We start from the raw sequence: 127,667 nt of genomic DNA, 5'->3' as shown, positions 1-127,667 counted from the left end.
ACTTACTGTACTTTGGAAGCCAGCGTCGTTACGATTTATTATTCTTTCCAGAAAGGTTCCGACTCACTAAAGTATCATGAGTACCAGAAGAAAAACTTCTGAAGAGCTGGTACAGGTGGAGGAGCTCGACCTCACACCTTACCTGTCTCTACCCATGAGACAGCTTAGAAGTCTGTGCAAAATATATAGCCTTAAGACTGGATCAAACCCTTCCAAATTACAGCTCCAGGAGATTTTGGCATATTAAAATGAAGAACATCCAGACTATGACACTGATCTTGCAAAAGATCAGAATACAGATAATGGGAGTGATGATATAAACCCCCAGGACAGGGGAACACTTCCAGATGAAGAGCTTGCTCTGGAAAGAGTAGCCCAGAGGGCAGCTATAGAAGCTCAACTCCTACCTATAGGAAAAGAGAGAAATGAGTTGGGCCTAGGACCCATCTCTGGTACCGCCACAATCATAACTAGAGAGAGAGAGGATTCTTATGACTCTATGATCCCCAAAGGGTTGTCCCAAAATACTTTGAGGGTGATGATATCAAGTGGTTCATTGCTTTTGAGAGGCCCTGCCTTAGCAGACAGGTCAACAGGAAGCTGTGGAGTGCTATCCTGTGGGAGATGCTCTCTGGAAAGTGCAGGGATAGACTCCTGACATTTAATGAGAAAGATGCTAAATCCTATGATCTCATGAAGAGTACCCTGATTGAGGCCTTTGAATTCACCACTGAAAAGTATAAAATCCGGTTCAGGGAGGCTTGAAAAACCGAGAGCTAAACCTGGGTAGAGTTTGTAAACTACTCAGCGAAATCACTAGGAGGTTGGTTAGCTGGTAATATTGCGCATGACTTTGAAGGGCATTATAATTTGATAATGTAGGAGCATTTTTTAAGTAATTGGTGCTAACAGAAGTTACACCTATTCCTGGTAGACCTAGGTCCACTTTATCCTCAAGAGTTGGGTAAAAAGACGAACCATTGGGTCAAAACAAAGGTGACCAAAACTATCACTGGTGGGGTAGACCAAAAGAAAGAGCAAAAAAGACCCCGCAAGGGAAAGAGGGTAATCCTAAAAACCAAGAGTCTTCTCCGGGCTCCCAAAAACCTGTTCAGGAGGGTGGGTCCCGAGACTCTTCACAGTCAAGCGGTGGGTAGCAGGGGAATGAACCAGGATCCCAAGAAGGTTTGGTGCCCTGACTGTCGAACCACAGGTTACAGAACTGGAGACTCTGGCTGTATAAACAAGAAAAATGCCTTGAGTCCACCTGCAATAAATGCAGTTGTCAATCTTTAGGTAGGATCTCAGGAGAGCCCTGGCCATATCAGGCAGCTCACTGACGCGACTCTGATAGGGGATGTGTATAGAGCCACCTTAGCTGTCTGGCCCACTAATATTCAAAAATACAGACAGCATCCTGTGATTAATGGGGTTAGGATGGAGGCATTGAGAGATACTGGTGCTAGTGTCACTATGGTGGCAGAGCAGCTGGTGTGCTCTGAACAGTATCTGCCTGGAAGGACCTATCCAGTCGCCAATGCTGACAACGTGACAAAAATCCATCCCATGGCAATGGTGTCCTAAGACTGGGGAGGGGTTGCTGGCAAGATAGAGGTAGCAGTGTCTTCTTCAATCCCAGTCGATTGCTTGATTAGTAACGATTTCGAGTCCTCAGCCTAGGCTGAGGCAGAAATAAGAATCCATGCTGGAATGCCTGGAATTCCACACTAGGTATGCATAAAAAAGAGAGCACAGAGCAGAGCCCAGAGTGAACAAGAGGTGCTGGAGTCTGGAAAAATGGCTGTAGGAAGGTAGGATCCTGCTGCATGGTTACCCCCACTTTTTGCCTGGTGCTAAGCTGTTTCTGACTAGTCTGGCTGGGATCCAGCTAATCAGGACCCCAGTGTCTCTGCTTTCTCCCCTAAATTGTTATGTTCAGTACTCAGGTACCTCCCAGATTGGACACTGAGGTACCCTTCTCAGTCCCTAGTATATGGTACTAAGGTACCCAGGGCATAGGTACTGCAGAGGTCCCCCATGGTCATGCCACCCCTGGGAGACCATTCAAACAGTAACTACAGGCCTGCCATTGTAGCCTGCGTAAGCTGGTGCTAGCACCACTTACGAAATATATAGGTTTCCTATATCTAGGGTCACTGCACTTTAAAACTATAAGTCACCCTTATTGCAGGCCTTTGCCATCCTGAATGAAGGGTGATTGGTTCTAAGTGTGAGGTTGCCCCTGCATGAGCAGGCCACTCCTACACCCTACGGAGTCCATTCTCCCGGGTTGTAAGTGAAGGAGCCATATACCATATAGAGGGGCACCACGTAATTACGCGATGACCATCTCGCAATTGGATGCAATGAATCCTATCATGTTTGGTATCAAACATGTTGGAATCATACCCTCACACCATAAAAGGTGTGGGAGGTATGATTCCAAGCACTCTAAAGGCCCTCCGTTAGACTCTCAGTGCTCCCGGTGCCAGTCTTCTAGACCCGGACAGCACAGCTGCAGCTGACCAGAGAAACGATTCTGCCCTCCTGCTGTTGAGCCAAGCTCAAGCAGGGGAAGGCAGAACAATAGGTATCCTGTCACAGGGAGGTATGACCACCTCCCAGACAGGATGTAGTGTATTGGTGCCGGGTGGGTACGCTGCCAGCACCACTCAGTCTGCATGAGGGGCACATTTGGCGCCCTCCTTGCATTGTCCAGTTCAAACCAGCTCAGGGAGCCGTTGGGTCCCGCTCTGGTGCGAAACTGGACAAAGGCCATGGGAGTATCCTCCCCACTGTCCAATCCCTCCCCTGGGAGGGAACCTTGAATCGTCCTAACCCTTTCTTTATGGTACTTAAGGGCTTACCTGGGTGTCGGTCTCTAGATTCGTTGGGGGACACAATTCTAGTCAGACAGCATTTCAACTTCTACCGTCTGGGCACTCTGGACTTTGCTGGACTTCGTTTGGACTGGACTTCGTCTCCGTGCACGTCTGCTGCATCGTCTGTGTCTGTGCACCATACAGGAACCTTCCAAGGCCTGTGGGCATCCAAGACACCTGAAGGAATCTCCCTTGCAGTGAAGGAGTCACCACTTCCCTGCATCTGCAGGCACCGCAACTAAGCTGACCGGTCTGCTGGTCCTGAGCTCCCACAGACCGCAAAAGGCTCAGCAACATAGGTGGTGGTTCTTCTTATCCCTCTAGGCCTGTCCTGTCCTCTCACCAAGTTTGAGCCCACTATCCCTCGTCGGAGCTGCAGGAATCGAACCTCTGTGCACCGCATCGACTTGCCGCTGAAAAGGCTTTTTGACTTCCTTCCACCAAGATCTTTGGGCTCCAAGGAGCCCCAACCTCAAGCATCTCCAGTGACCAAAATCTTCGTCCACACCGCATTATTTGCACCGTGGCCTGCATCTTTTGGTGAGCTGCTGGAGGTCCTCTTGCAACTCCAGTGCCTCTGACCTGTGGGTCCTGTTTGAGTGTCATCTTTGATTTCTTTTGGGCTCCCCTGATTTCTCGGGCCTGCCCTTACTCCCCTGCGATGGACCTTGCTGGTCCCGACTCTGCACCTTCTACACCTTCCACGTTGTTTGCAGTTGCCAAGGCGTGTTGGCGCTCCCGAGGGACACCGACCCCGCAACTCTCTACATCTGACGTGGGACAGCTCATGAATGGCTCCTGGTCTTCCACAGCATCACCTGGTCCTCACAGCTGCAGAGTCAAGGTCACTGTCAACTCTCCTGCAACTCCCGACATAGGTGGGCATTCGTCTCTCAGGCCTCCGGGTCGCTCCTGAGTGACATAGACTCTGTCCCCTCTGCTTGCAGGTACTCTTTAATTTGACTCAACCTTTGGATTCCACCGGCCACTTTCACCTTCTTCAGCAGCGGCATTTCCCTGAAGTCCTCCATTGGGTTCGCGGCAGTCACTCCTCTTACCCTACTCGCAAACTGTCGCATGGCTCACCGTGCACTCACATGAGCACTCCTGCCACCCAAACAGCACAGAGGGTTAATGTGCCTGCTCCATAGAATGTGTACCATGCAGATCACAGAACTGAGTGTGAGTAAACAATGAGTAGCGCTATAACAAAATAAAGAGAGATGAGGTGCATCGTCGGTGAGTGGTAGTGAAGGAATTTATGGAGAAGGAGGAAATGTGGGAGGGAGCACCAAAAAAGACTGTTGCACTGTGTGCAACAAGTGCTTGGGCCAGCCCTGGCTGGGAGTGTTAGCCCCCACCCGAAGTTCGGGTCTAGTTGCACCCCTGTACACAAGTATGGGCATGTCGTCCTAAATTACAAAAGGACTCATTTACATGCACTGCAATCCAGCCTTCCAGGGGTCCCCTTGATAGAGACAGCTCTGTTTTTGCCCTGATGGCCTGGAATAATTCCTAAACAGATTCTTGTAAATACCGTTTTGTTTCATTTCTTTTTAATGTGATTGATGTAAGGAGTCTATTAGTATGTGCAGAGAAATGTGTTTGTTTCAAGCAACAACCATACATTATTTTATTTTAGATCTAAGAGGGGTCCTCACATATGAGAAATTGGAGGATATCACAGATATTATCCACTGTAAAATTAGTGGGCTGCTGCTTTGTTACAACAGTGAAAACACACATCACTATCTATGAATATTAGATGTAAACGCTTTTAGAATTTCAACCAAAGTGCCTGTGAACCGGTAGTAGCCTGGCTAAAGAGGGTAAGGCAGAGCTGAAAGTAAATCATTTAGACTCAAAGCTGTACTGAACAGGGGCCCCCAAAATACTTTTGGCCCAGGGCACCCAAAGTTCTTAACATGTCCCTGCCACCACAAAGTCTGTCAGACAACATTGCTCTGAAGTAAAATAGACACCATCATTCATTTATTATTAGTTCTATTTTTTGTTAAACATAAGCCCGACGTGTCCTTAACCCCAACTGCTTCAGGCAAGCAACTTATCGTACTACTAAGGAATTCTCAATTAGGTGTTCGTTCAACGCCCTCTCTGTGGACTTTCAACTTTGTCTTCGGGCCCATAACAGGTTGGTGGGCAATTATCCCATTATAATGCTGCCTAAAACGGTTGTTAATGATTTCTAGAGAAGATTTGTTTCTCGTGTACCAGCTCTGAGCTAGGGAGTGCTAGAAAAATCTGACAACACTGTCTCCCTTACAGTCCCTGTTTTGGCTGAAAATGTCTGCAGAATATTCAGCTTTGAGAGAAACTGCTATCAAAACTCTCTTGCCTTTCAGCTCGTCCTATTTATGTGAGATTGGGTTTTCAGCAGTTGCTGTATTAAAGACTAGGGGGCAGATTTACAAGCGCACTGCACCACCAGTACGTCTCTTTTCGTGACGTACTGGTGGTGCAGGGGGCGCCTCCATATTTACAAGGATGGGAAAAGCCACCATGGGTGACTTTTCCCGTCCTTGTAAATACGGCCCCTTTAAACGCAGCACTTTGTGTTGAAGAGTTGTTCCATGAGTATTGCTGTGGGTGTTCCCACGCAACACCCATGGAACAAGACATTTCTCCAGATTTATGAGGAATCGTAAATCTGGAAATGCGTCTGAATGCTACGCTACCCTAGAGGTGGCTTAGCAAGGTGCAACGAGGAGAAATGTTTTCATTTCTCCTCGTTTTTCAATCTTTCAATGCGTGCTGCATTCTACAGCATGCATTGAAAGAGGGAAATGCCTGTAGTGATTGTTTATGTGCAGGAAGGTGCCCCTTCCTGCACAAAAACAATCTCCCCACGACGCAGGCATCCTTGCACCATGGTGCAAGGATGCCTACGCCAGCGCATGGCTGCAGTTTGTGTGCCAGCGCAGGGGGAAGCACAGAGGTGCTTCGGAAGTGCCGCAGCGTGGCGCAGCCAAAGGGCTTGCGGTGCCACGCTGCGGCACTTCCTTGTAAATCTGCCCCTGGATGTAGAGCACTACCTGAGGATGGCAGTAGCCAAAATCCATCCACAGATTGACCCGCTGTGGCAAAAAACAGGCACACCTGTCACATTTATGTTGGTCGTGTTATCAATCAATGTCTTGTGTAAAACAAAGCATCCTAGTAAAAACCATTTGCGCACATTTTATCTAGGAAAATGGTGGTTTGAGCTATGTAATAATCTGTCATTTCAGCACACCCACTCCAGAAATTTCTTTAAGGTGTTGGGGGGGCCCAACTGCTAAAAAAATTGAGCGGGGGGGCTCAACCTACAAAAGTTTGAAGACCTCTGCTCTAGGGGAAGGTTAGTCTCACCCTTATTAAGTTGAGGGGGTCCTGTAGGAAAGTGCCTCTTTTGGACATGGTTAGCCCCCTCTTTCTGCCTGGAAAATGATGTAATTTCGACTGCAAGGGCCCCTGCCAACCAGGTCCTCTGTGCCAGAAACTCTTTATCTAAACTGTACCTTTTGTTTCCAATTGGTACCCTTTCAGTACCCCTTTTAATTCCCTAGTAAATGGTACCCGTGGTACCTAGGGCATTGGCACTGCAAAGGGACCGCATGGGGGACAGCATGAAATGTGCCACTCTAGGACCCCCTCGCCAAGGCCATGCACCATGCCATCGCATAGTGCATGCCTCGGTATCGACAAAACCGAAGAGTCGACATGGCACACTTCCCTGTGTGCCATGCCTACAATCAGTCCATGGGTTATAGATAGACACCCCTCTGGCAGGCCTTATAGGCCTAAGGGAGGGAGCACTATATCAGCTTGAGGACATATCTGCATGAGCAGATATGCCCCCTAAATATCCATGTCGGATCTTGGATATTGTAAGTGAACAGGGAAGCCATGAATAGTCCATGGGCTGGAGACTCGTCATTGCGAGTTCCCTTAGCTCTGTGATGGCTTCTCTGTACTATGGGATGTTTGGTCCCAAACATCTCATCTTTATAAACCTGCACTGATTCCAATGTCAGATTTATTAATAATTGAACACAGAGAACCCCTTAAAGGGGTTCCCTGAAACCTACCAACCCTTAGTGTGGTCACCGACTTCTCTCAGCCTGCCTGTCACTACCAGACAGAGTTCTGACCTTATAGGGTGACCACCAGCATGTTGAGAGGTCAAGAACAAAACCTGCCTTGGGCGGAGGTGTTCACAACTTCCCCCTGTCAGGCTGAGCCATCTGTGGTGGGAAGCTTCAAATGCCTTGCAGCCTTTGAAACGAGACCCAAGACTCTCCTGATAGAAGGAATAGGCCCCTCTCCTGTCCTCACCCCCTTTTGGTAGGAAGACAGGCGGGAAAACTTAGAAAGATTAGGAGGTGTGCCTCCTCTACCCCTCAGGTGCTGGAGGCGAGTTGAAGCACATTCTTCAGTGGCCACCACCTTGAAGATTGTGAGAATTCTCCATTCAGGGCTAGAACTATGTCCCTCTCCCACAGCAGGTGGGCATAACAGAGGGTGTAGATGCCACGGGTAGGGGACCCATTGCCCACTACCTGTCACTCCCTTGTAAAAGCCCCTAAATGTATATTTAACATAACACATGTATTTTAAAGCGCACGTTCACCACTACGGGTATCTTGGCGCTGAATAACAGATGTTTATTGTTACCCAACTCAATGGTACTCATTTTATCGACCTCAGATGGATGAAAGGCTGAGTGGACCCGCCGGGATTTGAACCTGTGACCATGAGGTCGAACACAGGCCCCTGCAGCAGACGCATTAGTCCACTGAGCCACCAGACCCGGCTTAGGTGGCATCTCCATACCCTGAATTTAAATTTCAGGGACAGAAGAAGAAGACAAACGAAGAAAGGCTGTTACAAGGATGTAGTTAACCACCCGCTATATCAGTTTACACAGGGGCGCTACCGAAGCAGATTCTATTGTTTTATGACCCTTCTTAAGTTTTATCTCGGGCTCACAGGTCAACGTAAGTCAGAAGAAGAAAGGGTGACAGAGAGAAAGATAAATATTAAACTGGCAAATAAAACATAAGATAGAGGCAAATGAAGTGAGACAGCATAAAGGAAAGAAAGCAAAATGCAAATAATGAACGAAGGAAGGTAAAATAAACATGCAGGAAAGAGAAGTAACAAAAGTACATGGAAACAATGAAAAAATGGAAGGAAAAGGCATAAAATGAAAAAATGAAGAGTGGAAAGAAGAAAAGCAAGGTACAACGAGATAAATAAGAAAAATGAAAGTCGAGAAAGAAGGAAAGCGGTAAATATATTGAAATAAAAAAGAAATGTGAGATAAACGGATGGGCGACTGAAGGAAAGAAGAGATAAAAATAATTAATTAATGGAAAGAATACAAAAACAAAAGATGCAAAGAAGGTGTGAAGGAACAACATGAGCATGATAAGATTAAAGGGATATTGAGAAGGATAGAAAACTAGAAAGTTAGATGGGATGAGAAAAGAATAGACAGAAGAATTGAAAGATGGAAAGAAAGAATGAAATATGCATAAAAACAAAGGAAAGATGATGGAACGAAGGAAGGAAAGAGGCATAAAAGAAAAGAAGAAAAATTGAATGGATAAATGAGAGAAATATGCCAGTACTGGTAAATGTGTGGTTTTTGGCCAAATTCCTTTAAAATCTTTCTGTAAGATTCGTAATTTTGCACCAATTTGTACAAATTTTCCCCAAGGGTACAATTCCCATGGCACTTCATAGGAAGAGTTGGTGTCACTCACTTTACGTGTACATTTATTACACTATATAGGTCAAAGTATTTGGTATTTTATAAATTCCGGCTACTCCCTTGCGCTGCTGGACCGAGAACTGTAGACCTAGTGGTGGACTTAGGGCGCATACTCATGCTTGTCGCTAAAGAACTTGACTATCGCCATTCACCAGCTTGTCTTGTCACTGTGTGGCCTCCACAAAAACCCAGAGGTTCCCAATCCACTTTGCAAATTGTCAAAGAACTCCTTTGAGATAGAGGTACAATCACCCTGCATCTGAAGGTCTCCAAAACAGCAAAGTCCAGTCCAGCGTCGTCCAGCTCCCCAGCCTGACCGATGCCTCCCAGTGCCAACAGGGCGGCTGCCTTAGTGCCACAGGAAGGCACACTAGTCAGCACACTAGTGCCCCCGGTCTAGGGACCAGGGGGTCACTTCCGGCCGTGGTGGGGGAGGTCAAGGGTACAAATACCTTCCCCCGCCCACAGTGCAGCCTCTTGTCTGCTGCCCGTCTCGCTGTGCAGATTTGGCCCTGCCTGATGGTCCTCCCTTCCACTGTGGAGCGTGACATTTTACTTCTACAACAAGGCCCATCGGTGTGCACTGTGGCCCTACCCTTCGCAGGTTGGCTCTGTCGCTCTTTGGATCTGTTCTTTATCAGTTTAAATTGGGCCCTGCCTGACAATCCTCCTGCCCACTTCTGTCTTACCTTCAACAAAATGGTCTTCTTGGTATGTAGGGCGCTGCGGCTAGATTACGTCACTATTTGGGTCAGTTCTTTATGAGTGGGATTGGGCCCTGTCTGACAGTCCTCTAACCATGCAGCCCATGCATTTTCTTCTACAAGATGGCCTCCACAGTGTGTAGCGTGGCTCACCCTAGTGTGGCTCAGTTCCATCAGTGTTTGGGTCAGTTCTTTCCCAATGCGGATTGGGCCTTGCCTGACAATCATCCCACCCACCATGCAGTCTTTTATTTCCATCTACATGATGCACCCCTCGGTATCTAAGGAAGATCACTCCAGGGGGTCTCGGTTCTGCTGTATAGCTCTGCTCTGTGCTTATGCGTGAACGGATCGGGTATGTGTCAGGGTGATTCTTTCCCTGTGTGAATCAATTCCGTCGCTGGGCCTGGCGATCCCTTCCCTGTCCGGGTTGGTTTCGACCTTCTGTCCCCAGCGCTTCACAATTCTTTTGGCATCATTTCCGACCATATGGTACTTCTTAAAACTGCTTTGTAAAGCGCTCTGATACACGATACCTTCCGGTCAAGTTCGCGCTATATAAAACTCTGTAAAATAAGTGGAACTTTAACTACTCCCTCATTTGATTCCTGAGAGTGAAAAGCCAGCATTATCTGCAGCCACTGGTAATTCTTGTGGGCCACATTCCAGTCCATCATTTCTTTACTCAGTTTTTGCTACCGAGGCCACCATATGCAAATCCGCCTTGGTGCTGCTCCAATGGCAGCAGTTCATCTTGAACTGCTGGCCACATACCCTCTTAATGTGAATAACATTTTTAGGTCTCGCCTGACCCAGCGCATGCGCTGGTCTGGCGAGACTTATTGAGAGGGCTCCAAGAAGTGCTACCAGGCCAGCCTAGAGCTACAGTGCATGTGCGCAGGCGCGCGCGCCACACTTTACCGCGATTACTTTCACTTTTGCGGCCGCTTGGCATAGCCAATAGGTCTTGCTTTTGGGACCTTATAAGTGTTTAGTTATGCAACTGTTGCATGGGTAAACACTTATAAGGTCCCAAAGGCGAGACCTGTTGGCTATGCCAATGCTTGTTGTTTTTCTCACTGAGATGCCCTATTGCACGAGGTTTGCCCAGACATGGCTTCTGTCATTTACTGTGAAATTTGACTTAAGTCGTACTTCAAAAATAAGGCCCAGTAGGCCAAAATTAGTTTGGGGTTTCTCGTGATCCCATTCATAGAGGACAGGGCCTAGAAGTTCCAAATGTAATGTTCTTACTGGAGCAGAACGAAGACTGGGATGCCTATGGTTGGTACTTGCCTGCAGTGGCACAGTGACTAAAAAGTGATGGACCAGAATGTTTGACGAATGAAGTTCTTTAGGTTCGCCCTGGGTACGTTCGGTGTAGCATGCTTCTTCTCCAATCCTTTGGTCAGATATAAAATTACTTGCAGTTACTGGTCATGGATAATCAATATTAGGACTAAGGTGATTAGCCAAAATTTGCTTAGGTTCCCTGAATCTGGAGTGGTAGCTGTGGTCGAGAAGTTAAGGCGTATTTTTGAGAGTTAGTTTTTGTGCATGTTTCAAGGTATAACATATGACAAAAGATACATCTTTAATATAAAGTTTCTTAGCTAGAACTGTAACACAATTAGGAACAAGAGAGATATCAGAATTGCCTAGCACCTCCACTTCCAGAGACAAGTACACAAATAGATTGCACATAGCATGCTGTAGCATAATCAAATGCTATCTAATTACTATATCTTGAATAGTGCCATAGTAAACAACTCGCTGCTTTACCTTTTCCAAACCCTTTGCCGGTCATTATTAGAAAAGTCACTGCTTTCATTACAAATTACCAGGCAGTCAATGGCCAACTGTAATATGAGGTTCTGCAAGGAGTTGGAAAGTTTATTGAAACCGTCACTGATATCAGTTGATGGCTTTCAGAGTTTTTCAATGGGTTTTGAAGCTTCCGATGGGATGATATGACCATAAGGACATAAATCACAAGTTCTTTAAAGAATAAAACAGTTTCTTGATTTTAAAAATATATTTAAGACTTTAGGGTCAAACTTCTTAAGGTCCACCAGAGCTGCACAGACTCTCTTGTGGCCTTAGTGTGAGTACCAACTGAATTTTGGACCCAGCACGTTAGTAGTTTTTAGTACCCCTGGGTATTTAGTGGTGAAGGATGTGGCGGTTAGGGGCTAAGGAACTGGGTAGGTTTTAGCATGAATTTGGTCTTTCACAGTGAAAATATTTCAGTGCCCTCTGTATTCCTCAAACCAAAGGAACGACACAGATAGAATTATGGCCACCGCAAGACTTACCAAGAGCTAAATGCCATGGTGTTCTAGTAGCAGCAAACAATTCTTTTCACTGATAGGTGCCCGTTGAGCTGGTGGTCCCTTTGGACAGCTTCAGCTATCTGAGCTAAAAGGAGCCTGAGTGGTTCACAAAGTACATGTTACAGGATATGGTACTTGAGCTATTGGTTGTTTGACCCTGGCACTTTACCGGGCAGAGATCAAAGGGCCAGGCACAGGTGGGAGGATTCCCAGGGCTCACCTTATTCCAGCAAGGGAGATGGTTTGTGATGTGGCACAGGGTGGTCCTCAAGGGGGTAACAAGTAGCCTGGAGTTGTTGCAAGAAAGTATACACCGACAAGGAGCATTTAGGAACACCTGGGAGAGACTCACCAGTTTATTACATTGTCACTGTTCCCTCCTTATGACTGTTTATCCACTAGAGTGCCTCTTGATCCTCAACTGAACTGGTCCCCATCACAGGTAAGAACAGTCGGGCAGGTCCTGAGACAGATCACTGCTGTCCTCTGTCAAGGGCAAGCTCATAAGCAAACAGGTAGGCAGATTTGGGTAATGCTCAGCCAGATCGTCTCCCAGCCATGTCCTAAATGAAGGGAAACTAAAGATATACTAAACAACGCCAAGAGACTCACTTTGGAGTGATACAGCACTTATTGTATTGCCCATTGGTTCTCAGTATCAAACAATGCAGAGGGTCTAGACAGAGGTCCAGATATTATATTAATCTGCAGGCACTCAAGACAGAACATTTTGTGGGATCTCTCCAAGAAAGATGTATTGAGAAAACTGACTTAGGCTGGCAGGACCATATCCCAGCCCAAGCGAGACACCTCAACAGTATCTCCTTACATGGTGAAACCGCATGCTTGCAGCCACTCCAAAGAGAAGAGGGTCATAACCACATGGCTGGTCATCTAGTAGAAGAAGCACCACACCATTATCAGGTACTCATCAAGCTGGAGTCTCATCCACGCTCACAGGGAAAGGGAATGATTTATGGATACAACCTGTTCACACTGTAGGCCTTCAAAGCTTTTCCACAGTAACATCTCGTCCGAGGGCTACAGCAGAACAGGCTGTATCCATAAATCTGACACATAATCACCACCTTTGTGGTCTCCCATGAATCAATCATGATGAGTACTCTATGGTTATCAGGGCAGAGGACACGTTAGGCTTTCACCATCTCTACTTCGCTTCTGGCCTCTTTCCCCGTCACCCAACCCGAGACAACATGTTGGCTGGTACACATGGAGAGCAAGTACCTGGGGGTAGATACCACATGTTTAAAAAAGACTAAAGCAATCTTTAACACAAACACCTAAAAGTGGCAGGGTATGCCTGATACAATAAACATCTCCATATTTTTGTCTTTTGAGGCTGCTTTTAATGATGTGATAATATTTTGGTATGTATTGTTTCTGCTCGCCATTTGACGCCTATTAGGCTACATTTCGTTTGCTTTGGCTGTGTTGGGTGTGGAAATATTTTGGTGCACTTTGCATACATTTGCTGTTTGATAACAGTCATCCAGTTCCTTGCTAAGGGAATGATTATTTTTGCGTGCATTTGCTGTGTGGGGCATGTGATATTATAACACTTTGTATGCGGTGGCGATCAATTGGTGTGCATTTTGCTGTATCTGGGGGTTTATATTATAAATGGCTGTGTGGATATTAATATTTCTGTGAGAATATTTCGGTTTGTATTGGCTATGTTTAGTGCTTATGAGTTTGTAATGGTGTAAAACGACTGTACTGGATGTTTATTTAGTACAGTTTGATAGGTCTCGCCTAGGCAGCACGTGCAAGGTCTTTTCAATGCATACTGTGTCTAGGGTATGGGCTTGAAAATAGACCATCTTTTTAATTGGTTACTGTTGCTGTCCTTTAGAAATGCTGGTTTTTCATTGGTAAATACACTTAGTAGTCTCTCCTTTTGTAATTTTGTATTCCCCCATGAGGACTGGCCCTCTTATGTGTGTTCTTACTGCCCTGGTTACTTATACTTAGAGATGACTCTTTTTTTTTAGTTGGCCTGCCTCTTTGTCCGTCAACTGTTCTGTTTACTTGTGCAGTGAAACTTTGGTCATATCATTTGCTTAACTCCCCCTCACTTCTCCCGCAATACTGCTTCAGTTTGTTTGTCTCCTGTGCCTCTCCCTCACCCCTCCCACAACACTGCTCGCAGGCCCCATCAGCCCTCTTAGGCCACTTCTGGTTGCCTCGCTTGGATGATTTATGCAGTCTACCCCCACCCTCTTGCATGAGGCTGCTTGGCCACCCCAAAGGTCGCTGCTTTGAATTCTTATGTTATTTTAAATTTGTCACTTTATTTTATATAGTTCACCTATCCATGCCGCTCAACGTTGAGCCAACAACAGTCTCAAACACAGATACTCTCCTCCACATTCGGGTGCTCTCACCGTTGCGCCATATCGTTTCCCTAGTCATGTTGCTGGGTGCAGTACACCATGTGTAAAAAAGAGGTCCCAAGGGACACCTAGTGACAGCCTGTGGTACTGCACCCTCACAACACTGCTTATACATCTTGGTGGGCTCTTTCTTTGCTTCTGCACTTTTGCACTTTTCATTACACTTCCCAGGATGTGTGTTTTATAAGTTTTATAGGAAAAAAGATATGTCGTAACGTCCAGTATTGCCGACTTGGAGCGACACTGGCTCAACATCCAGTGATTCTGGGCTATCCTTTTTTGCTTTAATATTGTTGAAACACCCCAAGAAAAATTAAACAGTGGCATGAAGCCATAGCAAAATAGGGAAAAACAAAGAAAAAACTCTTCACACTCTCCCAGGCACAGCAGGAGAGCCGCTGCTATAAAATTCACTGCACCATGGAGACTCACCCGATAATGCTTTGCAGGGCCTTTTATTTTTAAAACCATGTTGCCCATATCTTCGCCTGTGGTGGTCCTAGGATGATGGGGCCCCACCAAACTGTTCAGCACCACATGCTTTTGCCTTTCAGCTCATCTTCTAGGTCTTCACCCCCCAGGTTTTTTATATAGGCATTTTTAATTCTTCCATGGTTGGAGCTTTTGTTCTACAGCTGGGAGGGTCATTTCCTTTAGAGTTCATATGTATTCCTGAAATTTACATCATTGATGCAGCTCTTATTTTAGTTTAGAAAGGAATCTAAATCTCGTATCTAATTCATGTATGTCACCTTTTTTTTTGCAAATCTGTTTTTATTGGTTTTGTAGTTTTGGTGAAAGAATACATGTTACGGCAGCATACTTTACACACAGTGATTCATAAACTTATACAGATTGGCAAGTCATGCCGGCAGTCAAGAGGATATAACCTGCTGTCTGGTTATGCCACAACCACCACCCGCTTAGGAGCCGGCTACATTGTCCTTATCAGTTCTGGTGTCATCTCTTGAGAAGGGTCCATCGCCACCACCTACCAGCCACTGAGCCGTACATGGAAACTTATATCGCCCACACAACATAGGCATCAAAAAAAAGACAGAAAAGTTACATGCAATGCAAAAGAAGAACCCATAACAGAGGCAGCGTGAACAGTGATTCACATAGTTTGCTCCTTCCCCCTTCCTACCCCGACTCCCCCCCCCCCAAACCCCCGGACCGCCCCCCCAGCTCCCACGGATGCAATTATCCCCAAGTGTTCGCAGACGCCCCATCTTTGGGCCAGAGATAATAGGGGCTATGCTATCCCGTCAGCAAGACTGCCTGCACTGCGCCGCCGCTTGCGCTATCCTGTCTGGCCTCCCCTATGCAGCCCGTGGCACCTTCCCCGTCCAAGCGCCGGAACTCAGCAAGCAACTGCTCCCAGCGGTCCGCCATGGGCTCCCTCCGCAGCCCCAGAGTGTCCTCCCTGCGGATGGCTGTCCCCTCCGCCCTGGCCCATGCCTGGAATGAGGAACTCCAGGCCTGTGTGTGTGGTGGGTCATGCGCCTTCTATCTCCTGGTGATGAGGCGCTTTGCTACTACAAGCCCCAGGTCTAGGAATCTGGACGCTACCTTGTCTTTGGGCGATCTGGTAAATTGGTGTAAGATGTGTTCAGGCCAGTCTAAGGGGATGCTACGACCCACACTCCCCTGTAACAGCCCACTGACCGCCCTCCAATAGATGCGCAACTCAGGGCAGCTCCACAGCATGTGTAAAAACCCGCCCCCAGCTCCCGGCACTATTAATCAGCTCAGGTGTGAGGTAGGCCCTATGAACTATGAACAGCTGGATTTGGCGGAACCGCATATTGCGGGGGATACGCACTGGGCTTTTGAGGACCCTCCCCCACTCCTTGTCCGCCAGCGGCCTCCCCAGGTCCAGCTCCCATTTGCCGCGGAGTGGGCCCAGACCAACCGCAGTGTGCTCCCGTAACGAGGTGGCGAACCAGCGGACCAGGTGCCCGCCCCTCCCCATGATATGTAGGTATTGCATAGTTAGGTGTTGGCCAGGCTCCGTAGCCATGCTTCCCCATTTGGCGGTCAAGCTCGCCAGTAGTGAGCGGTGTGTGAGGAACCCGTCCGGTGGGAGCCCGTCCTCTGACACTAAGATCTCATACAGTATCAGCTCACCATCCCTGTATAGGTCCCCCAGCGTGTGTACGTCCGCCTCCCACCAGCCCGTCAGTGCGGGGCCCGCAAGTACCCCCCCACCTCCGGGAGAACCCTCTAGGGGTATTGCCAGCGCGTATGGCACTACAGCGCGCGTGAGGTACAAGGCCCTCCTGAAGCACCTATGCGCCACAGCCAGGAGGAGCGGCAGCGGTCCCGCAACCGCAGCCAAGGGGTGAAAAAGACCGGTCACACGTTCCAGCGAATAAGGGGCTGCCACCGTGGCTGTATCATCCCTGCCTCTGTCAGCCAACCAGCGGGCAATCCATTGTAGCTGGGCCGCCAGGTAGTAGTGCTAAAAACATGGAGCCGCCAGACCACCCCTGTCCGTCGGGAGGAAGAGCTTTGCGAGCACTAACCTGTGTCTGGCAGAGCTCCAAACAAAATCCCGCAGCATCCTATTGAGCATCCTATTGAGCCTATCAAAAAAGGCAGGGGGGACATACAGCGGTAAATTGACAAAGTAGTACAGGAGGCGAGGGAGCATGACCATTTTGGCGAGCGCCACCCTGCCCGTGGTCGTCAGCGGGAGCGTGCTGCAAAATGCCACCTGCGACCTGAGCGCCGTGACCGCCCTCCCCAGGTTGCCATCGAATAAGTCGGTTGGGCAGCGGTAGATGTGTATCCCCAGGTATCGAAAGGTGCCGTCCCTCCATTGAACCGGCGTGCCATTCAGGTTGTAACCCGGGTCCGCAGTCCCCTCGCTAAAAGCGTACAGACAAGATTTACCCACGTTCACGCGGAGTCCCGAGACAGTGGCAAAGGACCACAATAACGGGGCCAGCCGCTCCGGCATACATCCCACATCTTTAACGTACACTAACAGGTCGTCCGCATAGAGCGACACCTGGTGAACAGCGTCTCCCAGCGGTATACCATCTCCCAGGGTCGTCCGCACAGCCTCCGCCAGGGGTTCCATCGCCAGGGCGAACAGCAACGGGGACAAGGGGCATCCCTGCCGGGTGCCCCAGCCCACCGGTACCGCCTCCGAGACATGGGGGCCCAGCCGAACACGGACCGTGGGGTTCCTGTAGAGTAGGTCGACCATCCGGAGGAAATCCCCATCCAACCCGTACTGTAGCAACACCGTGGACAGGTAGCCCCACTCCAAGCAATCAAATGCTTTCTCCAAGTCTAGGAGGAGGCACCCCGCTCTGGGCCATCTGTGCACGGCCTCACCGGCCACCCTGAAGTGTCTCCTGAGATTTAGCGACGTGGACCTCGCAGGGACAAACCCGTTCTGGTCGGAATGCACCAGATGCGGGACCACTGGTGCCAATCGGTCCGCTAGGGCCTTCGCCAGTATTTTGTAGTCGACGTTGAGCATCGCCAGGGGACGGTAGGAGCCCAAGGGCGTTCCGGTTTAGGCAGGGAGACCAGGAACGCCTCCCGCATGGAGGAAGGGAGCGACCCCTCCTCCAGCGCTTTGTTATATAGCTCGCGCAGCAGCGGCACCAGATATTCGCGGTATGCCTTATAGTACTCCGCAGGCAATCCGTCCGGCCCCGGAGTTTTGCCCGTCGCCATTGATTGGATCGCCTCCCCAATTTCCTCTAGGGAAAGGGAGCCACTGAGCACTGCGTTTTGCTCCCTGGTGGCCACAGGCAGGTGAATGGAAGCGAGGAACTCCCCAAGGAGGTGCCGGGAACCCGTCCCCTGAGCCGCGTACAAGTGCTTGTAGTGGTCCACGAAGGCCCGATGTATTTCGCGCTGGGTGTGTACCACCACTCCGTCCTCCCTACGGATTGCTCCGATCGGGTCCCGGCGATCCTCCTGCCGGATTAGCCAGGCCAGCAGATGGCCCGCCCTATCTGCTCTGGCGTGCGTTCTGGCTGTGTGCGCCGCATAATTGTGGCAGCGGAGCCGCTCCAGGAGCTCCGCGTGCTGCCCGCGGAGATCCTCTAGACTGCATGAGTGTCTGCCCCCCTTCTCCTTCCCTCTCGTACCGCAGGAGGTCGTCTTCGAGGCGCGCCAGGGAGTCCGAGAGGGCCCGACATATGTTCCACTGGGTCCCCAGGCAGTGCCCCCGAATGGCCACCTTATGGGCGTCCCACTCTACCAAGGCACTGCTCGCCGTCCCCTCGTTGGCGTCAAAGTAGGCTAGGATGGCTGTACCAAGGGAGGAGCGGAACTCCGGGTCCTCCAGTGCGCTCGGCTGAAGTCGCCAGGTGGGCACTGGCGGGCGGTCCGCCACCCAGCCAATCCGAAGCCATAAGGGGTTATGGTCGGAATGCGTCCGCCCCAGATATTCCGACTGCTCGATAAGCGGGAGCAATGACCGGGAGCCCACTATCCTGTCCAACCGTACGTGCAGGTCGTGGACCGCTGAATAATAAGAATATATCCTATCCGTTGGGTGGAGTGTGCGCCACAAGTCCTGCAGCGACCAGTGCGAGAGCCAGTCTCCCAGGGCCCGGGCGTTGGATTCCACCACCGTGACACGGAGGGGAGGGAAGGATCTGTCCAACTGGACATCCAACACCATATTAAAGTCCCCTCCCAGCATCCAGGGGAGCCCAGCATAAGGGTGTAGAAGCTGCGTCAATCTCGCCAAAAAGGAGGCCTGGTCCACGTTAGGCGCATATAGCGAGCCCAGCAGCAGCTCTTGGCCATTCAGCTTCCCCCGCACTAAGGTATACCTGCCCTCCCGATCCACCACCACCTCTTTGCAATCGAAAGGGACGCCTGCTCGCACCCAGGTCAGCGTGCCCCGCGCGTGCGCCGAGTAAACGGTGTTGTACGTTTGTCCCCTCCAGCGCCTAGAGAGCCTGCCCAGTTCCGTCGAGGACATGTGCGTCTCCTGTAGGAGGGCAATCCCAACGGAGTGTCGCTGCAGATAGGAGAAGATGGCGTAGCGCTTGGACGGCGTGTGCATGCCCCGTATGTTCCAGGTCACAATGTTAGTGTGGATCATCGCAAAGCTAGGTGAGCAAGTCGGGCTGGGGGCAGGGCGTCCGCGCCAGGGATGGGGGGTGGGCCACAGTCCGGGGGGAGCATGTTAATGCGCTGCCATGTAAACAATATAACCATTATGAACAGTTTAACAAATAGGGCGTATTCCCAACGGGGCATCCGTCCAAACCTCAGAAACGCCAAGTAGTATTAGGCTATTGCAGTGTGGTGACCAATGGGGTTCGTGTAATCGTAGCGACCTGCTGGCACTAGTACCCCTCCCCTATCCCAACTGGAAGAGGAAGGAGCAGCATCAGGTCCGGAGCTGAACTGCCGCGCAGGCCCAATGTAAACCCCAGTGGGAGGTGCCCGCAGGTGTAACGTCTGGTGGCGCGCGCCTCGCGCAGTCCACCCCCACAAGGCCAGGCGCTCCCAGTTCTGAGCCTACTGCCCCCCAGGGGGACCCAGGGCCCCAGAACCATCCAACACATTGCCACGGCATGCACGCGGCCCCAGTTCAGTATATGTAGATCCTGCCAAACCTTCGACATCCTGACTTCCTATCACACAATCAGGTCCGCCGTCTGCGGGGTCACCACTGGCAGAAGCAAGTCCTTCGAGACCACCGTGGACGGGGACGACGCCCCACTCGCTCCCGTTGCGTTGTGCGTGCAGGCCTCCATGCGGTCACTGGCGGGCGATGTCCCAAGCGTCGCCACCGCCTCCAACACCTCCCGCCGCTCCATCCGGATTCACTCCGGGTTAGGCGCCACCGGTCCCGGCCGCGCCGGCTGCCGTGCCCCCCGGCGCCCACGTCTTCTGGATCGCCTCCCCGGGCGGCCGTCGACATCCGAGCCAGCAGGCCTCTCCCCCGTCCACTGCCCCGACTCCTCCAGCCAGTCCCACACGTCCGCCGGGGAGTCGAAGAAGCGGGCACCTTCTTTTGCTACCACTCGCAGACGGGCCGGGAACAGCAGGGAGTAAGGTAGAGCCAACTCACGGAGCTGGCGCTTCACCGCCATGTAGTTACTTCTGTGCCGCTGCACGGCTGCGGTGTAGTCCGGAAAGAGCATGACTCGGCTACTGCCCACGGTCAGGTCACCAGATTTTCTAGTTTCGCTTAGAACCGCATCTCTGTCCCGATAGTTGAGGAGCTTGAATAGGAACGGTCGGGGCCGGGCCCCCGGCTGGGGCCTCTGCGCCGGCACCCTGTGCGCCCTTTCCACCACAAAGTGCTGAGATAACACCCCCTGAGGCAGGAGGCCCCACAACCAGTTCTCCACATATTGCTCCGGGTGTCTGCCCTCCACTCCCTCCGGGAGACCCACTGCGCGGATGTTGTTGCGCCGTGAGCGTCTTTCCGCATCATCAACCCTGTCTTCGAGCGCATGGACCCGGTCCAGCACATCCTGCAGCGCTGCGCTATGACTCCGTACAACAGGTTGTAGTTCCTGAAGCGTCTGACCATGTGACTCTACTCTCTCGGCCAGTTTGCGGTGGTCAGCGTGAAGGAGGGTGAAGTCGGATGTGACCTTGTCGATCCTCGTTTCGAGGGACGCCCTCGTCTGATCCAGGGTAGTGCCAAGTCTCTCCACCGCCGCGAGCATGGTGTCCATTTTAGTCGAGAGGGCCGCCGCTTGCGACTCCGTGTCTCCCCCCGGCCGGCCCTGAGCGGGGTCCAGGCTCCCAGCACGCAGCCGACCCTGCTGCGACTTGTCGCGAAGTCGGCCCATCACGTACTGTTGGGCGGTCGGCATTCACAGCTCATCTCCGGGCGTCGTGCACACGACCAGGCGTGGGCCCTCCAATCCACGCCGGCTCTCTGCTCTGCTCAGCCGCCGGGTCTATACTCGTACCCCGGGGCCCAGCCGCTGGGCCGAAGTCAGCAGGAAGAGGAGCGGGGACACCCCACAGCCCGCAGCAGCAACAGGCTCCAGTAGGGAGGCACACCGGTAGTGGTCCTCCAGGCCACAAGGGGCTCCCAGGATCGTGCACCTCGCTCCCCTCAGGGCACCGCACCACCGTGCCTGCTCACCGATGCGCCATCTAGCCGGCGTCCAGCCCAGTCCCATTCTGGCCCTGCCAGGTACACCCGACTGGTGTCCGCCAGCAGACCGCTGTGCGCCAAGGCTCGTTCGCTCTGCTTCGTTGCAGCTGCACAGCCACTAGGGCGCTAGGCAATCCAGGCGCAGAAGCCCCGTCGGCTAGCTCCACAACCGGGGTCCCGCTCCCAGGGACGTGACGCCCAGCACCCCGGGTCACAGTCGCCTGCGGAGGCCCCTCACCTCTCCAATGCGTGGCTCCTGGCGGCCCCTACAATGGCCAGTGCACCGTCCTCCGCCACGGCCTCGCACAAAATGGCGCCTCCCAGGTTGTGGCGCCCGCCTCCGCCAGCACCAGGCCTCAGTGTCCGCAACGGGCGATCCGCTCCGCGGCCTCCGGGCTCTCCAGACGCGCCAGGTGCGCCTCTGCACCCCTCCTGTGCAACAGTTGGCCTCTCCCGGCCGCCCCGATCCAGGCTCCGCCGCTCGTGTCACTCAAGCCCAGGGCCCTCCTCTCCACACGGCTCGCACCCAGGCACTCTGGGCTCACCACAGTAGGCCCCAGGTCGCAGCTCGCCGTGCTGTCTCGGCCTCGACGGCGGCCCCCACCACTCGGGGCCGCGGGCTCCCCCGAACTCCAGTCATGCCGTCCCCTGGGGGCCGCAGCTCCTCAGCTCTCCGCCGCCCAGCCCTCCACAATGCGCAGCAGGCTCCCAGCCTGCAGGCCAGGGCGTCGCACTCCACTGCACTCCATGTCGCGGGGGCCCCCCACAGCACCGCAGCACCCGGCAGGGCTCCTACCAGTCCGTGTCTGCCGGCGACGTCAGCTCGCAGCCGTCAGGACACCTCGGCCGCGAAGGGAGCGACCTCTCGTGCAGCGCCGTCCCCCTGCTCCGTCTCCCGGCTCTTTCGCAGGGTCTCGCGGCAGGCCCCGCCTCACAGGCCACCGCGCGCTTCCTCTCCTCTCAGGTCCCGCCGGGTCGCGGCGCCTCACATTCACCGCTCGCGGGGCTACGCCGGCTTCTCTGCACAGCCCCACACCGGACCCGCATCCAGCTGCCACGATCTGCCCCCTCTCAGGATAAATGGCAGGATATCCAGGAGGTAACGGTCGGAGCCTCAGTCGCTCGCGTCCGCCATGTTGCCCGGCTGGCCACGCCCCCCGTCACACATGTCACCTTTGCTTTATTTCTGTTTTAATCATGGTACAACAGAGATATTTTTGAAAACTTTCTATAGAGTATTCATGCAATTCAAGGCGCAAGTCAAGTCACCGCTTCCTACAGGGTATTAGAATGGTTTAATGTGTATTTTATTTTCAGCCAGCGTATTACTCTTTTCTCCTCTCCCTCATAACCTATTTCCCATTTTCTGGTTCTCTAGTGCCACAAAGTCATACAAATGGCAATAGCTCTATGCAAATATCATCACTCGCCTGCATACAAAAAATAAAAGTAAAAAACATTGTCTGTTTCAATGCCAACAGCTCTAACTTCAAGAGATGCAAGACCGATTGCATTGCAAATGCTTGTTTATATATTATGCCCGTGTGAGCAATTTCAGCCAGCCTCTTGTCTACTCGTGTCTTGCGCAATGTTGTTAGCGCTAACTTGGCTTCGGCGCTAGAAGTACAGACGGACAGAGGAGTGCAGCTTTCATTAGTGTATAGGACCAGGGCCCAGACATGGTGGGGTCTGCTGCACCACAACGATGGCTGTCTTGTACTGCTCAGTAGTTAGTCCAGGGCCCCTTTTCTTGATCACAATAGCATCTAAGCTAAGCTAGTTAAACCAGTGGGCGAAGGAAACAAGCATTTGGAATGCAATAGGTCTCGCATTACTGAAGGTTTGACCTATTGGCGTTGCAAATAATAATGCAACGCCAATAGCTAAAACTTTCAGTAATGCAAGACCTATTGCATTGCAAATGCTTGTTCTTGCTTTCTTTTACAGGCACACGATGATTATCTATCAAAGCAACAATGTCTATCCATGTATCAGTCATGAAAAATAGTAAACCATTCCAAATGGTTCAGTCAACGATTAAAGGGACAAAAATGATAATGAATGTGGTCAACGTGAAAAAGTAAACACCCAGTACTGGTGAAAAAACATAACAGTCCGAATATGTGAACAACTTAAAACGGTGATAAACTATATGCTAAGTAGTACCTTTGGGATCCCATGACATTCTTCAACAGCAGGCCAGTGGCCTGTAGAAAAGTGCCTAAATGTTCCTCCTCCAGATAACGACATGGATGGATGCTACATTTGCACTCAGAGGGTGGTGGGAGAGCTCACGAGTCAAGTGAAGGTCAGAGCTGGGCAACCAAAAGAATCAATTGGTGATGTCCCCTGGGAGGGAACCAAGTACCGAAAGGCGGGACAGATGCACAATATTAACCAACCAGAGAAAATAAAATTTAAAAAGCAGGCCAACTAACCAACCAAAAGCAGTGCAGGCCTCGAAAAATCCACTCACCCACTGGCAATTTTATCAGGTCGAGCTATTTTTAGCACTTACTCAACCTTACTGGTGAGTAAACTTAAGCTGGAAGAAACAGGTTCATTCAGAAAGTGAATGAGCAATTAATAGGCCATTAAATCATGTTTTTATCTTACACATTTGCTGACTGCTGAAGGACAGAGGTCAAATGTCAGTTTGGTGTTTTTACTAATTGTTGCCTAACTGTTCCTGGAAAATGGTTTTAACTTTTCTTTCACTTAATTATCACAGTTAATGGTTTTTGTCTAGTGAGCTGACAAGAATTGTGAAACAAAAGGATGTAAAATGTCAGTTTTTTTCTCCAACAACATTTAAACTGCTTGTAAATGAATAGTACAAGTATTTAAACATATAACTTTTTTTGTGATTCAGAAGTGTGATGCAAAAATGATTTAAATAGGAGCAAAGTAAATCAGAATACTTTACTTGGTGATGTGCAAACGACAACTATTTGCAGACACTTTATTTCCAAACATTGTACACTATATAGTTTTAAAACCACGTCAGTGACAAATTCTGTGGCCATTTCATTGTAAAATCTGCTGAATGTAAATGACAGTGTGCTGCTACTTTATGCTTTAGTTATGTATTTATCAAAAGATAGTTTTTAAATATGATTTGAGAAACATTCCTGCCCCCGCCCTGATGACAATGCAGTTAATGAACTAAGAGGCATGTCAGCGGTCATGTGTATCCCTTATGTGGCTAGATTTGTATTCTATATAGTTAATGTTTAGTTTACTAAATAAAAGAAAATAGTTTTCTGTACAGCAGACGCGCTAAACTCATGTATTTAAAGGTGCTCTCATATGTGATTAAGAAGAAACTGCCGTCTCAGTGAATTAAAATACTTGGCCAGGATCACATAATTTGAAACCAGTGTATGGGTCAATAGCATTATAATTAGGTTGAGTAGATAATTTAAGTCACTAGACCTGCAGGTCTAGTAACATTTTTAGGATTTTTTGAGGCCTGCAGTGGACGTGTCCAAACTCCCCCATAGCCCAAATACCAAATACAGTATGCCTCGCAGAGCAGGGCATGCGCTGCCCAGGCTCGACCTAAAAAATGCGCTGCCCATGATCGACCTAAAAAAAGTGTCTTACTGGAAAGAGGGAATGAAGCGTTGCCTTTCAGCACTTGGAACAGCTGCTAGTTTGTTGAGTGACTGAGGTGGGGCGGTTTCATGAGTGGGTCCACATAAAAAACACAAAAAGGAGAAAAGAATCCTTTAAGTGTTGCGTTCTTGAAAATTAATGTTATTTCTCCGCCTTTTTAGAGTCTCCTTTTCACATAGTGTTTTATGAGCATGGAATATAATTGACTTCCTAAGATTACAAATCATTCCTAGATAGTAAAAATTACTGTGCAAATTGTGACTGAGAGTTCCCGGCTGAATAAGGAATCTTGCCAGGTGCACAGGACAGGAAACCACTCGTGAAGATTGGAAGATGCGATCCTGGAAGAAGCTGGACTCCGGCAGCGGCAGGGCTAGGTAAGTTCTTTTTTATATATATTATTTGCCCCGCCCTGCGCTGCCTCACCACTTGGTTTTGGTAGCAGCTGCCTCTGGTCCCAGGGTAAATCCCACCTTGCCTGTAATGTAAACGGTATTTGAACCCGCATCCAGCTTCCGAGGTGTGCTTAAAAACTGCCTCCAGGTGCCTTCCTCTCTCAAGTTACTCCAGAATAGTCCTGAGGGGGTTTCACCAGTAAGAGAACGGTGATGGAGAAAATTGCAGAAACAGGGTGCAGTGCAACTGTAAACACAAGGAGATGATGAATGGAGCGATGAAACCTTATCAGACACTCAACCCCCCTCACAGATCTGGGTTGAATCCATCATCGTTCTTTAGCTCACTTTGCCACCCCAGTTCAGACCCAGCCATTGTGGAGAAGTGTAGCTCACTGGTTAGAGGAGGCATACCCTGAAGCAGAGATCAGACCCGGGACCTGGGTTCGATTCTCGACGCGGCAGGGTCCAGAGCCCAATCGTCCACGGACTCGATAATTCTCGCTTCGGTGCCCACTCTAAGCACGAGTTCACACTATGCAGCTCTGGGCAACAAGCCTGCTTAATCTCCACAACGGCCCCCCGCGGCGGGATGCCTGGCTTTCACCTTGGGGATGCCCAGTACGGGTTATCTTACAGGGAAAAACCAGGACGGGTTCCCAATGCAAGCGCCAAGATGCCCGTAGGGTGATAGCTGCGCTCTATAAGTACATCAATCAATCAATCAATCAAAGCAGTCTTGACCCTGTTCCTTGTGGGAACAGTCCAGCCCGAACTGCCAAGCCATGTCTTCCCTGGACTAGAAACAAGTATCCTGGGACTGGTTTCGGGGTAACACCCCTCATCACCCAGGCTACCTTGAATCCAGTGGCAAAGTGAACAAGAGACCCACGTCTGGGTATACCCTGCCAACTTAAGGTGAACAAAGAAGACACAAGGAGATGATGAACGAAGAGCTGGACCTTTTCAGACACTCACCCCCAGTTACAGATCTGGGTTGAAACCATCTTCGTTCTTTAGCTCACTTCGCCACTCCAGTTCAGACCCGGCCATATGCAAATCAGTCTTGACCCTGGTCCTTATGGGAACAATCCAGCCCGAACTGCCAAGCCAGGTCGTCCTGGGACCAGAAACAGACATGCTGGGGACGTGGTCCCTTGCTTACTTTGCCACTGGATTCAAGCTTGCCTGGCTGATGAGGAGTGTTACCCCGATACCTGTCCCAGGATGCTTGTATCTGATCAAGACTGATTTGCTTATGGCCGGGTCCAAACTGGGGTGGCAAAGTGAGCTAAAGAAATGTGATGGAATCAACCCAGATCTGTGAGGGTGAGTGTCTGAAAAGTTTCAGCACTCCGTCCATCATCCCCTTGTGTTTGCAGTGCAACTGTCTCCACAATTCATTCCTCATTCTGACCCCACAAACTCAAATTGTAGCAGTAAATGCGTTCCAGGGTGAAACTGCAAGGTCTGGCAATGGATTTAACCCAGGTGATTTTGCACACAGCTGAGAGCGAGGCTCATGGGAGCCCATTAAGAGCAGGGTGGTAAAGTATTATTATTTTTTTATATGTAAACATATATGTAAATGTGTCATTTTATACCCCACTTGTGAAACTTCTAATCCCTGTAAATAATAAATGTTACTATCACCTAATTTAATAGTGCTCAATTTCCGTAGCTCAGAAGGATAAAAGGCTGAGTGGGCATTGCTGAAAGACAAACTTGTGATCCGCAGATGACAGCACACGTCATAAGCAGATGTTTTTAGCTCCGTGAACCACACTGTAAACTTGCTTTGGATTTTTACATGCACTGAACCCCTTAGTGTAGCATCGCGCTACATAAGAACCACAGACACGTCGTGGACTTTTCATTAACCTTGGGAGCTTTATTAATACAGCCGCTGCCCACGCTGTCCCTATCCTAACTGCCGTATCCCCTCGTGTCCCCTCCTCTTCCCCTTGACCCTCTGGCTCCGCCCTCCCCAGCTACTAGACTGCTGTCTCTATTACATCTCCCCTTTTCTTCATAAAATAACAAAACAAACAGTGCTCTAGTCCATCTCCTCGATGAGTCTCTTGGGTGGCCGGATCTCACGCCGTGGCCGCAATGGCATGTTTCCGGTGGGCGGACTCGCCACTGGCTCACTTGACTGACCTCGGTCCCCAGCGTCGGTAGGGTCATGTTCTTCACTGGCTGGTAGGAGAGTCCTGTCTATCTCTGGTCCGTTCGTGTCTCGCGGACACCTCTTGAAGTGAGAGACATTTCTGGTTATTCTGCGCTGCTCAGATTCCGCAGTCAGCATGGTGCCCTTCTGGTGGGTGACTACTAATGGCTCATCACGGAAGCGGGAATCAGACTTTTTTCGCTGCTCCTGTTTGACGAGAACGTGATCACCTTCATGCAAGGACGGAGACCTCGCTCTTCTCTTCGCGTCAGCATACGATTTCATTTTGTCCTTGTGATGCTTATCCGTCACTACCATCTCTTGATGGAGGAGGCTTGGCGATACAGCTTGCAAGGCGCCCTCCCAGGTTGGGATGCGATTCCGCATTGGTCGCCCTAGCATGAGGGTGGCAGGGCATTGTCCGGTAGTAGAGTGTGGTGTCGTTCGGTACGCTCTGAGGACTTCTGTCAGAGCTGCCTGTAGTTCCTTCTTCTCGGCGGACGCCTGCTGACATGTCTTTTTAATCGTGGCCATAAACCTCTCAATGGTGCCATTTGCTTGGGGCCAGAGTGGCGTGATTTTCCGGTGTTTGAAGTCCATGTGCTTCGCAAAGGCACTGAATTCCTGTCCATTGAACGGGGGCCCATTATCTGTTTTGACTTCTCTGGGGACACCCCATGTCGCAAATACCTCGTCCAGCACTTTGAGAGTACAAGAGGCGCTAGTAGATGATATGATTTGAGCTATGGGAAATCGCGAGTATTCATCGATTATGGCAACTACATATTTGCCAGACTGCAGTGGTCCATAAAAGTCCATGGCAACTTCTTGCCATACTCCACTAGGTAAGGTGGTCATCTGTAGCGGTGCTGGTGGATTGCTTTGGCTGGTCAGCTGACAGAGGTGACAGTCCCTCAGCGTGGATTCCACCATCTGATCCAGGAAAGGGAACCAGACAGGTTCCCGTAGTGCTCTCTTTGTGGACACCACTCCTCTATGGCCTTCATGAGCCGAGTCGATGACTCCCTGCCGTAGTTGACTGGGGATGACGAGTCGTTGGCCTCTTAAGATGACCCCATCCGTGGTGACCGATAGCTCCTCACAGACGTGCCGGAATGCCTGAATCTCCTTCCGAGTTATCGCATCTGTGTCTTCTTCTTGTGTGGTATGTCTCCATTTATTCGTGCGGATCCGGTGTACCACCATTTGCAGGATGGTGTCCTGGGCGGTGGCTTCCCGAATGACATCCATGGGAATGGCCGGTGGCAGTGCTCGAGTAGTCACGAAGTGAATGTATTCCTCAGCAATCGAGGGGCTCGATTCTGAAGACGGTTGAGGATGACGGGACATGTAGTCAGCCGGGTTCTCCGCCTTCCCCGGTTTATGAATAATTGTGAACGTGTACTCCTGAAGTCGAAGACCCCATCTCTCTATTCTCGGAGGCATTTTGGATTTGGGATTGCCGTAGATGGTGAGTAGCGCCTGATGATCCGTGATCAAGGTGAAGTGCTTGCCATATATGAACACGTGAAAGTGTTCGCACGCCCACACTACAGCAAGACTTTCCTTCTCTGGCTGTGAGTACTTCTTCTCAGGGTCCGACAGGCTGCGGCTGGCATATGCAACGATCCGCCGCTGGTCAGAGTCATTCTCATATTGGGCCAGGATGGCCCCTAGTCCAACAGGGCTGGCATCGACAGTGATCTCTGTCTTCCGTCGTGGATTGAAGTAGGAGAGGCTGTCGGCCGACTCCACTGCACGCTTTATCTCCGTGAACGCTCTCTCACACTCAGGTGTCCAGTCAAACGGCTGACCAAGCTTGGTCAGGAGCCGAAGAGGGTGACTGATAGTCGCGTAGTCCCGGATGTAGCGGGCACAGTAACTGGCCATCCCTAGGAAAGATCTCAAATCATTAGCGTCCTGCGGGCTGTTGGTGTTGTTCAATGTCGCAATCTTATCCGGGTCCGGTTTCATGCCCTCGTCGGAGAAGATATAACCAAAGAACTTCAGAGTGGCCTTGTGGAACTCACATTTTTCTTTGTTCAGCGTCAGATTGGCCTCCAGCAGGGCATGGCAAACGCGATCGAGAGCGATGTCGTGCTCAGTCACGTCAGATCCATAGACCAAGATGTCGTCGCTGTAATTCAGCGTGTTCGGAATGTGTTGGATGATCTGGCGGATAGCTTCCTGGAAAATTTCCGCGGCTGACGAGACGCCAAAGCTCAGCCGTTTGTACCGGAACAGTCCTAGATGTGTAGCGAACGTGGTGATGTAGCGAGACTTGACATTCAGTTCTAACTGGTGATAACCTTTATTCAGGTCCAATTTTGAAAACACCCTTGCGCCATTCAGAGCAGCGATCATATCGCTCAGGTGTGGCCCAGGGTGTCGCTCTCTTTCAATTGCGGTATTAGGCAAACGCATGTCAACGCACAATCTCACATTGTTGGGAGTCCCCTTCTTCGGTACGATCACCACCGGCGATACCCACGGCGTCGGGCCATCCGTGCGTTCGATGATGTCCGCTGACAGCAGTTCTTGAAGTTCCTCTTCAACCGCACTCTGAAGATGATAGGGAACCCGTCGTGGGTGCTGCGCAACAGGCTTAACCTGATCATTGATGTGCAGCCGAACTTGGCAACCCTTCAGCTTGCCTAGACCATGAAAAAGTGCGGGAAACTTAGTGACATAGTCCTGTGTGTTGTTGATTTTGAAAAGAATCTCCACCAGACGAAGCCGTTCCGCCGTGGGGAGGCTGAGAAGGCAGTCGGCTTCAGGCCCTTTGATGACGTGAATGACCGCTTGTATGGTGATGGTGCCATGCGTGAGCGTTGTGTGAAACTTGCCCAGACAAGTGAGTGGTTTGTTGGACATCCACGTAAAAACGCGGACCGGTGCAAACGTCAGTGGAGGCTTTGGGACCATTTTGTCATGCTCCGTAACTGGAATGTAGTTCAGCAAGGCACCACTATCCATGACAAATTTAGTGTTGTGATTCCCTACTTTAATGTCTAGTCGCGGATATTTTTTTAGCTGATCGGGATCTGCAATCATGTTGAGGTATTCCACTGTGTATGTGGAGTCTCGAGAGGATGATGAGCTCGAGCCTCGGGATGGGGATCGACGTTCCCAACAGGACCTGCGTGATTCCCTGCTAGAGTGTGATGAGCCGGGGGACCGCACACGTTCTCCTTGAACAGCTCGTATGTGATGTTTACGAGTGTCCGAGCGGGACGACCTCGTCGGCTCACTCCGCTTGTTTCGGTGGTAGTCCCCACACATGGCTTCGAAGTGATTGGTCCGTCCACATTTCCTGCACCGTTGTCCCATGGCCGGACAGGTGTCCACATGGGGATAGTCACGTCCACACCGGTAACATCGCTTAGCCCTTTCTGTCTTCCGATCTCTCCGCTTGAGCTCCCTTCTCCCATATTCCGGACGCCGTTGGTGAGACGACGTGCTATGCCTCCACTTGTTCTCCGGTGAATACTTCCTTCTGCCACTCGGGCGTTCTTGAACTCGATGCGCTTGCTCATGGCTGACGTTGTGACCTGTTTCAATGGTGGCAGCGTGTTCCTCCGCTTGATCATAAATGCGGGTCATTTCTTCAATCTCCTCTAATTCATGGGGTTTCCTCAATAACCGTCGCCTGAGTGTCTCTGAGTGACAACCTGTTATAATTTGCGATTTGATGGCAGCGTCAGGCGAGAAAGTTTCGAACTCGCAGTATCTCGACAGTCGTCGCAGCCTCGTGATGAATGCACCCATCGCCTCCTCCTTTCCTTGGCGTGCTTGATGGAATGTGTGGCGCTCATAATCTACATTTCTTTTGTGAAGAAATTTTTTGTTTAGTGCATCACGTACTTTGTCATATGTCCCTGTTTCAGCAGGCGGAAGATCCTTTATTATTTTGCTTATTTCTCGGCCTGCGAGGTTGCGGAGAGCAATTAACTTTTCTTTGTCTTCCGTCACCTTGGATCCCTCAATATAGTCTTCAAAGTCCTCCAACCATTCTTGCCACTTGGGGCCCATGCTCCCTCCAGGGGTCACGGTCAGACATTCCGGAGCTCGCAGGTGTGATCCTCCCGCAACCAGGGGCGTCCGTTGTGGTGAAGTTGCCATCGCGTCGTCGTCCTCTTTCCGCTCCCTCTATGAGTCTTGTTTCTTGATGGGCTCTCGCCGATGTCTCCTTATCGATGCTTACTTGTTTGTGCTTGCCAATGCTTGCTGGCTCTTGTCAATGCTTGTTTATGTTCCTCTTGCCAATGCTTGTTTATTTCTTCATATCAATGCTTGTTTGTTGCACTTGCCAATGCTTGCTTGCTCTCGTCAATGCTTGTTTATTTTCCACTTGCCAATGCTTGTTTATGTCTTCATATCACTGCTTGCTTGTTTGTACTTGCCAATGCTTGCTTGCTCTCATCAATGCTTACTTATTGTCCACTTGCCAATGCTTGTTTATGTCCTCTTGCCAGTGCTTGTTTGTTGCATTAGCCAATGCTTGCTTACTTGCTCTCGCCAATGCTTGTTTAGGCTCCTGTGTGCCTGACTCCAAGATGGCCGCTCTCCGAAAATCAAGGGATCTGTCTCGAGAGCCTGCCTGACTCCAAGAAGGCCGCCGTCACTGCAGACACACAAGGCTTCTTCTCGTAACTCATTCAGCCCTCATCATTCTGGACTCACCAGCGGGCATCTGTGGCAGGTGGTACACCTCAAATTCTGCTCCTCCCTCGCAGCGACCACTCAGGTGAGGTCGGGGTGGGCTCCCGCTTTCGTCTGCAGCCTCCCGCGATCTTCCTCGCGACAGCGTGCCAAAGCTCACGCATCAAGCGTGAGGTTTGCCGGCATCCGGAGAGCTTTCCAGCTCCACTTCAGCGCGCTCAACCGCGCTCACTAGCAGACCCTCAGGGACAGCGTCTCCAGTGTCGGAACACTCCTCGTTCCACTCCTGGGCACAAGACAGGGTCGGGGTGGGCTCCCGACTTCTGCAGTCATCAGCGTCCTCCCAGCCACACGTGAATCGCGCTTCGACGTGCTCGGCTCTGCACGACCTCGACAGTTCTGTGGTCAGTGGGGCTTGGCTCATCCCACCCTCGTCGCCAGTTGTAGCATCGCGCTACATAAGAACCACAGACACGTCGTGGACTTTTCATTAACCTTGGGAGTTTTATTAATACAGCCGCTGCCCACGCTGTCCCTATCCTAACTGCCGTATCCCCTCGTGTCCCCTCCTCTTCCCCTTGACCCTCTGGCTCCGCCCTCCCCAGCTACTAGACTGCTGTCTCTATTACACTTAGGTTATTCAGATTAACTACCTGCAATCAGTCAGCAAATATATAATTTGACACCCCAAAAACCCTCCAAAATTCGTACCTTTATTTTCTATTAAAAACAAACGGCTATCAAACTTTTTTTATTCTTTTTAGTTGAACCAGCCAAGAAAACTCTCAGGTTTTGCTTGATCTCAGTGAAACACTGTGTTGTGGGCACTTCGATGAAAAACAGCGCCGCCCACAAAGGTATTCAGGCTTTACGGCCTATTCTCTGTATGGCAGACTCTGGCCAGGATCATGGATTCCAATATTGTACAAGATGTCCCCAGAAAAGAGGACAAGCCAACATCCACGCCAACTGAACTCTGCAAAGATGATATAAAAGCTGGTAATGTGAACACAGATTTATTAAACCAGAACGAGATGCATTTACAACCACATTGACTGCCAATAGGTGCCTCAGGTGTCTTTTCTCATGGTTCAAAAAGGCATTTTAAACCTAGGAACACTGGCATGATGTAGTCTTTCTTTTGGAAAGGCATGGTTGTACAATAGATCCTGCATGGATTCTATATGGAGAAACTTTTTACAAGAGTAGAGTATCATCTCCTCTTTCCTCTAATGCTCGAAAATGTTTTAAATCTCGACTAAACTTATAAAAATGCAAGGTATAAAAAATTATAAAAAGCCTTGTCTATGGTTGCTTTGGCGTTTGTTTCACTGCAACTTTATGGAGAGTCCACTTAGAAGCATTTGCGGTGGACGATGGAAGGGCCGGACTCATCGTACTCCTGCTTGCTGATCCACATCTGCTGGAAGTTGGAGAGGGAGGCCAGGATGGAGCCACCAATCCAGACCGAGTACTTGCGCTCAGGTGGGGTAATGATCTGTGTAAGAAAAACAGAAGAATTATATGAACATGTACAACCACAATCTTTGGACAGAGGTGGACCGAGAGCATTTTCCGGATCCTATTCTCCCTCTTGAGTACTAACCTTAGCTACAGGTCATAGCGATGTGAAAGATATACTTGGGTCTTCAGTTAGACATTATCCTGCCAGCACATGGCAATACTGTTTCTACTAATGATAAATGTTTGCCATCTTCATTAATCTTTTCTTCATCATCATTTACACTAAGAGGAGGAGCAATCAGAAGGCATTTCTTGCAGTGCAGGCAGAACCTAGGCCTCTGTCTGTGGTACTGTGATGCATGCCCACACCTTTCTGTCTACATCTCTCCCTCTTGCTCTCTCTCACTCTTATTCACTCATTCATCTGCATCTTGAAGCTGGATTTAGGATGGCATTGCAGTTCAGGGCAAGATATTGGCAAAGCACACGTGGGTCAAGATTAAGGTAACTCTTCCTTCTCTTAAGCCCACTTCTCTTCTTTTGTCAATAATTGGAGTAGTTTGCTGTGCATGAATTTAGAATGAAAATAGTTCTGTATCACCTTGCACCAATCTTTGGCGTGGAGAGTCTGCTGACATAGCCTGGGCTGTACGGTTAATGAGATTTTTGGGAAAATCTTTCTTCTAAGCTATTACCAGCCTCATTAAGCTTGAGGGACAGGCAATAGTTTTTTTGCTCTGTAGATTGTAGACTTGTAAGACGTTTATAGATCTTTTAACTCTGATAACTGGGAGTTATAAGGAATAGTTTTGCCAGTGTGTTGTGGCTTTCTAGACCCCTACCTTCGTGGTCAACCCACGAGGCAACAAGACATTGATTTTTTTTTTGTGCACCACCTGTAGGAGAGTAGGATCTGCTTTACATGGGTACCCCCACTTTTTGCTGGTGTTTCACTGTTTTTCGACCTTAGTCTGGCTGTGGTCCTGCTAATCAGGACCACAGCCTAGCTGCTTCCTCTCTAAAATGGTTTCCATGTACATTAGGTACATATCTAATTGGATTCTGGAGTGCCTTATAAGCCCCTAGTATATGGTATACTATGTACCTAGGGCATAGGTACCTCAGAGGACTACCAGGGGCTGCAGCATGTATTATGCCACCCCTGGGAAGCACTCCAAAATGACATCGCAGGTCTGGTACTGCAGCCTGGGCAAGGGTGTGCTTGCACCCTTTATCGTGGTATAGGCTACCTATATCACTACCATTATACAGACACATATAAACCTATAAGCCACTCCTATGGCAGGCCTTGACAATCCTGAAGGCAGAGTGCTTGGTTTTGTGTGAGAGGGTGCCCAAGGATGAGCTGAGCCCCTCTGCAGCTTTCGGAAATCCTTCCTTATAGCTGTTCTGTGATCCAGCCATACCATATACTCTTAAGTGCATTATAACCTCACGGTAAATGCCACCTTTGGAATGGCTGCATCAAAACATGTTGTGTTTGGTGTCAAACGCTTTGGAATACTACCCCCCCTGCCAATTCTGGCGGCGGGGCTAGCATTCCACCCTTCTAGAGGGAGAGACATGTTCACACTGGCTAAACCCGGTAGGACTTTCCTGAGCCCTGGCATCACAAAATGGATGCCTCTGCCACAGACACTGGTCTGGCCTCCTGCTGCTGACCAAAACTCCAGCAGGGGAGGCCTGGACAATAGGTTTCATATCAAGGGGAGGTGTAACCACCTCCCCAGACAGGCAGATGTGTATTGGGGCTGGGCGGGAGCACTCTCTGGTGCTTTGAAGTCCTGCACTGGGGGCACACTTGGTGTCCCTGTGCATAGTGCAGTTCAAACCGGTTGCAGGGGCTACCTGCCCCTGCTCTGGTGTGAAACTGGACAAAGGAAATGGGTGTAACCACCCCTCTTTCCAAGCCCACCCATAGGTGGGGCCTTAGAGTTAGTCCATCCCCTAAACTTACTATAAGTATAGGAATCCAGTCCCTAGGACTTTAGATTACCCTGGACGAAACTCTGCAACATATATCCTGGACCTTTGACGTTCTACTTTAACTAGAAGACTGAAGAAATCTCCCTTGGGGTCAAGAAGTGGCTCCCCTGCTTGGCAGGCACCAAAGAAGCAACTGACCAGTCTGCATCGCTGAAGCTCCTGCCGGACGCCGAAGTCTTTGCATCACCAGAGGTGGATTTCCAGACTTCTCTGAGGCTACCCTGAGTCCACAGCAAAGCTGAGGCCCGTGGCTATCGTGGGTGATGTGGAACCATGACCCCTCAACACCGTGATCTTTTGCAGCAACAGCATCTTCCTGGTCCTCCTCGAAGTTGTGCTTTGGGCTCCGAGTAGCCCCAGCCTTGAGCACCTCCTCTACCGAAGATTGTTGGCCTCCACTCCATGAGTGACCAGTGGGCCAGTTTCAAGAACGACTGCTCGAGGCTCCTTCGTGATCACTAGCCCGTTGGCTAACAGGTCCCCACGAAGGCAACTCCTTTTCTGCTTGGGCTTTCCTGGTTGCTCCAGATGTGCCCTGACTTACCCTTGCTGGGTGAGTCCCTCAGACCTTGTTGGTCTGCACTGCAGTCCATTCTCTGAATTCCAGTGACTTGCCGCTGCCAAGGCTTGTTGGGTCCATTCTGGTCGTCTATACCGCAGCACTCGACAGACTTTGTGGGAGAGCTCAAATTCGGCTCGTGGACTCCGTCGACGCCTCCTGGACCTCGTGGCTGAAGAGTCAAGACACCCATCAACTCACCTGAAGCACCCGACATCTGTGGGCATTGGTCCATCCTGCCCTCGGTCACTGGCTAGTGACCCAGATTCTGTCCCCTCTGCTTTCAGGTTCCCTACAGCAGTTCTTTGCTGGCTGCCATTGAAATCGACGACGCGACCCGACACCAAAAGACACCTATGCACCCGGCTTCCCTGGGTGAGGTAACTCGAGTACTCTGGTGCTCACGTGGGTGCTAGCCCTAGAACTTCTTAAGTCCAAAAGGGTTTGGTCCTGACTCTATTAGAAGTGTCCCTAAAAACATACATAGTATCCCTTTAAATTTCCAACCTCGACATTGCCCATAGAAGATAACGGGAACCCGCGGTTGTGTTTACACACTGCATACAGTCCCCGTGGGTCCCCTGTGTCACTACCTTGGGTGGTTCCTTGGAGTCCCAGCGATTCTACAGGCTATAGGCCTAGTGTCTATTCCAGTCGTGGTTCTTATACCACTTTTTTGGTATATGGTTTGGAACGCCCCTAGGGTCCAAACGTGTATTTGTGCTATTACTGATGATTGCTATCTTGTAACTTAAGTACTTCAAACTCCAGTCTCATAAAGAGACTAGAGGGGTTTGTGTTAACCTAAATGCATATATTTTAAATATATACCTGGTGTGGTTGTCCTTTCATTTGATCATTCATGAGATTATAGACTGGTAAAACAAGCTGCTTTACATTCCTTCAAGACTTAGCCTGAAGGCTGCTCTCCATAGCTACCACTAGGATAGCTTTCAATAAAGGTTGTCTTTAACAAAAGAGGTTGTTTGGACTGATACAAGGTGCCCACTAGAACTAGTGGACAGCATATATCAGGCCACCTTCTCACACCACCCACCTTGTCATGATATATTCTGCACTTACATGCTCCTCCTTCCCTGAGAATGTTGGTTGGGTGGAGATTCAGTGTCTTTCATATAAAGACATTTGTAGTGCTGGTACCATTGAATCATAAACTTAGTGCTTCTCTTCTACATTAACGTAGGAACAAAGGCATGTTTTTGATTCCATAGTAGAGACTATACAATATTCAGAGGGCTCCTAAATTAGGGTTTGATTTCCAGAGGGCCCTTACAATGGCCACCTTGTTGCCCATTTTCATAGAATAATTGAAGCTGTAGGGCCACATGTACGAAGCACTTTTGCTGTCGGAAACGGCCAATCAAAATGCTTTTACATATGAACAAAATACAAATTGCGATTCGGTATTTGATATGGGCATGTTTAGTGTGTCCCTTCCAAATACCAAATCTAAATAGGATGTATGATGTTTTGTGACCGAATTACGGTCACAAAACATTCGTATTTTACTGACTCTTTGAAGGAAGTGGTAACTCATTCGCAAATAGGAAGTGGTCCCCAAAGGACTCCTTCCTCTTTGAAAATGGAAAACAAATATTTTTTAAGAGCAGGCTGTGGTCCAACAGCCTGCTCTTAAAAAATGAAACTGCAAAGTTTCATTTTTTCTTTTTAAATGCATCCCGTTTTCCTTGACGGAAAACAGGCTGCGTTTTAAAAAAAGACTGCTTTATTAAAAAGCAATCAAAGACATGGTGGTGTGCTGACCTCAGCAGACCGCCATCCTTGTGATGGCTGCAATTCCTAACGGGTTGCAAATTGCGACCTACCTCAATTATATGCATGGGTAGGTCTATTTGTGACCCACTAGGATTTGCTAATGATACTCAAAAGAGTTTTGTACATTAGAGATCCTGATTCAGAGCGAATCGCAATTAGGAAATTGGTATTCCTAATGTCAGTACATCTGGCCCTTAATTATATTGCTTTGGGTCTTAATCAGTGATTATGGAATTGTCTTAAAATTATATTGTTTTCCTCTGTGTGTGATGTTCGGTATTCCTATAATCTGTTTTCATTTGTCAAGTACTCCGAGAACCTGGATGGTGGAGATTCACATTTAACAAAAGTATCCAATAATTTAATCTTACATGCATTTAGCTCTCCTGCTACAGCTGATAGGTTTGACGCACTGTGCAGTTTGATAATGCATAGTCGTACTAGTATTAGTATTAGTAGTCGGAGGGTCTGAGCCAATCATGACTTCAAGCCGGAAGTTACCTACACAGTAAACCAGCCTCAAATCCTGTTCATTACAATGGTTCTATTGCTTGCATGTGGTACTGCTGTTGGAAATTACCTTAATCTTCATTGTTTGTGGTGAAAGGCTTGTGATCTCCTTCTGCATTCGGTCAGCAATGCCTGGGTACATGGTGGTACCTCCAGATAGCAAAATGTTAGCGTACAGGTCCTTACGGATATCAAGATCACATTTCATGATGGACATACATGTAGTCTCATGGATTCCAGCCACTCCCATTCCTGTCAGGAATGAACGGATAGGTCAGCAAATGACATAGTGCACCACCACAATAAAAAACAATTCCTCCCCAAGACAAAATTAACAGTTTTCTCTCTCAGGAACATGAGGTTACCTTTCCAACATAAACAATGTATTGAGTTTTCACCAGTGTTGCAATATATTTTATAACTAGGCTTTATCCGTCCAATTTCAGACCTACATCATACAGATAGTATGGCACAATAGGGTGGAAACACTTCAGCTGCGTTGATATTCAGATGCAAACACTAGCACGAGATGCAGCACAACAGGATTTTTTTTTTTTTTTTTTTAAAGTAGAGTGTCATCTGCATAAGCTAAATCCCTGACATCAGTATCACCTACACAGTACTCTGAAGGCACAAGGTACATCTAATTTCTTAAAGTACTGTTTCCTGTAACAATACAAATAACATAGGCGGTAGCGCTACACGTGATGCATCATATTCACTTAATTTATTTACCCTTTCCTTTGGCGTAATTTTGATCTTAGGAAAATTGCCTCTCTGACAGTGAAATTCTTATGGGCTCAAAAACGTTTTCATACCAAGGGATTTCCTTTGCCAAATTTCAGAGAAGAAAATGGTGTGGAGAGATTATTTTGCCAATTTATAATCTCTTGGTTAAAGTGTAGAAGATTATGCCTCTTATCTTGAATATATGAACTTCTATGAATACTTTTGATTTGGGAAAACAGGAACACTTAGAGGTTTGCCTAATAGATAATTTATTAAAATAATGGCATGTGTTCTATGTTCTGTTTATAAATCAAGGAGGTACTGTTCCTAAAACATAGAACAAGAAAGCTAGGTTGGAACCCTGGGGAATCTATATGATAATTACTTGGTGCCCTCACACATCCGAGTGGATGCCATGCTTCAACATAGGGCATGCGTTTTGTCGGGCTGGCGCTACAATGGCCTACGGGCCCTGCGATAGGGCACTATTAAAGGTACTGGACCTTTATTAGTGCCCTAGCCCCCCTTGTGCATATAACTATATTCTATCTAGTCAGTAATGTGGTGATTGGAGTTTGATTTATAGAAAAGGCATACCCGTTATTTATTGATGGTAAACTTAGATATTGTAGCTAGATGTTTGAACCAAGTGGAGGAGGAGTGGTACAGTGAGCTGATTAACAGTCTAGCCTTTTACAATCCATACAATGGACAGAACACTTGCAGGGAGCCTCCGAATCATGAACATTTCTTAAGATCAAAAAGTGAGAACAAGTAAAAAGAGAGGGTGAGCTTGAAAGGGAAGATGTAGTTCACTCATATTTTGAAAATAGTTGAATGAGTGATTGCCTACCTGTATGAAATTATCTATTTCTGTAAATGCAGCACACGCCTTGTTCTTCCTTATGAACCAATTATTGAGGTTTCGTGCCTCTAAGCAAAACTTAAAGGACAGAACAGGGCCCTACCCACTGAGGAACCAGGGTAAATCGTTAAATAGGAAAAACAATGGTTCCTGTGGAATAATAAAAACTATATTTGTAATAATATGCACAATCGCGATAAGTAGGGTTCGACTAATGTCAGAGGGGGAAGAAACCACATAGACTGATGATTTAATATAACACCATTTATAAGTTTTCAGGGGAGAAAAAAAGAGATATACATTGTTCCAAATTCATTGAAAAACATTTGTGCATAGTGTCCCAAGTAAACAAGGGAACCTAAAACATAAGTGAGAGTGTGATAATTATTTACAAGGTTTCCACAATTTCATACAAGTCGACCATTATCAATTATGTTCAGTGTGAACAGCAGCTGTATACAGCGATACACGCTGGGTAATGGTTAGCTTCTTCTATGTGTCGACGGTGTTTCGACCCTCTAATCAATGTAGGGTCTCTTCAGGACTGAATGATGTAGGGATATCTATGAAGGAAACGAGAAGAAAAGCATAAGACCCATGTACTGGCACAAATGCGAAAAATGAGAAGGATGTGTGTGGTAGAAAGTACCTGTTAGTTCAATAGCGCAGCCTCGTGAAAATGGTGTGTCACACGTGAAAAATGAAAGGGAAGTAAATACTCACATGAGGACCCGGCCGGGTACTGGTATTGTGAGGAGAGAAGAAAAGGGGTAACTGTCACACATTGATTGTGATGTCAAGGGGAAACTGGATGGAGGGGAAAGAAGGGATTTCAAATGTATTGGGAATATCCGGACAGCACTTACCCCAATGTGAGTGAGGAAAGACTGACAATTGAAGGATTCAAGCGGCCTATACAGCTCGTAGACGACTCACTACAGCCGTAGTGGTCTGGCAATTCCAAATGGACTTTTGGAGAAGCGGTGTGGGGAGCAGAAATGCGTTATCGTTTAAACAGTGTCAGTCGGGGCGTGGCCAAGATGGCGGCGGGGGCGTGGCCAAGATGGCGGCGAGGTGAGACGCATCTCTCTGTCTCTCCCTGGCACGCCCGAGAAAAGCGCCCAAACGGGACCAATTACCTCCTCCGTTTCCGGCACATAGCACTGTCAGCGACGCCCGAGAGCGAGGCGCGCCTGTCGATACCCCGCAAGCGCTCCCTTGAGCAGTGGTGACCTTCCACAGGCGGGGGAAGTCGACGGCCGGCCGCGGCCTAGGGACGAGCGTCGCAGCCCCGGCCTAAAGTGAAGATAAATCGGCGGGGGTGAGCGACCCCCGTGGCAGTTCCGGCGGCGCATAGACGCACTGCCGACCCTCCGGGGCCGAGAGGACTCGGAGCCGCACCTCAGCGGGCACAGCGACGGGGCGTCCGCGACAGCAGCACAGACTCGGAGGACACAGGGGCGGCTGGAAATCAGGAACGCCTGTGGCCTAGCAGGGCACGGCGCCGGCCTGGACTGGTGAAGAGACTGCTGAGGTGCCCACAGACGGGGACAGCGGCCACGCACCCACATTAGAGCGGGGGGCCTGTCTGGCTGGTGGACGTCCGGGGTGAGCGGGGGGCCTGTCTGGCTGGTCGACGCCCGCACACGACAGCAGATCAAGGCCTGGAGGTGGGAGAGCCGGCGGCAGAGAGCCCACAGTCGAGAGCGGAGGTGCCGGGGTGACTGCAGGCCCCCTGAGGTGAGAAGGCTTATTGTCCGCAATCCACAGAGGCAGCGGGGGCGGCCCACGACAATCGAGCCCCCGGCACGAGGAAGGGCCGGGAGGCGCCCGGCGGGCGGGGGACGGAGCGGACAGGCCCCACGGACAAGACTGCGGGACTGGGGCGGGCGGGGGCTACTGCCGCGTCACCCCACAACAGGTGGGAGAGACCCCCAGGAAGCAGAGAGCGGTAGCGGAAGATACCTGTCCCCCAACAGCGGCTGCACAGGAGAGAGGCGCAGAGGCCCACGGACACTGATACTGGAACAGGTTCTTCAAGCGGAGGGGGATACTGGCGCCGACCACGAGGGTGGGCCATACATCTCTCTAGAGGCGGACGGGGCCTGCGGCGGGTAGTAAGCTGCGGAGAACAGACTCCGGGGGCCTACCTGGCCGGTTTGCGGCCCGATTCCTGGTGCCACGCTTAGAGAGACAACACAGCAGTGAGCCCAACCAAACGATGGCAACCCTGAGGGGTAAAGGCAAAGACAAGACCCAGAGCAAGTCGCTGCAGGAGCTGTTTGCCAAGACCCAAGGGGGGGGCGACGGCGGCGGCTCCCGAAACTCGGACGACCGCTTCTGAGGCGATGCAGTCGAAGGGGACCGGGGACGACGGAGCGGAACCGATCACCAAGGCATTCCTACTGTCGCTGTTCGCAGAGCAGCGGGAGGAACTCAAAGGCATGAGGCAGGAACTCGCGGCGGAGCTACGGGAGGTACGGAGGGACCTGGATGGTCTGGGAGAGAGAGTACAAGCGGTAGAGGACAGGGCGGATGCACAAGACACGGAGCTCTCCCTGGTACACCAGGATCTTCTACGGCTCCACGACCAACAGGTGGACATTCAAACCCACCTGGAAGACTTGGAGAACAGGTCGAGGCGGCACAACATTCGCATCCGGGGGGGTGAAACGGAACGCCGAAGCAGGGGACATCTTCGCCTTCACGCGAGAGCTCTTTAACCAGATCCTGGGGAGGCCGGCTGGCACTGCGCTCATCCTGGACAGGGCCCATCGGGTGGGCCCCCAGCACCGGGACAATGCCCTACCTGCCGACATTTTGGTCTGTCTCCAGGACTACAACACTAAGGAGGAGATCCTCCGTAAGGCCAGGACACAGCACCCCATCGCCTTTCAAGGTCATCTCCCGGTGCTCTATCCGCCCTGACCCTACAAAAACGCAGAACATTTTGCCCTGTCACGGACGTCCTCCGTCAACGGGACATTAAATACTCCTGGGGCCCCCCGTTTCGTCTTATCTTCCGGCACAATGACCGGCTGTATCAGCTTCGCTCCCTGACGGAGGCGTGCAAGCTGTTGGACATTGACTGCCCGAAGGAGGAGGAGGATGGACAGGCAACGAGTTCTCAGAGAGTCAGCGGCCGAGGCTCAGGCTGGAGCCAACTGAAGCAGCGACATAGGGGTACCAGACGACGGAGGCCGCCCCCCGAGGAGATCGCCCAGGGACGTCAAGATGCCATATCCTCGGTGGCAGAATCGCTGGCTCAGAAGGGCGAAGCCCCTTGAGGGTGACTACCTGAGGGAAGTGATAATGTAGTTCCTTTTTAGTTTATAATGCCTCTAAGCTCGTTGGGGCTGTGCTGGCGGGCACGAGGGCGGGTGGGCGGGGGAGAGGGGACAATTTGGTACGCCACGTTACCCTCAGTGACTTTGGACATTCTGATCTTCCTTGGAAGATGGACTCTTGGTTTGCTTAACAATGTTGGGGAGGGGGAGGGAGGACTCACGGGGCTAGTTGGGGTTTCATTCTTTTCTATTTCCTTCCCTCCTTTCTCTTCTCTTTCCTGTGTCGGGTTCGAAGGGCGGTGGTTGGACGGCTTGGGCGCACTTTGGCCACCACAGGGATGCATATATATAACTGGTTTCAAGATAATCAGCTCAAATGCAACTCGGATAAATCCGAGGTTCTCTTCTTTGGCTATCCCCCAGATACTTGTTGGAAATCCTGGTGGCCGACGGATATGTTTCCCCCTTCTAATGCGGCACTGGTGGCAAAAAATCTCGGGGTCAAGATGGATACCCTTCTCACCTTTAAACCACAGATTATGAGCCTGGTCGGTCAGTGCTTCGGGGTCTTAAAAACGCTCAGAAAATTTCTTCCCCTTCTTTCCATCGCCCATAGGAAAACAACAGTGCAGGCCCTGATAGGATCTAGGCTGGATTACGCCAATGTCCTGTATCTGGGCCTTCCGAAGTTTCTCCTATCGCGCCTGCAGATTGTGCAGAATTCGGCCGCTCGGGCAATCTTTGGTCTCGGTCATCGCGCCCATGCAACCGGTCTGCTGCAAACTCTTCATTGGCTGCCTATCCAGAGGCGCATTGAATTTAAGACGCTCACGTTGGCTTTCAAGACCCTTCACGGCACTGGCCCTCGCTACCTGAGGAAGAGGATCGGTCTTCATATGCCAGCTAGAGCCTTGCGTTCCGCGTCTCTATCTCTCACCACGGTCCCAGCAATCAGGCGTGCCCGGATCGGGGGACGGTCTTTCAAATATCTCGCGCCCCGGGCCTGTAATGCCCTCCCATTATCCCTAAGAAAGAGTGAGAGTCTGACGGCCTTTAGAAAAAAGCTCAAAACATGGCTGTTTGGCCAATAAGTTTCACCTTCTCCTGATGGAATTCTTTGGTTACGGGTCTGACAGCGCCGGGACACTCTGCTTGAGTAGCTGAGCGCTTAACAAAACCCCCCATAACATAACATATCACAAGCTAGCGTTCGCTGACAGGTGGGAATGCCTCCAATAACACTTAAGATCCTTACGCTCAATGTCCGGGGCCTGAACAATCCAATTAAACGTAGATCCATAATCTCCCTTCTTGCACAGTCAGGGGCGGAGCTATGCCTGCTCCAAGAAACGCATTTACTTACGAAAGACACACACCGGCTGCAGTCCAGGTCATTCCCCATACAGTTCTTTTCCTGTGACTCCACAAAACGGGCGGGGGTGGCGATACTTCTCGCACCGAAGTTCAAAGGGCTCTCGATGTGTAAAGTGGCAGAGATTCAGGGCAGGCTGCTGGTTTACCAATTCCATATGGGAGATTACACATTTACAGCAGGCACGATTTACGCACCCAATGACAGACCAGAACACTTCCTCCATACGGCATTGACGTAATTGTCGGCCTCCCCGGACCGGAGGTTACTACTCGGGGGTGACCTAAACCTGGTCTTCGACAACGTGATGGACCGTTCTGCCCGCCGCACGGGGCGGGTAGGCGCTCTATCACAGACGGGTCACACAGCGCTGCAGGAATTAGATATGGTGGATCTCTGGCGGTTATACATTCCCTCGGCCCGGGAGTATACGCACACTTCAGGTGCGCATGGCACATATGCGCGCCTGGACTACTTTCTGGCCACCCGAGCACTCGGTCGGGAGACCTCGGAGGTGGAGATCTTAGCGGCATCCCTCTCTGATCATGCAGCGGTGGTTATGACGCTGACGCTCCCGCCCACGGGCAGGAGGATGCACCAATGGCGGTTGCGGGATACACTCCTGCTTCGCCCCGTGGTGGTCAAAAAGCTACAAGGGGTCATTGAAGAATACCTTTGATTCAATGACAACGGAGACACAGCCCTACCTACGTGTTGGCTTGCTCTGAAGGCGGTGGTTCGGGGTGCCATTATAGCCCTCTCCGCGGCAGAAAACAAAGAAAGACAGGTGAAACGCATGGAGCTATCGCAGAAAGTCAGGGAACTAGAACGTATGCATAGCCGTACGGGGGCTCCGCGGGTCTGGCGGTTGTTAAAAACACAGAGAGCGCAGTTGGAAGCGCTGGACCGCGACAGGGCAGAGTATGCAGCACTACGCCTCCGGCATAGCTACTATGTGGGAGGTGATAAATGTGGTAGCCTCTTGGCCCGCTGCCTGAGGGAGCGCAGACTGAGAAAGGGCGTCAAGGCGATAGAGGACTCCCACGGGGTCCTGCAAACAGACGACGGGGAGATTGCCGCGACGTTTCGGGATTTTTACGCCCGGCTCTATGACGAGCAGCCACTCGACGGTGGCGGGCTAGACGCGTATTTGGAACAAGCACGGGTGGAAGGCCTTTCAACACCCCAGGCAGTGCTGCTGGAATCGCCGATTCGGCCGGAGGAGGGGATTTCGGCCATCTCGAGGCTCAAAGTGGGCAAGTCCCAGGGCCCCGATGGCTTTACGGCTACGTTCTATAAGCAATTCTGCCCATTGGTCACCCCCATACTCACACGACTCTTCAATTCGTTTGACACGTTCGGGGAGATGCCCCCTTCTTTGCTGGACGCCGCAATAGTGGTGATCCCCAAACCCGGGAAATATAGCAAACAGTGCGGTTCCTACCGACCGATTTCCCTCCTAAACGTGGACCTCAAGTTGTACACGGGGATCTTGGCGGCCCGTATTGCGCCGCACCTGCCGAACCTCATAGATCCGGATCAGGCAGGCTTTATCCCAGGCCGTCAAACGAGCGACCACACAAAACGGGTCCTACATCTTATTGAGAAAGCCTCCCGCTTCCCGGCCGACTACGCCCTCCTGGCGGTGGATGCCGAGAAGGCCTTTGACCGGGTGCACTGGCCCTATCTCGAAGCGGTCCTACAACGGTTCGGCCTGCAGGACAAAATGAGGGCACGAATACTCAACTGCTACCGTGATCCCCATGCTTCGGTCCGAGTTAATGGCCACACATCTGCGCCATTTCGGATCTCTGGGCACTAGGCAGGGTTGCCCCCTCTCCCCGTTGCTCTTCGCAATGTACATGGAACCCCTAGCACAGCACATACGACAAAACGGGCGGATCACCGGTGTTCGTTTCGGGGGGGGACACCCACACGATTTGCCTCTATGCCGATGATGTCCTATTGACCTTCAGAGAGCCCTTAACGTCCCTGGGAGCGATCCTGGAGGAACTCACCGCGTTCGGGGACGTATCGGGCTTCAAAGTTAACATTGCTAAATCAGTGACGCTCTCCCTTTCTCTCACACCGGGAGCGGTGGCAGACCTACGTGCAAAATATCCGGTCCCCTGGACAACGGGACCAGTCCCCTACCTCGGGGTGCAGCTGACTACCACGATCCCGAGCATTCGGACCCTGAACTACGACCGTCTTCATTCCACCATTAAAACGGATCTCCATCGCTGGCGACGTCTGCCGCTCTCGTGGCTTGGACGGGTGGTGGCCATCAAATTGACGATACTGCCTAAGAGTCTGTGCGTGTTCCACACGCTCCCCATATACCCACCGAAGGGCTGGATCAAAAAGGTCCAATCCGAATTAGCACAATTCATTTGGCAAGGCAGGAAACCACGTCTCAAACACCAGATTAGTTCTCTCCTGCCGGAATACGGTGGCATTGGAGTCCCCGACATAATGCTCTACTTCCAAGCCGCTCAGCTACGCTACCTGGCGGAATGGATGAGGCCCAAATCCGAAAAACATTGGCTGTTCCAGGACCAAGCGGTGGCAGGGACACCCCGTGCCACAATCCCGTTTCTACGACGGGAACAGCGGCCACCTAACCTATATGCCTCGTGGGTGACCCAGGCAACAGTACGGATCTGGGACCAGACCGGTGAGAGACAAGAACTGACGTCATTCCCCTCACCACTAACCCCTCTGTTCGGAAATTCCGATTTCCCGCCAGGGCTCCCGGAGTCCACTTTCCCGGGTTGGCGATACTCCGGCTGCAGAGCACTAGGGGTCCTGTATAATGAAGGCAGGTTCATCCCCCTGGCACAGTTGGCAGCTGACTATGGAATTCCGGCCAAGGACCTGATCGGGTACTTGCAGGTTAAACACTGGGCCACACAGCCACGGTAGAAACGCGCAGCGCAACGCCGGCTCACACCGTTCGAACGCTGGCTGATCACACGCCATACAGACAAAAAACTGACATCGGATCTTTACAAGACGCTCCTTTCGTCACACTATCACTCATATCACGCAGGGAGGGCACGATGGGAGAGAGACTTGGGAAGGGACCTACTAGCAAAGGAATGGGAGGGCAGTTGCTATAGGGCTCGCCACACGGCTACACACACAGGGCTCACTGAGACGTTCACTAAATTGGTGAACTACTGGTATTACACACCGGAACGCCTACACCGCATGGATAGCTCACACAACGCAGAATGCTGGAGGGGGTGCGGTCAACTGGGCACCTTAGCACACATTCTTTGGGATTGCCCCTTGTTATCTTCATATTGGCGACAAATCCTGGATGAGGTGGACAGATATTTTGACACAGAGCTGCCCAGAATCCCGGCTTACATCATCCTGGGGGTCCCCAATGCCATTACTTACCCCTTGAAGTGCCACAGGGGGAAAAAGATAGCCCTGGTACTAGGGGCGGCCACACAGTGCCTGCTAGCCTGCTGGAAAACACCCCGCATACCCACACATTTAGAATGGCTGCACCGCCTCTGGCATATCTTAGGGATAGAGCGTATCTCTTTGACATTGGCGGGAAAAGGCGCCTCCTTCCGAAACTGTGGCAGCCGTTCCGGTCCCTCCTATCCCAGGACTTCAGGGAGCTGACGTGTCCCCGATACTTACGCCTCTTACGGCTCAGTACAGATCCGGAAGATAGGGAAACCGCATAGACACCCTGATTAGAATATTGGCCCAGAGGTGGCCCTTTACGCTCTGCTTTCAGGTCCCTTTGATCCCGAGATAGGGTCTCAATTCTTTTCTTTCTTCTTCTTTCTTTCTCTCCTCTGACTATCTTGTTAACGGGAAAGGGGGGGGGGTGAAGGCGGGAGGGGGGTTTCTGGGGGGTTTGGGTTAAGGGTGGGGGGAGGAAATGATAGCGGCTGATGGGACTAGCAAGCATCTCTTCGACTTCCCACCCAACCGTTAGCGGTGGAAGCGAGCCAAGCTTATTCTGCCCTCGCTGAGGCCAGGGAATGTGTAATTGCTTGATGCTATACTTTCCTTTGTTGAAAACCTTAATAAAAGATTTAAACCTAAACAGTGTCAGTCCACTGTAAATATTCCTGGGGAAAGGACTTAAAAATGGCAAGATATCAGTAGCAAAAAAAGGCTTTGCAGCTAAGGTGAGCATCGGGAAATGGTGGCGTTATGGCCGTTCCTTACCAGGATCGTGAATTCATTCCAACCAGCGTGACAATGCTACACGTGTGCCTCCACAAAGCTGCGTGGTACACTGACGTTATATGCAGTGTTTTTCCGCCGTCAATCAGAGCGAACGGCAGGCCTCGCTTGCGATAACCGCTAAGGTGTTTCATTCGGTTATCGGTGAACGTGAAAAAGTGAGGAAAGACCTCAGTTTGTGATAAGTGGGTAAAAGAAAGAATAGAGGTGTGTGGCACACGGTGGATAAGGCGCACAAACGCATGTGAGCAGAATAATCACTTTTTAACATAATGTTTCAAGCTCACAGGACTTACGTGTGCATATTTACATATTATACAGAGAGCATAGAACTCTTGTGCATGGTGCCTAATCAGTGATGGTTAATATTTCTTATAGGCTTAGGCAACAGGTTGCCAGTATCTTATCTCAGGGAGGACTCGAATCGGGTTTTCCCTAGTGTCAGTATATTACCACAGTCGACATATGGTAACATGGACACTGTGTTTGGAAAACATAACTGTAGCATTCTGTCAAAACAGACACGTGAAATAAAGAGGCATCTTAGTATAAATGATCTCATATATCATAATCGGTGTGTATACATACATTAGAACCAAATAATACTTAAATATTTGCAAACAAATCTCTATATACATAAGATATATTAACACACGATGTTCGGTACACAGGTACTGTTTCTTGACATAGCAGGCCCGTCAATGGAGTAACATTAGTGTTTCAATGAAGTGTGGTGACATAACCTCTTCATTCTTCAGCACTCAACACTATCCAGACCCATCTGACTTTTACATCCACAGTCCACAAATCTACTATATCATTCCTTGATCTCAACATTAACCATGACAATGGGATACTCTATACTTCCCTTCATAGAAAACCGACAGAAAGAAATACTCTCCTCTCATACAAAAGCCAACACCCCCGCGCATTGCGGGATGGGCTACTCTTTGGCCAATTCCTTAGGGTACGCCGTAATTGCACACACAAAGCAGACTATATGCAGGAATCTGAAATACTCCAAACCAAACTGGTCACAAGAGGTTACCCCAACAGACTAGTGAAGAAGTCTATGAAACGTGCCTGGCATTGCCTCAGAGTAGAACTTCTCAAAACCAAAGACAAACTCAGTCTTGACAAAATTGTATGTGTCACTACCTTTGGCACTCATACTAACCAAGTCCGCAACCTGATAACGAAAAACTGGAACATAATCAAGAGCATTGATCCCACAATAGATACCCCTCTGTTTGCCTACAAACGAGGAAAAAACAGTAAAGATCATCTCATCAGGTCAGCAACAGATTTAAAGACACACAGAACTAACTCATTAGTAACTGCATGGGGTCTACCTAAAATGAAAGGGCACCACAAATGTGGGAATTGTGTCTCGTGCAATTTCACATTTAACATCAATACGTTTGAACATGGTAATGTCAAACACAATTTAGAATATTTCTCTAACTGCAACGCAACACACTTGATGTTGTGTATTGTATATGGTGTCCATGTGACCTCCCCTATATTGGAAAAACACAGCAACCGGTCAAGGCTTCTATCGGCCAACACCGCTGTCGTATACGGCGATTAGTCACCAATGCCCCCCCAGTATCTCATTACAACGACAAGAACCACACTGCAGAAGAGATAAAATGGCAAGTAATTGACATCGCCATTTTACCTGAGAGAGGTGGAGACATCTCACAGATACTACAGCGCAGCTAATGCCGCTGGATAGATAGAGTTAGCTCAATAGAAGAAGGGCTCATCTTGGCTGAAGAATGGAGAGGTTATGTCACCACACTTCACTGAAACACTAATGTTACTCCATTGACTGGCCTGCTATGTCAAGAAACAGGACCTGTGTACCTAACATCGTGTGTTAATATATCTTATGTATATAGAGATTTGTTTCGAAATATTTAAGTATTATTTGGTTCTAATGTATGTATACACACCGATTATGACATATGAGATCATTTATACTAAGATGCCTCTTTATTTCACGAGCCTGTTTAGACTGGTACAGTTGTTATGTTTTCCAAACACACTGTCCATGTTACCATATGTTGACTGTGGTAATATACTGACATTAGGGAAAACCCGATTCGAGTCCTCCCTGAGATAAGATACTGGCAACCTGTTCCAGCTTTCTGCATAATATGTAAATATGCACGCCTAAGTCCCGTGCGCTTGAAAAATTATGTTAATAAGTGATTATTCTGCTCACATGCATTTGCGCGCCTACTCCACCGTGTGCCACACACCTCTACTCTTTCTTTTACCGACTTATCACAAACTGAGGTCTTTCCTCACTTTTTCACTTTTACCAATAACCGCATGAAACGCATTAGCGGTTATTGCAAGTGAGGCCTGCCGTTCGCTCTGCTTGATGGCGGGAAAACACTGCATATAATGTCAGTGTATCCTGCTAATCACTGTCATCTGACCTGGAGACAAAGCTGACTCACGCAGCTTTGTGGAGGCACACGCGTAGCATCGTCATGCTGATTGGAACAAATTCACGATCCTGGTAAGGAACGGCCATAACGCCACCATTTCCCGATGCTCACCTTAGCTGCAAAGCCTTTTCTGCTACTGATATCTTGCCCTTTTTTAATCTTTTCCGAAGGAATATTTACAGTGGACCGACACTATTTAAACGATAATGCATCTCTGCTCCCCACACCGCTTCCCCAAAAGTCCATTTGGAATCGCCAGACCACTATGGCTGTAGTGAGTCACCTATGAGCCGTATAGGCCGCTTGAATCCTTCAATTGTCAGCCTTTCCTCACTCACATTGGGGTAAGTGCTGTACGGATATTCCCAATACATTTGAAATCCCTTCTTTCCCCTCCATCCAGTTACCCCTTATTATCACAATCAATGTGTGACTGTTACCCCTTTTCTTCTCTCCTCACAATACCAGTACCCGGCTGGGTCCTCATGTGTGTATCTACTTCCCTTTCATTTTTCACGTGTGGCACACCATTTTCCCCAGGCTGCGCAATTGAACTAACAGGTACTTTCTACCACACACATCCTTCTCATTTTTCGCATTTGTGCCGGTACATGGGCCTTATGCTTTTCTTATCGTTTCCTTCATAGATGTCCCTACATCATTCAGTCCTGAAGAGACCCTACATTGATTAGAGGATCGAAACGCCGTAGACACACAGAAGAAGCGAACCATTACCCAGCACGTATCACTGTATATAGCTGCTGTTCACACTGAACATAATTGATAATGGTCGACTTGTATGAAATTGTGGAAACCGTGTATATAATTATCACACTCTCACTTATGTTTTAGGTTCCCTTGTTTACTTGGGACACTATGCACAAATGTTTTTCCAATGAATTTGGAACAATGTATATATCTTTTTTTCTCCCCTGAAAACTTATAAATGGTGTTATACTAAATCATCGGTCTATGTGGTTTCTTCCCCCTCTGACATTAGTCGAACCCTCCTTATCGCGATTGTGCATATTATTACAAATATAGGTTTTATTATTCCACAGGAACCATTGTTTTTCCTATATAATTAAGCAAAACTTAATCACAAGCTCCAGGTTCTCTGGCATTGTAATTTACATGGTGTCAAGGCGGCTCATATGTTGCTTGACTTTGAGCTGACACACAATGTCTGGCTTAGAGAGTGGCAAACAGTCTTCAGAATTATGTGAATTTTGTAATTAACAGGTAAATCATAATATTTGGTGTTTGGAGCTATCCTCAACAATTAAATTGTTCTATTTGGCAATTATTATTTCATACCCAAGTCACTGGAGCTTTTATGGTAAATAATTACAAACATGAAAAATACAAAATTATTTATGTTTTTTGATGAAGCAATACATGACAAAGCCAGAGACTGCAATAAGAATGCTAAATAAAGTCAAATGCCTAAAAGAAATTTCCACCCAGCAGTATTTTGTGTGAGCTTCTTCAAGAAGGATGTCTTGGATTTTAATGGTATGGTTTCTAAATTGTAACCAATATGGCTCTGTAGTGCCGGATTCTTCTACTCTCTCATTTTGCTGCCATTTGTTTCTTTCTTGTTTACAGAGCACAGACTACTTCCTTATTACTATTTTTAGGATTGCTTAGGACTGTAGACATCTATTTAGCATTGAATACGGATTATAGCTATATAAAACTGTCACAGGAATAGTAGGGTGGGTGGAACTTGCAGAGTTTTACTCTGCAGAATTTCGCCAACAGGTGGAAAATATCCTGCTGGTGCTGCAATTTAGCACCGGTAGCGCAAGCAGCGCAGAAAATCAGCACAAACGGAAAGCGCGGCCTTTCGAGTTGATTTTGCTCCACTCAAAGTGAAAATCTACCAGAGTGGTAGCAGATCTACTCGAATGATAGCCCTCTGACCAGAATGCCAGCGACCACCCGGGTTAGAAAATAGTGTTAGGAATTGCCAAATCTCACTCGTGCTCACCAGCTCCAATATTTTGAGCCTCATGGGGAACAAAATCAGCCACACAGCGATTGGCGGAATATGGCTTGAGTAACTTGGAGATTTCAAAATTCCTCAGGCGGAATGGAATTTTTCACCCACTCCTAAAGAATATAAGATACAGATCCCATATTGAGTCATGGAAAGAGGGTTTGAGAGCCTATGGAATATGAAAGCATACAGTTCAACTAAATAATTCTGAGTTTTTATCATTCTCTCGGTATGTGTTTTGCAGTACATGCAACTCTGGGGCATATTCTCAAGGATTTATCGCCAAGTTATCGGCACTTTATCACAGCCAAAGTGGTGTTAAATTCATCGCACCATTCACAAGCTGGTGCTAACAGCCGATATCACTAGTTTCCCTGCGATAGCAGACGCAAAAAACATCACCATGGATGACACTGGCAACTAACGCTAATGATATGCAGAGTACGCGTTCCCGTGCAAAAAGCAGCAAAAACACCACTTCGCAACATTCTGAACGACCAGCCAGATTTGCGATAAGGCCACAAAACAGGCGATATGGTGCGTTAGCAGCAGGAAATTAACACCTGCTCTGACCGGACGACAACCAGCACCAGACAAGGGAGCACAGCCCACAGCCACACCTGAAGAAAAACAGATGCCATGGAGCTACTCATCATGCAGCTCGGAACCCCAACAGGGCCACAACACCCACAGCAACCACCCCCAGGACTGCCACCCTCCACCCCCCCAGATTCCCCCGCACCCCCGGACCACCACAGAGGCAGCGCAGACAAAGACAGCGGACCTTCAGGAAATGCACCAGCCTCACAGACTTAACTCCAGAGCATGTCATTGCCCACTACAGACTCAAAAGGACAACCATCCTTCGAATCCTGAACATCATAGCCCACAGGCTGATGGTACCAACATAGCGGAAAACCAACATCCCTCCGCAGACAAAGCTGCTGGTTGTGCTGCACCTGGTGGCCTCTGGGACATTCCAACCAACACCGCCAGAGTCGGAAAAGTCTCACAGCCAGCCCTATCCAAGTTCCTCACACCTGTCCTGGATGCCATCATCAGCTTGGTACCCCAGTACCTATACTTCCCACACACTGCACAGGAACACCTGGAGACCAAGCAAGGCTTCTACGCCATAGCTGCATTCCCGCACGTGTTGGGGGCAATCGACTGCACAAATGTACTCCTCGTGCCCCCTGCCGCTACTGCACACAATTACCACAACAGGAAGCACACGCATTCCATCAATGTGCAGGCCATAGTGGACCACCGGGGACTTTTCATCAATGTCGTCTCAAACTACCCAGGTAATGTGCATGATTCATACATCTTCCGACAGTCCATCATCAACCGACGCTTCCAGGATGTCTCATACGGAAATGCAGTGCTCGTTGGTAAGTACCAAATTAACACACCACACACCGCAACTCCACAATCATGCAACTCACAACTCTGGGAATGCACATGTTACATACTCACATACAACATGCCAGACAACATGCCCACCCACCATACACGACTGCACAACATACTGCAGCAACCTGGGCTAGCCACGTACATGAGCCATCAACGACATGGCACCTCAGCCACACAATAGCAGAATGTGGGGAGAGGTGGGAACCAGGCATGTGCGTAGGAGGCAAGTCACACATGAATGAGAATGCATACAAAGCCAAGTGTGGCATTGATGTGTTGGACGGACCTCAGTATGCAGACCACAGACATATCCATGTCGACATATACTGCTGGTGGTGGTAGTGTTGTGGACAGTGGAAGCAACCATGTCACCCCAGCCAGTGGGGAAGATCTAGGAAATGTAGCTTGTTACGTTCCCCTTGTAAGCGTATGCAGAGTGGGCTATCCCGTCGTATGCCAAGTTGGCGTAGGGGTGTGAAAAAAAACCACAGCCCTGGGCGTGGTTCTCTTCCAGAATGGCCAACGTGTCTGCAAGGGCGACGCCTCTAACCCCACCACGAGGCCGATGCCGTGAGCAGTGGTGCCTGCGATCCTGTGAGCCTGCTGCACCCCAGGCCGCAGGTCCTCAGACCTCATCCTGCCCGCCCAGAGGGTGTCCAGGCCCCTTGGCAGCCTCCTCATACCATCACGGCCTCGGCGAGTAAAGAACGCAGGACTCCTTTCACGTTAACGTACTCCCCTGGCATATACAGCGGACAAGTAGGTCACACATTTGGAACTGAGTCTTGATTACACAATGGCAGAGTACATATTTAATGGCTGATTGTATGTCACTATACTCCCTTCGATGTGGTGCCACCAACTCTGTGCATAGCATTCCGACCACACATGTCTGTGGGCCCTTGCTGAGTTCTGCCTTCGGCCTACACTGTGGTTCTGCAGGCCTCACACCAATCCAATACAATCCGTACCAGACAGCACACGGCATCGTCGCAGGGTGCACAGCCGCTCAGCTCTGGTGCCTCCACCTCCGTCACCCAGAAATCTTCTACACATGCCATTTCAACGCCATGTGTTAGAGATCAAGGAGGAGCTGGTTGCACAGCGGTTGACCCGTACTGACCGCTGCCTCCAGCCTCCACTGCGGTCGAGTAGGACACACAATTGGAACTGAGTCTTGATTTGCTCATGGCGGAGTTCATATCACAGTGCGCAAGGAGAGGAGTAAGAGGAAGGAGTGTTTCAGTCCGGAGGACAAAAGGATCTCCATTCCGGAGGTGATCGAATACTACCTACAACTGCACTGGTGCCACTGACTGTGCATCGCAAGCTGACGACACGTGGCAGTGGGCCACTGCTGACCACTGCCTCCGGCATACACTGCGGTCGAGTAGGACACACAATTGGAACTGAGTCTTGATTTCCTCATGGCAGAGTTCATATCATTGTACAAGCCTCATCGCAGACTGCATCCCCTTTCAGCTCTGGTGCCACTGACTCCGTGCCACGGGAGTCATGGACACTCTCTGGTTGAACTTTAGTGGCATCTGAGTCTATGGCCTGGGGGTTGTCTTCATCATCATGTAGCTGATACTGACATGGTGGGTAATAGGAGACTGTAGCATTCAACTCCTCCATATTGCCTGTTTCTGCATGCTTCTGCCTTTTGCATCATGCCCTGGAAGGACACCTTCCATTGTCCCCCGTAACACTCCGCGACATTCTCCTTGGACATCAATGAGGACCCGCTCAGCTCTCGTGGCCCTATCTCAGTTCACTGAAAGTCACCGTCCCTTGCGGGTGTGACTGTGCTGGCAGCAGTGCATCCGGGGCCACTAACTCTGTGCAGCTCAAGTCATGGACCCTTGCTGTTTGAACTTTGAACTTCTGATTGTCTAATCACTGTTGTAGTTGTTGCCAGCACCAAACAACCCCTGGGCGGTGGCTCACACTATCCAACATCCATCCAGCACAGGTGTCACTGGATGTGTGACCCTGGCAATAAACGGTGCCGGGCGCACATGCCCGTAGCCAGTTCCACAAATTATCTCAGTGTGTCTGTGTGGTCATTATGTAAGCATGAGGGACCCAGGCCATACTACATTGTGCTGTGTACAGCATCCGCAACCTTGTCACCTCAGGCAGTGGGCTAGACCTGGGACATGTAGCTGTGTCGGACCCCCATGTGAGCGTAAGGGAGTAGCCCGACATACAGCAGTACCGCATAGGGTCATTCAACACGTGACTCTGGGCGTGGTTGAGTTTAGGCCTTGCCAAGGAAGTTACTAATGTGTGTGTCTCTGGTGTACTGTCAGCGCCACCCGTCACGTAATATACAATGTTGCTATGTAGCATGCTCCCGGAGTGAGGGCTCGGCCGAGGGGTACATGAGGGAGCGCAAGGCCGCTCGGGGTCAGGGATCAGACATGCCAACTGTTGTGTGTGTGGCTATTTCCGCAGCATGAGCCAGAGGTCTACCCTCAACCGCATGGCGAGTTCAGCCAGGCATAGACTCCACATCTGTATCCGCCCTGTCCTTACCAAAGGCCTACACACACGTGGCCGGCCACCTTCAGCGCACAACATCACTGTGTCGTTGTCAGCCTTGTGGACATGCGCAGACAGGCATGACAATGGTGTGCCGTAGGGGTGCAAGTGATGCAACGGCACTACGCACACTAGTGAATGGGTTTGGGGGAGGGAGGAGCAGCAGTGAGGCTACGTAATACACGTTGATGCCGCTCATTTGCAACAAGCAGTACATGTCATCCATAAATCACAAAGTCACACATCACACACCAATGAACCAGTGAGCCTGCCTACACATCATGCAGAACCAACTATTGACACATGTCTCTCTGCACTGTCATAGGTGTCCAAGGATATGCACTCTGCACTTGGATGATGACACCCCTCAGAGCCCCGAACACACAGGCCCAGAGGCAGTACAATGCGGCCCACAAACGCACCAGAGGCATCGTGGAACGCACATTCGGCATGTTGAAGCCACGTTTCAGGTGCCTGAACGTCACAGGTGGAAGGCTCTTGTACAGCCCAGACATTGTGTGCAAGATGATCGTTGCATGTTGTGTGTTGCACAACATATGTGTACGCAGCAATGCCCCATGGATACGAGTGCCAGATGCACCGGACGATGATAATGATGAAGATGAGACAGGTGGACCACACCCCACTGCAGCCGCAGCAGGAATAGCCCGTAGGAACATCATCATTGACAATTTCTTCACATGAGCACGTCACATTGTGACAGTCCTTAGCAATCATGGGACAGTACAAAATGACCACAGGCACAGCATGTGCAAATAAGGGCATTCCAAAAAAACATTCCCCGAGTGCATGTCACTCATCTGTACAGGCACATCACTCAGCCAAGTGTGAGAGCGACATGTAGTGCTAACAATTTTATGATTTGTTCATGAATGGTGGGTGTGTCACCTATGTGCAGAGAGGCTGTTTGTGTGTCACGTATTCGTACTGCCAGTTCTGTGTGTCGCCGTTAGTAGAGAATGCCACTCTTCGGCGTTTCACACGTGTCACGACCCAACGGCATCCCAGCGCTAGTAAGTAGAGGATGCACAGCAAGAACAACAGTCGCCTGAGAGGGCTTTAGGAAAATTTAGCTCAGTATCTAAAGTCCTGATGGCCAAGGGGAGATCGCTCCCGAGCTTAGTTACATTAAAGCTAACGAAGCAACCTCCTTTTCTGGCCCTTTTAACTGCAGGGACGGTGACCAAATGCAGGTAAGAGGATCAGAGTTCCCTTTTGGGAACATACGGGGTAATAAGCTGTTGATGGATGGGAGGATATTTCCCATGAAGGACTCTATGGGCAATGCACAGGGACTTATATTTATTTATTTGAGCAATGGGGGCCAGTGAAGAGAGCAACAGCAACCACCTGAAGCACCTGAAGTGCATCCTGCTCAACAACCGCTCCGTCCACAGGCACGCAGTGGAACTCTGGAACCTGCTCGACGCCACATGCCCAGACGTCGCCTTCCTCACGGAAACCTGGATGAACGCCTCCTCAGCACCCGACATCGCCATCCCGGACGGATACAAGATCACCCGGAGGGACCGCGCCAACCAGAATGGAGGAGGCATCGCCATCGTCCACAAGAACACCATCCGCATCACGACCAACTCCGAAGACACCCTCACAGCCGCCGAACACCTGCACTTCCAGATCCACACCGACCCCAAGACCACCCTCAGAGGCACCCTCATCTACAGACCCCCGGGACCTCGCACACAATTCAGCGACGACATCGCCGACTTCATCAGCCCGCACACCCTCCCCTCCGCTGACTACATCCTCCTCGGGGACCTCAACTTTCACCTGGAGAACAACAACGACCGCAACATCACCACCCTGCTGGACAACCTCGCCAACCTCGGACTCAAGCAACTGGTGACCACCCCCACCCACTACGCTGGCCACACGCTCGACCCCGTCTTCTCCTCCAGCAAGGACATCACCTTCAGCCACGCCACCGGACTCCACTGGACAGACCACAGCTGCGTCCACTTCAGCTTCAGAAGGACCACGACTCACCACCACCCGCAACTGGTCCCCCGCAGAAGCTGGAACAAGATCACTGCCGACCAGCTCACCACATCCCTGAGCCAGAACCCCCCCACCAGATCAGCGAACCCCAACCAAGCCGCCAACAACCTCACGAAATGGATCAGCAACTGCGCAGACGACCTCGCTCCACTGAAGACCCCCCCCCCCGCCAGACCCGGCACCAAGAAAGCATCTTGGTTTACCGATGAACTCAAGAGCCCCAAGAAGAACTGCCGGGCCCTCGAGAAAGCCTGGCGCAGAGACCCAACTACAGACAACATGACCACCCTCAAGCTCGCCACTCGAAGACATCACCAGCTGATCCACGCCACCAAGAAATCCGCATTCAAGGAAGGACTGGACACCAACGCCCGCAACAGCAAGGAACTCTTCAACATCGTCAAAGAGCTCTCGAACCTCAGCGCCGGAAACAACGACATCACGCCCTCGCAAGACCTCTGCAACTCGCTCACCTCGTTCTTCCACAGCAAGATCGCAGACATACACAACAGTTTCAGCACACAGCCAACGCACCCTACGACCGGAACAACGCCCCCCACCACCACCCTCCGCGCCTGGACCCCAGTCAACACCGAAGACACCATCCGCACGATGAACTCCATCCACTCAGGATCTCCAACCGACCCCTGCCCTCACCACATCTTCAACAAAGCCGACTCCGTCATCGCACCCCACCTGCGGGACATCATCAACGCCTCCTTCGACACCGCCACCTTCCCAGAGAGCTGGAAGCACGCCGAACTCAGCGCCCTACTGAAGAAACCATCAGCGGACCCCACCGACCTCAAAAACTACCGCCCCATCTCGCTCCTTCATTTTCCGGCCAAAGTCATCGAGAAAACCATCAACAGACAACTGGCCGCCTTCCTCGAGACGAACGGATCCCTCGACCACTCGCAGTCCGGCTTCCGGGCCAACCACAGCACCGAGACCGCCCTCATCGCAGCCACCGACGACATCCGAGCTTTGCTCGACAACGGGGAAACAACGGCCCTCATCCTCCTGGACCTCTCCGCGGCGTTCGTCACGGTCTGCCACCGCACCCTAGTGCAGCGCCTCAACAACATCGGTATCCAGGAGAAGGCACTGGAATGGATCATCTCCTTCCTCGCCGGAAGAACACAGAGAGTCCGCCTACCCCCATTCAGATCCGAGGCCACCGAAGTCATCTGCGGCGTACCACAAGGATCATCACTCAGCCCCACCCTCTTCAACGTCTACATGAGCCCCCTCGCAGCCATCGCACGCCAACACAACCTCAACATCATCTCCTACGCCGACGACACCCAGCTGATCCTCTCCCTCACCAACGACCCCGCCACCGCCAGAACCAACCTACACGAAGGGATGAAAGACGTAGCCGAGTGGATGACGAACAGCCGCCTGAAACTGAACTCAGATAAGACGGAAGTCCTCATCCTGGGATCATCACCCTCCACCTGGGACGACTCCTGGTGGCCCCCTGCCCTTGGCAACGCACCCAAACCAACAGACCACGCACGCAACCTGGGCTTCGTCCTGGACTCCTCCCTCTCCATGACCAGACAAGTCAAAGCCGTCTCCGCATCATGCTTCAACATCCTACGCATGCTACGTAAGATCTTCCGGTGGATCCCCACCGAAACCAGGAAGACGGTCACCCAGGCCCTCGTCACCAGCCGACTGGACTACGGCAACTCCCTCTACGCCGAAACCACAGCCAAACTCCAGAAACGACTCCAGCGCATCCAGAACACCTCAGCACGCCTCATCCTGGACATTCCCCGACACAGCCACATCTCCGTACACCTGAGAAACCTGCACTGGCTCCCCGTCAGCAAGAGAATCACGTTCCGACTCCTCACCCACGCACACAAAGCTCTCCACAACCAAGGCCCAAGATACCTCAACGACCACGTGACCTTCTACACTCCCACCCGCCAGCTTCGATCAACCAGCCACGCCCTCGCCGCCGTCCCCCGCATCCGAAGAGCCACAACAGGAGGAAGATCCTTCTCCTACCTGGCTGCCAAGACGTGGAACTCCCTCCCCATCCACCTCCGCCTCACCCAAGACCACCTCTTCTTCAGGAAGCAACTCAAGACCTGGCTGTTCGAGCAGTAGCGGACCCCCCTCCCCCAAGCGCCTAGAGACCCTCCGGGTGAGTAGCGCGCTATACAAATGCTTGATTGATTGATTGATAGGGTGTACCTTCTTTTAGTATTGTCAAGCTGTGATTGAACTCACCCCGTCATCCTACCATTTTTTACAATTTAAAATCATTTCTCTTTCCCAGCAATATGCCCTACAGTTTATAATTCACTGATGCACACAAACTACTAAAATTGCTTTTAATTTGTTTTACTTTCTACTTTCAGAGAGTTTGATCATGCACAAAATAAACTAATTTAAATTAATTGGCCTACTTCAGATATCTTTCATGCTGTCAGGATGTCATATAAAGACCCCAACTCACTTTAATTTTGAACCATTGAAATTGTGGTATAATTTGTGTTAGTTTTCAAATAAAAGTAACACATTAATTGGATTCATCATGTAGTAATTGGAGTGCTTTGGCTCCATCCCTTGTGGACTCAAATAGTCCTAACAACCTGGAAGCAGAAGCAATTCTAAATGTAGAATATTAGGAGTATCCCTTTATTAGGTGAGTAGCTGTTTCAATCACATGCAAAAACACAAGAGCAGAGCCCTTCATCAGGCGCTGTGAATCTAGGCATGTGCAAGGTGCAGATTGAACCACACCTCTGTGCTAGGAGAGGTGAGATTGTGTTATGGAAGGTGCAGATATTTGTAATTTGGTTGGTGGAACGTTGGTGGAAAGTAGGATGAACATAGCAATGGGATTGTGAAGGTGTGAATGGCCAATTCTTAGAATATAAACCTGGTGGTTCTTTGCTAGGATCCTTGTAGAATGTAGTCCCAAAGGCATGTTTACACTTGACTCCCTAGAGCCTATTCCTTCATCTTTCCTCATCAGACATATGTTGTGTGGGAATGAGATCGCGAAGGTTTTGTAACACTGGTGCCCATCATGGAATGTCTGCATCGGCAGGGGTCCCAACAACTGCAACTATTTCCACATCTTTTACTCTGAGATAGTGGGAAGCAGCAAGACAGAGTTTGGCAGGCAGTCTGCAGCAAACACGAGGAAGAAGGTAGAGAAAGGTTGACAAAGGGAATTTCAGATAGTGGCATCAGACAGGACTTCAGACAGAGGACCAGAAAGCAACAAGTTAGATGTAACTAATTGGTACAGGTTGTAAAAGGCAGGAATGTAGAGACAGAAAGAAATGTATGGCAGAATTCAGACAGGACGGCAGGCTGAAAACGGTAGGTGGAGGCAAGAAGGAACAGCTGTAGCAGGCTCATCTTTAGAGGGTGGTTGTTAGAAATGGGATTTTTGGTAGGCTAGGGCATGTGCCAAAGCCAGGCAGAAACCACCACTCTAGTCAGGATAAGGGAGTTACAGGCTTATCTTAGAGGCAGTGTGTAAAGCATTTGCACATAACCAACAGTAATATAGTGTAAGCACTACAAAAGGACACCACACCAGTTTAGAAAAATATCAAATATTTTATATACTTAAGACAAGACCAAAAACGATAAAAATCCACAATACAGTACTTAAAAATCTTCAGTTATCAAAATATGCTTGAAAAACAGTTCCTTGATGTCGATAGCTCCGTCCGGGGCAATCACGGTGTTGTGAACAAACAAATCCAAACAGTTTTGGCTGAGTGCGGCGTCGCGGGCCAGCTACAGTGTCAGGAAGACCCGCAAACAGTACCTTTTAGAAATGCAGGGAGTCAACGACCTCTCATTGAACTTACGAAAGCATGGCGTCTGCAGGCGTCGGTTCCCGAGGTCGGTGCAGGAGTCGTCGGGGCCCTCGAAGTCACACGTGTTGCAGATCGAACTCCTCTCTGTTGAAGTCAGGAGCGCTGGCGTCAGTAGGCGTCGGGGGCTACAGTGCGAAGTGCAGCGGTGCGGCGTGCGGTGCCCTCAGGTCGCGGTGCGAGCAGCGGCTCGGTGGCGGTGTCAGATGGCATAGTCGATGAGACCAGGGTCATGGTGTGAAGTGAATAGGGTGCTCGTCGCGGTGCTGGCAGGTCGCGGTGCAAGCTGCGGCGCTGTCGTTGATTATGCGCTGTGGTCGACTGACGAACAGGAGTCGATAGCGCCGGTGTCGGTAGGCCAAGGCTGCGGTGCGGGATGAGGGCGATGCGTCATGTAACTTTATGAGCGGTGCCCTCGAACCACAGTGCAAGCAGCGGCGTAGACTTCAGCATGGAGCATCGTTGTCGGGGATACCAAAGCGTCGTTGTGAAGCGAGGTGGTGCAGAGTGTGGTGCCCACAGGTCACAGGGCGAGCAGCGCCTCGGTTGCGGTGTCAGCAGGCGGTGTTAGTAAGATCAGTGTCGCGGTGAAGCATTACGGCGGTGCCCTCTGCTATGCCTTCAGGACACGGAGTCGACAGCGGCATCGTCGATGTCATCGGGTTGCTTCTTCTTCTGTTGCAGCACAAAACACACAGTCCCCAGTGCTGAGGGCAGAAGAGCTTGAAGTATTTGCTGTTCCTGAGACTTCTTTAACAGGGTGCAAGCTCTACCTCATGCCCTTAGAGAAACTCACAAAAGTAGACTGCAGAAAGTTCAATGCAGTCCTTTCACTTCCCAAGACAGAAGCAGCCACTGCAAGCCAACAGAGCAAACCTCACAGCAATGTGGTAGTTCCTCCTCACAGCTTTTTCAGCTCTCCTTCTTGGCAGTCTTCTTGGTCCAAGAGAATTCTAAAGTTCAGGGGTCTGGGCCCCAGTATTTATATACCAAAATCCTTTGATCTCTTAGGCAGAGAATGTCTGTGCCTAGCCAGAACCAGTTCTGCCTTCTCTGTTGTGACTTCCTGGCAGGAGGTGGAGACGGCATGGTCAGAGGCAGACAAGGCCCTTTGAGGTGCAAGGAAATCTTCTCCCCCTTCCCCAATTGCAGCCCAGGTCTATTCATCCCTTTCCTGACTCACCTAGACTAGCTGGAGCCACTCCTGCTCCACAGCCTTCTGTCATCCAAAACCCAGACAGGCAATCCACATTCCAAAAGAGGCAAACGGGATGACTGAGCAATAAAATACCTACTTTCTAAAAGTGATATTTTCAAACACAGAATGTAAAAATCACCTTCACTAAAAGATGCATCTTTCGATTCTGAGTTCAGGCATACTAAATTTTATATTCCTACCTAATTCCCTGGGCCAATTATGTTTATAAGATGTTATAAACAAACTCTCCATTCTGTCCTATGGGGAACAGGTAGCCTTGCAATAGTGAAAAACGAAATTGGCCGTCATTCACTATCAGGACATGCCACACACACCAGGGCATGTCCTACCTTTCACATACACTGCACCGGCCCACAGGGGTACCTTGGGTCTACCTTAGGGGTGGCTGACATGTATGAAAAAGGAAGGTGAGGGACTGGTAAGCGTGTGCACTGGCCAAGTCGAAATGGCAGTTACAAACTGCGCGCAGACCAGTGCTTTAAATGGGAAAAATAAGTGCAGGTACTCATTCAAATGAGCTAGAGGTGTAGTGAGTGGGCGGGGACAGGGGCGGGGCTAAGGGCAAGACATGATGATACTTAACAACTTCTATAATAGTTGCAGCACACACCAAAACACATGATAAATGTGTGTATATCAACAACTCATTACACAAAATGAAAGAGAAATGCGATAATATGTTAACATTTCCTTTTTTTTGCAATAGTTGCACCTTCTTAATGCCATACTGTTAATTGCTGTTGTTTGGCACAATACTATATATTTTTGAGCACGTGAGTAGAGAGAAACTGAATATACCCCCACTTCGAACCAAAGCTCTTATGGCACCAAGCAAATGAAGCAAATCATCATGACCCTCCCCAGAAGATATCTGTTGTCTCTTCCATCGATCTATCCATTCATCCTTTCATCCTACCATTTACCTGCTGATGTCCACCATTTACCCTTTACATGCTGTCGTCTATTTGGTTTTTCATCCGTCATTCAGTTTTTCACCTTTCCATCTGTCCACCCTTCATATCCAAACCTATCCATCCATCTTTAAACCTATCCATTCATCCTTTCACTCATCCATCTCTTTACCCACCCTTTCACTCATTCATCAATCCTTTCTCTCATCCATCCATCAACCCTTTCACTCCTTTATACCATCCACCCTTTCATTCCATCCACCCTTTCACTCAATCCCTCCTTTCACTCATCCATCATCCACCTTTTCATCCATTCCCCTTTCATTCATCCATCCAATCTGTCACTTATCCACAAATCATCTGACCTGTGGTAAATAATTTAATTACCGGGACTTAATTTGATACAGAAACATAATAAAAATAGCTCAGTAAATAAGAGGCAGAATCCGTGGTATTAGAGGTTCGGAATGGGCTTTATTCCAATGGACGATTCGAATCGGTTGCTCCAAGTTCCATCACCACGAAGGTTCAGGAAGTGAAGTACATACTTTATTGATAATTAATCACTTTTATACAATAGGCATTACAGTGAAGCAAATGCAAGAGGCGTAACAATTGATAGTGTAGATAAAAGATACATACGTAGCAAAAGTAGGGGTAACTGGGTGTGACTAAAGAACGTCATCAGGTGTGATGTCATAATAGGGTGGTTCCATGAAAGAATTTCGCAATGTCAGCAGAAATACTTGGCAGAAATGCGCGCGCAGCAGCATGACGTGTAATTGACGTGCAACTAGGGGGTGAAGGGGACTTGACATTTAGCTCTACATGTGGCGACAGAAGTCTGGAGGGTCAAGTCAACCTAATCCCAAATCATATCTAACATCCTATGTTTAAAGAACTATGTTATCCAAAAGAAAGGTCTTCTTAGAGTAGAATCTTATTCTATACTAACTATACTGACTGTTAGTGCGTGTACAAGCGTCTAAGTGTCTACACTAGATGCGAGGGCAGAAGTCTTCCATAATAATAGGGCTATGAATTACTTGCATAAAGACAGAGAAGCCGGGCCTTTGCTCGGTAGCTGGAAGAATGTTTACTTAAACTACTAGACAGGAATGCATTGGGCAGGGAGCGGAGCAGATAATTTCGAAGGTGAAATACAGTTTTTGGCAGGCAACAGGCTGATGTCAGGCTTCGTGAGCCGCGCAGGGAATGAGACAAAGTTCATGGTCACAGATGCAGGCTCAGACTGGAGCTCTCAGAGGCAGAAGGCAGGAAAAGCTTGATGGCAGAATCAGGGCCTACTCGCCTGGACTGAAAAATAGCATAAGTGAACCATATAAAGCCGGTGGCCTTTCGTACTTAGGAATGGAATATCCGGCCCATTCATGGCGGATCTGAAAGAGGACATGTTAACGGTGGACGCACATGTATTTGCGTCTTCATAACTGGAACTGGAGGGAACATACATGTACTTGTGATTTATACATGAAACCGTTGGGGTCCAAGATAGGGGACATAACTGATCATAAAAATCCATATTTCCACATTCCCTCCTTGTCCCCTACTTGCCCGTCAAGAGATATCAATCTTCATCAATCCATTGATCTGTTCATATAGCATCATTTGTTCTTCTTTTTTCTTCTGGGACGAACGAAATCTTGGTGTTGGAATACACGATGTGGCACACAGACCACAGATCGCTGGTCCACATTGCAAACATAGACAGCAACTGAATAGTATGAGAAGGCCAATACCTAGGAAGGATAGGACCTTCCATCCAAAGGTAGATAATACACTCCAAAACCAACCGGACCAAGTCCAGGTGCCTGGATTCTGGTGTATCTGGCTTACAATCTTATGAAGGCGAGTTATGGCTTTATATACAGATGGCGAATTTTCTGGTATGAAAATGCAACAACTTGATCCGATGACCCTACAAGCTCCGCCCCTGTCGGCCAGGATGACGTCAAGGACAAGACGATTTTGAAGCACAACAATCCGCATAGCAGACTGCTCTTCTGTTAAATTGCCTAAGGCGGAAATGGTTTCGTTCACTACTGCTTCAAGGGTTCTAGTTAATCTACGTATCAGCTTACTATTAGTAACGGTACCTATATAGGGAAAGAGACCTTTATTGAAATCTGTGTATTTTTCCCATGCTGTTTCAGTGTAATCGACTATTGGGAGATCTCTCCTTACTCTATTGTATACTAAATGAGTATTTCTGTGATAATCAGGAGGAGCCAGGAAAACAGGTGGCAAAAGGAATCCAATGTAGCAAGTACCATCCCAATCTAGAGGCAAACGTACATATGCCGTCTGACCACATATGAAATAGGAATGGCGGGAAGCTCTAAATGTAGACTTGCCTTGATCACTAAATTCTACTACAGTGGTGCATCTACTATGGCCCATATGTATGGAACCATTCTTTCTTACACATAATTCACCTTTTACTGGAAATATTGGCATAGCGGGCAAATTTGGAGTAGCTTCGGATTCGACATTTAGGATCATAAGATTAAGCGTAAAATTACCTAATCCATACACTTCATTTTCTAGATCAGTTCCTGTTCTCTTGGGAAGTCCCTCCTTGTTAGGGTAGCAGACTTTAAGTAAAACTAAGTTCAAATTTCCCCATACCCAGTTGTCTTGATAAACTGCAGAATTCGAATCTAGGGAATTAATTAAACTAAACCATGCTCCACAGGAGCCGTTGTGTGTGAACGGGTATGGAAAGAGAGGTAGAATTCCTTTATAATTCTGATAGGGAGGGAGTCGGCCACATATCCAACAATTTGTAGCATTGCTAACCTGATGGGAATGATGTAACATACTAATAAACGTGTTATTGCGCAGCGCAAATCTATAAGACAACTCAAGCGGAGGTAATTCACTAAAAGAATGTTCAGCAGTAACATTATAAACATGTCTAGAAATAGGATAATATATGTGCAACAATATACTTGCAGTAATTATTAAAAGACTTAAGAAAAACAAAATTAATAACGTCACTGTGCAATGACTACGCAGTGATTTACAGTACGCATGTCGTTTCAACATTTTTCGGGTTTGTTCTCTATTCAGGTCTAAGGGATACATGTCAGAGACAAATTCAACCGCTTCACCTTGGAGAGGACTTAAACAATCAAATTGCCTGACTGATTAGATCTGAGTTTTAGTTTATATTGTTCGTGATTACTCATTTCAACCAAAGGAAGTTTTGAGTCAATGGGTGAAGACACACGAGGTGTGGTATTTACATCCGATGGTAGTCCATGAAATTTCTTGATATGACTTGAATGTATCCAGCCTTTCCTGCCCTCGATCTTCACGGCTGTCCTTGTGGTGAGCAAGACCAGTTGCGGCGACCTCCACCTAGGATCCAGCTGAGTCTTTCGATCAAAGTTCCTCACTAAGACCAGGTCCCCCGGAACTACGTCATGGGGTTTCACCTCAGTGTTGTCGGGAAAGGCTGCAGCTACCTGTGAACGACAAGATTGTAGTGCAGACATCAAGGAAGCCAAGTAATCTGTCAGCATATTACAGTCAATATCAGTTATTTTGCGTGGTATAGGCGTCCCCCACATATTTGGTGGTCTGCCAAAGTTCACCTCATACGGGGATAGCCCTGTTCGAGAGTGTGCTACCATTCTCATGTAAAAGAGTGCAACTGGTAACGCTACTACCCAGTCGACACCTTTCTCTCTGCATATTTTGGACAATCTGATTTTCAGGATCTGATTATGTCTTTCTACGAGACCTGCTGCCTCGGGGTGTCGGACACAGTGGAATTTCCACTGATAGCCTAACAAAAGTGAAACGTGTTTCATTAATTCGGATGAGAACGGCTGGCCGTTATCTGAGTAGACAACACGTGGTAAACCGTATCGTGGGAAGAATTCTCGAACCAACTGTTTGGCAGTAGTCGGGGCAGTGTAATCTGAAACCGGGTATGCCTCTGTCCAACGGGAAAGAGCACAGACAACTACGAGAACATATTTGAATCCTCGACATCGTTCCATCTGGATATAATCCATCTGGAGGACTTCAAAAGGGTGATCAGGAGGCTGAAATCCACCCTGTTCTACGGGAACACTTTTTCCTGGGTTGAACTGACAACAGATCATACAGGTACGAACTTTTTGTTTAGCTGCTGCTCGTAAATGTTTATTGAACCAAATGTGTTGAATGCTATCTAGCATAGCTTTTTCTCCTAGATGCGCTGGACTATGTATAGTGTTAATAATGACTTGGACCATTGAATCAGGAAGGAACCACACAGATTTTTCCTTCGTCATCCATCCTTGATCCGTTTGAATCCCTCCTAATTCAGTCCATTTCTTTATTTCGTCTGGTGTAGCATGTGTCTGTATGTCAATTACGTCAAGAGTAGGATCTTTAATCGTCATACAATGTGTTGGCGTCGGGACTATTGTCTTTGTCATGTCGGATGTTTGAGTTTGAGCAGTCTGTTTAGCTGTTCTGTCAGCTAGATCATTGCCTTGGGAAATGATATCAGTAACTTTCGTATGAGCTTTACATTTCATAATTGATATTGCAGTGGGTAGATGTATTGCCTCTAATAAGGCATGAATGAGGGGTCCGTGCTGAATGTGGGCACCGTGAGAAGTTAAATAACCTCTCTCTCGCCACAGCACGCCGAAGTCATGTACAACTCCGAATGCATAACGTGAATCAGTGTATATGTTGACTTTTTTATTTGTGGCTTGAATACAGGCTTGTGTCAGAGCGATGAGCTCTGCGGCTTGAGCTGACAAGGTATTTATGCAATTTGTTTCGATGACTTCAGTGTCTGTTGTGACTGCGTAAGCGGCCACTAACTCTCCTGTACTTGTTCTCATACATGACCCATCTACATACAACGTCAGGTCTGGGTCTGACAATGGGACATCTGTCAAGTCTTGTCTGGGTTTCGTCGTGATTGTAATAACTTCAATACAATCATGAGCTAGTGGATCTGTTCCGATTACAGGTAAAAGTGTGGCAGGATTCAATGTGTTACAACGTCTTATTTCTATATGTGGCTGAAACAATGTTAATTCATACCCTGTAAGTCGCGCTATAGTCAAGTGTTGTGTTTGCGTTCGATTCACGAGAACCTCTACTGCATGTGGTACTTGAACTGTCAATGGATGTCCTAACACTATGGCATCGCTTTGTCTGATTGCTAAAGCTGTTGCTGCCACTGATTTTAGGCATGCAGGCAAAGCCTGAGCTACGGGATCTAATGTACTAGAAAAATAAGCACATGGTTTGTGTGATCCTGCTTGTTCCTGTGTGAGTACTGACAAGGCAGTACCTTCGCGCTCTGTAACAAAGAGTGTAAACTGTTTATTGTAACATGGTGTTGCTAAAACAGGTGCTTGGCATAAGGCTTTCTTTAGGCTTTCAAAAGCTTGTGTATGTTCCTGAGTCCAAGGGAGAACAGTCGATGTGGCTGCCTCCTGTGTTGTCAATTGAATGAGTGGTTTTGCTAGAAATGCATACTGAGGGATCCACTGCCTACAATATGAAGTGAGGCCTATGAAAGCCCGCACCTCCTTTTGTGTCTTGGGTATTGGCATGTTAGCTATTAACTGAATGCGGTTGGGTGTAAGCTGCCTTCCCTCCTTGGACAGCGAGTGTCCAAGATAAACAACTCGCTGGACACAGAATTGCAGCTTAGAAGGGGACACCTTGTGCCCCTTTTCGGCTAGAAATTGTAAAACTGTCAGTGATGCTTTCTCACATTCGGGTTCGCTTCTAGCGGTGATCAGCAGATCATCGACATATTGAAGCAGAGCAGTGTTAACTGGCATGTGGATACTGTCGAGTTCTCTTTTCAGTGCTTGGCTATAGATGCTGGGGCTTTCTGTAAATCCTTGAGGTGCGCGTGTGAATTTAAAGCTACGTCCATTTAAACTAAATCCGAACAAGTATTGGCTTTCCGGATCTATTGGGACGCTGAAAAAGGCATTCTTGAGATCAATTACAGTAAAGAATGTTGCTTCGGAATCAATAGCTGTCAGTAATGACGAGATATCTGGGACCACAGGGAATTGTGGCACAATGCACTTGTTTAATTCGCGCAGATCAATAACCAATCGATATACTGGCGGGGCCTTCGGATCTGTTCGTTTAAGAATCGGAATTATCGGGGAATTACATACATTGGAGTCTGTTTCCACAACCACTCCTTGGGCAATAAGCTCGTCAATGATTTGCAGTAAAGCCACTACAGCATCTGGTGGTAACTTGTATTGTCGCATTCGTGGTAGTTCCACTCCTGCCTTTAATGTAACTCGATATGGTGTAATATTCATGCAACCAACATCAGTAGGGCCTTGTGCCCATAGATGTGTAGGTAAAGTCTGCAATCGGGGATCCATGTCTCTAGACACATAGTGACCTTTGAAATCACGTAAAAACAATCTTACTCCTTCCGGAGAACAACATATTATAGCTCCTAGAGCTTTCAGTGTTTTTATACCTAACAAGTTTTCTGGACATGATTTAGTAAGCAATAAATCTGTAGTTCGGGTCAAAGGTCCTATCGTAAGTGGGAGAGGCTGTGATACTTCATTAACAATAGGTTTTCCTGAAAAACCAAGGGAAATATTCTGTGAGCCTGAGAGGGGTGCCCCTGGAACTTCACTACGTTTTATGGTTGTTCGACTTGCCCCTGTATCAAGTAAAAATTTTCTATCTTGGCCTAATAATTCACTATGTACATAAGGTCCTTCTTGGTCTACTGGGACCTCGATAAGGGGTAAGTCGACTTCCCTCTCTAGGCTGGTTCATGCGTATCGCTGATAATCAGGATAGTCGTACTGTGCGGTCTGGTACAGCTGTCGTGTCGTGGTTTGTGTGGCAGCAACAGGCAGCGCTGGTGCAGCTGGCACAAACTGTATAGACTGTGGTGGAGCTGGCATGGACTGTGCATGCTGCGGGGCTCCTTGTTCATTCTGATCCTGTCTAAGTGGCCGTGGTCTTTCTTTTGTAATAGCTGTGGCGATATTACGCTTCAGGACCGGGCAATCGTGTATGTAATGTCCTGGCTGTTTACAATAGTTGCATGTCCCTTTTACAGGTCCTGCTGAATCACCGGAATGTGTCGTACTCTTTTTATGTCCTTCAGCTGGGACTGTCTGAGAGACTAGCATTTTCATTTTCGTGTCCTTCATGCGTCTTTGTTCATGTTCTTGTTCCTCTCTAATTCTATTGTGATGATACTGTAACATTTGTAACATTTGTGATGGGGTGTTACCTTGCCAGGTACTCTCGAATTTTAATACTCTATTCTTCACTTGGGGTAAGGAGTTTTCAACTAATTTTGTCACAAACAGATGTGGGTATGATTCGCTACTTGCTTTTATGCCACTATTTATACCAAAACATTTTTCAAATCGGGCATAGAAATCACTAGTGTCTTCATCTTGCTTTTGTTTACAGGCTGAAATTGTACCCCAGTCTTCCTTTTTCGTAGTTAATAAACGTGGCAGTACCTGTACTAGTAAACCTGGTAGTGCTTTAGTTTTATCCCCAAGCCCTGCTCCTGCAGTTCGGGCCTTTTCTTCTGCTTCTAATGCTGACCAGTCTATCTTTTGGTCTCCCACCTCCCACTCTTTTTCCTTGAGTTTTTCATAAATGCCAGCAGGCATTAATACCTTTAATATTGTCATAATGTCGGGATAGGTATACTCTCCCATGAGTAACATGTCTTTAATTTCTCGGTGGAAACCCGCTGGGTCTTTGTCATGACTGGGTACCACTTTCTTCATTTGTAACAATTCTATTTTCGATATGGGCGTATATACAAATACACGTTTAAACTCATTGTCCTCGCCTTTTATTGGGTGTACTTCTCGTAAGGGATTCTGTCTGTCCATGTAATACGTTGTTCTTTCCTTGATGGGCAATGAGACATGTTCTGGGCATACAAAAAGAATGTACTGCTTTCTTGATTCTAGTATTTCTCTAATTAACTTAGTACCTGAACCTCTCCATCTATTCGTGAGTAATTCAGTCAATATATCAGGTAAGGGACCAGGATCTGAATGCTGACTCTTATATAATATAAGGAGTTGTTGAATCATATAAATCCCAGCTAAACGCTGTTCATCTGGGGTGAGATTCAAAAATGTGTGTGCTACTGTATCATCACCATACTTTCCGGGACTGTCAACCCAATGAACGGCTGACCTGGCTAATTCTTGTTCATCCATAGAATCGAGGAAATGATAACCCCTTCGTTCTTGGAGTAATTTGTCGGCGGCTTGGAACGAATGCTCGGGGGACCTTATATTTATTATAGGTGTTTGGAAATTCCTGTTATTATCTGGACATATCGGACGTATCGGGTCAATAAAACATCTAGTACTATTACAAGATCTTCCTCTACCTACATAGGCTATGGTGTCTGACTGTCCTGTGGGCAGTCCTGATCCTTCCTCCTCGCTTTGTTCGAACTGGTCTACCGCTAATCTCTCTTCGTGTAGGCGTTCTATTTCTTTACGGATCTTTCGGCACATGGCTATTATACAATTTTGCTTATCATGTCTCCCTTCTGATATATTCTGGCTCCATCTGGTAAGAGTTTGCATTGCTTCCGGGTCTACCCCCGGTCGGTCTTGATTTCTGATCACACAATTTATGAGGAAACGTAACAGTTCCCCCTGTATCTCCACTTTCTGGTATTCCATAGCTCTGTTAATACATTCAGAATCTCGCCCTGTTTGGACAAAATGATATATATTATCTAGATGCACAGTCATTCCTGGTATCTTCCCTAAATACACCGCGGCTCGTCTGATACGTAATGATGCCACGATCATTTCGTCCTCTTTGCCGGGCACAGGGTCATATCTACAATCTATAAGAAGTTCTTTAAGCGTGCGGGCATTTATGAGTTTGGGGGTACGTGGATGTGCTGACTCTTGAAAGGTAAGTTTATTTACTCTGGGTGGCGTAGAAAAAATATTGGTAGCACCTCCGGTAGCCCCGTCTGGGGTATCGGGCGTGAAAGGATTCGTTGAACGCGATACAGCAACTATAGGTGTGGACACAGCTATAGAAGTAGCTGTAGGAACCGATGTGGAAACAGATGTGCTTGCCGGAACTTGTGTCAGGATTTGTTGCTGTAGAGATACAGGGTCTTGGCGTTGAACCTCCCTGGCAGGCGGTCTATGTGAGGCGGGGTTAGCATACTCGGGAGCTGCGTCATCTAAATATGAGGAAAGAAAAACATCTTCTGCGGTTCTAGGATGCCCCTTAGGATGCATTTTTATTGGAAACAATGGGGGTGGCAAGTCTGTTGGTATCTCCGGAGTAGCCTTAGGTAATCCCTCGGCCAGGAGGGGATACATACCATTCATAAGGGCATTTCTTTGTCTGTCTACTTGTTCTGACTTCACTCGTGTACCTTCTTCAATTAATAGATTTTCTCGGACTTTATTTGAATTCTCTTTATTTTTCTCTTCCTGTCGGAGTGCTTTTTCTGTACGTCTATGAGATTCTTTACGCCATAACTCAACGGCGTCTTTCTGTGACTGTCTGACTTTCCTTTTCCATAACTCTACCTCTACTTTCATGATGCACTCTGCATCCCAGGTCCCAGCTGCGGGCCACCTCTGACTTTCTGGTAATTCCTTGGTGTAGTCTACCCATAAATCAAGAAATAATATAGCGTCTAAGCCGTGTTTGTGATACATGAAGTACCCTGGAGTGTCCCTAGGAGGAATAGGAACAGCTTCTTCGAGTACCCCTTTTCTGGTTGTGATCTGTCTTAATTTCGAAAAGAGCGGCATATTGAGAACTGATCTGATATTTGATCTTGAACAAACTTAATACAATAAACAAAATAATGAACAGTCATTCACACCACAATATGCAGAACGTATTTAAAACATTTAACATTTAACATTTAACTGAGCAACGATGATGATGACGATCTAAGGAAACTGAATCACTAAACATAATACTCGACATTAACTGAATTATTCTGAATTTATATACTTGATATACTAGATATACTGCTAAACAGTACAGATACACTGCTAAAACAGTGCAGACCGGATTTGTGTACCCAAACCCGTCTTGACCGGCACAACCTATGTGCACGTCAGAACGCCTCCCCAGTAATGGTACTCACCGGGTAGCTCGGAACGGAAGGCCTCGGAACGGAACTGGACTGGACCGGACTGGACTCGACTCGAAAACTTCGGACACTTCGGACACCTGGTGGGCCTCTGTATACCTCGGATCTTGCTCTCTCAGCTAGGCTCTGGTCGGGATACTTCGCACTTCTCACCGCCTCGTCTGGGTGTTGATCGCAGCCTCAGTCGCCCCCGCTTGACCGGAGGGAGATACAGGAAATCCTGCTGGTACGCGTTGTTGTCCGTCCAGCTGTGGCAGGAGACCGGGCCTGCAACGCACCGCCAGCGCGTGAGATGAGAAAGTGTCCCTGTTCGGGCGCCATTCATGTGGTAAATAATTTAATTACCGGGACTTAATTTGATACAGAAACATAATAAAAATAGCTCAGTAAATAAGAGGCAGAATCCGTGGTATTAGAGGTTCGGAATGGGCTTTATTCCAATGGACGATTCGAATCGGTTGCTCCAAGTTCCATCACCACGAAGGTTCAGGAAGTGAAGTACATACTTTATTGATAATTAATCACTTTTATACAATAGGCATTACAGTGAAGCAAATGCAAGAGGCGTAACAATTGATAGTGTAGATAAAAGATACATACGTAGCAAAAGTAGGCGTAACTGGGTGTGACTAAAGAACGTCATCAGGTGTGATGTCATAATAGGGTGGTTCCATGAAAGAATTTCGCAATGTCAGCAGAAATACTTGGCAGAAATGCGCGCGCAGCAGCATGACGTGTAATTGACGTGCAACTAGGGGGTGAAGGGGACTTGACATTTAGCTCTACATGTGGCGACAGAAGTCTGGAGGGTCAAGTCAACCTAATCCCAAATCATATCTAACATCCTATGTTTAAAGAACTATGTTATCCAAAAGAAAGGTCTTCTTAGAGTAGAATCTTATTCTATACTAACTATACTGACTGTTAGTGCGTGTACAAGCGTCTAAGTGTCTACACTAGATGCGAGGGCAGAAGTCTTCCATAATAATAGGGCTATGAATTACTTGCATAAAGACAGAGAAGCCGGGCCTTTGCTCGGTAGCTGGAAGAATGTTTACTTAAACTACTAGACAGGAATGCATTGGGCAGGGAGCGGAGCAGATAATTTCGAAGGTGAAATACAGTTTTTGGCAGGCAACAGGCTGATGTCAGGCTTCGTGAGCCGCGCAGGGAATGAGACAAAGTTCATGGTCACAGATGCAGGCTCAGACTGGAGCTCTCAGAGGCAGAAGGCAGGAAAAGCTTGATGGCAGAATCAGGGCCTACTCGCCTGGACTGAAAAATAGCATAAGTGAACCATATAAAGCCGGTGGCCTTTCGTACTTAGGAATGGAATATCCGGCCCATTCATGGCGGATCTGAAAGAGGACATGTTAACGGTGGACGCACATGTATTTGCGTCTTCATAACTGGAACTGGAGGGAACATACATGTACTTGTGATTTATACATGAAACCGTTGGGGTCCAAGATAGGGGACATAACTGATCATAAAAATCCATATTTCCACAGACCTTTTATCCAATCATCCACCCTCTTTCACCCATCCATCCATTCACTCATCCATCCATCCACTCATCCATCCATTCATCCATCTATGCATCCACCCTTGCTCACTCATCCATCCGATCACTCACCCACCAACCCTTCCTACTACGTTATTTATGAACCTTTGTCGCCGAGCAGACATGTACACACAAACTGCCATCCATTTTCTTAATGGTGAGAGTGAAAACTGCCAGTAGAGAAAACTCTGAGCTCTCTCCAGAGGGAACAATAATCGCATGACTTATCTGTGACAGCAAGTCTAACTGTGCTGAGAAAATAAAAGGTGCTGCTTCGTAGTGTCACTGTAAATCAGGGATGTTAAACACTTTGCACTACTAATAAACGTAGCGCGTTTTCGGCACAGACAGACAACTCTAGTGTGCCCATTTGCAAGGCCCTATGCCGTGCTGGAGCCCCCAATAATTTTCGTAACAAACATTTTAAATGTCAGCAGCAGGAGATTATTAAATTAATATCTGACTTACCTCCATCTCTTTACAGCTGTCAGAACGATCCACCGAGAGGAGTTGCTGGCCTGGCAACGCGTGGATCTCTAGCCTGTCTCTTCTTTAGAGACAGGCTAGAGTCAGACAGCGAGCCCTGCTGCAGTGTCTCAGCCTGTGCCATCTGCTCCCACTATGAGACTCACGATGGCGTGGTGAGTCTGGGGCAGAAGTTGGGCTCGGCTGGGCACAGCAATAGTACATCATGTCAAGGTCAGGAGGAGGTCAGCAGGTGACGGCTTCCTCCTTTAACTCCATGCAGCAGGGGAATTCCTGGGTGCCCTGGGGCCCGGCTGGCAGGCAGGAAATGCAACATCGTGCCACAGCATGGGCGCCAACTGGACATGGCTCCTCCGCAACAATGTGTCCACGTGGGACCTTACATGACCCGGGGAACAGTAACAGCAAGCAGGGTTGGCGGTGCTAGTTTTGAGCTTCTTTGGCAGATAAGAAAGCCTTCTGTGCACAGACCGGGTAATTGAGGCTTTTGGCGTTAGTAAGGTAGGTGCCTCAGTGCAGAAAAGTCAGAGGATGGCTCCAGTGGCCTCTTCGATCGCATTGTTCTCTGGGCATTAACCCTTTGATCGAGAGAAGGTAAGGGAAGTGTGAGAATTCGCCACCCTTGCCCCTGATAAAATGTCTATGTTTAAGTATTGCCCTGCACGGGCTTTTCACTACCTGAAGTGCTGCGCTTTGAAAATCACACGCGCACACCAGCAGGTAAAATGAATCTCGACTCTGCTCTCTCAAGCACAGCGTGATGGTGAGCACCAAACATTATTCAGATGAGCCCTGCTGGATGGCTCAGCTGGGGCTCAGGTCGGGGCTACTGAAGCGGCGCCTTGGCGGTAAGACACGTTCCACTCCTGCTCATTAGCACTCTCAGCCAGTGAGCCTACCTTGTCATGAGTACCGGTACTCTCGTCAGCAGAAGAGAAGTGATACATTTAAGAAGTGCCGGTACTCAGTACCGGTGAGTACCGGCCCATTTAAAGCACTGGCGCAGACTCTGTAATTGAGGGTCTGAGTTACCTTTTCAGGGCTACTCACGTGGGTAGCACAATTATTGCTGCAGGCCCGTTAGTAGCATTTGATGCACAGGGTCTGCCACACTCAGTGCCCTTTACTAGGCACTAACAAGTAAATCAAATATCTAATCATGGAGACACCAATCCATAACACAATTTACCACAGGAGCACTTGCACTTTACCACTGATCAGCAGTGAGAAAAGTGCACAGAAACGCTACCCCAGCAAAAACAGAATCAAAACCGGGAGGTCAGAAAGCAAAAACTCAGGGAAAACACGCCAAAAGATGCCAAGTCTAACAGTGGTGCTTAAGGAGCCTAACTCTTTGCACTGTCACCACCATGCTCTTCCTAGCAGGTAGACCCATCTACTGTATAAAAATGTCCCAGAATCCTGCAGACAGGCACAGATATTCACTATTTAAGAATATTAATGAATATCTCACAATGTAGAATAAAAGTTCCATAATCAATCCTGCAGCCAAATTATCGCATAATAGCAAGAGCATTGATATTGACTCACCCAGGAAGGATGGCTGGAAAAGCGCCTCTGGTGACCTGAACCTTTCATTGCCAATAGTGATCACCTGACCATCTGGCAACTCATAGCATTTCTCTAGTGAGGACGAGGAGGCAGCAGTCCTCATTTCCTGATCAAAGTCCAAAGCAACATAACAGAGCTTCTCTTTAATGTCACGCACAATTTCCCTATCACCTGTGGTAACAAAGCGGTAGCTCCTCTCGGTCAGGATCTTCTTGAGGTAGTCTGTCAGGTCACGACCAGCCAAGTCAAGACGCAGAATAGCATGAGGCAGGGCATAACCTTCATTGATGGGCACGGTGTGGGTGACACCATCGCCGGAATCCATCACAATACCAGTGATACGACCAGAGGCATACAGGGACAGGAGAGCTTGAATGCTAACATACATAGCTGGTGTGTTGAAGGTCTCAAACATAACCTGAAAAAGAAAAGTTGTACAACGCAATAAGAGAACAAAGGCTGGTGCAAATGTTGGTTGACAGATAATGGTTGTTTTTTCCATCAGAAAACGCTGTAGTTTCGTTAACTATTTGAACTAATGTTAACACTATTTATAGCATTTCCAGAAACATCCTACAGATAAATGCAAGATTCTGGCCAGTAGAGAGTAAATATTATGCAGTCATATTGCAATCAATCACGGTTGGTATCCTTTAAGGCACTTAATGTGGATGGGACGTCAGGGAGAATCATCTTAATTATTATGGGTAAAATAGATTTATTAGCAAGGTGCCCCAGAATTCCAGAGATGTGGAAAATGTCATGAGAATAGACATGTGGCACAAAGCCTATCATTTTCACAGTCTTTTATGATTGCACCAAATTGTTTTCTCAGACAGTCTGAAAATTAAACGTTCTAGTTCAGACAGTAGGAAACTAGATTATGTAAAAAAATACTTGTAATATTTTAAGTGTAATTAAGAGAGATCTACAGCCTCATGCATCAAGCAAAAATCCAGTCGGTAAAATACCGAATCGCTAATAACACCCGTTAGCGAATAAAAAAAAACGATTTCCAATGCATGAACCCAAAATGTGAGCCAATAACGAACCGCAAAATTAATCCGGTAAAATACCGATTCGCAATTAACCCAAAAGCAAATTTACCGAATCGCTAAATACCGAATGAGCAGATACCGAAATCACTATTAGCTCCCGTAAAGTGCCAATGGCAAATAACGAATCGCACCCCAATGCAACAAAAGTCGCAAATACCGAAAACCCCAAAATTCGCTATTTTGCTTGAGCTAAATAAGGGGAATCAGAACCTGGAGGTAAAGTTAAAAAAAAGTAATGTGAATAAAAAAATACACTTTCAACATGTGCAACTGAGTGTGCCAATCACCAAACCCTTAAATGTGGCCCAGGAGACCCTGTTGGCTACCACAAAATGGCAGCCCTCTACGTGCTTGCAAGGAGGATGCGTATCAATGCGGCAGGACAGCGCAGGAGAAGGGTCCAGGAGAGAATTGTCAGACTGCGCATCACCTTGCTCGGGCAGTATGAGGACGAGGTGTACGAGAAGTATCGACTCAATCGTGCCATGATCATGTGCCTCATTGCAGACCTGGAACCATCACTGCAGCACCAGACACACCGGACCAATGCAATCCCTGCACACGTCCAGGTCCTATGCAGCCTGCACCTACTGGCCTCAGGGAGTTTCCAGGGGGTAAGTGCGGTAGCCGGAGGTGTATCGCAAAGCGCACTCTCACGCTACTTCAAGAAATTCCTAGATGCCATGCTGACAATGCTACACACCCACATCAGCTTCCCCACAACTCCACAGCAGTTGGACCGCAACAAACAGGCATTCTACCAGGTGGCACAATTCCCCCATGTAAGTGGATGCATCGACTGTACGCAAATCCCCATATGTCCACCCGCAGCAAATGAGTACATATTCCGGAACCGCAAGTCCTACCACTCAATCAACGTGCAGGTTGTGTGCGATGCCAATCACATCATAATGGACCTAGTGGCACAATTCCCGGGGAGCACACACGCCTCCTACATATTCCGCCACAGTGGAATCCACAGGCGTCTAATCAACGGAGAATCTGGAGAGGGACTCCTGCTTGGTACATACAAATTACGCTTCCCCACACCAACACCACACATGTATGGACATCACCAATGCTAAGTCTTTGCTTCTATCTTCTAGGTGACAGTGCTTACGCCCTGCGTGAATATATACTCACCCCATACATCAATCCAGCAACCCCACAGGAACAACGCCACAACGCAGCACACATAAGCACTAGGAATGTCATAGAGAGGACATTTGGGATTCTGAAGAGTCGCTTTAGAATCCTACATAAGACTGGCGGCGCCTTGCTATACAAACCTGAAACCTGCTGCCGGATTATTGCTGTATGTGCAATGCTGCACAACATTGCGACCAGAAGGGGGATACCCATAGAGGTTGACAGGAATGACCACCACCGGGATGACCAACCACCCGCCCGACAATGACAGGCACACGTCCCTAACACAGCAGAGGGCCACAGGAGGCGGACATACATCATGCAACATCATTACTGAATCAGGTGAGAATGAAACATTACAAGTTTGTTTGGGGTGCAACTGTTTAATGCACAGTAACACTGTGGTATGTGCAACAAGACAAGCAATGGAAATAATGCTCCACAGGAAAAAAGTAAAATCAAATGTGCGTTAAAGTCATGCCTGTGCAGAGTCAGAAAGGGGAGGTCCATGGTTGCCCCACCATGGTCCGGCATGTCTGTGTATCTGTCTAGTGGCGCTTGCCACGTACCCCAAGCCTCCGCTCAGGTGTCTTCAATGCCTCACCACGGCCTGTCCCCGTGGAGGCCCGCGAACTGCGGCGCCTGGTGCTGGCCTCTGGCAGTGACACGCTGCTGACACTGGAGGCAGCCTCACTGGCGTCATCCCCTCCCAAAGCAGCTGCACTGCATGTGCTGCTCTGTAGGTGTTCAACAGCAGTGGTCATCTGCCCTAGTGCCTTGGCAACATCCCCGCAGAAGTGCCCAAGGTCCACCTGCAAGGACACAGAGCGGCGTGCCAACACTGCGGTACTGTTGCTGTGACGTGTGATCGCCTTTGTAGCGGCGGCGGAACGCACCAATTGCTGTCGGTGCCTCCTCTTCTCGCACTCATGGCCCTCCCTCATGGCACGGGTGAGCTCTTGGATGTCTTCCCTGAGGTGAGCATTGCCCTCTGCCACCACAGTGGTCATGTCCCTAACCGCCGTGCTCATGTCCGTAACCGCCGCAGTCATGGCACGCATGTCTCTAGCAAGGCGCACGATATTGCAGCTAATGTTTGCCATGTGTCGTCCCTGCAGGCGCTGTACACGCAGCATCCTCTCCTCGATGGCAGAAGTGGGTGGGAGATCCAGGTCGCCTGAGGAGACAGAACTTGGCCGAGCCCTGCACCGCTGTGTGAGTCTTGCGCGTCCAGGTGGTGCATCAGGTGGTGTGATGGTGCGCAGACTGTGTCCCACTTGTGTGGAGGGTGTTTCCATCACCTGCAAGGGCGCAACTTGGGACCTGCGACTCTGCGCTTTTGTGGCTGTTGTAGCTGCAGCGCGTGTGGCTGGTGCTGGTGGCGCTGTTGCTGGTGCCTGTGCTGGTGGTGCTGGTGGTGGTGGTGCTGGTGGGATGGCAGGTGGAGGTGATGTATGCGCATCCTGCGCTGTCTCCAGGTCGGAATCCACAGGTGTCTCGGATATTATCAGCCGCCCGCTGTCGTCCGAATCCCCAGGGGATGCATCTGTGTGTGAAACAGTGCATGGTTAGTGGGATCGTTACACCTACGTAGTGTTGTACACATACATGTCCCTCTGTGATCCACTAAATAAACAGTCTCTATCCATGTTCAACTGATGTGGTGAATGGTCATAGCATTTACGCCTATACATGCACACTGGGCTGACTAGACTACAACTCCCATGATGCACTAGTGTTAGGAGTAAAGCTGTGTGTGCCAAAGCTGCATACACACTCAGATCCTGCTGAGGGCATGGAAATGGATTTACGCTATGCTGGGTATGGGCACAGGCATGCATCTTACCTTGGGCACTTGTGGCTGCGCTGGACGTGTCCAACTGGGTCACTCCCACGACGGCTTCCCGCTCGATTGTTCCTTCCACCAGATCCTCCAGGGCAGTGTTTGCTTGGACCGTGGAAGGGCCGCCTCCGGTTCTGCTTGCCTCCCGGAGCTTCTCTGAGATCCTCTCCTTTGCACGCTTCCGCAGGTCGTACCACCTTTTCTTGAGGTCGTCGATGCTGCGGGGCGTCACACCTACAGCATTCACCCTCTCCCGGATGCGCAGCCAAATGTGGAGCTTCTCTTGCTCAGGCACCTTGAGGGACAGCTTACCGAAGAGGCGATCGTGCTTGCTGCTGACTCCCTCTATCAGGTGCTCCAGCTCCCTGTCGGAGAACTTGCGCTTGCGCTTGCGTGCAGCCTCAGCGCTGGATGGTGCTTCCTTCTCCATCAGGTATTTGTTTTGAGGATGGCTCAGTTGTTGTGGCTTCACTCTGCACAGGCAGTCTTCAGTCACAGCTCGTGTTTGCTCCTCAGTCGAGGCAATGTGGGTGGGGCTGCAGTATTTCCTGGTTGGTGATGTCATCTGCACGTTCCCGGAGCGACGCGGTCATTTGCGATTTCGCTATTACCGAATTCGCTATTATCTATTTCGGTATTACCGAAATCGCTATTAGCTATTCAGAGTTTGCATGCCCCGCTATTGATTATTCGGTAAAAATAGCGATTTTTAAGGAATCGCTAGATTTTACCGAATCTGTTGATGCATGCCCAAAAGCGATTCCTTAATAACGATTCCTTATTTCTCGCTATTAAGGAATCACTTTTGGTTAGCTTGATGCATGTGCCCCATAGTGGTAAAGTTATCCTCATTCCATATGTTGGAGTATGCTTTGGTTTTTAGTACAAATCTGATCTCCGAATTTGTATTTTATTTAGGTTCCATAACCCTCATTGGGCCCGACTTAGACTTTGGTGGACAGAGTAGTTCACTACAAACCTGGGGGGGTACCATGTCAGCCTAACCATTGTTCCACCGGCTCTAATGTAAGGGACTGTCAGAGAAAGGATATCAGGCCTCCTGCCCTATTTAGTGCGAACCATTTAATGTATTTGTTTTTTCTGTCTGTCGCCGCCCGGAAACACTTGGCGGTCTGGAATATCAAAGAATGGGAAATGACATATACACTCTGTAAGAAATCTCCCAGGATGTGAGGGTCATTAGTTCTTTTGTTTTTAAATAACAAACTCCTACTTTCAGAGTCTGTTTTTGAAACAGTAAATAAGTTTGGTGCGCAGCCATTTGAAAGACAAAAAGAAGAAAGAACAATTGATGGAAAGAATGCAGAACGATGTCATACATTCACCCCAGTACAGAGATCTGGGCCTAAAGCCGTCGGTTTTTTGCTCACTATGCCATTCCAGTTTGGACCCAGCCACATGTAAATCAGTCTTGACCCTGCGCCCAATGGGAACAGTCCAGCCCGAACTGCTAGGCCAGGTCCTCCCTGTAATGGAAACAAGCATCCTAGGACCGGTTTTGGGCTTTCAGCCCTCATCAGCCGGATAGCTTGACTCCAGCGGTATGGAGAGCAAGGGACCCATGTCTGGGCATACCCGTCCCACTCGGGGTGACAAATACAAAAAGGACAATTGAAGGACAGAATGCAGAACAATGTCATACATTCACCCCAGTACAGAGATCTGGGCCTAAATCCATAATTTTTTTGCTCACCATGCCATTCCAAAAACTGCCAGGCCAGGTCCTCCCTGGACTGGAAACAATCAATCAATCAATCAAGGAATTTGTGAAGCGCACTACTTATCCGTGAGGGTCTCAAAGCGCTGAAGGGAGGGGGGAACCGCTACTGCTCGAAGAGCCAGGTCTTGAGATGTCTTATGAAGGTGAGCAGGTCCTGGGTCTGCCGTAGGTGGGTGGGGAGGGTGTTCCAGATCTTGGCGGCGAGGTAGGAAAATGATCTGCTGCCGGTGGTCTTTCGTTGGATGCGGGGGACAGCCGCGAGGGCGAGGTTTGCTCAGCGGAGCTGGCGGGTGGGGGTGTAGAAGTTGAGTCTGTCGTTCAGGTAGGCTGGTCCGGTGTTGTGGAGTGCTTTGTGTGCGTGGGTGAGGAGTTTGAAGGTGATCCTCTTGTCGATGGGGAGCCAGTGCAGGTCTTTCAGGTGGGGGGTGATGTGGCTGCATCGGGGTACGTCGAGGATCAGACGTGCGGAGGTGTTTTGGATGCGTTGTAGTCGATGTAGGTGTTTGGTTGGGATTCCTGCGTAGAGTGCGTTGCCGTAGTCCAGCCTGCTGCTGACGAGGGCCTGTGTAACAGTTCTCCTTGTTTCGGACGGGATCCACTTGTAGATCCTGCGGAGCATGCGGAGGGTGTTGTAGCAGGAGGAGGAGACGGCGTTGATCTGCTTCGACATGGAGAGGGAGGAGTCGAGGACGAATCCGAGGTTGAGTGCGTGGTCGGTAGGTGTGGGTGCCGTTCCCAGCGTTGTGGGCCACCACGAGTCGTCCCAGACCCAGAAGGTGGATCCGAGGATGAGGACCTCCGTCTTGTCCGAGTTCAGTTTCAGACGGCTGCTCTGCATCCATTCGGCGACGGCATTCATTCCCTCGTGGAGGTTCGTTTTGGTGGTGTGCGGGTCCTTGGTGAGGGAGAGGATGAGCTGGGTGTCGTCGGCGTAGGAGATGATGTTGAGGTTGGGCTACTTGTGCGAGGGGGGCCATGTAGATGTTGAACAGTGTCGGGCTGAGTGATGATCCTTGGGGTACGCCGCAGATGATGTCGGTGGCTTCGGATAGGAAGGGTGGGAGTCGGACTCTCTGGGTTCTGCCGGAGAGGAAGGATGTGGTCCAGCTGAGGGCTTTCTCATGGATCCCGGCTTCTTGAAGGCGTGTTTTTAGGGTGCGATGGCAGACCGTGTCGAAGGCGGCCGAAAGGTCCAGGAGGATGAGGGCTGAGGTTTCGCCATTGTCGAGTTGTCGCCTGATGTCATCTGTGGCGGCGATGAGGGCTGTTTCAGCGCTGTGGTTTCGTCTGAACCCGGACTGGGACGGGTCTAGGATGTTGTTGTCTTCGAGGTGGCGGGTTAGTTGCGCGTTGACGATTTTCTCGATGACCTTCGTCGGGAACGGGAGGAGGGAGATGGGTCAGAAGTTCCTTAGGTCCTTGGGGTCCGCCTTGGGCTTCTTGAGGAGGGCGTTGATTTCGCCGTGCTTCCAGCTGTCCGGGAAAGTGGCTGTCTCGAAGGAGGCATTGATGACCTTCCTTAGTTGGGCTGCGATGGTTGCGTCGGCTTTGTTGAACACGTGGTGAGGGCAAGGGTCTGACGGTGATCCAGAGTGGATGGAGTTCATGACCTTGCGTGTTTCTTCGCCGTTGACGTTGGTCCAGGAGGTCAGGTGGTTGGTCCAGGTGGTTTTCGCGGGGGAGGAGTCTGGCGCGGTCGTGTTGACCGGGATGTTGAAGCTGTTGTGGATGTCTGCTATCTTCTGGTGGAAGAAAGTTGCCAGAGCGTTGCACAGTTCTTGTGAAGGCGGGACGTCGTTGGCATTGGGGTTGGAGAGTTCCTTCACGATGCTGAAGAGCTCTTTGCTGTCGTGTGCGTTGTTGTCCAGTCTGTTTTTGAAGGAGGATCTTTTGGCCATTCTGATGAGGTGGTGGTGTCTACGAGTGGCGTCCTTGTGGGCTGCGTGACTGTCAGGTGTGCGATCATGGAGCCATTTCTTCTCCAGTTTCCGGCAGGCTCGTTTGGAGGTCTGTAGTTCGTCGGTGAACCAGGTGGCTTTCTTGCTGGCGTGGTTGATGGGGGGTTTCCTGAGTGGTGCGAGGATGTTGGCGCAGTCTTCAATCCACTCTCTGAGGTTGCGGGCTGCTGTGTCTGGGTCAGTGGAGGCCGCAGGTGGGTTCTGGGCGAGGGTGGAGGTCTGTTGGTCTTCGGTGACTTTGCTCCAGCAGCGACGTGGGAGTTGTTGGGTGCGGTGGTGCATGGTTGGCTTCTTGAAGGTGAAGTGGATGCAGCGGTGGTCGGTCCAATGGAGTTCGAAGGTGACGTGGGTGCCTGTGGAGAAGATGGGGTCCAGCGTGTGGCCGGCGGTGTGGGTGGGTGTGGTGACGAGCTGTCTGAGGTCGAGGTTTGCCAGGTTGTCGATCAGGGTGGCAGAGTTGGCATTGTTGTTGTTGTCGAGGTGGAAGTTCAGGTCCCCGAGGAGGATGTAGTTCGTGGAGGCGAGTGCGTGGGTGCTGGCGAGGTCGGCGATGGAGTCGCTGAACGGCGCCCTGGGTCCCGGGGGTCTGTAGATGAGCGTTCCTCTTAGGGTGGTGATGGGGTCGGTGTGGATTTGGAAGTGCAGGTGTTCGGCGGCTTTGAGGGTGTCCTCTGCATTGGTGGAGACCTTGAGGGTGGACTTGTGGACGATGGCTATTCCTCCTCCGAATCCGTTGGTGCGGTCTCTGCAGGTGATTTTGTAGCCGTCAGGGATGGCTATGGCGATGTCGGGCGCCGAGGAGTCGTTCCACTAGGTCTCGGTCAGGAAGGCCACGTCGGGGGCGGCGGTGTCGAGCAGGTCCCAGAGTTCGACGGCGTGTCTGCGTACGGAGCGGGTGTTGAGGAGTATGCAGCGGAGGTGGTTGGGTCTGGTCTTTGGAGGTTTGCTGGCTCTGTCGCAGGTGAAGCTGCAGCTGCGGCAGGAGAAAGGTCCGTGGGTGCGCTTCTGGGTGGCCTGGAAGCAGCTGTGGTTTTGGCCGGTATTGAGTGCGTGGAGGGCGGCGGCGTAATAGCGGTGTCTGGCGTAGTGGCGTTCGTTGGGTCCGGGGGTTCTGGCGCTGGGCGCGGGCCAGGCACGGACGGGCACAGACGGGCTCGCCTCTGGCGCGCCAGCGGCGCGGCCGCGCAGCGGCCTGTATTATAAGGGGGGACGAAGGAGGGAGGAGCAGCTGGGAGGGGGGAGCGGGACGAATCGGGACACAGGGGGGAGGCAGCGGCAGGAAACGGGGGGCGGCGGGAGGGGGGGTCAGGGAAAAACAAGCAGACGGGCACAGGCTAACACGGAGAAAGGGGGCACAGGGGGCAACAGTACAAAATAACCGGAATAAACAGAATAAACAGAATAAACAGGCTAAACAGGCGAAACAGAAAACAGAATAAAAACGAGACCAAGTGACGAAACGTGAAAACGCACGCAGCGCTGTCAGACAAGCAATCAGAAACTTACAAGCCCTCCACTGGGCCACCAGGGATGAGGCGCAGGCGGGAGCCTGCGGGTGGAAGAGGGCCTCGAACACTCGGCAGTAGCAGGGCTGATGGACACGGCGCTAGCAGGGTGAGCTAGCGCGGTGGGTGAGTGGCCCGACCTGAAATCAGGGTCTTGGGTCGCTCCTTCACCGCGCAGCGGCCTGCAATATGAGTGGGGACAAGGGAGGAAAGAGCAGCTGGGAGGGGGGAGCGGGACGAATCGGGACACAGGGGGGACGGGGCCGCAGGGGAGGCAGCGGCGGGAAACGCTGGGCGGCGGGAGGGGGGGTCAGGGAAAAACAAGCAGAATGGCACAGGCTAACACAGAGAAAGGGGGCAACAGTACAAAATAGCCAGAATAACCAGAATAAACAGGCAAAACAGAAAATAGAATAAAAACGAGACCAAGTGACGAAACGTAAAAACGCACGAAGCGCAGTCAGACAAGCAATCAGAAACTTAAAAGCCAACCTCTGGGCCACCAGGGATGAGGCACAGGCGGGAGCATGCGGGTGGTCCAAGCATCCTAGGACCAAGCATCCTAGGACCAGTTTCGGCCTTTCAGCCCTCATCAGCCGGATAGGTTGACTCCAGCGGCATGGAGAGCACAGGTCCCACGTCTGGGCATACCCGTCCCACTCGGGGTAACAAATGCAAAAAGAACAATTGATGGACAGAATGCAGAACAGTGTCATACATTCACCCCAGTACAGAGATCTGGGCCTAAATCCATCATTTGTTTATGTAGCACTTTTCACCCTACGTGGGATGGGTATGCCCAGACGTGGCTCGCTTGCTCACTGTGCCACTGGATTCAAGCTAGCCTGGATGATGAAGGGTAATACCCAGAAACTGGTCCCAGGATGCTTTTTTCCGGTCCATGAAGGACCTGGCTTGGCAGTTCGGTCTGGACGAGGCACAGGGTCAAGACTGATTTGTATATGGCTGGGTCTAAACTGGGGTGGCATGGTGAGCAAAAAAACGATGGATTTGACCCAGATCTCTTGACTGGGGGGTGAATGTATAATTTATTCAGCATTCCGTCCATCATTTGTTTGCGTAGCACCATTTGAAAGATGGCAGCTGCGAATCAAACTTGCAGTGCCTCAGAGGAACCGCCGTAACTGTGGTTCCAGAGATCACCAATGGGACGGCAGTGATCCCTGGATATGGTGGGCAGTAATACATCAGGCTAGAAGACTTAATGTCATCTGCCACCCTTACGGACGGAGAGCTGGCACCAAACACCAATCAGGCCCGTTACCTTTGACAGATTTGACAGAATACGTCTTGAGAATTACAGTTGCCCCAGGATCATGAATTAACTCCATTTTGGAATATGCTGAAGGTTTACGCTGACAGTTTGTATTTAAGAAATGGTAAGATGCTAGTAGGACTGTGATAGAAATCGTTATGAATTTTATAAACTTGAAAGCTTTCTCTGAGTTATATGTGATGCATCTTCATTTTTGTAATTTTTGTTTATAGGCTGTACAATTTACCTATCTCGCTGAATTGTTTGTTGTCCATATCCATGGTTAAGAAGGAGGTCTCCTAAGAACATGCAATTATAAATATATCTGGTGACAAAATGATTCCTAAAATATGCACTTGTTGAAAAGAAAACATTTAAATGTACTTCATGGTTCAAATCTAAAACTTATGAAGTTTTATATCAGTTCTGTTTATGTCAAAAGACGTGCAATAAAGAAATAGGTTGATTGATGTTAGCATTGCGATCCTTTGGTGGACTCTGCCTGGAAAGTCAATGCAGTTTGCGGAGGGAAGTTGTTGACACATGCATTATCTCTTTTACGTCACTGATTACCGTGGCTTTGGTTGCACAGAACTCAAAGAAGGAACCTACTCAAAGGAATTTGTGAGGATAGGTGCTATACGTTTAGTTTCACTGTAGAATTTGGCAAAGTAAGAGGGTGGGGGAGAATGGTAACACATTGTTTCACTGGAATAAGGGACTAAATAAAACCCTATGAATTCCACTACTGAACTGAATTTGTATTGTATGTCTTTTCCTAAGTGTCAAAGAGTTTACTCAATAAAATTAAAAAAGATTCCATGACAACCAGACCACATTCTTAATAAGTATGCTTTGTTTCTATGCAGCGATTCTGTATTTGTGGTGAAATACAAACTAAGACTGAAGGATGTATCTGCCTTGGTAGAATAATCAAAACCCCAGACAACAAAGCTAACACACTTTTCCCTGGAAGCTTCTTAAAGAAGAGCTCCTGACTTCTCAAACCACACATTTGATTTGGTGAACTTAAGTGGGACCAGTGATTCTCTCTATGAAAGTAGATTTTCAACGGAATGCAGACAACAAAATGAAAATATTATAACAAAATGAGTAAAAGTAATAAAATGTACAGAAGTAATACGCTTAGGTTATGATTGCTCAAGGTGTGGGTATGGATTAACACACCTGTGTCATCTTTTCTCTGTTTGGTTTTGGGTTCATTGGTGCTTCTGTTAGCAGGACAGGGTGTTCCTCTGGGGCAACTCTCAGCTCGTTGTAGAAGGTATGATGCCAGATCTTCTGCATATCATCCCATTTGTTCACAATACCATGTTCAATAGGATATTTCAGAGAAAGGTGGCATTTATTGCTCTGGGCTTCATCACCAACAAAGCTGTAATTCTGGCCCATGCCCTAACAAGGGGGGAAGAGGCAATGTAATGAAAGCAATAATTTTATATGTATCCACAACTCATTCAAATAATTAAAGTTTGATAAAAAGTGACAAATACAGCTGAAACCATTGAAAGGACATCCAGATACAAAACCATAAACACAGGGTTCTTCTTCACAGAGGGGTCCAAAGTAAGATGGACACTTGGAAAACAGCTCAAGAAGTCCACTGTAATTATTTCAAGATGGAATACAAGTACTGGTAATAGTCAAACATTTGGATTCTTCTACCCCACTTCCTCTCTTTTTCTCTCTCTTTCTTCATTATTAGCTCTTTTTTCTACATCTCTCGTGATCTATTTTTCTGTACAACTCTCTCCATCTCTGTCTTTCCCTGTACATGTTAAATATTTAGGATAGATGTCTTGATGTACTCGAACCCCACAGGCATGTGAATCAGGGCTTGACTACAGAGGGCCAGTTGCCTGAAAACAGATGAAAGTCTAAAACCTTGCCCAGCAAACGACTATCTTCCATCCTCCCCCTGACCCCACGGAAGTTTCCTTTGCAGTCATTGTCAATTTTTTTAAATGTATAGTAAAAAGCGTATGTCTCCTTCTTGGAATCTAAGATGTTAACTTAAATAAATTGAAATTATATTTTCCATACTGTCTCAGTTTGAAGGGACTGCATGCTAATGAGCTATGTGCAGAATGTTATTGTGAAGGAGTTTCATTTTGTAATGTATAACAAAAAGTGTATGCCTCCTTTGTGGAATCCAAGATGTCCATTCAAATAAAATTACATAATATTTTCCATACCGACTCAGTTTTGAGGGACTGCTTGCCAACGAGCTACGTGCAGAATTATAATGTGAAGGAGTTTCATTTCTAAACTGTCCCATTTGGCTACAGCGCTGCATTCTAAAACTATTGCAGCATTAACAGCTTTTTAATAGCTGAACCCTTATAGGTGAATTTCTAGCTGTTTCTAAACTTATACTTTTTCACTTTACTACAAGTTTTATTGAATTGCAGTGATTTGCCTGCACTACGTAATTTATTTAAAGCTATTTTATACTGATTTGTATGCATTTCTCTTAAAGTGGCCTCCTTGTCTGTCTGAAAAAAAGTGAAATTGAAAGAGAACTGTCTTTAACTGTACCAAGGACTTCTTACATTTGGACATCCCAATATTACAGCAAGCTGAATTTGCAAGGCAAGATGTTTCAGAATCTGCTCTTCACCATTAAAATCTTTTATGTGGGAAGTCCTTCTTCTATTAATATCCTCTCTTTTCAATGAGCTCTAAAAAGGTATTTTTTTATCTCTACTGTTTAACAACTATTGTCTGTTTTGTGATTACTAGCTATGCTTTTATTTTTTGTCTGAATCCTTTTTTGTCGGACTAGATTTTACATTTAAACAATGTATCATTTCATTGTGGAATTTTACTTTGGACTATGTATTTTTTATTATTCAATTTAAACTGGCTCTCAAACAGTGGCGAGTAGACATTAAAAATGGTGGTTGTCAAGGACAATCCAGGGTGCCACATTTATTATTGAGGCAGGAATGTCAATAACCTAACTCCTATTCCGTGCATTAAACATAACTAGATGGAGCGACATTTATACCCAAGACATCACAACCATCCCACTATCAAGGCTCAAAGTTTCCCACAAACTCCTAGGCCCTCCAGCTACTTTATACTCCTCAATTACAGAGAGTTGCAACCAAAGACAGAGACCAAAGTCAAACTTGAGTCTTCCACAACTATATTGAAGAGTGACAGGAAGTAAAAACGTAAGCGCAAATCATAAATGGACTTTACAAAAGCAGTTCTATTGCCTCCTTTGATATTTGAGGGGTGGACACCACCATCTCAGAGCTAGGCAATTCATGCCGACAATCCACAGCCTCCCATCAGGTCTGCATAGTGCAGTGACCTTCCTTCCCCTGTCAACCACCAGGGTTCATTAGTTTGTGAACTTTTGCACCACTAATTTATGTTCTATACTTGACATAGGGCCAGATGCATTAAGCATTTTTCTCCTGCGAATCGGCCCGTTTGCGATTGCAAAAAATGCTTGCGCAATGCATCAAACCCAATTTTGCGATTCGGTAACCTGTTACCAAATCGATTTACTATTTGGAAGGGGCGTGTTTAGAGCGCCCTTTCCAAATAGCGAATCCTAACATTATGCATGAATGTTATGTGACTATGAATGCGGTAACAAAACATTCACATATTACCACCCACTTCAAGTAGGTGGTAAGACATTCGCAAGTGGGAAGGGATCCTCAAAAGACCCCTTCCCCTTTGTGAATGTTTGTGAAAGCATTTCTAAGAGCAGGCAGTGGTCTTAAAAAATGTAAAGAAAACTTTTCATTTTTCTATTTGTAAAGCATCTCGTTTTCCTTTAAGGAAAACGGACTGCTTTACAAAAAAACGATTGCTTTATTTAAAAGCAATCACAGACATGGTGGTCTGCTGATCTCAGCAGGTCACCATCCCTGTGATTTTCCCGATTACTAGGGGGGCCGCAAATTGCGACCTACCTCATTAATATTCATGAGGTAGGTCATTTGCGACCCCTTAGAAATCGCAGAAAGTGTACTGCACACTTTCATGCATGATGTTTTGCGATTCCCTAATTGCTAATCGCAAAGATTCGTAATTAGGGAATCGCAAAACATTTTTTGATGCATTTGGACCTTAGTCTTTGCTGTGCATCTTAACTTCATAAAGTGCCTGAGCGATACCTGCCCACCTTAAGCAGTAAATCTAGTAATTCTGTACAATCTATCAGCACAAGATAAAATAAAAAAACTGAAGAATAATCTGAGCACAGGAGACCAGGCTCTGGAACAAGTTTTATCCTAGTCTAAAATGAAAGCCACCCATTTTATGCAAGCATTTGAAGACAAATGACTATACAGGCGTACCGCTCCCTCCCCCTCCAGCAAAGGATGGGTGCTGTTGACTAAAACCCCTCTGACTGCAGGTTCATCATAATACCTATTGTAACTCATCACACACCTTCACAGTGAAAGGCCATAACAGGTAAATATACAGATCCGACCCATAGTTAGCACAAGTCAAGACTGGTGGGTATGGATCCTTTCTGTGATGGCCATAACATTCACGCCTGTATAAAACACAGGTTAGGATTTTTTTTCTGTAAACAAAATAAGTAAAACTAAAAATTGTTGGATAAATACTGAGAACACATGAAAGTCAGCGTGTTTGTGTTTTGTAATGAAAATGTTTGATTGGTACCAGACATGCACTTCATTGGTATTTACGTGCGAAAGGGACCTAAAGCGTACTTCTGTGGTTTTAAATCGTTTATCGCAATATCTCTCAACTAATTATTGAAGAAAGGAAAACCAACTAAAGGAGCCAAGCTATACCAAGCTGTTCTTGCAAATTAGAGGTCACTAACCTGGTGTCGTGGGTGTCCCACGATGGATGGGAAGACAGCACGCGGAGCAATATCTCCAGCGAAGCCGGCCTTGCACATACCAGATCCATTGTCAATTACCAGTGCAGCAATATCATCCTCCATGGTGAACTGTGGGAAGAAGAGTCATGAATACTGTTAGCAGCAAGAACAGGTGGACTATAGGGGGAGCTGGAGAGTAGGATGGCGATTGATGTGATTTACCTAAACATCATCAAAGCCTACATTCCAATGCCACACCAAGCATTTACCTTATAAACAAACTGAAATTCTTTGGGATGAAATAGTGTGACCAGATAAAAATAGTCTTCAAAGTGGAATCTGTCCTCCACAAAGGTTATAGAAGACCTCCTTTATGCCACATGGGGAACGTGGATTTGCCTCACAAAGCGAGGTAGAAATGGAATAACAGGAACGAAGTGGTGGGTTGAAGGGAGCATCATTTACAGAAGGTAAAGGTTCGATTTGAGAGAAAAGAAGAGAGCCAGTTCAGAGCGGAGCCGCAGATGCCTAGCGCACTTAGGGTTTTAATTAGCATGGTGTGAGACACCGTGTCGAAAGCTGTGCTCAGATCTAGTAAAATGAGGGCCACGGTGTCTCCGGCATCCAAAAGATGACGTAGTCTTTCAGTTACCCCCTATAGGGTAGTCTCTGTGAAGAAGCCCGCTCTAAAGCCAGACTGGGAGGGATGAAGAGAAGGAGCACTTTTTTTTATGTATGTGTTTCACTCTTGTGAATAACTCAACAAGGTTGTTAGTCTCTGTGCTTTGTTAATTTCTTACTATAGGTCTCACTACAAGTTCACCTGGGATACCCATGTGGTTTTCCTGCACCAGAGAGAAGGATATCACGGGGATGTGTTATTATGAAACACCTGAATACCTTGGTACTTAAAGTTTAGCCATCACCAATGGGAAATTGCCTTGGCAACTGGTGTTTCTGCACCAATCCCCATGGGTTTTCACACACACTGGGACTTTTTTCCCTTCACATTTACCAAGTGTTTTCTTGGTGAGTTGTCCGAATGGGTGCGGGACTGACATCAGCAACACAGTCTTGCCAATAAACTTGTAATCCGGATTCTGCAGGTAACTTCTGTTACTGAACCAATCTGGATTAATGGGACACTCGTAATGAGGGCTTTGTGGAAAAACATATTTTAATTGGTTTCCATAGAATCCACACTCTCCGTTCGTTATAAGGCAAATCTCTATAATTGAGAAATGTAGTAAAATTGCTTAGAACACTGTTTTGTTTATTTTTGTTTTTAAAAATGTAAAATTATTGGTGACAAGCTCATGATATTTCATCTGCTTTCTCAACCTTTATCTACGCACTAGTTCACAACGTCCTACCTGGTGCTGTCACTTTACCAACTAACTCTTTGTGAGCCCCAGTATAAGGGATTCTTTGGTAAATCTGCTAGTCTCCAACTCCTCCAGGTGTTGTTTTGCAGTTCTTTTGTTGGCATTTCATAAATTGTTCTTTTATTTCTATTAGTAACTGATTTTTAAAAAAATGCAAAGTAATCTGTGAGTATGGTCTCCTTTGCTATATAGATTGCGTTCGAAACATGTACTCTCAAAAAGCAGTATGAAAGGGATTCAGAAGAAGTTTGCTTTCTAAGGGGTGAACTTAAAAGGCATACACAGCAAAATATTGCTTTCCATGTACTATTTACAAAGGGCCATTAGTTTGTTGCTTCTTAAAGAAAGCCTAATGCACAGACGTCTTTCGTTTGTGAACAAAAAAGACGCAAATTGAACGCCATAATGACAGCAAAGTAAAACAAATGAATCTGTAAATATGTAATATATATTTGTCCAACCCTAATCGCTTCAACTTTTGTTAATATGTACTCTTGAGTAAATTTGCAACTTGTATATATGTAACTCTAACCACGAGTGTCTGTAGTAGACATGTACTTACTACCATTCTTTTTGAGTTTAGAGTTTATCTGTTTGTATCTTTTTGTAGCTTTTATGTAATTTTGTACTCTGAAGTCCTCATGTAATGTAACTGGTTCTATTGTAAAGCGCTCTGACACCTTCGGGTAAAGTATGCGCTGTATAAAAACGCATAAATAAACCCACTTCCTTAACAAACCTGCCATTAACTGTCAATGAAAATTCTGTTATGTTCATAAAGTAACTACATCTAATAGCACACTAGCTTATTTACAAACTACAAATCATGCTATATCTCAAATCTAACAAAAGGACTACTCATGCAAAACTAATGGGAACACACATGGTTAATGTACCAATACACTAAATGACATGGTCTTGCTAGTCAATTAAAGCAATTTCATACTACGAAGAAGACATGAAAGTCAATGGATTAATGGTGCAGATCCAGCCACGTCTATTTACTTCTTATTGTACTTTTTTCAAGGATTGCTAACGTAAGGTCTTCTAGACAGCTAAAGTGGTCAGGAACTACACCTAAAAAGCAGAATTTAGGAGCAAAAGTTATAAAACAGAAAATAATATGTAGAACAGTGGTTCGAACCTGTGGTCTGGGGACCCCTGGGGGTCCGCAAAGCTTCCTCAGGGGGTCTGCGCCTACTTAGAAAATCATATTATATTAACAGATTAATAAAGTGTATATAAATAAAGAAGCTACATGTACAATTAAAACATTTAGAGGCTTACTTACATGCCTCTTGCGCCACCGGTACGCCACTTTTTCTCATGTTAAAAGTGACGCCCCTTAAAACGTACTGTAAATGTGAAGGAATTAGAAATTGGAGGGTAAAAATGTAATTAGTATCCTCAGATTGATTTGTGGGAGCAGTGCAGGTGTACCAAACAGAATATAGTATGGATGATGGGCCTCAATTGATTTTAGAAAAGTTCCAACCTTTCTATTAAAATTAAAATCGTTATCTTTTTTATATGTATTTATAAGATTTAAATAGAACGTGTCATCATTTGTGTATTTGTTTGATGAATGCATTTTTTCTGCATTTTTGTGTTTTGTTTTGCGGTACAAATCAGTCAATGTTTAGGCCGGGGTCCCCGGCTTCCAGCAATGACTTAAGGGGGTGGGGGGGGGGGGGCGCAGGATTCCACTAATGATTCAGTGGGGGTCCCCTGGTTTCTAAAATGATTAAGTGGGGATTCACAGAAGTTAAAGGGTTGAGACCATTAACTTATTTTGAACACAAAATTCCTACTGCTTTCTGCATTATCTGAAAGGCCATCGCAATTCCTTAATAAACTCTGTTACATTTCGCTTTGCACCTTGTTTCATTCATAGGGGTAGTTTTTGAGCTTCCGAATGGTGTGTTTACTTGCATTTTCCCAGGGACCTTTGGGACGGGTGGAGCTGGGCTGGCGTGAAGGGTGTGGCCCTTCCTGTGTTCCTCGAATGTCACTTTCTCCCTGTGTGCCATGCGCGGCTATGCTGGCCACGTCTGTCTGCACCTTTACCTTTGACCCTGTTTACAAGGAGTCTCACTGCGGCCATCAGACGCTGCTCACATAAAATGCAAAGTCAGCGCGTCATGGGTGATTTAATCGATACTCGTTTTGCTGACACTCGAGGGGCGCTGAGTGTCACTGGTTAAATTAGAGCGCGGTCCGGTGTAAACTTGGCACAAAAACTGCCTGGCGAGGAATATGTTTGCACGGGATTCGGGCTGAGTTTCTGGACGGATTTACACGTTTGCACGTACAATAAGGAAGTGGTTTATTTCCATGTAAAGCACTAGGCATTATGCACGCAGGACTCGTACGAGGCAGTGGTTAAAATGCTGGATAGTGTTATAACCACATTTTCCGGTATTTTGCACTCAGGGAGGGTCGAGGTGAAAAGTGGAGTAAATTCAAGGAGAGCTAAACTCTCCTGGGATCCTTTAGGCTCACAGGCAAAACGGCTGCAAAAAATATTTCCAGCAGGCATCAGGTGTGTTTTGCACCCGGTTATTACTTGTGCTTACAAAGTGGGGTATAAATTATACCGTATAATGTGTGCATTGTTTAGACTCTCTCGACCCTAGGCACTGATAACAGGCGTTAGTTATTACCCAGGTTAATGGTACAAATTTATCCTCCTCGAAAGAGCCTCGCAGGTTTCAACCTGTGGCGTTCAGGTTGCACACCATCTCGAAAACAGATGAAAATTGTCGACCAGACTATTACATTAGCCCACATTTTTGACGTGGTGTTCAGTGCTTTGCGTGAGCAGGCTTTACTAGTGAGGCCCTACTGGTCATCCATTTGCACAGCTGTAGAGATGTATCCTGAGATGGACTCATTCCTAGGAAATGTATTCTGCTTTAATGAGCTGTGCTTATATTCCCAAACAAGGCTTACACGTCTGCTTTGAGTGTTGTATTGATAAAGTGTGAGCATCAAGCCTAGTTTGTTTTTCACTTTTTCTTGGAGCTACCACTTACAAAAATAAATCAACTACCATTTCCTTTCCATAAAACTTTCCTTTCTCTTATTCATTCTCATTCATCTTTCCAAACAGCCTACACCCCTCACCCCCACAAAATACCTAAACATCCTCCCTTGAATTTCCTTTCTAATGTTTTAAACCCCTGTAGAAAAGGAGGCTTCCCCAACAGATTGTTGGCATTTGGCAAGGTGCCGCCTCTGCCGAGCCTCACTTTCAGAACTTCTGTCTTGCCCCTGCTGCTTCATGGAATAATGTACTGGATCTCTGGAGAAGCCCTGTCCTTCCGGTGGTTGCTGTAAGGTGCTGGTACTATTGTCTCGGCTGCTCCTGCTAAGTTACTCATGGGTCTAACAATCCTTAAAAACAAAGATCCAAGGAAATGCATGGGGTCTAAGGCGAGGCCTGAGAGACCGGTCGACCAATGTCTGGTCAATAAAGCCAGATCAGTACTATATTTCCAGGATGACTGCTTGTTTGGTAAATTATTGCCATATAGATGTATCGAAAGAAATGTGGCCCTTGTGAGAATCTGGCACAGATCCCACCCATATAGACAAATGATGGACACTTGACTCTCAGGGTGTTGACGCTGTTAGATTTTTTAGCTCTATCTGATCAGCACGGCTGTCTCTGACACCTGTTGTTACCAATTAATTCCAGTTTTACATAGAGGGAGCTTTGACACCACACAGCGGAGTATTTTACTCCCACCTCTTGCTATTGGCTGTTTGATGTATCGTTCTGCCTCCTAAGGAGTGTTTGCATTGAAATGTATGAGGGACTGTTTTGCAACTCAAAAGTACACTAGGATATCACACATTAAATTATTTATCTCATAGATGCACATACCTAAAGCAGTGATTTTTTAAACTTTTTTTCACTGGAGGAGGCTTTTCAAAATGTTTTGGTCAGGGCTGAAAATGCAAAACAGACTTATTGGCTTTACCAGTGCTTGTTTCACATGAGATTTTTCCTTCCACTACTATGTTGTCGTCTGGTTCCTCCACTTTTCTAGTGTAAATTTGATTCTCTTAACGGCAAACCTCTGCATCCCACTGACTTCTGTTTATTTACAAGTAAACATAGGGAATGATCATAGATAGCTTCACGGTCGCCTTGGGGTGGCACAGAAACCACGCACATGTTAGTTTCCATCCAGACGGCAATCGATTGTGAGCTTTCTGCTCTGCACCCCAAAAACAGGTTTGTGTGATCCACTGCAAATTTGACGGTACGCTTCACCAGTGAAACTTCTGAGGATCCACCAGGACTGGAGGCCCGATCCCACAAGAAATGGGACAACTACCGGATTAGACAAGTCAGATCATTAATGGATCTGCTGCATAGACTTGTACCTGCCCTACAGGGCCATTCTCCGATAGTGGATATGCAGAGTGCTGTTGTCTTGACTGAGGCAAGCACTTAGTATTACAGTGATTTGGATCTACTGGTAAGTGCTAATTGTGCTGCAAGTGTTATGATTAAGAACAATACTCTGCAATTCAGCACTTACGCAGAAATCCTCTCTCCGTGAGCAAGGCTATCGCTTGCCCCAGTGGCAATGTTTTCATTTAGTGAACAAACATTGGTGACTCCCCTGAAAGAATCAGAGAGAGGAATCGAACAACAGAATCCCTTTTCATCCCCTCCTCTTTCAGAAACACTTCAACTGCAATTCTAAATTTGTGCCGGTGTTTGCAGGTGATGAGTACTGGCCCTCATTTTTTGGGACCAGGATTTATTTTTCATAATTTGAAGTTGAGGAAGAGACAGAAAGACAGAAAAGGGAAAAGGAGATAAAATTACAACAACAGAAAACAGCGATAAAAAAGAACCTGCCCAAGTGAGATAAAGATTCAGGAAATGTAGGCAACAAAAGAAAGGGGCATAATGTGGAATCAGGATTGGGCAGTAACGCCAAAGTCCTAAAAGGTTTTGGGTCCTGTGCTTCTTTCTGTATTGTATTATCACTGTTATTTTACAATTATTTAGTATTATTATTGCTATTATTGTTATTAATATAATGTTATTTTTGTTACAATTATTTGTGTACTTATTATTATTTTGTAAAAAATAACCACTTTCGAAATTTGAAATATAGTGGACGAAACCTAATCTGATTACCAAGCGTTCACCTTGTGTTCCCAGAATCATGACTGATAGTACATGAGTGAATATGAGAACCTGAGTCGCTTTATTGATCTGATAAGCAGAGGTGGACTTGATCTATGGACCCTGTGCAGAGTGAATGAGTTATGGACTGGTGCTGTGAGCGAGGTCTTTTCCAGGCACAACACCAGGAGGTTTCAGAGCAGGCAGTGACGTGAGCAGTCTTTGCATCCAGGTTATTTCCTAATATGAATATTTACCTGGAGGCTGCTTGAAAATGTATGGATTGAATACGCCCAGTGATATATTGACCTCTCACCACTACATAGTGTTCCTTGGTCTGAGGACATCCAGAAAAGTTCTTGCAGGAAACTTAATGCCAAAGGAGCGCATTCTGTGTTTTGTATCCTTCTTCAGGCCGGTTCTGATGGCCAAGCGAGCCTCCGACAGCAGAAAGAAGAGTAGAGATTTAAAGAACCCTGTTTATTACAACAAAAGTTTTCCTTTGGATAAGATATGAAACCTTGCAAAGAAACAGAATTGCAGCTCGCGGCTCACAAAAAGGCTTGGGAAGAGATCTCTCCTCCTCTGCCTTGAATGCAACAATTGAGGCAGGTAGACATTGAGTCCTGTAAACAGGGGCAGTCTCAGGGTCTCCTTCTGAGGACCACACCTAGGGCCTGATCATTTCACTCATGCATGTAACATTGAACCAACAAACACCACCAGGCTACGCTGTTGTATTAACTATGCTGTTGTATTAACCATGTATTGGCCAATGCACAACAAACACCTTTGGTTCTGATTTAGATCTTGGTGGACAGTTTACTCTGTCACAACTGTGACAGAAATCCAGTCCACCGTAACAGAAATCCCAATATATCATATATGTGTCTGTGTGTTTTGTAGACAGCATAAACAGCCACTAGTATAATTCCTCCTAGCACTGGCTAAACAAGGACTACTGTACTTCAACAGATAGACAATAATGTGTCCTTTCCAAGCTTTGCACAGAAATGTGAAGTGTTTGCACTGAAAATGCAGCGCACTGGATTCCAAAACAGCACAAGTACATTCACAACCTTTAACAGATGCTTTCTTCATTTTGGACAAATAGTTGGGTCCAAAGTTTTTAATTTGATCCTTTGGCCACTTTAGTAAAAAAAAAAAAGGGGGATAGCACGAGCAAAGTGACTTTGTTCGCTCATGCAGAGCAAATGCAATATATTGGGCAGAGCACAATGAACTGCCCCAGGAGCACCTAGAAGACGGGCCTGCAGTACTGTAGTTGAGTCGGATTCATTACTGCAGTTTTAGTTGTGTTGCATCCTGTTCTGTGCACACTCATTCAGGACGTCTCAGCATCCTCATCTCTCAGTATCCCTCTAAGTGGACCCCTGAGGCTTGAAGACCAGTTCAGAGGCATCAAACCACACAAGCTCTGGAACCTGTGCCTTCTATCTCCATTTGCACCTTAAGAGCCATACAGCTGTTGTACCCACCTCTGGCGGGATGGGGCGGCTCTGCTTCAGATTGCTCTTAAGGGAGAATCCTTTTGATTTTAAGCCTCCTGTCCTCTGGAGCCAAATCAAGGAAGCAGGAGGCATTTTACTGCCTGAAGCAGTCCTGCTGCGCTCCTTCCTGATGCGCCCCTGTCCCATGGGGCCAAGCTCTGCTGCCACCCAGGGTTGGAATGGGGCACAACACAAGCCCATGCAGGGAGGGTACATTTTCAGGGGCTCCCTCAACCCTTCAGGAGGGCCCCTATTTAGACCAAGATCATTGATTATCTGTGAGATATGGGAGACTCAAGGGCCCCTCCTTACATTCTGCAGGAGGTGCCTTCACTTTGCTGTATGCCACTGGGGATTGAGGGCGGTATCTGCCTGGCAGAGGCTGCCATCACGACAGCAAGTCAACGTGCTGGCCTCAGCTAATTGTCTGGGTTAAGGTACCGTGACAGCAGCAGCAGGAGGCTCTGCCCCACCTAATATACATTGCCCTATATGATAGTGTTAAAAGGGGCAGATTTTGGTGCCCTTTCATACATCCGGGAACAGTGAGAACTTCAGAAAGTTGCTATTCAGGCCACACTAGTCCTTCTGTTGCTTCCAAGGCGTGCTTATGTCTGATAACGAATTTAGTTCATAGACAAATAGCTATTCTTCGTGTAAACATATGCCCTTAATTTAAAGCAATATCCTACACCACTTCTCCACCAGCTCCCGTCCTTCCCCAAAGGATGCTGAAGGCATCTGGTATAGACCATGTCCCAAGAAAGTCTAAACACTGCACAATGGAAGTATGCTTACCTTTGGGCTGGGTCGTTGTGATTTGACGACAGCTGCATGCGCTGGGGTGACACTGCCCACTTCTGGTGATGGAGCTCAGAGTGACAGGCTGTCAGCTGGGGCTTCGGGAGTTATTAAACACGAGCTGGTTCCAGATTGGCTGGAATGAGTCTCAGTGAAGTCATAATCGAAAGAAACATGACAATTTTACGAGCTCCCCATTTATGGCATGGCCTTTAGGCCCCCAGCTTATCTCCTTTATTGCTGCGGTACCCCTTGACGAATAGACTATATTTACAGCACCGATGCTATCTGGGAAACTTTAACCCTGTGGGACAACCGCGACGCGTGCTGGCACAAGGCCAGTCGTCACTTCTACTCCTTTACCTGTGAATGTGCTGTCCTGCCAACACCATTAATGTAGGAAAGTGCCTCTTTTGGACTTGGTTAGCCCCACTCTATGCCTGAAAAATTGTGTAATTTCGAGTGGAAGTGCACAGGGTCCCTTCCAACCTGCTCCCCTGTGCCAGAAGCTCTTTCCCTAAACTACCTTTTGTTTCCCATTGGCACCCCTTCAGTACTCCTTGTAAGTCCCTAGTAAATAGTACCCCTGGTACCTAGGGCAGCATGAATTGTGCCACCCTACGGTTCCCTCACCATGGCCATGCACCCTTCCATCGCAGACTGCGTGCCTCGGTGCAGATAAAACCGAAGAGTCGATATAGCACGCTTCCCTGTGTGCCATGTCCACAATCACTGCATGTGAAATAGGTAAGACACCCCTCTGGCAGGCCTTATAGCCCTACGGTAGAGTGCACAATATCACCTGTGAGGACATTTCTGCATGAGCGGATATGCCCCGGCAATAACCATGTTGATTCTTGGATATTGTAAGTGAACAGGGAAGGCTTGAAGAGTACATGGGCTGGGCACTCATTTTTACGAGTTCTACAGCTCTGTGACTGTACTATGGGACTTTTAGTACCGAACACCTCATCTTAATAAACCTTCACTGATTTCAGTGTCAAATGTATTAATAATTGCACACAGAGGGCCCCTTTGAGGGGTCCCCTGAAACCTACCAGCCCTTAGTGTGGCCACCTACTGGTCCAAGCCAGCTTGTCACTACCAGACAGAGCAAAACCAAAGGGGATGATGGACGGAGTGTTGAACATTGCAAGCACTCAACCCCAGTCAACTGATCTGGCTTTAATCCATCATCATTCTTTAGCTCACTCCGCCACCCCAGTTCAGACATGGCCATATGCAAATCAGTCTGACCCTGTGCCTCATGGGAACAGTCCAGCCCGAACTGCCAAGCCATGTCTTCCCTGGACTGGAAACAAGCATCCTGGGACCGCTTTCTGGCTAATCAGCTGTCATAAGCCAGGCTAGCTTGAATCCAGTGGCAAAGTGAGCAAGGGACCCACGTCTGGGCATACCCTGCCAATTTAGGGCGAAAAAAGAAAACCAAAGGGGATGATGGACGGAGTGTTGAACATTGCAAGCAATCACCCCCAGTCAACTGATCTGGGTTTAATCCATCATCATTCTTTAGCTCACTTCACCACCCCAGTTCAGACATGGCCATATGCAAATCAGTCTGAACCTGTGCCTCATGTGAACAGTCCAGCCCGAACTGCCAGCCATGTCTTCCCTGGACCGGAAACAAGCATCCTGGGACCGGTTTCTGGCTAATCAGCCACGCTAGCTTGAATCCAGTGGCAAAGTGAGCAAGGGACCCACGTCTGGGCATACCCTGCCAACTTAGGGCGAACAAAGCAAAACCAAAGGGGATGATGGACAGAGTGTTGAACATTGCAAGCACTCACCCCCAGTCAACTGATCTGGGTTTAATCCATCATCATTCTTTAGCTCACTTCGCCACCCCAGTTCAGACATGGCCATCTGCAAATCAGTCTGACCCTGTGCCTCATGGGAACAGTCCAGCCCAAACTGCCAAGCCATGTCTTCCCTGGACCGGAAACAAGCATCCTGGGACCGGTTTCTGACTAATCAGCCGCCATCAGCCAGGCTAGCTTAAATCCAGTGGCAAAGTGAGCAAGGGACCCACGTCTGGGCATACCCTGCCAACTTAGGGCGAACAAAGCAAAACCAAAGGGGATGATGGACGAGTGTTGAACATTGCAAGCACTCACCCCCAGTCGACTGATCTGGGTTTAATCCATCATCATTCTTTAGCTCGCTCCACCACCCCAGTTCAGACATGGCCATAGGCAAATCAGTCTGACCCTGTGCCTCATGGGAACAGTCTAGCCCGAACTGCCAGCCATGTCTTCCCTGGACCGCAAACAAGCATCCTGGGACCGGTTTCTGGCTAATCAGCCAGGCTAGCTTGAATCCAGTGGCAAAGTGATCAAGGGACCCACGTCTGGGCATACCCTGCCAACTTAGGGCGAACAAAGCAAAACCAAAGGGGATGATGGACGGAGAGTTGAACATTGCAAGCACTCACCCCCAGTCAACTGATCTGGGTTTAATCCATCATCATTCTTTAGCTCACAACCGCCACCCCAGTTCAGATATGGCCATATGCAAATCAGTCTAACCCTGTGCCTCATGGGAACAGTCCAGCCCGAACTGCCAGCCATGTCTTCCCTGGACCGGAAACAAGAATCCTGGGACCGGTTTCTGGCTAATCAGCCAGGCTAGCTTGAATCCAGTGGCAAAGTGATCAAGGGACCCACGTCGGGGCATACCCTGCCAACTTAGGGCGAACAAAGCAAAACCAAAGGGGATGATGGACGGAGAGTTGAACATTGCAAGCCCTCACCCCCAGTCAACTGATCTGGGTTTAATCCATCATCATTCTTTAGCTCACCACCGCCACCCCAGTTCAGACATGGCCATATGCAAATCAGTCTAACCCTGTGCCTCATGGGAACAGTCCAGCCCAAACTGCCAAGCCATGTCGTCCCTGGACCGGAAACAAGCATCCTGGGACCAGTTTCTGACTAATCAGCCGTCATCAGCCAGGCTAGCTTAAATCCAGTGGCAAAGTGAGCAAGGGACCCAAGTCTGGGCATACCCTGCCAACTTAGGGCGAACAAAGCAAAACCAAAGGGGATGATGGACGGAGTGTTGAACATTGCAAGCACTCACCCCCAGTCGACTGATCTGGGTTTAATCCATCATCATTCTTTAGCCCACTCCGCCACCCCAGTTCAGACATGGCCATATGCAAATCAGTCTGACCCTGTGCCTCATGGGAACAGTCCAGCCCGAACTGCCAACCATGTCTTCCCTGGACCGGAAACAAGCATCCTGGGAACGGTTTCTTGCTAATCAGCCAGGCTAGCCTGAATCCAGTGGAAAAGTGAGCAAGGGACCCACGTCTGGGCATACCCTGCCAACTTAGGGCGAACAAAGCAAAACCAAAGGGGATGATGGACGGAGTGTTGAACATTGCAAGCACTCACCCCTAGTCAACTGATCTGGGTTTAATCCATCATCATTCTTTAGCTCACAACCGCCACCCCAGTTCAGACATGGCCATATGCAAATCAGTCTAACCCTGTGCCTCATGGGAACAGTCCAGCCTGAACTGCCAAGCCATGTCTTCCCTGGACCGGAAACAAGCATTCTGGGACCGGTTTCTGGCTAATCAGCCGTCATCAGCCAGGCTAGCTTAAATCCAGTGGCAAAGTGAGCAAGGGACCCACGCCTGGGCATACCCTGCCAACTTAGGGTGAACAAAGCAAAACCAAAGGGGATGATGAACGGAGTGTTGAACATTGCAAGCACTCACCCCCCAGTCAACTGATCTGGGTTTAATCCATCATCATTCTTTAGCTCACTCCTCCACCCCAGTTCACCAGACAGAGTTCTGACCTCAGGGGTTGAGCACCAGCGTGCTCAGAGGTTGAGAACAAAGCCTGCCCTGGGCAGAGGTGTTCACACCTTCCCCCAGTCAGGAAGAGCCATCTGTGACTGGAATCTTGAAAGGCCTTGCTGCCGTTGAAATATGACACTCCTGACCATACCCCCTTTTGGATGGAAGATAGTCTGAAAAACGTAGAAAGAATTGGAGGTGTGTCCCCTCTGCCAACTCCACCCCTCAGGTGCTGGAGGCAAGGCGAAGAACAAACATTCTTCAGTGGTCACCATCTTGAAGATAGTGGGACGTCTCCAATAAGGGTTGGACTATGTCCATCTCCCACAGTAGGTGGGCATAATAGAGGCTGTAGACACCACAAGTAAGTGGCCCATTAGCCACTACCTGTCACTCCCTTGTAAACACCCCTACATTTAGTATTCAGGTGGCATCCACAGACCCTTAATTTAGATTCCATGGACACAAGAAGAAGACGAATGAAGAAACGCTGTTGGACCGAGTACTCCAGACCTTGTTGTGGACTTTGGGTGGAACCTCCTGCCTGCCAACACTTTGCAAATTGCCAAAGAACTCCCTTGGGATAGAGGTACTATCTCACTGCAGCCACAGGTCTCTAAAACAGCAAAATCCGGTGCAGCGTCTTCCAGCTCCCCAGCCCGACCGGCATCTCAAAGTGCCATCCAAACATACACTTGCTCTGGAGGGTCAGCTTGGCCCCTGCACCAAGTCTTGAGAACCCAGGATCCACCAGAGCTACTAGGCACCAACACCCGGTGCACCGGACCCCTTGGTGCCGTAGGTCTCCAAAACAGCAAATTCATGTGCATTGATGTCCAGCTACCCAGACCGACCGATGCCTCTGAGTGTAATCCAAAGATACACTTGCTCTCGAGGGTCAGCTTGACCATTGAACCAATTCTTGAGGCAGCAGGACCCACCGGAGCTCCCAGGCACCAAAACCTGGGATACCGGACCCCTTGCTGAAAAAAAAACCGACAAAGCAGAGCCCAGACAGACTTCAACTTTATAGCCAGCCAGCACCTGACGAGGGACTTGAGGAATTTAGCGACTCACCTTAGCAGTGGCCCAGCAGCTCCAGAATAGTCACTCCAAGTTGTCAGCTCCTGACTGCATGGTTCTTCTTTGTGCGCCGTTGCCCAGCCACACATCTCCTCTACAACCAGCCAGCCCGGCAGGGGCATCTTCAATCCAGCTGTGCTCCGACGGCCCTAGAGCCCTTGTGGCCCCTACTCTCTCTTTAGAACCTTCAGACTTGCCTGCAAGTCCCCCTTTGCTTTGTTTTTGCAGGTAGCCCTGGTCTTCATAGCGCTCCAGCTGCAGAGACCCACTTTGCCTTGTTTCCCGAGAAATCTGGGAAACTTCCGAGAACTTGGCCTCAGCACTTTGGTCTTTGGCCCGAGCCTCTCGATTTCCAAAAGGTTAACCACAGGAACCACTGTATTGCATTGCTTTTCTACTTGCCTTTTTCCTTCCATAGTAAATGTCTTGTGCGTAATTGTAATTAGTGCATTTTCTTGTAATTTATCGTATTGCAAAAAAGTATTTACCTTGTACCAAAGTTCTTGGTCTAAATATTTATATACAAAGAAGAACTATTTTTCTAATTTGGTTTCGACTTCATTCTTTGAGTGTGTGTAAACATTAATTGCCTTGCTGTGTACAACAAATGCGCAGCACTCCTCTGATAAGTATAACTGCTCACCCACACTACCACAAAAAAGAGCGTCAGTATTATCTACTATTGCCACTGTGAACCAATAAGGGCGTCTTCGACCTCTTTGCATAGAGTACCTCATTGTGGTGCACTATATAAAGAGGTGGGTTTCCTATATTGGTGGTTCAGCGGTGGGGTCTACGACTTACTGTACTTTGGAAGCCAGCGTCGTTACGATTTATTATTCTTTCCAGAAAGGTTCCGACTCACTAAAGTATCATGAGTACCAGAAGAAAAACTTCTGAAGAGCTGGTACAGGTGGAGGAGCTCGACCTCACACCTTACCTGTCTCTACCCATGAGACAGCTTAGAAGTCTGTGCAAAATATATAGCCTTAAGAATGGATCAAACCCTTCCAAATTACAGCTCCAGGAGATTTTGGCAGAGTAAAATGAAGAACATCCAGACTATGACACTGATCTTGCAAAAGATCAGAATACAGATAATGGGAGTGATGATATAAACCCCCAGGACAGAGGAACACTTCCAGATGAAGAGCTTGCTCTGGAAAGAGTAGCCCAGAGGGCAGCTATAGAAGCCCAACTCCTACCTATAGGAAAAGAGAGAAATGAGTTGGGCCTAGGACCCATCTCTGGTACCGCCACAATCATAACTAGAGAGAGAGAGGATTCTTATGACTCTATGATCCCCAAAGGGTTGTCCCAAAATACTTTGAGGGTGATGATATCAAGTGGTTCATTGCTTTTGAGAGGCCCTGCCTTAGCAGACAGGTCAACAGGAAGCTGTGGAGTGCTATCCTGTGGGAGATGCTCTCTGGAAAGTGCAGGGATAGACTCCTGACATTGAATGAGAAAGATGCTAAATCCTATGATCTCATGAAGAGTACCCTGATTGAGGCCTTTGAATTCACCACTGAAAAGTATAAAATCCGGTTCAGGGAGGCTTGAAAAACCGAGAGCTAAACCTGGGTAGAGTTTGTAAACTACTCAGCGAAATCACTAGGAGGTTGGTTAGCTGGTAATATTGCGCATGACTTTGAAGGGCATTATAATTTGATAATGTAGGAGCATTTTTTAAGTAATTGGTGCTAACAGAAGTTACACGAATTCCTGGTAGAGCTAGGTCCACTTTATCCTCAAGAGTTGGGTAAAAAGACGAACCATTGGGTAAAAACAAAGGTGACCAAAACTATCACTGGTGGGGTAGACCAAAAGAAAGAGCAAAAAAGACCCCGCAAGGGAAAGAGGGTAATCCTAAAAACCAAGAGTCTTCTCCGGGCTCCCAAAAACCTGTTCAGGAGGGTGGGTCCCGAGACTCTTCACAGTCAAGCGGTGGGTAGCAGGGGAATGAACCAGGATCCCAAGAAGGTTTGGTGCCCTGACTGTCGAACCACAGGTTACAGAACTGGAGACTCTGGCTGTATAAACAAGAAAAATGCCTTGAGTCCACCTGCAATAAATGCAGTTGTCGATCTTTAGGTAGGATCTCAGGAGAGCCCTGGCCATATCAGGCAGCTCACTGACGCGACTCTGATAGGGGATGTGTATATAGCCACCTTAGCTGTCTGGCCCACTAATATTCAAAAATACAGACAGCATCCTGTGATTAATGGGGTTAGGATGGAGGCATTGAGAGATACTGGTGCTAGTGTCACTATGGTGGCAGAGCAGCTGGTGTGCTCTGAACAGTATCTGCCTGGAAGGACCTATCCAGTCGCCAATGCTGACAACGTGACAAAAATCCATCCCATGGCAATGGTGTCCTAAGACTGGGGAGGGGTTGCTGGCAAGATAGAGGTAGCAGTGTCTTCTTCAATCCCAGTCGATTGCTTGATTAGTAATGATTTCGATTCCTCAGCCTGGGCTGAGGCAGAAATAAGAATCCATGCTGGAATGCCTGGAATTCCACACTAGGTATGCATAAAAATGAGAGCACAGAGCAGAGCCCAGAGTGAACAAGAGGTGCTGGAGTCTGGAAAAATGGCTGTAGGAAGGTAGGATCCTTCTGCATGGTTACCCCCACTTTTTGCCTGGTGCTAAGCTGTTTCTGACTAGTCTGACTGGGATCCTGCTAATCAGGACCCCAGTGTCTCTGCTTTCTCCCCTAAATTGTTATGTTCAGTACTTAGGTACCTCCCAGATTGGACACTGAGGTACCCTTCTCAGTCCCTAGTATATGGTACTAAGGTACCCAGGGCATAGGTACTGCAGAGGTCCCTCATGGTCATGCCACCCCTGGGAGACCATTCAAACAGTAACTACAGGCCTGCCATTGTAGCCTGCGTAAGCTGGTGCTAGCACCACTTACGAAATATATAGGTTTCCTATATCTAGGGTCACTGCACTTTAAAACTATAAGTCACCCTTGTTGCAGGCCTTTGCCATCCTGAATGAAGGGTGATTGGTTCTAAGTGTGAGGTTGCCCCTGCATGAGCAGGCCACTCCTACAGCCTACGGAGTCCATTCTCCCGGGTTGTAAGTGAAGGAGCCATATACCATATAGAGGGGCACCACGTAATTACGCGATGACCATCTCGAAATTGGCTGCAATGAATCCTATCATGTTTGGTATCAAACATGTTGGAATCATACCATCACACCATAAAAGGTGTGGGAGGTATGATTCCAAGCACTCTAAAGGCCCTCCGTTAGACTCTCAGTGCTCCCGGTGCCAGTCTTCTAGACCCGGACAGCACAGCTGCAGCTGACCAGAGAAACAATTCTGCCCTCCTGCTGTTGAGCCAAGCTCAAGCAGAGGAAGGCAGAACAATAGGTATCCTGTCACAGGGAGGCATGACCCCCCTCCCAGACAGGATGTAGTGTATTGGTGCCGGGTGGGTACGCTGCCAGCACCACTCAGTCTACATGAGGGGCACATTTGGCGCCCTCCTTGCATTGTCCAGTTCAAACCAGCTCAGGGAGCCGTTGGGTCCCGCTCTGGTGCGAAACTGGACAAAGGCCATGGGAGTATCCTCCCCACTGTCCAATCCCTCCCCTGGGAGGGAACCTTGAATCGTCCTAACCCTTTCTTTATGTTACTTAAGGGCTTACCTGGGTGTCGGTCTCTAGATTCGTTGGGGGACACAATTCTAGTCAGACAGCATTTCAACTTCTACCGTCTGGGCACTCTGGACTTTGCTGGACTTCGTTTGGACTGGACTTCGTCTCCCTGCACGTCTGCTGCATCGTCTGTGTCTGTGCACCATACAGGAACCTTCCAAGGCCTGTGGGCATCCAAGACACCTGAAGGAATCTCCCTTGCAGTGAAGGAGTCACCACTTCCCTGCATCTGCAGGCACCGCATCTAAGCTGACCGGTCTGCTGGTCCTGAGCTCCCACAGACCGCAAAAGGCTCAGCAACATAGGTGGTGGTTCTTCTTATCCCTCTAGGCCTGTCCTGTCCTCTCACCAAGTTTGAGCCCAGTATCCCTCGTCGGAGCTGCAGGAATCGAACCTCTGTGCACTGCATCGACTTGCCGCTGCAAAGGCTTTTTGACTTCCTTCCACCAAGATCTTTGGGCTCCAAGGAGCCCCAACCTCAAGCATCTCCAGTGACCAAAATCTTCGTCCACACCGCATTATTTGCACCGTGGCCTGCATCTTTTGGTGAGCTGCTGGAGGTCCTCTTGCAACTCCAGTGCCTCTGACCTGTGGGTCCTGTTTGAGTGTCATCTTTGATTTCTTTTGGGCTCCCCTGATTTCTCGGGCCTGCCCTTACTCCCCTGCGATGGACCTTGCTGGTCCCGACTCTGCACCTTCTACACCTTCCACGTTGTTTGCAGTTGCCAAGGCGTGTTGGCGCTCCCGAGGGACACCGACCCCGCAACTCTCTACATCTGACGTGGGACAGCTCATGAATGGCTCCTGGTCTTCCACAGCATCACCTGGACCTCACAGCTGCAGAGTCAAGGTCACTGTCAACTCTCCTGCAACTCCCGACATAGGTGGGCATTCGTCTCTCAGGCCTCCGGGTCGCTCCTGAGTGACATAGACTCTGTCCCCTCTGCTTGCAGGTACTCTTTAATTTGACTCAACCTTTGGATTCCACCGGCCACTTTCACCTTCTTCAGCAGCGGCATTTCCCTGAAGTCCTCCATTGGGTTTGCGGCAGTCACTCCTCTTACCCTACTCGCAAACTGTCGCATGGCTCACCGTGCACTCACAGGAGCACTCCTGCCACCCACACAGCACAGAGGGTTAATGTGCCTGCTCCATAGAATGTGTACCATGCAAATCACAGAACTGAGTGTGAGTAAACAATGAGTAGCGCTATAACAAAATAAAGAGAGATGAGGTGCATCGTCGGTGAGTGGTAGTGAAGGAATTTATGGAGAAGGAGGAAATGTGGGAGGGAGCACCACAAAAGACTGTTGCACTGTGTGCAACAAGTGCTTGGGCCAGCCCTGGCTGGGAGTGTTAGCCCCCACCCGAAGTTCGGGTCTAGTTGCACCCCTGTACACGAGTATGGGCATGTCGTCCTAAATTACAAAAGGACTCATTTACATGCACTGCAATCCAGCCTTCCAGGGGTCCCCTTGATAGAGACAGCTCTGTTTTTGCCCTGATGGCCTGGAATAATTCCTAAACAGATTCTTGTAAATACCGTTTTGTTTCATTTCTTTTTAATGTGATTGATGTAAGGAGTCTATTAGTATGTGCAGAGAAATGTGTTTGTTTCAAGCAACAACCATACATTATTTTATTTTAGATCTAAGAGGGGTCCTCACATATGAGAAATTGGAGGATATCACAGATATTATCCGCTGTAAAATTAGTGGGCTGCTGCTTTGTTACAACAGTGAAAACACACATCACTATCTATGAATATTAGATGTAAACGCTTTTAGAATTTCAACCAAAGTGCCTGTGCACCGGTAGTAGCCTGGCTAAAGAGGGTAAGGCAGAGCTGAAAGTAAATCATTTAGACTCAAAGCTGTACTGAACAGGGGCCCCCAAAATAGTTTTGGCCCAGGGCACCCAAAGTTCTTAACATGTCCCTGCCACCACAAAGTCTGTCAGACAACATTGCTCTGAAGTAAAATAGACACCATCATTCATTTATTATTAGTTCTATGTTTTGTTAAACATAAGCCCGACGTGTCCTTAACCCCAACTGCTTCAGGCAAGCAACTTATCGTACTACTAAGGAATTCTCAATTAGGTGTTCGTTCAACGCCCTCTCTGTGGACTTTCAACTTTGTCTTCGGGCCCATAACAGGATGGTGGGCAATTATCCCATTATAATGCTGCCTAAAACGGTTGTTAATGATTTCTAGAGAAGATTTGTTTCTCGTGTACCAGCTCTGAGTTAGGGAGTGCTAGAAAAATCTGACAACACTGTCTCCCTTACAGTCCCTGTTTTGGCAGAAAATGTCTGCAGAATATTCAGCTTTGAGAGAAACTGCTATCAAAACTCTCTTGCCTTTCAGCTCGTCCTATTTATGTGAGATTGGGTTCTCAGCAGTTGCTGTATTAAAGACTAGGGGGCAGATTTACAAGCGCACTGCACCACCAGTACGTCTCTTTTCGTGACGTACTGGTGGTGCAGGGGGCGCCTCCATATTTACAAGGATGGGAAAAGCCACCCTGGGTGACTTTTCCCGTCCTTGCAAATACGGCCCCTTTAAACGCAGCACTTTGTGTTGAAGAGTTGTTCCATGAGTATTGCTGTGGGTGTTCCCACGCAACACCATGGAACAAGACATTTCTCCAGATTTATGAGGAATCGTAAATCTGGAAATGCGTCTGAATGCTACGCTACCCTAGAGGTGGCTTAGCAAGGTGCAATGAGGAGAAATGTTTTCATTTCTCCTCGTTTTTCAATCTTTCAATGCGTGCTGCATTCTACAGCATGCATTGAAAGAGGGAAATGCCTGTAGTGATTGTTTATGTGCAGGAAGGTGCCCCTTCCTGCACAAAAACAATCTCCCCACGACGCAGGCATCCTTGCACAATGGTGCAAGGATGCCTACGCCAGCGCATGGCTGCAGTTTGTGTGCCAGCGCAGGGGGAAGCACAGAGGTGCTTCGGAAGTGCCGCAGCATGGCGCAGCCAAAGGGCTTGCGGTGCCACGCTGCGGCACTTCCTTGTAAATCTGCCCCTGGATATAGAGCACTACCTGAGGATGGCAGTAGCAAAAATCCATCCACAGATTGACCGTCTGTGGCAAAAAACAGGCACACCTGTCACATTTATGTTGGTCGTGTTATCAATCAATGTCTTGTGTAAAACAAAGCATCCTAGTAAAAACCATTTGCGCACATTTTATCTAGGAAAATGGTGGTTTGAGCTATGTAATAATCTGTCATTTCAGCACACCCACTCACAAACCTGCACTTTACTAAACACTCTTATTATGTTGAACATTATTGCTGGATATGGCCCAGGATATGCGTGCGGCGGTCAATTATGTAGTGTACCAGATTCCAGAAATTTCTGTCAGGTGTTGGGGGGGCCCAACTGCTAAAAAAATTGAGCCGGGAGGCTCAACCTACAAAAGTTTGAAGACCTCTGCTCTAGGGGAAGGTTAGTCTCACCCTTATTAAGTTGAGGGGGTCCTGTAGGAAAGTGCCTCTTTTGGACATGGTTAGCCCCCTCTTTCTGCCTGGAAAATGATGTAATTTCGACTGCAAGGGCCCCTGCCAACCAGGTCCCCTGTGCCAGAAACTCTTTATCTAAACTGTACCTTTTGTTTCCAATTGGTACCCTTTCAGTACCCCTTTTAATTCCCTAGTAAATGGTACCCGTGGTACCTAGGGCATTGGCACTGCAAAGAGACCGCATGGGGGACAGCATGAAATGTGCCACTCTAGGACCCCCTCGCCAAGGCCATGCACCATGCCATCGCATAGTGCATGCCTCGGTGTCGACAAAACCGAAGAGTCGACATGGCACACTTGTGTGCCATGCCTACAATCAGTCCATGGGTTATAGATAGACACCCCTCTGGCAGGCCTTATAGGCCTAAGGGAGGGAGCACTATATCAGCTTGAGGACATATCTGCATGAGCAGATATGCCCCCTAAATATCCATGTCGGATCTTGGATATTGTAAGTGAACAGGGAAGCCATGAATAGTACATGGGCTGGAGACTCGTCATTGCGAGTTCCCTTAGCTCTGTGATGGCTTCTCTGTACTATGGGATGTTTGGTCCCAAACATCTCATCTTTATAAACCTGCACTGATTCCAATGTCAGATTTATTAATAATTGAACACAGAGAACCCCTTAAAGGGGTCCCCTGAAACCTACCAACCCTTAGTGTGGTCACCGACTTCTCTCAGCCTGCCTGTCACTACCAGACAGAGTTCTGACCTTAAAGGGTGACCACCAGCATGTTGAGAGGTCAAGAACAAAACCTGCCTTGGGCGGAGGTGTTCACACCTTCCCCCTGTCAGGCTGAGCCATCTGTGGTGGGAAGCTTCAAATGCCTTGCAGCCTTTGAAACGAGACCTCAAGACTCTCCTGATAGAAGGAATAGGCCCCTCTCCTGTCCTCACCCCCTTTTGGTAGGAAGACAGGCGGGAAATCTTAGCAAGATTAGGAGGTGTGCCCCCTCTACCCCTCAGGTGCTGGAGGCGAGTTGAAGCACATTCTTCAGTGGCCACCACCTTGAAGATTGTGAGAATTCTCCATTCAGGGCTAGAACTATGTCCCTCTCCCACAGCAGGTGGGCATAACAGAGGGTGTAGATGCCACGGGTAGGGGACCCATTGCCCACTACCTGTCACTCCCTTGTAAAAGCACCTAAATGTATATTTACCATAACACGTGTATTTGTAAAGCGCACGTTCGCCACTACGGGTATCTTGGCGCTGAATAACAGATGTTTATTGTTACCCAACTCAATGGTACTCATTTTATCGACCTCAGATGGATGAAAGGCTGAGTGGACCCGCCGGGATTTGAACCTGTGACCATGAGGTCGAACACAGGCCCCTGCAGCAGACGCATTAGTCCACTTAGCCACCAGACCCGGCTTAGGTGGCATTTCCATACCCTGAATTTAAATTTCAGGGACAGAAGAAGAAGACAAACGAAGAAACGCTGTTACAAGGATGAAGTTAACCACCCGCTATATCAGTTTACGCAGGGGCGCTACAGAAGCAGATTCTATTGTTTTATGACCCTTCTTAAGTTTTATCTCGGGCTCACAGGTCAACGTAAGTCAGAAGAAGAAAGGGTGACAGAGAGAAAGATAAATATTAAACTGGCAAATAAAACATAAGATAGAGGCAAATGAAGTGAGACAGCATAAAGGAAAGAAAGCAAAATGCAAATAATGAACGAAGGAAGGTAAAATAAACATGCAGGAAAGAGAAGTAACAAAAGTACATGGAAACAATGAAAAAATGGAAGGAAAAGGCATAAAATGAAAAAATGAAGAGTGGAAAGAAGAAAAGCAAGGTACAACGAGATAAATAAGAAAAATGAAAGTCGAGAAAGAAGGAAAGCGGTAAATATATTGAAATAAAAAAGAAATGTGAGATAAACGGATGGGCGACTGAAGGAAAGAAGAGATAAAAATAATTAATTAATGGAAAGAATACAAAAACAAAAGATGCAAAGAAGGTGTGAAGGAACAACATGAGCATGATAAGATTAAAGAGATATTGAGAAGGATAGAAAACTAGAAAGTCAGATGGGATGAGAAAAGAATAGACAGAAGAATTGAAAGATGGAAAGAAAGAATGAAATATGCATAAAAACAAAGGAAAGATAATGGAACGAAGGAAGGAAAGAGGCATAAAAGAAAAGAAAAAAAATTGAATGGATAAATGAGAGAAATATGCCAGTACTGGTAAATGTGTGGTTTTTGGCCAAATTCCTTTAAAATCTTTCTGTAGGATTCGTAATTTTGCACCAATTTGTACAAATTTTCCCCAAGGGTACAATTCCCATGGCACTTCATAGGAAGAGTTGGTGTCACTCGCTTTACGTGTACATTTATTATACTATATAGGTCAAAGTGTTTGGTATTTTATAAATTCCGGCTACTCCCTTGCGCTGCTGGACCGAGAACTGTAGACCTAGTGGTGGACTTAGGGCGCATACTCATGCTTGTCGCTAAAGAACTTGACTATCGCCATTCACCCGCTTGTCTTGTCACTGTGTGGCCTCCACAAAAACCCAGAGGTTCCCAATCCACTTTGCAAATTGTCAAAGAACTCCTTTGAGATAGAGGTACAATCACCCTGCATCTGAAGGTCTCCAAAACAGCAAAGTCCGGTCCAGCGTTGTCCAGCTCCCCAGCCTGACCGATGCCTCCCAGTGCCAACAGGGCGGCTGCCTTAGTGCCACAGGAAGGCACACTAGTCAGCACACTAGTGCCCCCGGTCTAGGGACCAGGGGGTCACTTCCGGCCGTGGTGGGGGAGGTCAAGGGTACAAATACCTTCCCCTGCCCACAGTGCAGCCTCTTGTCTGCTGCCCGTCTCGCTGTGCAGATTTGGCCCTGTCTGATGGTCCTCCCTTCCACTGTGGAGCGTGACATTTTACTTCTACAACAAGGCCATCGGTGTGCACTGTGGCCCTACCCTTCGCAGGTTGGCTCTGTCGCTCTTTGGATCTGTTCTTTATCAGTTTAAATTGGGCCCTGCCTGACAATCCTCCTGCCCACTTCTGTCTTACCTTCAACAAAATGGTCTTCTTGGTATGTAGGGCGCTGCGGCTAGATTACGTCACTATTTGGGTCAGTTCTTTATGAGTGGGATTGGGCCCTGTCTGACAGTCCTCTAACCATGCAGCCCATGCATTTCCTTCTACAAGATGGCCTCCACAGTGTGTAGCGTGGCTCAGTTCCATCAGTGTTTGGGTCAGTTCTTTCCCAATGCGGATTGGGCCTTGCCTGACAATCATCCCACCCACCATGCAGTCTTTTATTTCCATCTACATGATGCACCCCTCGGTATCTAAGGAAGATCACTCCAGGGGGTCTCGGTTCTGCTGTATAGCTCTGCTCTGTGCTTATGCGTGAACGGATCGGGTATGTGTCAGGGTGATTCTTTCCCTGTGTGAATCGATTCCGTCGCTGGGCCTGGCGATCCCTTCCCTGTCCGGGTTGGTTTCGACCTTCTGTCCCCAGCTCTTCACAATTCTTTTGGCATCATTTCCGACCATATGGTACTTCTTAAAACTGCTTTGTAAAGCGCTCTGATACACGATACCTTCCGGTCAAGTTCGCGCTATATAAAACTCTGTAAAATAAGTGGAACTTTAACTACTCCCTCATTTGATTCCTGAGAGTGAAAAGCCAGCATTATCCGCAGCCACTGGTAATTCTTGTGGGCCACATTCCAGTCCATCATTTCTTTACTCAGTTTTTGCTACCGAGGCCACCATATGCAAATCCGCCTTGGTGCTGCTCCAATGGCAGCAGTTCATCTTGAACTGCTGGCCACATACCCTCTTAATGTGAATAACATTTTTAGGTCTCGCCTGACCCAGCGCATGCGCTGGTCTGGCGAGACTTATTGAGAGGGCTCCAAGAAGTGCTACCAGGCCAGCCTAGAGCTACAGTGCATGTGCGCGGGCGCGCGTGCCACGCTTTACCGCGATTACTTTCACTTTTGTGGCCGCTTGGCATAGCCAATAGGTCTTGCTTTTGGGACCTTATAAGTGTTTAGTTATGCAACTGTTGCATGGGTAAACACTTATAAGGTCCCAAAGGCGAGACCTGTTGGCTATGCCAATGCTTGTTGTTTTTCTCACTGAGATGCCCTATTGCACGAGGTTTGCCCAGACATGGCTTCTGTCATTTACTGTGCAATTTGACTTAAGTCGTACTTCAAAAATAAGGCCCAGTATGCCAAAATTAGTTTGGGGTTTCTCATGATCCCATTCATAGAGGACAGGGCCTAGAAGTTCCAAATGTAATGTTCTTACTGGAGCAGAACGAAGACTGGGATGCCTATGGTTGGTACTTGCCTGCAGTGGCACAGTGAGTAAAAAGTGATGGACCAGAATGTTTGATGAATGAAGTTCTTTAGGTTCGCCCTGGGTACGTTCGGTGTAGCATGCTTCTTCTCCAATCCTTTGGTCAGATATAAAATTACTTGCAGCTACTGGTCATGGATAATCAATATTAGGACTAAGGTGATTAGCCAAAATTTGCTTAGGTTCCCTGAATCTGGAGTGGTAGCTGTGGTCGAGAAGTTAAGGCGTATCTTTGAGAGTTAGTTTTTGTGCATGTTTCAAGGTATAACATATGACAATAGATACATCTTTAATATAAAGTTTCTTAGCTAGAACTGTAACACAATTAGGAACAAGAGAGATATCAGAATTGCCTAGCACCTCCACTTCCAGAGACAAGTACACAAATAGATTGCAAATAGCATGCTGTAGCATAATCAAATGCTATCTAATTACTATATCTTGAATAGTGCCATAGTAAACAACTCGCTGCTTTACCTTTTCCAAACCCTTTGCCGGTCATTATTAGAAAAGTCACTGCTTTCATTACAAATTACCAGGCAGTCAATGGCCAACTGTAATATGAGGTTCTGCAAGGAGTTGGAAAGTTTATTGAAACCGTCACTGATATCAGTTGATGGCTTTCAGAGTTTTTCAATGGGTTTTGAAGCTTCTGATGGGATGATATGACCATAAGGACATAAATCACAAGTTCTTTAAAGAATAAAACAGTTTCTTGATTTTAAAAATATATTTAAGACTTTAGGTTCAAACTTCTTAAGGTCCACCAGAGCTGCACAGACTCTCTTGTGGCCTTAGTGTGAGTACCAACTGAATTTTGTACCCAGCACGTTAGTACTTTTTAGTACCCCTGGGTATTTAGTGGTGAAGGATGTGGCGGTTAGGGGCTAAGGAACTGGGTAGGTTTTAGCATGAATTTGGTCTTTCACAGTGAAAATATTTCAGTGCCCTCTGTATTCTTCAAACCAAAGGAACGACACAGATAGAATTATGGCCACCGCAAGACTTACCAAGAGCTAAATGCCATGGTGTTCTAGTAGCAGTAAACAATTCTTTTCACTGATAGGTGCCCGTTGAGCTGGTGGTCCCTTTGGACAGCTTCAGCTATCTGAGCTAAAAGGAGCCTGAGTGGTTCACAAAGTACATGTTACAGGATATGGTACTTGAGCTATTGGTTGTTTGACCCTGGCACTTTACCGGGCAGAGATCAAAGGGCCAGGCACAGGTGGGAGGATTCCCAGGGCTCACCTTATTCCAGCAAGGGAGATGGTTTGTGATGTGGCACAGGGTGGTCCTCAAGGGGGTAACAAGTAGCCTGGAGTTGTTGCAGGAAAGTATACACCGACAAGGAGCATTTAGGAACACCTGGGAGAGACTCACCAGTTCATTACATTGTCACTGTTCCCTCCTTATGACTGTTTATCCACTAGAGTGCCTCTTGATCCTCAACTGAACTGGTCCCCATCACAGGTAAGAACAGTCGAGCAGGTCCTGAGACAGATCACTGCTGTCCTCTGGCAAGGGCAAGCTCATAAGCAAACTGGTAGGCAGATTTGGGTAATGCTCAGCCAGATCGTCTCCCAGCCATGTCCTAAATGAAGGGAAACTAAAGATATACTAAACAACGCCAAGAAACTCACTTTGGAGTGATACAGCACTTATTGTATTGCCCATTGGTTCTCAGTATCAAACAATGCAGAGGGTCTAGACAGAGGTCCAGATATTATATTAATCTGCAGGCACTCAAGACAGAACATTTTGTGGGATCTCTCCAAGAAAGATGTATTGAGAAAACTGACTTAGGCTGGCAGGACCATATCCCAAAGAGAAGAGGGTCATAACCACATGGCTGGTCATCTAGTAGAAAAAGCACCACACCATTATCAGGTACTCATCAAGCTGGAGTCTCATCCACGCTCACAGGGAAAGGGAATGATTTATGTATACAGCCTGTTCACACTGTAGGCCTTCAAAGCTTTTCCACAGTAACATCTCGTCCGAGGGCTACAGCAGAACAGGCTGTATCCATAAATCTGACACATAATCACCACCTTTGTGGTCTCCCATGAATCAATCATGATGAGTACTCTATGGTTATCAGGGCAGAGGACACGTTAGGCTTTCACCATCTCTACTTCGCTTCTGGCCTCTTTCCCCGTCACCCAACCCGAGACAACATGTTGGCTGGTACACATGGAGAGCAAGTACCTGGGGATAGATGCCACAAATTTAAAAACGACAAAAGCAATCTTTAACACAAACACCTAAAAGTGGCAGGGTATGCCTGATACAATAAACATCTCCATATTTTTGTCTTTTGAGGCTGCTTTTAATGATGTGATAATATTTTGGTATGTATTGTTTCTGCTCGCCATTTAACGCCTATTAGGCTACATTTCGTTTGCTTTGGCTGTGTTGGGTGTGGAAATATTTTGGTGCACTTTGCATACATTTGCTGTTTGATAACAGTCATCCAGTTCCTTGCTAAGGGAATGATTATTTTTGCGTGCATTTGCTGTGTGGGGCATGTGATATTATAACACTTTGTATGTGGTGGCGATCAATTGGTGTGCATTTTGCTGTATCTGGGGGTTTATATTATAAATGGCTGTGTGGATATTAATATTTCTGTGAGAATATTTGGGTTTGTATTGGCTATGTTTAGTGCTTATGAGTTTGTAATGGTGTAAAACGACTGTACTGGATGTTTATTTAGTACAGTTTGATAGGTCTCGCCTAGGCAGCACGTGCAAGGTCTTTTCAATGCATACTGTGTCTAGGCTATGGGCTTGAAAATAGACCATCTTTTTAATTGGTTACTGTTGCTGTCCTTTAGAAATGCTGGTTTTTCATTGGTAAATACACTTAGTAGTCTCTCCTTTTGGAATTTTGTATTCCCCCATGAGGACTGGCCCTCTCATGTGTGTTCTTACTGCCCTGGTTACTTATACTTAGAGATGACTCTTTTTTTTAGTTGGCCTGCCTCTTTGTCCGTCAACTGTTCTGTTTACTTGTGCAGTGAAACTTTGGTCATATCATTTGCTTAACTCCCCCTCACTTCTCCCACAACACTGCTTCAGTTTGTTTGTCTCCTGTGCCTCTCCCTCACCCCTCCCACAACACTGCTCGCAGGCCCCATCAGCCCTCTTAGGCCACTTCTGGTTGCCTCGCTTGGATGATTTATGCAGTCTACCCCCACCCTCTTGCATGAGGCTGCTTGGCCACCCCAAAGGTCGCTGCTTTGAATTCTTATGTTATTTTAAATTTGTCACTTTATTTTATATAGTTCACCTATCCATGCCGCTCAACGTTGAGCCGACAACAGTCTCAAACACAGATACTCTCCTCCACATTTGGGTGCTCTCACCGTTGCGCCATATCGTTTCCCTAGTCATGTTGCTGGGTGCAGTACACCATGTGTAAAAAAGAGGTCCCAAGGGACGCCTAGTGACAGCCTGTGGTACTGCACCCTCACAACACTGCTTATACATCTTGGTGGGCTCTTTCTTTGCTTCTGCACTTTTGCACTTTTCATTACACTTCCCAGGATGTGTGTTTTATAAGTTTTATAGGAAAAAAGATATGTCGTAACGTCCAGTATTGCCGACTTGGAGCGACACTGGCTCAACATCCAGTGATTCTGGGCTATCCTTTTTTGCTTTAATATTGTTGAAACACCCCAAGAAAAATTAAACAGTGGCATGAAGCCATAGCAAAATAGGGAAAAAACAAAGAAAATACTCTTCAAACTCTCCCATGCACAGCGGGAGAGCCACTGCTATAAAATTCACTGCACCATGAAGACTCACCCGATAATGCTTTGCAGGGCCTTTTATTTTTAAAACCATGTTGCCCATATCTTTGCCTGTGGTGGTCCTAGGATGATGGGGCCCCACCGAACTGTTCAGCACCACATGCTTTTGCCGTTCAGCTCATCTTCTAGGTCTTCACCCCCCAGGTTTTTTATATAGGCATTTTAATTCTTCCATGGTTGGAGCTATTGTTCTACAGCTGGGAGGGTCAATTCCTTTAGAGTTCATATGTATTCCTGAAATTTACATCATTGATGCAGCTCTTATTTTAGTTTAGAAAGGAATCTAAATCTCGTATCTAATTCATGTATGTCACCTTTTTTTTTGCAAATCTGTTTTTATTGGTTTTGTTGTTTTGGTGAAAGAATACATGTTACGGCAGCATACTTTACACACAGTGATTCATAAACTTATACAGATTGGCAAGTCATGCCGGCAGTCAAGAGGATATAACCTGCTGTCTGGTTATGCGCCAACCACCACCCGCTTAGGAGCCGGCTACATTGTCCTTATCAGTTCTGGTGTCATCTCTTGAGAAGGGTCCATCGCCACCACCTACCAGCCACTAAGCCGTACATGGAAACTTATATCGCCCACACAACTTAGGCATAAAAAAAAAAGACAGAAAAGTTACATGCAATGCAAAAGAAGAACCCATAACAGAGGCAGCGTGAACAGTGATTCACATAGTTTGCTCCTTCCCCCTTCCTACCCTGACTCCCCCCCTCCCAAACCACCTGGACCGCCCCCCCCCCCAGCTCCCATGGATGCAATTATCCCCAAGTGTTCGCAGACGCCCCATCTTTGGGCCAGAGATAATAGGGGCTATGCTATCCCGTCAGCAAGACTGCCTGCACTGCGCCGCCGCTTGCGCTATCCTGTCTGGCCTCCCCTATGCAGCCCGTGGCACCTTCCCCGTCCAAGCGCCAGAACTCAGCAAGCAACTGCTCCCAGCGGTCCGCCATGGGCTCCCTCCGCAGCCCCAGAGTGTCCTCCCTGCGGATGGCTGTCCCCTCTGCCCTGGCCCATGCCTGGAATGAGGAACTCCAGGCCTGTGTGTGTGGTGGGTCATGCGCCTTCTATCTCTTGGTGATGAGGCGCTTTGCTACTACAAGCCCCAGGTCTAGGAATCGGGACTCTACCTTGTCTTTGGGCGATCTGGTTAATTGGTGTAAGATGTGTTCAGGCCAGTCTAAGGGGATGCTACGACCCACACTCCCCTGTAACAGCTCACCGACCGCCCTCCAATAGATGCGCAACTCAGGGCAGCTCCACAGCATGTGTAAAAACCCCGCCCCCAGCTCCCGGCACCGAGGGCAGAGCGCGTTGTTGCGGTGGAAGTACCTATTAATCAGCTCAGGTGTGAGGTAGGCCCTATGAACTATGAACAGCTGGATTTGGCGGAACCGCATATTGCGGGGGATACGCACTGGGCTTTTGAGGACCCTCCCCCACTCCTTGTCCACCAGCGGCCTCCCCAGGTCCAGCTCCCATTTGCCGCGGAGTGGGCCCAGACCAACCGCCGTGTGCTCCCGTAACGAGGCGGCGAACCAGCGGACCAGGTGCCCGCCCCTCCCCATGATGTGCAGGTATTGCATAGTTAGGTGTTGGCCAGGCTCCGTAGCCATGCTTCCCCATTTGGCTGTCAAGCTCGCCAGTAGTGAGCGGTGTGTGAGGAACCCGTCGGGTGGGAGCCCGTCCTCTGACACTAAGATCTCATACAGTATCAGCTCACCATCCCTGTATAGGTCCCCCAGCGTGTGTACGTCCGCCTCCCACCAGCCCGTCAGTGCGGGGCCCGCAAGTACCCCCCCACCTCCGGGAGAACCCTCTAGGGGTATTGCCGGCGCGTATGGCACTACAGCGCGCGTGAGGTACAAGGCCCTCCTGAAGCACCTATGCGCCACAGCCAGGAGGAGCGGCAGCGGTCCCGCAACCGCAGCCAAGGGGTGAAAAAGACCGGTCACACGTTCCAGCGAGTAAGGGGCTGCCACCGTGGCTGTATCATCCCTGCCTCTGTCAGCCAACCAGCGGGCAATCCATTGTAGCTGGGCCGCCAGGTAGTAGTGCTAAAAACATGGAGCCGCCAGACCACCCCTGTCCGTCGGGAGGAAGAGCTTTGCGAGCGCTAACCTGTGTCTGGCAGTGCCCCAAACAAAATCCCGCAGCATCCTATTGAGCCTATCAAAAAAGGCGGGGGGGACATACAGCGGTAAATTGGCAAAGTAGTACAGGAGGCGAGGGAGCATGACCATTTTGGCGAGCGCCACCCTGCCCGTGGTCGTCAGCGGGAGCGTGCTGCAAAATGCCACCTGCAACCTGAGCGCCGTGACCGCCCTCCCCAGGTTGCCATCGAATAAGTCGGTTGGGCAGCGGTAGATGTGTATCCCCAGGTATCGAAAGGTGCCGTCCCTCCATTGAACCGGCGTGCCATTCAGGTTGTAACCCGGGTCCGCAGTCCCCTCGCTAAAAGCGTACAGACAAGATTTACCCACGTTCACGCGGAGTCCCGAGACAGTGGCAAAGGACCACAATAACGGGGCCAGCCGCTCCGGCATACATCCCACATCTTTAACGTACACTAACAGGTCGTCCGCATAGAGCGACACCTGGTGAACAGCGTCTCCCAGCGGTATACCAGCTCACAGGGTCGTCCGCACAGCCTCAGCCAGGGGTTCCATCGCCAGGGCGAACAGCAACGGGGACAAGGGGCATCCCTGCCGGGTGCCCCAGCCCACCGGTACCGCCTCCGAGACATGGGGGCCCAGCCGAACACGGACCGTGGGGTTCCTGTAGAGTAGGTCGACCATCCGGAGGAAATCCCCATCCAACCCGTACTGTAGCAACACCGTGGACAGGTAGCCCCACTCCAAGCAATCAAATGCTTTCTCCAAGTCTAGGAGGAGGCACCCCGCTCTGGGCCATCTGTGCACGGCCTCACCGGCCACCCTGAAGTATCTCCTGAGATTTAGCGACGTGGACCTCGCAGGGACAAACCCGTTCTGGTCGGAATGCACCAGATGCGGGACCACTGGTGCCAATCGGTCCGCTAGGGCCTTCGCCAGTATTTTGTAGTCGACGTTGAGCATCGCCAGGGGACGGTAGGAGCCCAAGGCCGTGCGGTCGCAATCCGGTTTAGGCAGGGAGACCAGGAACGCCTCCCGCATGGAGGGAGGGAGCGACCCCTCCTCCAGCGCTTTGTCATATAGCTCGCGCAGCAGCGGCACCAGATACTCGCGGTATGCCTTATAGTACTCCGTAGGCAATCCGTCCGGCCCCGGAGTTTTGCCCGTCGCCATTGATTGGATCGCCTCCCCAATTTCCTCTAGGGAAAGGGAGCCACTGAGCGCTGCGTTTTGCTCCCTGGTGGCCACAGGCAGGTGAATGGAAGCGAGGAACGCCCCAAGGAGGTGCCGGGAACCCGTCCCCTGAGCCGCGTACAAGTGCTTGTAGTGGTCCACGAAGGCCCGATGTATTTCGCGCTGGGTGTGTACCACCACTCCGTCCTCCCTACGGATTGCTCCGATCGGGTCCCGGCGATCCTCCTGCCGGATTAGCCAGGCCAGCAGATGGCCCGCCCTATCTGCTCTGGCGTGCGTTCTGGCTGTGTGCGCCGCATAATTGTGGCAGCGGAGCCACTCCAGAAGCTCCGCGTGCTGCCCGCGGAGATCCTCTAGACTGCATGAGTGTCTGCCCCCCTTCTCCTTCCCTCTCGTACTGCAGGAGGTCGTCTTCGAGGCGCGCCAGGGAGTCCGAGAGGGCCCGACGTATGTTCCACTGGGTCCCCAGGCAGTGCCCCCGAATGGCCACCTTATGGGCGTCCCACTCGACCAAGGCACTGCTCGCCGTCCCCTCGTTGGCGTCAAAGTAGGCTAGGATGGCTGTACCAAGGGAGGAGCGGAACTCCGGGTCCTCCAGTGCGCTCGGCTGAAGTCGCCAGGTGGGCACTGGCGGGCGGTCCGCCACCCATCCAATCCGAAGCCATACGGGGTTATGGTCGGAATGCGTCCGCCCCAGATATTCCGACTGCTCGATAAGCGGGAGCAATGACCGGGAGCCCA

The 127,667-nt window shown here is 48.5% G+C and overlaps 1 protein-coding gene across 2 annotated transcripts; it reads right to left on the bottom strand.

Moving 5' to 3' along the window:
• Positions 1-33,059: 33,059 nt before the first annotated feature.
• Positions 33,060-103,449, bottom strand: LOC146796537 (actin, cytoplasmic 1). 2 transcript variants are annotated; one of them, XM_085629157.1, is made up of 6 exons: positions 103,331-103,436; positions 94,485-94,613; positions 90,830-91,057; positions 79,091-79,529; positions 38,470-38,651; positions 33,060-33,560 (listed from the first exon to the last, which is right to left on the bottom strand). In XM_085629157.1, exons 2-6 carry the CDS (start codon positions 94,605-94,607, stop codon positions 33,417-33,419), a joined length of 1,116 nt encoding a protein of 371 aa, XP_085485283.1. In that variant the 5' UTR covers positions 94,608-94,613; positions 103,331-103,436; the 3' UTR covers positions 33,060-33,416. The 2 variants fall into 2 exon arrangements, with proteins under 2 accessions (XP_085485283.1, XP_085485284.1); XM_085629158.1 differs by lacking the exon at positions 90,830-91,057 and having other exon boundaries at positions 103,331-103,449.
• Positions 103,450-127,667: the final 24,218 nt, after the last annotated feature.

Source organism: Triturus cristatus, chromosome 10 (assembly GCF_964204655.1).
Source record: "Triturus cristatus chromosome 10, aTriCri1.1, whole genome shotgun sequence".
NCBI lineage: Eukaryota > Metazoa > Chordata > Amphibia > Caudata > Salamandridae > Triturus > Triturus cristatus.
Note: the sequence above shows the minus strand (reverse complement) of the source record. Positions and strands in the feature narration are given on the sequence as shown.

Bases quoted from the DNA above. Each gene is read 5' to 3' on its own strand.
- LOC146796537 (XM_085629157.1), bottom strand. From the start codon at position 94,607: ATGGAGGATGATATTGCTGCACTGGTAATTGACAATGGATCTGGTATG. The intron at 91,058-94,484 runs GTTAGTGACCTC...CCCCCTTGTTAG, and splicing joins TGGGACACCCACGACACCAG to GGCATGGGCCAGAATTACAG. The intron at 33,561-38,469 runs GTAATTTCCAAC...TTTCTTACACAG, and splicing joins CACAAACAATGAAGATTAAG to ATCATTACCCCACCTGAGCG.